Source organism: Artibeus jamaicensis, unplaced genomic scaffold (genome assembly GCF_021234435.1).
Source record: "Artibeus jamaicensis isolate MK-2021 breed Jamaican fruit bat unplaced genomic scaffold, CSHL_Jam_final contig_755, whole genome shotgun sequence".
In the NCBI taxonomy this organism is placed as follows: domain Eukaryota; kingdom Metazoa; phylum Chordata; class Mammalia; order Chiroptera; family Phyllostomidae; genus Artibeus; species Artibeus jamaicensis.
The window spans coordinates 1602267-1737577 of record NW_026521950.1 but is presented as its reverse complement, the minus strand read 5'-3'; the positions used below and the strand labels follow the sequence as shown (position 1 = coordinate 1737577).

The following is a 135311-nucleotide window of genomic DNA, read 5'->3' as shown; positions in this document are numbered from 1 at the left end:
TCAGCTCCCAGGACTCCTTCAAGGGCACAACCCCTGGAGCACCCGCCCTCCGTCACCAGCAGTGATGTGCCCACCGGAGCCCCAGCCCATTGCTGCTCAAGGGCCACCTCAGGCGCCAGCCCCTTGGAGAGCCCCCCCAGACCGCAGGGCCCCGTGTTCCTGCCACCCCAGGCGCTGACCGCGGCCACCGAGCATGTGCCTGGAGAGGGTGGGCTTCAGCGAGGCCGGGTCCTGGCTGGTCTGTTCTCAGTGGGCCCCACGGCAGTGCCCGGGCCCCAGCATGTGGCAGGCGGGTTAGCCTCAGCTGCAAAAAGGAAAGAGCACAGGAGCCGTGGGCCGTCGCTTTAATTCTTCAAAATGAGCATGAAGGTCTGTGCTTCTGGGGGCCTTGAGCAGGGCCTGGCCTCTCCCCGTCGCCCGCGGGGGGGCCTTCCCCTCCTCAGTAGCCTGACTTTGGTGCCGTGCACAGAGGCAGCGAGCGTGGCGACGACGTGCCGACTGGGGCTTCCTTGTGGCACTCCGAGACCCTGCCGCTCTCTCCTTCCTGAGCACGTCTGAGCTCAGAAAGCTGGGGAGCACCAGCACTCAGAGACTCGGGCCCACCCTGCCCACGGCCGGCAGAGCGCCCCCACGGGTCTCCTTTACCAGCAAGGCCACCGGACTGGCCCACGTGCCCTCTGCTGGTCCTGCACAAATGTGCCCCCTCCGGCTGGGAGTGAGCGTCCAAGGCCGGGACTCCCGCTCTGACCTGCACATGCCCAAGAACAGTCTCCAAGGGGGGATATGGTAAGACAAGGCTGAGAGGCTGGAATGACAGGGACTCGGGGCCACTCGCTCAGATGAAGGATGGAGTTCCTGGACCCCTGCCAGGGCCTGAGGCACTCGGGAGGGGAGGGAAGGGCGCCTGGCAGGTCTCACACGGGACAGATTACATTTGAGTTGCACGCTCCCCGGGCCTGCTAGTGGTGCACACACCCAGAGAGCCTATCCCACAAAAAGAGCTGAGCAGCCTCACGTGCCAGCGCAGGGGGTGGGGCAGCCACCTTGCTCACCCCTTCCTCCCACCTCTGGCCTCCTGGGACTCTTCCCCCAGGGTCCCCGTGGTGGCTGACCCGACAGAGAAGGTCCCAGGACAGAAGACTGTGGCCACCAACACCACCTGCTGGGACCGAGCTGGCCATGTCCCAGGAACACGGGGCCACCGGGGCATCACTCACTTCCACATGGTGCAGGTGAGGAGCCCCGAAATGGGCTGGGAGGGCACCTGCAGACGGGACGCTGGGGTCACTGCCCCGCCCCTCTCTGCCCTCACCCTCAGGTCTCCCCCCACAGGGCGGTGCCCCCGGGGGCTGGGAGCGGCTTTGAAGAGCTGCCCTTTCACTTTTTAAAAACAAAAGTAACAATTTTTATCACGTAGTCTCGGGTTTCCTTTTCCTTTTCCCGGTTACTGAGAGGCAGCCCAGGCCTCGCCCCGAACCAGGCGCTGTTCTAGGCACAGGGGACCCACCTGCCCCTCGGCCCTCTGAGGACGGAACTAAAGTGGGCAGAGCTCAATGCTGCCGGACACCGGGAGGTGCGCGGTGGGGACCACGTCTGGGACGCCTTCCGCACCGCAGCGGGCGACCTCCATCCGTGCAGCCCCCGCCGTGGGCTCCCTGTTCTCCTTTCGTTATTACCCGTTATTGTCAGTTCTCCAGTGGGTTGGGACCCACTTCCCCACCTGGCTGGGGCACCGGGAGGGTCCAGCCCCTCCCCACACCAGGTCCTGGAGAACTCATGCGGCGGGGGAGGCAGACCGCTACCCTTGGAGCTCGGCGCTTAACATGCAGGACGGACGGAGAGACGTTAAGGAGACTGGCAATGAGCTGTTATAAAAACAGGGTTTGATTGAAGGAGCTGGCACGCCATGCAAATGAGTACTTTGTCCCATGATTCATTGCTATCAGGAGAACTAAATTTGCGCAGCCCAGAGGAGAGATGACTAATGGGACGCATAATAATTGTCGATTTAAACCTGCAAAGAATTAATCAAGAGGCCGGGAGGAGACAGCGCTGTGCGGCCACCACAGGTGAGTGCGCGGGGTGGGGGGGGGGGGCAGAGATGCGGGGGCGCAGGGGGATTAGGTGGCGAGCGGGAATGGCTGTAATGACAGGAAGGTTCATTAGGCAGGGACATCGCCTCACCCACAGGGCGCCACAGAGCTGCCACCCCAGAAACCCGCACAGAGGCACCCCGGGGGTTCTGCAGAGACGGGTAGATCTGGCTGGCTCTCCCCACCCTGGGGCCCTTTCTCAGGCCACACCCCACCCCACTGACACCTCCTTTGCTTTATTCGGAATAAGCTTCCTGCATTGCCTCAGTTACCCACCTAGAGCCCTGACCCAGTGAAGTCCCATGGCCAGCACAGTGTGGGACAGGGCGTATTTCATTCTCGGATAAGCCACTCTTTATTGAGCACCTACTATGTGCTAGGTGGTGAATGGGTCAGGGTCTCTGCTGTCAAGAGCTGCCAGAGAGGAGGAGACAGGAGGGACAGGCAGGTCCCCATGAGACACAGGCTTGGCCAGGCTTCACGGATGCCTGGGAGCAGCCCCGCCGCCCAGTGGCCAGCACGGGTCCGGGACCTGCAATTGGCCCTGCATGCATCAGTGCCTTCCCTGTAAGAGACTGGCAGCCGCCCAGAAGTCGTCTGAGAGTCCGGACTCCCGGGTCCAGAGCCCCCCTCCCCCACCCCGACTGCCCGCGCCTCTCACTCAGCGGGATCACGACGCCCAGGAGGCCCACAAGCCCACGCTTCGACTGGCTCCAGAAGGTTTCCAGCCGATGCCCAATGTTTACAGATTGGGCAAATCCACATTCAGATTTCCCACATCTTTCGGAAACTCTCTACTCTGACGCTGCATCCCCCGGTGACAGCGGCCGGTTGCTGGGGCTGCCCCTTCAGCTGGCCAGCTGGCCACAGTCCCCATGGCTCCCATGGGTGTGACAGCGTCCTGTTTCATTCCTGCTTTCCCAGCCCAGCTTCGGTGGGAACTTACTTTTTCTGCTCCTGGCTGAATGCCCGACCAGAGGACAAGGCGGCCAGCCCGAGGGAGCTCAGGGTCCCGCACAAAGCGCCTCCAACCAGTGACAACTCCCTGTTTTCACAGCTGCCTGGAATGCAAGGGGGGATAGTGGGCCAGGGGGGCTGACCAAATCCTAAGCAGGTGGGGGCAGTGGACTGAACAGGCCCTGAAGGGCAAGTCCTCCCGCCCTCCGGCAGACGGGCCCCTGATGCCTCCTTGGTGGCATGTCCCACCTGCGTGTTGTGGACACAGAGCTGGTTCCCTGTCTGGGCGGCGGCTGGAGGTCTGGGGGGGGGGAACAGCCCGAAAAGGGGTCTGAGAGGAAAATGGTTACAGAACCATGGGAGAAACTCCACCGTGTGTGCAGTTTGCTGCACCTGGCGAACGTCCCCTCATTTGTCCCCATGGAGGTAGCTGTGCCTACTTCACAGGGCGATGGGGGCGGGCGCCTGGGAGCCTGGCCGAGCCCCACCTTCCGAAGCCAACGTCCTGGCAAAGAGCAGACGTGGGTGGAGAGGACAGACTTCTTGAACTCGGGCCTCAGCTTCCTGTGCATGTGACAATGGAGACTCGTCACCGACCAGCTGGAGCCAGACTCTGCGCCTCTGCCGGCTGACAGACCGGGCCCAATGCCAAACCGAGGTTTCGCAGGAAAGTTCGGCCCATCTGTGGTTGCTGGGTCAGGTGGTGCGTCTCACTGGCATTCACAGAATTGTCTCCGATGATTGCGTCTTAAAAAGTTCTTCCTGCCCCTCAGCATGGAGCCCCGGGCCCACCGGGACGTTCTTGTGGCCTCAGATGCAGCAGGGACCCAGACACAGGGCACCTGCCCCCCCACCCCTGCTCTGTGGACCCTCCCAAGGAGGCGGGAACTGGCCGGTCCCTTCCTGGTGGACACCCAGGGCGGGCGGGGCCTGGGCTCCCACTGAGCCCCCTCCTTGCACAGCCTGGACCTGGGTTGGTGACAGAGCCTCCTCCTTCCCCATCGGCCTCCCAGCTCCTCCGAGAGTCTCCGGTAGGTCGGAGGCTGACAGGGCCCAGGGAAGGTCTTGGGAGGGTCAAGTTCCATCATCACTTCCCTGATGTGTGCCTGGCACGGAACCCTCTGGGGAAGCGATGGAGGAGGCTTCACTCCGAATAAATAGATGGAAGTCCTTCGGGGCAGATGGCAGGCTCCCGCTGTCAGCAGGGGGCTCCTGGCTGGGGCCGTGGGCGCAGCACAGAATGGGGGGAGGGGCGGTGAGGTAAGGCCTCATCACAACAAGCAGTCTGGGACCTCGGCCACACTGACGCATCCGATGCCGCTGGGGAGGGGACCGATGCTTTCTCCATCTTCTATTTTTAACATTTGATCTGGCAAGCGGATTATTAAAGGAATATTTCAAATCTGATGACCCTTCTGTTTGACCTCCTGTGCTGCTCGGGTGTGCAGGGTGTCGGGGGAAATTACCCGGGACCCGTGGGGAGCTTCAGCTCTGTCCCCCTTTGCTCGGAGCCCGGCCCTCCTCACCAGGGCCATGTCCCTCCTCCAGAATCACCCTGGACACACCCTGGACTCTCCCCTTGGGGATCAGGGACTTTCTTTCTGAGACACAGTCTCTCTGCATGGCTGCAAAATTGTTTTGTTCAATCACACACTTGCTTATTGAGTGTCAGTCTCCCTCCAAAGGCACAGACAGAAACATGAACAGCAATTCGGGGCGTGCCCTGGCGGCCCCCCTCGGCTACGCGTCCTGGGCCCGGCCATTGGGGTGGAGGTGACGCCCACTTGCCTCTTTGTCTTTCCTTTTGCAGGGGGCCGGCTCCACCCTGTATGCCCGGAACCACCGGATAAATCGACCCCTGTCTCAGGCTGAGCGATGGGCCCCACTTCCAACCCAGCCTTTCGTGGGGGGCCAGAGGGAGCCTGTGGGTGGAAGCAGGGGACAGCACTCACAGGGCTGGGCCGAGCACCCAGAGGCAGACGGGCAGAGAGGAGACGGCAGGCTCAGCCCTCCCCGACCCACGGATGGATGCGGTTTGAAGGCTCTCTGAGCCTCAAAAATCTCACTGATTTTTGCCGATTAATTACTTTTTCCTCAAAGACTGGGTAGTAAATATTTTATTTTTTAAAAAGATTTTATTTACTTTTAGAGAGGGGAAGGGAGGGAGAAAGAGAGTGAGAAAAACATCAATGTGTGGTTGCCTCCCGCACAACTCCTACTGGGAACCTGGCCCGAAACCCAGGCCTGTGCCCTGACTGGGAATCGAAACAGCGACCTTTCAGTCCACGGGCTGGCACTCAACCCCCTGAGCCACACCAGCCAGGGCCAAATAGTAAATACTTGAAAGCCATACGGTCTGCTGTCAAAACTCCTTACCTCTGCCTTGCAGCCCTGAGCAGCCACAGACAGTGTGACAGAGTGTGAGCACGACTGTGTTCCAATAAAACTTTATGCACAACATGGGCGGGGGCCGGGCATGGTCTGCAGGCCAGAGTGCCCAGGCAGCCTCCTGCTTTAGACTTTTTCTTGAATTAGGTATATTTTTAAAATAAAACAAACCCTTTAGCTTCATCTGAAGCAAAAGGAAAGAAATCTCCCTCAACAAGATGGGCCCCGAAGGGTAAAGACTCCACGGTTGGGTCCACATAGAAGGTTCTTAGATGGCTCTCAGGGGACCCGGCGCCTCTGTGCTTCAGGGACAGTTGTTAGGAAGGGGCTTGGCCACTGAGCGGGCTCACCCAGAGGGACGGACGGACGGACAGAAGCCGGGAAGGCAGATACAACGACTGCGACGGGATCGGCTCACACCCCTCCTCCCTCCCCAGCCGCCGCACTGCAGTGCGCTTACTCTGAAGCAAGCTGTGCGGCCCCTGCCCTCTGAGCCCCGGGGGGTGGGGGGTGGGGACTCCTTCCTCCTGACTGGAGGGGCCCTACCCCAACCCTCCGGGCAGTGGCAGCCTGGCCCTTGCGCCCCCACTAGAACGGGCCCCCTCCCAGCAGCCTTCACGGAGCCCACACCCTCACGGGGCTGCGTGGACCCCTGAGTGGGCGGAGACACAAGTGTGTGGTGTTAGGCGATGCCCAGAACAGTCGGGAGAAACCAGGCAGAAGGGGTGAGAGAAGGGTGGGCCCCTGTAGAGGAGGCGGTCGGGGGGCCGCTCGGAGGCAGTGACACCCAGGCGAGCATGGGACCGTGAGAAAGGACCAGCCGAGCAGAGGGCGGTGGGTGGACCACGCAGGGCGTGGTGGGTGCGGTGGGGAGGAGGTGGGTGGGGGCGGGAGAGGAAGCCGGGAGACCAGGAGCTTGCCCCGAGCCGCTTCCCCTTATTTATTTGCTCTCGATTAAAAGGCCATAAAGAATTGATTTGCCAAAGACTTAATAACCCGGCACAGCGGACACGTGTGTGATTTAATGACAGTTCCAGACTCATCTTTTACGGCACCGGCGGTCACAGGGCTGTGGCGTCCGTGACAGAGCAGAGACAAATGGCCCTCGCAGTGCGGTGCTCAGCGCTGCCTGGCCCGGCCTTGTGCTGGCCTCCGGGGCCGGCCTGGGCCAGAACCTCAGGGTGCAGCTGCGACTCCGCCAGCAGACAGACGTCTGCCTGCGTGGAGCCCACCCTGACCCGTGCCCGGGCTCTGAGTGCCACGGCAGGACTCGCGGGCGGCGGGGCCACTGTTAACACCACCCGCTGGCTTCCCCAAGGCGCATCGGGCTGAGGTGCATGGGCTGCGTTGCTCCCTCCTGAGCGGGCTCCGGTGCCAAGAGCTGGCCCGGCCTGTTGTGCCCATGGACAAGGACAGACCCATCATCCGACCTCGCATGGGTCTCCCATCCTCAGGGCTGTTCAGGTCACTCTGCTTCAGCAAACACCGTCTGGCCGTCTCCTGTGTGGGGGATGGGGGAATGGCAGCCAATGTAATGAAAAGAGGACAGGAACGGGCCTCGGGCCTTCAGAAGCCACTGTCCGGTGAGGCCAGAGACCTCCCGGGCCAGGTTCCCCACGTCGGCTTGCTTTGGGCGTTGCGAGGATGTGTTTCCTGTGTTAAGCTGCAGAGATTTGGGGTGATCTACCCCATGATTAGGCCACATGACAGAGGCCTTGCTGTGTGGTCGGCGGGGGGGCGGGGAACACTGAGGACAGCAGCTGGCAGGGCCTGGACAGAAACATCGGTCCCGGCGCTTTCTACGGGGGTGACCTGGGGCAGTGGCTTTGCAGCTCCAGCCTCAGTCGTGCCTCTTTAAATGGGGATTCGTGGCTCCCACCTCCACAGGAAGGCCAGCGACCACCCTCGGGACTGCACCTGGTGAGGTGTCTCGTCCCACTGGTCCGGGAGCTCACAAGAGGTTTCTGGAGACCGAAAGCCAACCACTTGGCCCAGGGAGGGTTAAGTCTTCCTGGGGGCGCAGTGGGCAGGGGCAGCAGGCCGGGGGGCTGCACACCCTCCACAGTCAGGGCCTGGGAAGCCCCCCGGGGCAGGGGGCGGGACCCTGGGCTTCGGTTGAAGTTTCCCCAGACACATTTATGGGAGAGCCGTTGGGAGCTTGGAGGCTTCTCTCCTCTCAGCCAGCTGCCTGCCCTAACCCCCCCAGCCCCCCAAACCTGCTAAGGCCACTTAGCACCGAAGGTGCCGGGGCTCAAGCCCTGCCTGGTGGGCAGTGGCCCCCAGTGCGCAGTGGGGGCTGGGAGGGCCCAAGGAACCCAAGACAGACACCAGGGCCGAACAGGCCAGTGGCTCCGGGGTCTGCACGGCCAGGTGCCAGTGTGACATCATTCGTGGTGGTTTTCTCTCTGAAAGGCGCAGGGGAAGGGAGTCCAGCCCCCTGAGATTTTCAGATCCCAGCTCTGCCACTCCCTGGCTTTGTGACGTTCAGCGAGTCTCTGACCCGTCCGTGACTCCGTTTCCCCAACTGTAGGAGGAGCGCGAACACAGGACCCTCCTCACGGCGTTTCCTGAGGGTGGCGTGACTTCATCCCTATAACGTACGTACACAGACCTGAGCCTGCCACGGGGAGGGGAGGAGGAAGTGAATACAACAAATAGGAGAGAGCGAAGTGAAGGGAGAAGGCACAAACCAACATGGGGGATTCAGGACAGAGGGAGGGACAGGGAGAGCAAGCGACAGAAGAACACGGACAGGCAGGTCCCCAGGTGGACGGACAGACAAGTAGGTAGGAACAGACACGCAGGAGAAAGAAGCAGGCTCTGGAAAGAAAATGAGAGAAAGCGACCCGGTGAGAGGAGGGAGGGGACCGAACTACGGGACCCAATTCAGACAGAGCACCATGTGGCATTCATTCCCAGGCTAATGGCAAAGCACCAGCTCGCCAGGTGGCCTTCTAAAACCTCCCTGCGTCAGAAATAACGCCCTCCTGGCAGGGGGCAGCCTCCTTGCACAGGAAAATGGGCAAGTCCCAGCAGGTTCCCCTGCCCCCACCGGGCACCCTGGTTCTCATCAAAAACCCTGGAGAAGCTTGGAAAGAAATCACACATTTTATTCAAATCTTTATTTCCCAATGCAGCCAACCTCTCTCGAGGTTCAGCCTAGTGGATTTCAAATGGTAGCCTTGTACGCTTCTGAAAATGGCTTTGACCATCACAGCCGCAGCAGCTCCTACCTCCAGGGACGCTCCTGGGCTCGGCGGCAGTGGCTTCGGCGTGCTCAGGCTGTCAGAGGCAGGGCCACCGTCCGCGTCAGGAGGGAAGAGGCAGGGATGAGTGCGCGCCCTCTGGTTACTGGGAAAGGCCCGGTTCTTCCTGCCGATGCCGTAAAGACTTACAGATCAGCAGATGCATCAGTGCAGGAGTAGGGTCTATTGGCTCTGTATTCTCAGAGAGGAAAGCGGGCCTTGTCGAGGTGGTGGTGTGGGGGGGTTGGGGTGGCGCACAGGCTCAGGGCAAAGCAGGGTACAGGTGGCCGAAGGCCGGGCGGCCAGAGAGCCCAGAGCACCAGCCCGAGAGCTGTTTGTTCTGAGGACTTACATAGTTGGCGGGAAGGGCTACACATTGATTGACAGGTAAAGGTGGTGCCAGCTTTTCGAGGCGGGCGGGCGGTGTGACTACCCAAAGGTGTTAGTGGGCTTCTCCCTGTGGACCCTCTCCTGCATTTCAGGCCTTGGGATGAGAGCACAGGTGCACGGCTTCCTTTCCCAGGTAGTGGGGATGATACACAGAATCGCAAGGGCTTCCCTCCTTCCTGCTTTTACTTCCCTCCTGGCCGCTCATTGCACGATGACCATCTCACACTGCAGTGAGCTTCCCGACCCGAGCACCCGCCGGCTTGGCCAACAGCCTACAGGAGCCAGGACCCCGAGGTCCGGGTCTGCCTGGAGGAGGAGAAACACAAAGGCACCCTGGTGACACGGAAAACACGGCAACAGGCAAAGGTGAGGTGAATCGGAGATCTGTCTTTGTTAAACAGCCCGTGAGTCAGGCGGCCCATCACCCAGGCCACCGTCACTCAGGCTGCAGAGAGCTGCTCCCCAGGTTGCACAGGGTGGAAGGCTTTTCGAGAAAGGAGGGCGGGACAAGGAGGCCTCCGCAGGGAAATGTGAAAGTTCATTGGAGGAAAATATGAGGTCAGCTGGCGAGGGCTTCTCATTGGCTAAGCTGCGGTGTTTCCATTGGCTGGGCTTGTTGCTGGGCAAAGGGAAAACCTTCCTTCCTCCTGCTGGGGTGGTAAAGTACTTGCACTTCCAGTTTGGGAGCACAGGGCACCGTCCTCTGGGTGGGGTCTGTAACCAGAGTAACTGATGTGGGAACTGATGGTGGCTTCCTGTCTGGGGTGACTGACACTTCCTGTTTGGGGTGGCTGACTTAGGGACAGGTGCTACAGCCCCGAGCCCCTGCTACAGGCTTCCCAGCTCCGTTCTCAGTGGCGTTCCCTTCCGGGGAGTTCACACACCTCCGCTAACCAACGCAGCAGCGCTCTGTGACGAGCCGAGAGCCTGGCCTGCCTGCGTGCGTCCCCGGGATGCCTGGGCACCCGGCTTAGCCTGCAGCCTGAGACCTCTGGCCACCAGCCTGTGCTGCCCAAACACATCACACACACACTCGATCTTATCTTGCCAGTGATGTCATCGGCGGGGGACAGAGAGGTGGCTCCGCTCTGCCATTTATAAAAGGGGCCGTAATGAGGATGACAGGAGCTACTGGACTGGGTGATGTGCAGCTCAGGGGCCGCAGCGTGGGCTGACCCAGAGCAAGCCCCCGGCGAGACTGGCGGCTGTCGTAGCTGGTGTGACTCATAACTGCTGTCATTACACACCACTAATGACACGGTGACAAATGGAGCTGGGTGCCAGAGGGACTGAGTGTCCCAGAGCCAGGGGCTGCCCCATTTTTCTCTCTGACTCTAGTTGAAAGCAGAAAAATGACCTCAGGGTCTAGTCCTGTCCCGCCAGGACCAACCCTGCACCCCCACGGCTTGGGGTCACCGACCAAATGGCCCCTCCAGAGCACCTGCTCCGTGGCAGATGTGGGGCGGGGCCTGTCTTCTCGGAGCCGACCGTGTAGCTGCCCGAGCCTGCACTGCTCCAGTGAGAAAGTGAAGGAGCAGAGGGTCACACTGGGGGTGGGTGTGGGGGCAAGGGTGGAGAAGCTGACGTGGGTCTGAAGACCCAGTGAGTAGGAAGCTTCTCATCTCCATTTCTACCGCTGGCCCTTCAGCCACTTCCTGAACGAACAAGCCCTGCTTCCACGGGCAATGTCGGGCCTACCACGGGGACAGGGGAGCCCCACAGGACGCATGTCCCCAGGTAGGTGAAGGTGGAGTGGTGGAGGGGCAGCGTGGGACCCGCCCAGAGCCCGCCGGTGTGTCTCCCACCCCCAGCGAGCCTGCTGCAGACTCGGGCAGGGTGCTCCCTGGGTGTCCAAGAGCTTCCATGGTTCCCGGGGTAGCACAGACCCCGGGCCAGGCTGCAGGAGGCTCTCCGGGCAAAGTCACCTCCAGACACGGAGATGCAGGAAGCAGGTGGCAGCTGGGGTTCAGTGCCTGCCCAGGGTCACACCAACGGGGACTGGCCATTTCGGCCGGACCTTCCGGGAGACCCCAGGGTGTTGGCGCAGGAGGCCCGGATGGTCTCCAGCCCTGGGACAAGGCTGGCTTTCAGGGAGGGTGCGGCGCTCTGAGTGTCGAAGCACCTGGGGAGCCCTGGCAGGATGATGGGCAAGGTGGGGGCTAACGGTGGGACAACCTGCTGGGCCGCTTCCCCTCTGCAGGGCAGCAGGTCTCCAGTGACACTCCCAGGTGGCCTGCCAAGGGGGCAGCTCTGGACACACAACCCTGGGCACAAGCGCCTGGTCAAGCTCATTCTCCAAACTGAAGAACCAAACTGTGCTGGAGGGCCCTGTCTGTCCCTCCTCCTCTCCGCTGCTGCTGGGACAGCATTAACGGGGGCGGGACAGTGGCAGGGGGACCCAGCCTCACCTGGCAGGCAGCCCCACCTCCACGCTCAGGTCTCTGCACTGCCTCGGCTCAGCCGCAGGGCCCCCTGCTCCCGAGGTCTGAGAATCACCACAGTCACACGCCCAGCCACCCAGCCGGTCCTCCAGGCTTCCCTGCCCCGCCCCCACGGGGCCTGGAGGGCACCCGCCTCCTCTGGGAAGGTCCCTCCTTCCAGGGCCGCAGAGAGGGTGATACCTTCTCAGTGCGTCCCATCAAAGCCGCAACCACCCTGCACAGAGGGCACCGGCCCTGCCCAGGGCTGAGGACAGGGGACCGGCTGAGCCAGGAGACCTCATGCACGGCTTCTACTGCTGCCTCTGCTGCCACGGCTTCCCCATCCGCACCCAGAGGCACGGACTCGCAGCCCCCCGAGCCCCCCTGAGCCCCCAAAGCTCTGTCTCAGGGGCCCCTGTCGGCCTTTCCCATGGGCAGGGCTCCAATGATGAACCAACGGAGTGTGGGGTGTGGCCTGGACCCAGGCGGTGCCCAGCCCAGCCAACAGCCCTCCCTCGGGCCAGCCAAGGGTCAGGGATGGTGGCACAAAGCCCTGGACAGAACACAGGTGACCCGTCACCTCCCTGCCCCCAGGGGCCATGCTGATGGGGGGCGGCCCTCGCCTCACTGGCTGGCTGTGCCGCCCCCTGGGGCCTGGGCCTGGTGTGAGCCCTCAACCCTCCCACAGCCCAGCACAGACTTTCGGGTCCACGCCTGGCCCACCCCTGGTGTCTGGCCCGTCCCTCCAGCTGGCCTGTGGGCCCCAGGGGAGCAGGGACCCAGCTGTCCCCTGACCATGGTGTCCCCAGCGCCTGGCTCTGGGTCAGCCTGGGTTGAGCCCTCACTCTTTCTCTAGAGTAAGTGAGGGCGTGAAAGTGAACGCTGACCCTGTGCACCTCGACTTTTCTCACGACCAGACCCTGTGCACCCCGTACCGCCCCCGGGCGGGGCCTCCTGCGCCAGGGAAGCACCCGTGACACCCCGAGGCGCCCAGGGGGCCCCTCGCTCCCCACCATTTCCTTCACTCCGCTCCCTTCTGCAAACGTGTTCGGATGTTTAATGTCTGTTTTGGGAACAATTAGCCCAACATATGGTCCAATCACATTTTGTCTTCTGAGCAAAAAGCTTGGAGAATGATGGCCAACAGAGCTTTCTCCTACTTCTTCCCTCGGTTTCCACACGCACAAGCCCATCACAGATGGAGAGGCTCACGGCTGCCATCTGGCCCAACACCGTCGCCATGCTCGGGGGAAACTGAGGCCCAGCGAGGGGAGGGCCCTGGGGGGAGCGCAGGGTGGGCCCCTGTGCAGAGCCGAGTCCAGCACGAGGCACCAGGCAGTGACCAGAGAGACAGGCAGGGTGGCCCCGAAGGCCTGTCCCACCCGGATGCCAGGTCCCGCTCTTCCTCCCCCTGCAGAAGCCCCTGAGGTGGCTCGGCTGCAGACCTTCCTTGGAGACCGCAGGCGGGGCCCTGTCACCCCCAAAGGCCCTGTCACCCCCAAAGGCCCTGTCACAGACAGCCACAGACAGAGCCTCCCGCTGGTGGGACGCGGCCCCGACAACACTGACCAGCTGGGAGCCACTGCCCGTTAGTTTCCAGTTCAGAGAAAATACTGGTCTTGACCTCCCTCCCCGAGTCACCCACCCCTGCAGGGCCTGACCGGTGGTGGGTGGGAACACCCAGATCCTCGCGGGCCCACTGCCTGGCTGGAGGGCAGCGGGTGTCCGTGCTGAGGGCTAGCAGGAGGGGTGCTGGACACCGCAGGGGGACACCTGGTGGGTCCCTGCTACTGCAAGATGATGCTGGGTCCCCCTGGCCAGCGTCCGGTGCTGCTGGCCCTGGGTGCCCTCAGGCAGCCCCTGACCCAGGGAGCACACAGAGCAGAGCAGCACAGACCATGCATGGGGCCCGTGGAGCACTCGGGGCGGAACGCCTGGGGAAATCTGGAAGGCTTCTGAGAAGAGGTGACCCTGCGCTTGTGGGCCTTGAAGGATGAACAAGAGTTTGCCTCCCAGGGCCAGATGGGGGAGAAGCATCCCAGACAGAAAGAACAACGTGGTCCAGAGTCACAGAGCCAGGAACCCTTTAAGCCACGTCTCTCCAATTTCCACGTCAGGAACCTGCCCACCGGCACCGAGGACCCTCGGGGCCCAGCTGCATGGCCCAGGGCCTGAGTGCCCTGCCCCAGCGGTGAGCCCCAAGCCCCTCCAGGAGAGCGGCAGTGAGAAGGCTGCACAGACGTGAATGGTGGGAGTGCAGGTACACACACACTCGGGCAGAAGCTTGACGACGGTGGTCTTCGTCTGCTACCGAGACAACAAATAGACGGCGTGAGGTGCACCAGCAGGAGGAAGCCTGCTGAAGTGTCAGCCAGGAGAAATGGCGCACGCCAGGAAAGCAAAAGTCCTGTTCAGCCCAGTGCCCCCCCCTTCTCGTCTCGGGGGGAGGCACTCAGGCAGGACCCCAACTGTTCCACCGTGCACGTTAAATACCAAAAGGAACCGTGCCTTCGGGCTGGGAAACGGGGCCGCAGTCACAGATGACGCCTGGACGCACGTGCACTCGTGTGCTGGGTGAGCAGATGGAGACTTGAAGGAAAAAATAAAAACTTTGGCAATCATCTGCCAAACCAGGACCAGGCCTGCGCAGGGGGAGTTTGTCGCCAGACTGGGAGGGTCCTGGTTGTCCCGTCTGTGGGACGGGGCGGGACATGGTCAGTCCGGCTGGGTTAGCCCTGTGGCTCTGCCATGGGTGGCCAGGGGAACACGGGCCCATGACTTGGCCTCTCTCAGCCCCAGATCGTCCCCTGAATGAGGGAGTGTCGAGGACACCTCCCAGGACGGCTGTGAGGACTGAGCCGAGCGATGGCAACAGAGGGCGCCTCCGTGCCGGACTGTGGCAGGGGCCGATGAACGAAAACACCTCCCGGCAGGTTAGGGTGGTGGTTCTCCGGGTGAAAGCCCTGGTCTCGGTGTGGGAAGCTAAAGCAGCGAGGAACTCGGCTGACCCCACGGGGCAGCTGCGGAGAGGGAGGGAGGGGGAAGCTGCCTCTCGCCAAATCTTTCCAGGAGAGTCCTGGGGTCTGCACAGGGGCTGCTGGGGGGAGGGGAGCCAGGCCTGGGGGGGCCCGCACCTGGACTGCGTCCGTCTGTCCGTGGGCAGGCCTGGGAGACCTTGGCAGGGAAGAGGGTGATTCAGAGGGAAGGTTCTGCCTGCAGCGCCCAAAGATTCTCATCCGGAAGCTAGCCAGCCAGTCCTCAGGGTCTGCCCGCAGCAGCAACCCCCTGTGGCAGACTGGCCGCAGAAATGGCCCCAAGGCCTCAGCCTCCCTGCCTCCAGGCCCCATCAGGACGTGAGTGCCCCTCGCCCGACCTGTCTGTTAAGAATCAGTGGGAGTGACGCGTGCCCACCCCAGCCAGGCTCCCACTCCTCTGCCTGCACCAGGAGGACAAGCCCGGGCCAGTTGGGGTGCAGGGAGAGTCCAGGGCAGAGTCAGGGGGCCCCATGGTCCCAGCTGAGGGCCCAGACGGGGAAGGTCACAGGTGACCATCAGCAAAGCCACCCAGCCAACTCAGGGTGAGTGTGGCACCTGAGCGAGCCCTGCCCTGTCCAGGTGAGTGGAAGCGCCTGGCCCACCCACGGGAGCCTGCGCGTGAACGTGTGCCCCCAGCAGCCTGCACAGAGGCTGTGAGTGGTCTGTGGCCGAGAGCATGGGCTCCCCTCCCATCTCCAGCCTCACACTGCAAGCCGCCTCCTCGCTCTGCAGAGTCGGGAGGGGGGCTCTCAGCACAGGTCCAGACACGCAGCTCAGACTTCAGAAACTCCCAACTCGACAGCCAGGAGCTCCCTGTCCCACAGACCACGGTGCCAGCCCTGTGTCCAGGGGCGACTCGGCCGGTTTCCCTGACGATGGGAGAACGCCGGCCACCTTCAGCCCTGGGCGGTGGACAGCCCCCGGCCCTCTGCGGCTGAGAGGGACCCTGGGGGGCTGGAGGGAAGCAGGGAGCCAGGGTCCCCTCCTGCCTCCTCCCTGACAGGGCCTTCAGAGTGGCAGGCCCTGGCTGGCCCTCGCTCCCAGGGCCTTTGGACCCACCCTTTCTGACATTACAGTCTCCTCTGTGGGTAGTTGGATGACAGGCACCGCACTGGGCTTTCTGGAGCACCGAAACCTCCACGTCAGGGACCGAGGACTCCCAGTGGGCCCCTTCCGAGGAGCCCATGAGCTCAGCTGCACCCAGGCAGGCAGACAATCTCTCCCCTTTGCCCCAGCCTCCCCTGATGTCTCTGGCCTCCAAAGTTGGGTGTCCCCACAACACACCAAGGTGCAGAGACCCCCAGGGAGTGAGCGAACCCTGAAGGGCTTCTTGAGGTGCTAGTGGTGGCCAAGGGGAGGTGCCTGACTATCCCCCGCCCCCTCCACCTCCACCCACAGAGAGGGCACTGCCATGCACGCAGGGGGCGCTTGGCATGGACCTGCTCGGCCCAGAACTCGGCCTGCTGGTGGGTCTGCTGGGCTTGGCGTTGGACACAGCCGGGAGCGGGCACGGGCCCCTCGTGGAAGAGACGTCGGAGCAGAGCAGACCTTCTCACTCTGGCTCAGCCGCAGACAGCCTCCCAGTTACGTGAACAGGCAGGAAAGCTCCCTAAGCCTTCACCGGGCGTTTGGGCTCTGATCGTCCTTTGTCCCCTCCGAGGGCACATGCGCACACTCTGGGCTTCTGCGGCCAGTGGAAGACAGCCAGGCGGGGTGCCATCCAGCAGAGCGCCCAGCGCTGGGCCACGGGGCACCCACCAGGCACAGGGCAGCAGGGCCACCGCTCCGGCTGCACCCTGCTGGCCAGCCTCCTTGGGACCTCGCAGCGCCCTGCCGCTCTCCAGAGGGGGCAGGTGGGAGCACTTCCCCCAGGTTCCTCGGACGGTGAAAGGCGCAGGTGGACCAGCAGGGGAGGCGGCAGGAAGCACCGTCCTGTCTGCCAGCACAAGGGCAGTGGTGTACTGCAGAGCCATCCCTGCCCTGCCCCAGGGAGGGGCGGGGGCCTCCTCCCAGGGTCGAGGTCCTCCTCCGAGACAGCCAGACCTGGGAGAAGCACAGGCCACCACCGAGGGGGAGGGCATGGGCTGTGGGGTCTGGACACCTGCCAGCTGCGTGGCCAGGAGTCTGCACGCCCACCCCTGCAGCCCTCATGTGACAATGAGCTGCCCCCCTGGGGCAGGAGACCAGTGAGCTCGGGGTTGGCACACACTCAGCACAGTGGCCGGCACGCTCACACGTGTGCACACCCACACACATACGCACACTTGTACACGTATGCTCTCACATGTGCCTGCAAATGCTCACGTGTGTGTAGTCATGCTCACTCACATGCATCCTCACACACACACAGTGACACATGCACACAGACACTGAAACACACACCTCCCCGAATGTACTAGCCGTCTTTTCAGCCCGGTCAATCCACCCTGTGCGTCCCCAGACGGGGGCCGGACGTGGCCACGCTGAGACCGCCTGTGCCACGCCCCAGCCGGGAGCCAGTCCGTCTGGCCGAGTGGTAGCCCTCTGCCGGAGAGCCCTCGGTACAGCTGCACCCACAGCTCCCTGAGGGGGAAGGGGGCTGGGGGGCAGGCGCAGGAGCACGGCCTCCATCCCCCGCCCGCCCAGCTCACCGCACACCGGTGTGAGGGGACACGAGTGTCGGCCCCGCCACATCCGGTCCCTGGTGTAACACCACCATCCAGCCTTTCCCACATGGACCCAGCTTCCTCTCACACTCATGGGGCGCCCGGCCGGGAGCATCCGAGTGTGGCTCCTGCTTTGCCTGCCCAGAGCACGGAGGGTCTGCACTCTGGGGCCTGCTCCTTCCCAGGCCCCTCCCCGCCTGCCTTCGCTTTTCAAATCCCTTCTTTATAAGTCGTGGCATTTCTGGTTCTGCCAGCTCCCTGCAGGCTGCTGGCTCTGCTCAGAAGGTAGGGGCGGGGAGACGCCGCCTCCCTTCTCTGCGGGGAGCGGAGGGTCCCCTGGAGCCCTGAAACTCTGATGTCATGAGCAGGCTGTCAGAGGGACTGCGGTGGACGGCGCGGCTGCCCAGACCCGGGTCCCTGGGAGGGCAGGGTGCTCGGAGGGCCTCCCCTGAGGTGGGCCCAGTGCACCGAGGTCTGGAGGGGACGTGACCGGTGGTGGCCCCGAGGGAGAGGGAGTCTGTCGGGTCAGCAATGCGCCCTTGGTTCTGCTCTCTGTGCTGTAGGGGGCACAGGCCAAGCATCCTGGCACCTGCTGGGGCTGGAAGGGGCAGACAGGGGTCCCTGGGCTGTGCCAGGGTGGGGGACACAGGACCCGTGCAGACAGCAGTGAGGACCTGTCCCACAGGGACCACCTGCAGCCAGGTCCTCGGGGTGCGGGCCCAGCCACACCCCACAGGGTCCTGCCCCTGCCCAGCTTACCAGCGCCCCCGCATTGGGAACGGCCCCAGCAGCTCACCTGCGCAGTGGCTGCTACGCACCCCCGATGCTCCCCGGCTCTGCCAGGTCAGTGCCGCTGCACCACCTGCTTTACACATGGGAAGCCCCAGCTCGGCCGCCGGTCACGGCTCCTCCACGTCCTCCCAGGTCTCTGCTGTACGGCTCATGCAGTGCCAACACCCGTGACGGCCCCACGGGAGCAGTGGGCAGCTCTCTGACCTCCTGCTGCCCACCTGCCCACGCCCCTCTGGCCGGGGAGCTCCATGGGGCAGGCTCCGGTCCCTCAGTTCTGAGCACTGGGTACAGTCACTGACAACCTGGGAGGATGGGGGTGTCTCTCATCCCTCAGGGCAGGGACAGGGCCCCACTGTGCTGTGCATAGCCACCAGCTCCCGTCACCGGGGCAGCTGGCAAGGCCCCGGATGCCAGCACGGGACTGAGGTGTGTGGAGACATCGGGAACAGCACACATTACCAGGGGACACCCCAGGAGTCTGGACGCAGCACCGGGTGGGCAGGGTATCTTGGGCAAAGTGGCTTTCAAGATCGGCCTAGACACCTGGCTCCCAGGCAGCAGAAGCGGGAGGAGACCTTCCACCTGAGGGGCACAGAACAGGGGAGAGCATGGAGCTGGCAGGGATGGACGCACCTGCGTGACAGAGCCTGGCCTCCAGGAAACTCCAGGGGGAAGCTGTCTGCCCCCTGCCGGAACCCCCACAGGGAAGACCCCCCCCCAGTCACAGGGGGAGCCCCGGACAGCCTGGACTGGCCCCCAGCCCCCACCGAGACAGCGCCAACCCGGCAAGAGCAGACAGCACCCACGTGCAGATGAGAAACGTCTGATGAATAAAGATTCTTCAAAGGGATGGTGTCACATCATGAATTTTTCAGTGGCGAAAACAGCCGAAAACTTATTAAAAAATGCAGGAATTTGATACCTGACTATAAGTCAAGAGCAGTCAAAAAGAGACAGATAGTGGTGGTGGGGGCAAAAGGCTCTGGCAGGCTGGCAACTGGGGTGGACACGGTGACTCGGAAGGGGTGACGCGGTGACGATGACTCACTGCTCAGGGGCTGTAATCAGCGCACCGCTGGCCGTGGTGTGCGGGGACCTAACCTACCCTGCAAGGCTGCTGCCTCGATTGAGCCGGGGACCTCGGCGACTGATGGGAGGTTAGCGCCACAGGGCACCACTGGGACTTTGGCCAGGTGTCCGTCCCTCTGGCAGCGTGTCCCTCTGGCAGCGTGCCGGCCACTGCCCGGTGCTGGGTGTGTCCTGGTGCTCCTGCAGCTTGGCGCCCCCCTGCCCCACAGCTGGAGCCTTGCCCTGACGAGGTCCCCAGTGCCCGTGCGGGGGGCGGAGGAGGAGTGACAGGAGGAGGGAGAGAGGTGGGTGGGGCAGGGGTGCTGCTAGAACGAGGGACCAGGCTCTGTCCTCGTCTCCCCAAGAATACCGCTGTCATCCGGGCTCCAAGTCACCCCTGCCCCTTCCTACAGCCAGACCAGGGGCTGACGTCCAAGTTCTGGGTGCCCCCAGTGTGGTGTCCCCGCAGCGGCCAGGTGACCCTTCACAAGGCAAGTCACACCAGCCCTTGCCCCTGCTTAAAACCCTGCCTGGATTTCTGCCAGAATGAGAGTTAAGCTTGGCTCTCCCTGTGATGACCTCCAGGGCCTGGTGGGACCCGACCCCCCACCCCAGGTCTCCCCCCTGGGCTCCTCTGCATGCCCAGCGCACTGGCCTCCCTGTGCCGCAAAATCTCCAGGCCCCATCTCCCGCCAGGACCTCCACACACGCTGCTCCATCTGCTGGGAACTCCCTGCATGCAAGCTTTCCCTACCAAAGAAGCCTCGGCAGAACTGTCACCGGCTGGGACAGGCCTGTCCCACGTCCTCATCTACACCAGCCCCCCCACCGGTGTTCCATGTCACCTGAACTTGGCCATGCCCTTCACACTCCAGCCGGGCTGACCCGCTACACACGCTAGCTCCCCATGGGCACAAGTCCTCTCCCCGACGTGCACCCAGCTAATGTCCAGTGGGGAGAAGCAGGCAGGGCAGGGCCCCTGCTGACCGCCCCCTGAGACCCTGCGGGACCCCCTTCAGTGAGTGGCCCATCCACCCAGGACAGCCCTAGCCAGCCTTGACGCCACCAGGCATGGGGCTTCTGTGTGGACGCTGCACCCTGCTGGCCTGACGTCTCCAAGACCCTTGTCCCCTCTGGACATCTTAAGATGACACCACGCGCTCCTGGGGAGGGTGGGCTGCACCCTCAGTGGACAGGGCTGCCCCTCCTCTCCAGATGTCCTAGCACCCACTGCTCCGCACAGAAGCCTGCTGGTGCGGTAGCTGCAGCCGGACAGGACACCATGAAAGTGCCACACCCGCTCCGGTCCAGAGGGACAGTGTGTCTTAGGGAAGAAGCCTCAAGCCCTGTAACATCCCTGGGCCACACACAGTGTGGCCCAGCCTGGTCCTGGGACACAGGGTCCTTACCAAGACCCTGGGGGGCTTTTGAAGACACTCAACATCGAGAACAAGGTCTGCACTAGTATCTTCCACTTGGCCGAGGGATGGCCCAGGATCTGGCTCCGCACCAGGAGCCCATGTCACCTCTCCGCGTCACAGCAAGTCCCAGGGGAGCCGGCCTGTTGGACACGGTCGGAGCTCCCTGACACAGGGCTGACCACCAGTGGCCAGTGCCCCTGCCGCCTGCCTCTCCGACAGCCGGGGCCCTCCGCTCATCACGCTTGCCCACGGAGGACCCCAGCGACCTGCACTTGATCCGTCACGTCTGTCCCTGGTGTGCCCTTTGAAAAGCCTTGCTCAGGGCCGACTCTGGCGAACCCGCCAGGGGCTAGTGGCCCGGCGACACCTCCCTGCAGGTGCCTCGGGGAGATCTCACTGCGCCGGCCGACGAGGACCCTCCTTCACCCTCCTTCGCCCGCCCTTCCAACACAAGTCTGGGCTCCAGGCCCCCAGCCGTGGCTCTGCTGCTGCCCCGGCCCACCCCGGAGCCGCGCCCAGCGCCGAGTCTGAATATGCGTGAGGTGGCGGCGGGACGGGGGCACGGTCAGCAGGGAATGAACACTCGTGCAGGAGGACGCAGCAGCCCCGTCACCAAAACAAAGGGCCGAACCCGCCCGCGCCCGCAGAGCCAGCTCACAGACAGCGGGTGAGTGAGGGACTGCGGGACACCCTCCCGCAGAACACAGGTGGCAACCACAAGGCCCGCGGGCGGGATCGGCCTCCACCTGCTGTTACCCTGCCTGGCACCTCGTTTCTAGCCGGCGGGAGCGCCGAGCTCCTTGTCCCTAGTTAAGGAATAGTTCCACATACACAGTCCTAAAGTGGCATTCGGCCCCTTGAAGGCCACCGTGAAGCTGATGGGGCCCCCAGTGACAATGAGTGTGACGTCCCTGCCCTGGAAGACAAGCTTACGGGAAATGACTCCCGGGTCCGCACACACGAGACACAAGTCTGAACCCCATGAGGACACGCACACCCCGGGAATGGCCTGGGCGTCTGTCCCCATGGTCTCCCCCACACTGCGCACCGTCCCCCTTCAGTAGGAAGGGGGCGCGGACCGAAGTGGCCTTTGCTGTATTTCCCCAGCGTTTTGCTTCCTTCTGTTTAAGACTAAAGGAAATTTACCCAAGGCCCAGAGCAACTGACCTTTCCAGCGTCATGGGGGATTTTATCCTTTTCCTTACCCGTCTCCTATTTTCTACATTATCCATAGCAAGCTTTCCTGACGGTCACAAGCCGAACGAAAACAATAAATGCAGTTTGGGAAGCACCGCGCTAGGAGCGAGGTGTTCCGGACGCGGGGCCAGCTCCCAGGGCTGCTCGTCCAGGCAGGTTTCTGGGGGAGCTGGCCAGGGCACAAATGGACTTGAATGTTACTGCGAGCCCCGCCTGGTCCCTGGGGCTGAGGGCTCCAGGGGTCTCGGGCCCTCCACCGGCCTCCCCAACAGCAGGGGCTGCAGCCGCAGATAAAAGCTGTCCCCACTGCGAAGCCACCGCAGGGTGGGTCTCTGTGATGCCCCTGGAGCCATGGACGGGACCCGAAAGCTCCGAGCCCAGGGGTCTGATCCTGTGTGCGCCCCGTGGATGCTGGCTCAGATGTAACAAGGTCCCCCCGAGGCTTTTACGTGATGCCTTAGGCTTGTATCCCTGTCACCGTGGAAAACGGGGTCTCAGAGAACAGAACGGATGAGGCCAGAATGACTGGAGTGGAGTCAGCACCCCTGGGCCCCCCCAAACCCTAGTGGAGGAAAGGGAGGCAACAGCTGAGGAGGGAAACCACTTTAGAAAGAGGCAACGTTGGAATCCCAGTTTGGAATTCCTGCTGCTCCCAGGGTGGGGGTGAAGCCCCGCCTGGGGCACTCAGGAGTGCCCAGGCCTCGTCCAGCTGCAGACCCGGTCACCCCACTTGGTGACCGAGATGCTCACGGTCACCCTCCCCCCCCTCGCCCCGGCACCCTGCCGGGCACGACCTCCAGTGGTTGCCCTGTGCCCACAGCTGGATCTATGCAGTGCATGCAGCACGGTGCACTGGGGAGGAAATCAGCTTCTGTTGGTCCCAGTGCCCTAAATTCTGGTCCAGAGAAAGAAAACAAAGGTGGCCGCACAAGCAAACCGAAGCCATCGAGAGCTGTGACGATGCCCAGGTGCTCCGCACACAGGCCTGGGAGGAAGCTGAGCTTTGGAGGAAGAGGTCGCTCCCTGAGCAGAGAAGGTGGCAGATGGGAAGTGCATCCCAGTGGCTACAGGGGACGGAGACCCATGTCCCTCACCCCAGTACTTTCCGGGGGGGAGGGGGACACTGAGGCCCAGTTAGGGGAAGGAACCAGCACCAGCAGCGCCACCCAACGGTCAGAGCCCCCAGCTCTGCCCCTGGCCAATTGAGATCCTTACTCAGCTCTGTTTCTTACTGAGGCTGTGGGCGCTGACCTGGCCTTGCTGCCTCTCTCCAAGTGCTCATCCACGTGACACAGAGGGTTCCAGTCCCCCTGCCCTCTGAGCCCTCCAGACAGCCCTGTGGGGAGCTGTGTGTGGTCAGCCTCCAAGGTGGCTGTTGGCAAGGCCAGCCCAGAAAATGAGGGGGTGGCTGGACCTCCTCCAAGAGCCCGGGGAGAAGACCCATGCTGGTGTTCCTGGCTCACGCCCAGCGCCCTTGGCCTGTCATGGAAAAGTTTGGGGTGCCTGCCCCCTGCCGTGAGCCTGGAGCTAAGAGCTGAGTGTGGCCTCTGTGAACCCCTCAGCCCAGAGCCGGCCTGGCCCCGGTTCAGAGTCAAGAAGACTGATGGGTGAGTGAATGAACGGAACGTGCTCCCTGGCCCTGGTTTCGGGGGCTGCGGGGGCTGAGGGAGGCAGGCAGGCAGGTCCCTGCTCCAAGGTGCTTGAACCCTCACCTCACACCTCCTGGCAGGGAGAGCAGAGGCCATAGGGCAGGGCCGGGAGCCCACGGCCTCCGACTGCCTGGCGCTCTCTGCCGCTGCCAATGCCCTGACCTCCTGACCAGCACTAAACATCTCCTGTCCAAGCCGGTTTCCTCAACTTTGTGCACCGGGAGCACTTTGTCAGGTTTCCCTGATTGGAAGGATGGACGCAGGGAGGCGGCCTGACCCCAGGACCCCAGGGAGGGAGCAGCCCTTCCCCTGTCCCTCACTACCCACTTCTGAAACGGGCCTTCCCAGAGTCCTCGAGTGGAGAGCGGTCCCAGCCCGTTTTGTTGAAATCCAGAACCCAGGAGGTCCTGGGGGCCCTTCCAGGGGCCAAGGGGTCCCCTGGTTCTCCGTCTGCATGATCAGGAGGGCCACTCGGGGGCCGCTCAGGGGCAGAGAGGTCCAGGGACATTCAGTGCCCCCCGAAGGTGATGGCTGGTCAGCTCTCCGCGAAGGGACAGGAAGTCACGCATCCAGAAGCCGGAGAGGTTGTGCGGAGGGAGGCCCCACTTCACCAGAGGGGACCCTGAGGCCCGGAGCGGGGACCTGCCCTGCGTTCCTCCCTGTGCTGCCCTGGGGGACCTGGTCTTTCTCTCTCGTACCGAGCGCACTAGGACAACCATGCCGGGCCCTGGCCGGGCGGCTCTGTCGGTCAGAGTATCGTCCTGGGACCCCAAGGTCGCAGATTCAGTCCCCGGTCCAGGCACACACAAGACTCAACCAACGAGTGCATGAATAACTGGAACAACAAACCCGTGTTTCTCTCTGTGTGTCTCCCTTCCCCTCCCTCTGTAAAACTGGTAAGTAAATTTTTTTAGAAACACCTTGCCAAAGGGCCCGGCGCACAAACAGGCAGGATACCGGCAGGGAACAGCCACTACCTGGGGGTTCTCCTGAGCTCTCCAGCAGCTGGGAAACGGTCCCTTCTCTAAAACTGCCCCCACGCCTAACGTCACCAAACGTTTTTGAAGGTCACAGATCAGATGGCAGCTGATATTTTCAGAAGCCTCACATCAAAATCCGGTGTTGGCATTTAGTGAGAGAAGGCAGATGGGACGAAGGCAACGTCAGCGCCACCTGTGCCCAGGGAATGACCCAGGGCTCCAGGGCTCGGTGAGGCCTCAGCTTAATGCCTCCCAGGGTGGAGAAGGGCAGGAAGGGACCAGGCCCACTTCCAGTCCAGGGAAAGCCTCCTCCGATGGTTAAAATAAAAACTAATGTGATGAGGCCACTTCAGAACGGGTCCCCCCTCTGCCACACCCTCGGCCCAAATGCACACATACAACATGGCCGCGCACTTTGCAGCAGGGTGGCACGTGGCTGGATAGCAGGAGGGACTTCCTCAGTAAGAGACGTGGAGGTCAGGGACCAGCCAACCAGCAAGGCTGCCTGATGTGAATGCCTGTCAGCCCAGAGGCAGGGGGCGTCCCGGCAGACGGGCTCGGCAGGCCCACGGCGGAAGCCAGCACGGGAACACGGGCAGAGGGGGTGACTGGGAAGGACTCCCGGGCCGAGAGCCGTTCAGGCTTGGGCCAAAGTGGCCACCGAGATCCCGGCTTCAGGGCGCACTGTGACCCAGAGTCAGCCATCAGCAGGCTCCCCGGGCAGCGGGCAGCAGAGCTTCAGGGCGGGGCAGCTCTGATGATCCCAAGTCCCTAAAGACATCAGAACGTCTTGAACAGCATCCCTTCCTGCCTGGTACCGTGGCTATCTGCGTCCATCTCGTCTCTACGATGACCAAAAGCCCTAACCACAACCGAAGGTCTGCCGATGAGATGGGTGTGAATGGGGGACAAGGGGCACGTTGGAACTCCAGGGAGTTCCAGGCCATGGTTGTCCAGGCCGTACCCCACACAGCTCTGCACTCCCACCTCCCTGGACATCGGTGACACATGCCCACCCTGCCACCGCCCCCTTCCTCCCAGACCAGGGTCCCTTCCCCCAGATGGGGCTGAGCGGCACCACGACACCATCTCCTGGAACCGCAGGCTCCCGCCGCCCGCTGTGAGCCTGGGAAGCCGCCTGCCGGAGTGGCGGCTGCTGGGAAGAGCCATTTGCCCCAGAACAGAATGCCCGCCCCCCGCAGGGCCGAGACAGGCTCCTTCCACCGAGAGAAATCGAGTCCGCCCCTCCCTCAAGTGCAGGATAATTAACTTTCTCCGGAGGAACCCATCACCACACACACCGGAGACTTCTTCAAAGAAAAGCCATTTTCCTCACTAGTACTATTGTTAACGAGGGAAGTGGCGATAGTTTTTAACTGGAGATGGAAAGCGCATCGCAGGCGCGCCCACACAGAGTCCTCGACAGTGTGGACTCCCAACCTGGAGGCTGAACCATCGTTCAGCCACTGCGCGTGCCCCGGTGGTGGGCACCCGTTTGCCTAGAAGCCCAAACCCCGACTCCCACGCTGAAGAATGAACACAAGGGTGGACAATTTCTGCGTGTCTTACGCCTGCCACGGCCCGTCTCTGGAAGTCGGTCCGCACTGTACCCGCTTCTCAGAATCCTGACGTATTCTGGGGCCCTCGCCCGGAAATTTAGGAAAAGAGGATGAACTTGGACCCCTTGTCTCGTGACCCGGAGAGTATCCGAGGGCTCGGCCATTCACCGTGATGACTCTCCAGCGCCGAGAACAAGAAACGCCCCAACGTGAAACACTCCCACGGGCAGCGGCAGCCGGTGGGCTGCAGGCTTCTTCCATAATAAGGCTCGTTGTCCCCCCAACGGACTATTAATAGCTTGAAAAGACATCTGCTCCTCATTCGGTCTCCTCAGATCCAGCAGTCTTCCCTTCACCTCCCTCCAGGGCCAGAATGAAGTCAGTCAAGCTGCAAATTTAACGAGCACCGGACGCACTACCATCTGGAGCTGGGAGCTAACTCCGCCGGCTGAGCCCAGCCACCCAACGGCCGGATCTGTGGGGCCACATACCACTATGACACCCTTCCACACTCTAGCCACACAGAGACCACCCAGGGAGACCCCAGGCTCAGCCAGGCCCACCTGCTTTGTACTCAAGACCCCTCTGCTCTACCACCAAAGGTCAGCACTCCCACCAGATTTGACTCCAAGCATAGCATCCCTTGGACTCCACCAGTGATGGGCAACTCACCACCTCACAGGGCACCTCTTCTCATCCCCGAGTATTTACGATGTGAAACACACCTAAAACCCATCTGCCGCAATGGGTCAGACTCCGCTCTCAGGCCACCGAGAGCCCAGAGGGAGGAGCTGCCCAGCCCCTGGAACTGAGGGGTAAGAGACAGAAATAAATGCCTCCACCCAGGCCAGACTGGAACCTCGAGCTCTGGGGAGGCTGCTGAAGGGGAGGCGTCCTCAGCTCATGCCCTGGGCAAGGAGGCCAGTGGGTGGGGCCCCGCAGGCATGTGCTGCAGTCTCCTCTGAACACCTCTCTCTGAGTGCCCAGGTCCTGGTGTGTGGGGCTGGGAGAGAAGGCAGAATTGCCACCTCCGGCGTCCCAGGCCCAACACCCCCTTCCCTCCTCCCCCCCACCCTCCACCCCACACACAGCTTCTGGGCAGCAGCCAAGATGCTTCCGTTGCCGCCTGGTCCCCCAGGACACAGCCGGGATTGTCCAGCCCCCTGCAGGCGCCCAGCCACAGCTGAGGGGACAAGGCCCAGCTGTTCCTGGAGACAAGCGGTCAGCTTTCTTCCCCCATGTAAAGGAAAGCTGTGTCCCCAGGGCAGAGGGAGCAGGAGGGGAGGACACAGGGGAGGCCCAGGCCGGGCTGCGAGGGGGCAAGGTGGAGCCAGCCTCCCAGGCCAGCGTGGTGCAGCCCAAGGCCAGCCTCCGCTGCCGCTGGTGACCCTTGTGCAACCCCAGCCAACCCTTCCCACTCTGGTCTCAGGGTTCTCCACGGGCCAGGGGACAGTTGGAGAATTTCCCCAATGATCCTTACCAGGACCGGCATGGGCCATTCCCCAGAAAGCTGGGTCCCGGCTGAAGGGGAAGCGGGACCCAGGACAACCAATGAGGGTCCAGACGCCCTGCCAGGTGGACCAGCAGGGCCTAGGGAACTGTGTGGGCCCCCAAGAGGAGGAGCTGAAGGTGAGGTTAGGGTCCATTCAGCTCCCGGAGAGCCAAATGCATCATTGCAGAGCGGGGAGCCCTCGGAGCCCCCAGAAAATGAACTAAAACTATCCAAGGAGGGTCATTTTTTTACACCACCTCCTCCCCAGACCTTAGCCTTGACCCTGTACCTCACTCTTTGGAAATAAGAAATCCAGACCTTTTCAGCCCAGTCTCCAACCCCTCTCCAGGGGGTGGGGGCTGGTCCTCCCCACCTGTGGGCGTCTGCGCAGGTTCAGGGCTGGATGAAAACAGGACGACCTCGTAGGGCCTCAGCACACAGAGACCCACCCCCCAGGAGGGCGCAGTCTGGGTCACGGACGAGGGACAGAGGACATGCTGGAGGACGCACCGTGAGCACCCCGGCAGGGGCTTCCCAGAAGAGGCGGGGGCAGGCTGGGCCTGAGCAGAGACGGGACGGCTGCTCCCTGCGAGAGACCGTGACTCAGGGTGAAGACCAGGTGGACACTGCGGGGACGGCCAGGAGTAACGGGCAGACCCTGGGCTCCAACTGGAGAGGAAGACAGTGGATGCAGGTCACAGAGCCGGGGAGTCCAGGGTGCCCCTCCCTGCAGGCCTGGCTCCTCCCCAGACGGTGCTGTCACAGCCATTCCCCACGGCCTACCACTCGGGGACCGCAGAGTGCTGTGCTTCGTGTGACTTGGACCAGATGCTCCCTACACTACGGACGCCACGGCCAGCCAGGCCCTGGGCATCCCTGGGCCTGTTCCTGTGGTCGGAGCGTCCTGATTGGCAAGGTCCAGGTCACATGTCCACCCGTAAAGCTGGAAGAGGGGTGTAGTTTGTGGGGAGGGTCACGTCTATACCCTAAGAGCTGCAGGCTTTTTCCTTTAAAAATTGGCCATTTGCTGTGAGCGTGAACAGATGCCCGTGTCAGCCTTCCCCACAATGGGGCCGGGGGGAGTTGGGGGGCACAGCCTGCAAGAGTAGAGAGAATGAGCCTACAGAAAGAGACAGACAGAACAAGGACCCTGATTGAGTTGTTGAGAGTCCCTGGATCAAGCCGTGCCTGAAACCTGCAATGTTGTGAGTCAACAGATTTCTCGCCTCTTTGTTTTAGAGAGTGTTAATTGTCTGTCACTTGCATCTCAAATAAAGACATGTACAATCTGTTCCTCCCACCTGGAGGGTGAGGCCCAAGGGATCAGAAACCGAAGTCTCTGCCCACCTGGCCCAGGCGACAAGGAGCAGTAAAGCTGACTGACCCAGTACCTGTGACACTTTCGCAAACTCACATCTGCACCCTGCTCGCACCTGTACCCCTGGCGTCTCCCCGCCCTACCTTCCCTGCCATACCTTCCAGGAAGGGTGGGGCTGAGAGCCGGCCCCTACGCAGAGGACAACCGGCGGCTGAGGAAAGTGTCACCCAGACTCCACTCTTCAGGGACTGTCATCTGTCACATGATGGTTAAGAAGGTTTTTTTAAGTGGCTCATTCATGGAACGAGAGAGCCCCCTTTTGGACAGGTGGTGTCCACGCCTCCTCAGAGTGTCCCCTCCCCCAGGTGCCCCTGCAGAGCTGCAGGTGCGGGAGGCACAGGGCAGCCGGAGCCGCAGACACGCTGAAGCGGCACGATGCAAGTCGTTAGCTCTCGCTTTAATTTAACAGGCCCCATTTTATAAATAAGCGCGCATTTTCCCAGGCTATTATTTCTAATTATGCATTTACATCAATTCACATTATGGGGCTGATGAAATGTTAATACCAGAGGCAATTTTCTGCTGACGGGGGGCACGAAAAAGAGCTTTCTCCACATTACAAGTCAATATTTTTGGAAATAATTGGCCAGTTGCTCAGCAGAGTCTCTGCTGAGTAACCGCTGGCTGTGTCGACGCAGCCTCCGGCTTCCGACCCTGAGAGGGGAATCCTGAGAGGACAATGGGGGGTGCACCCTGCCATTCTTTCCACGAAGTGTGTCCCAGCTCTGTTACCCTGGCGTCTTCCACAAAGGTGCCATCCCTCACCTGGACACCGGGTCCCCCCGGACCCACCCGCAGCTGGGTGGGCTCTAGAAGCCATGGCTGCACCCCAGACCTCTCCCACCAGGGCTCAGGCTTCCCACCCCCCCCCAAGGAGCTCCCGCCCCACCCGCCCCGCCCACCAGAGCTGCCCCTCTGTCCCGCAAGGCCTCACAGCAGGCGCCTCTGAAGGCTCAGCAAGCTGGGCTGTCTTTGCATGCCACGCCTTTCACTGCTGAGAGGGGAGATGGAGCCCTGGCAGAGCCCCCCCAAGCCCCTGCTCCACCCCCCCACAGCCTCTGGGCCAGAACAAACGGGACGGCACTCCCCTCTCAGCAGTAGGGAGTTTGAACCACAGCCAGGACAAGAAGGGCAAGGACAGGATGAGGGGGCCCCCAGCCCAGGGTAGCGGCTGCCTGGGCCCTTCCCAACACACAACCTCATTCAATAGCTTTTTATTTTCTCTTTTGGAAAGGAAAAAATGACATTTTGAAACCATTTTGAAACATTACTGTGAAAAATGAACGTAACGCTAAAGCCTCAGTAACATTTTGCGAACAAAACCAGGTCACTTGCGGCTGCCCAGGGCACAGTTTAACCCCAGGCAGCTCTGCCCAGCCCGCAGGTCCCGCACCCACCTGGAACTGTGGCCCAGGGAAGAGCGAGCACACGCGTGCAAAGCCGTGGCAGCCCCTGGCCCCCAGGCACAGAGGCCCTCGGTCCACTTCGGACGGGCGCGTGATGCCCCCGTTGCTTGGAGCAGCCTCGATTGGATCGAATGCCACTGGAAGGGGGGCAGGGAGGCCATAAAGCCTCCGAATTGGTATTTAGCCACTGACATTTTGCAGGCCGTGCGGTGCGTTGGCAGCTGCCGGTCCACTGGCGGGAGAAGTCCAAAGGGGCGAGTGAGGCATGAAGGTCGCAGAAATGCCAGCGACCGCTCCCAGGACCAGCGGCAGCGCAGAGGGGGCAGGACCTGGTGGCTGGGGCCCAGGCTGCTCAGGCCAGGTGACAGCCACTGCCCGAGCCCAGGGTCACCCAATGGGAAGGTCATCTGACCCCCAGGGCCGCCCAGGCACTCTGGGCTCTGAAGCCAAAAAGGATGTTAAACCCAGAGCTTGAGCCTGTCCCCTCCCGGGTCCACACTGTACCTACTGTGGTCCCACAGTGGGGACAGGCCACCATCCAGGATGAAACCAGGAGAGACGGGGGCCCTCTGAAAACAGCCTGGGCCCGAAACCCACCGGGTGCCTTGGCTTCCTGCCACCAGCACCCATAGTGCCGTCCCTGGCCCCAGTCCCCCCAGAAGTTGCTCTGCTCAGAAACTCCTCCCTGGTGGCCCAGAAAGATGTGCAAGGGTGCCAAACCCTCTGAGTCACCCCTCAGCCCTGCCGCACTTCCTGAGTGGCTCCCAGGACCCAAAAATGCAGGGGACCCAGGACCCCTGGTACACACTCTCCCCACACAAGGGCTCACAGCGCTGCTCCTTGGCCAGCAGCTCCCTGGCCAGCAGCTCTCGGGCCCCCAAGGCAGCCTGGAAGCCCCAGCCCCGACCTCCTCGGAGCGGAGATTCACCCCAAGGCCATGGCCTCAACCACCCTCACTGCCCGCAGGCCCTGTTTCTGGGCCTCCATGCCCCACACCCACCAACAGGGCGGCTGGTCAGAAGGCCAGGGGGTGGCAGATGCCTCTGCCCACAAAGCATCCCCACTGGGGCCATCAAGGGACACCCGTCAAGGGGGAGCCCTCTCTGGACGTCTGGGGAGCACATGGGAGTGAGAGCCCGGCCCTCTGGCTGACCCTGGCGGTGCTTTCTCACTGCCACCCGCAGCATTTTGGCGAAGAAAACGCAGGAGAAATGACAGAGTTTTGTCTCCGACAGATCGATCCGCTCCAATCCGTCTGGCTCCAGCCTCTTAATTCTCCATAATGTCAAGGCAATTCTTGGTTAAGAATACGGCCTGGCCCCTACTAAATTAAACAAATAGATCCAGTGGGAAATAAAACCCCGAATGTACTGAGAATATTAAGAATTTTAAAAATAAAGCCTCCACAGGTCTGTAGGATTTACTCAGGCAAATGGTTAAATAAACAACACACACGGAGGTGGAAATAAAATCCATTAGGGGTCACCTCTCTCCAATAGCACCACCTCGCCCAAGCCCTTGGTCTCAGGGACACCGGCTGGACACCGGAAGACACCCTGCTCCACCCTCAGGACAGCAAGGCCAGTAAGACTCACGCGTCACCACCCGGCCCCCCCAGGCGACCTCAGGACCACGCCTCCCCTTCGCTCTCCGTGTGGGCACAGCCCCTACGCGTGCCCTTGGAGGGGAGTCTTCCTGGGGCCGACTTCAGGCCTTTATCCCCCTGACACTGATGGCTAGTGAATGGCTAACTTGGCCAAAAAGAAAAGCCCTCCTAAACCTGATACTTTCCTCCCAGCTGTCAGGAACGCAGCGTGCGCCAGGGTCACGGACAGAAAAGTTTACGGCTGGGTCGAAGCTTAACAGCAAGACACATCGCCCCAAACCGATGTTGCCAAATGTGGCGCGGAGAGGTCAGGAAAGGTCGGCCGAGGGGAGAGCATCGGGGCCAGCCCTTTGGGGGGACCTCAGCCTGGAGACAAAGGCATTCTGACAGGGAGTCCCAGGAACGACGTCACTTAGGGCTGCGATTTCAGGGCGCTCTCTCAAGAGGCCGGGCAGTCTTTCTAAGGGGCACTTTCGGACATGCCTTTGGTCAGGGACTCCAGCCACAAAGTGGTACAGCCAAGCGTTGCGAACCCCAACTCCCAGACCTCATGGTTTGGAAGAGCAGCGGCACGAGGGGGCGGACGGAGGGCCTGGGCGTGGGCAGGCAGCCTGAGGCCTGGGACCCTGTGAGGGAGGCTCCCTCGGGGCCCCTGTGCAGAGACCCCACACGCACCTCAGAGCCGTCGGGTGGAGACAGGGAGGGGAGCCCTGCAGCCCAAAGGCTGGTCCGAACCACCTCTGCCACGTGCTCGAGCCTGGAGACGCCGGACCCTGAAGGTTCCCGCAGGCCCACCCGCCGGAAATGGGCTGCAGTCTGAACAGGCCAGTGTTGTGGGAACCCGAGACTCAGGCGGTGGGCAGGGCCGAGAGGCTGTGTCCCCAGAAAGAAGGGTACCTTCCGGGAACCACACACGTGCTCCATCACAGATGCCTGCCCCCGAGCCCGGGCCCCACCAGGACACGGGGACCCTGCAGGAGGGAGCCAGCCTGGCACCGGCAAGGACAGACCATTGAGCGGGGGGACCACCGCCTGGTTTCAGCTCACCGATCCTCCACTGGCCTCGGGGCTAGGTCAGAGGTCCCGGCCCCACCCCCACCCCCTGGTTTCTAACGCCCCTGCCTCCCCCAAGTGCTCCAGCTCTAGCTGGCTTGGACCAGCCCCACTGGTCAGGCCCAGTGGGGAGCTAAAGACACAGAGAAGAAATCTGGAGCGGCTGCTCTCACAGCCCACGGCGGGGGGGGGGGGGAGAGGAGCAAACAGACCCTGTGCCTACAGGGCCGCTGTGACGTGGGCAGCAGATGAGCAGGCAAGACTCCCCGAGGCCAGCCAGGCTGCGGCAGGCTGTCAGTCCGAGGGAGAAGGGCCTCGCTCTGCATCCACTCCAGGCCCAGGGCCCCGGGTCCCGCCTGCAGTGGGGAGAGCATGGGTGTCTGGGGGAAGGACTAGGACCCAAGAGAAAGACAGGCCCGGGCGGGGCCTTCCCAGCTGTGTGGCCTCAGGCACGCTCCACCAGCTCCCCGAACTTCAGCCACCCCAGCTCCACATCGGGGTGAAGTCGCCGCGTCTATTCCACTGGGCTGTTGTGGGGGTTAAAGGAGCGCCTCACTTCACTCCTCAGGTATTTACTGAAGGCCTGGTCGGTGCCCAGCCCTGTCCTAGGTGGCGGGGGTGCATCGGTGAGCAAAGCAGCCGACGAGCCCAGCCTGCAAACAGAAAGGCCGGCCCACGGGGACATTGTAGGTGTTCAAAGACAGTGCCGAGGGGATGGGAAGCAGGTTTGAGAGCGAGGTTGACCCGTGCTGGGGTGGGCGTGGGCAGACTGCACTGGCGGACAGGTGGCCCCGTGGACCTCACGGAGGAGCAGGGTGGAGTCAGCGTCCGGGCAGGGGCCGCGGGGGCAGGTAACACAGAGGCTCTGCACAGGGGGCACACCTGGTGCCCGGCCTTGTGGGCAGCAGGCCAGGGGAGCAGGGGGGCATGAAGAGGACAGAAATCACACAGGAGGACTGAGCGGGGTGGGGGGAGCAGAGAGTTTGACCCTGTTGGCCACTGCAAGGCCACTGGTGTTCGTCTGGGTGGGGGGAGCTCTGCAAGGTCCCCAGCAGAGGAGGGGGGGATCTGACCTCTGTGCCAGAAGGCTCTCTCGGAGGCCCTGCGAGAACCAGCGAGGGGAAGAGTGCACCCGTTTCTCTCTCCGAAGTAACAGGAACTCACACAGCGGGGGACCAACACCCCACCCCACGAGGTGGTGCCCGTGCAGCTGTAGAGGATTCGCAGGCCCCAGAGGTAAGCGGGGTGGGACTCCCCCCACCCCCACCAGGTGCCCTGCCTGGGCCCCGGAGACCACAGCCAGGCACAGCGGGCCAGCTCCTGCCGTCAGAACCCTGCTTGGGATGGGTGGCCCTGCGAATGTGCTGGAATCTGACCCCCACCGCAGCACAGGGGGAGGCTGCCCCCCACTCTTCAGAAGCAGAGGCAGCAGTGGGTCCCAGCAGGCCTTCCGGTCACCACCCACGGTGGTCCCTAATGGAGACTGGTGAAATGACACAGGGCCGCTGGCCACACCAGCTGGGGTCCCTGGAGAGAAGCTGCCAGAGAGGGGAAGGCCCTGGACATGCCTCCCGGCCAAGCTGCAGACCTGGGCAAATGAGGCACAGTAGTCAGCTGGCCTGTGGGTCCAGGGACAACTCCTGGACTTCCCGAGAGAAAATGCGACCCAGGCTTGGGAGGGGTCAAGGGTGCTGTTCAAGACCCCCACCCCCCACCCCCCACCCCCGTGGGTGAGGACGAAGCTCTGAAAGGACTCGTGTGGCTTCCAGTCTGAGGCAGCCGGGGCCAGGTGGGCTCCGGGAAGGGTCTGCCCTCTGGGTCTCCTCCTCCTGCACTGGCTCTGGGGGGGTCGGGGGGGGCGTCGTTCAGCCCCAGCCTCGTTCAGAGCTGAGAGCTGAGGGGCCCGGAGATCAGGGGCAGGGAGACGGAAACGCACTGGCTGAGGACCCCCCAGGGAGAACCGACGCAAGCAGGAGTCAGGCCGAGCCCGGGGGGGGATCGGCGACCCGGCGCCCATCCGCACAGCAAGCCTGCGGCACGTTTCCCTTCGGGAACCAGACCGCGCTCCCTGCGGGGACTCTATGGCAGGGGCAGGCTGTGGGTGGGGGGTACGAAAGGTGTCCGGATACGGGGGGTGGGCCCCGGGACCTGCCTGTGGAAGCGACCTCTGCCTCCCCGCCGCCTCGGGAATCCCCCTTACACCCGGTAAGCGGGGGGCGGGGCGGGACCGGCGAAGAACGTGGAGTCGAGAGGGCCTGCAACTGAGCTGCGGGAAGCCCACCCCCGCGTGGAAGCCTCGGGGCCCTGAGTCGTGCCGGGCGCTCCGCACCGCACCCCGCCGCCTCCGCCGCCTCCGCCGCCTCCGCCGTCACTCACGGCCTCTGCTCGCCGGCTCGTCCGGCGCTCTGCGCTCACTTCCCGCTCGCGCGCTGCAGACTCCCGGTGTCGCCGCTGTCACCCGGCCTGGTCCCCGGCCCCGCAGGGCGCTCCGCTTTTCTCCCCGAGCCCGGGCGCCCACCCGCTCGCCATGGCCCGGGCCTGGGACAAAGGGCGGTGCGGCTCGTCGCCCAGACCGGGGTAAGGAGTTAAGGGCGGGGGTCTGCGGAGAGAGCCCCGGGACGCGCCGCGGGCGGGGATGAGCGGTCGTCTCCCTAGACGGAGTTTGGGTGGGAGGACCCCCCAGCCGCAGCGGGGGCGGGGCGGGCCGCGCTCCAGCCCGAGAGACTGGTTTCAACAGGCGACCCCCGCGGGGCCGAGGGGGGCGCTCCGGGACGGGGGCGGTGCCGGCTGCGCGAGCAGTGGGGAGGGGAGCGGAGGGCGGGGTGATGCGGCGGCGGAGGCGGCTCCGCGCTCGGCCACTGACCGCCCCCTCCCTTCCCCCCTTCCCCCCTTCCCTCCTCGCCGCTCTCCGGGTCCGCCACGCCGGTCCCGCTGTCCCCTCGCTGCGCTGGGTCGGACGCCAGGTCTGCGCGCCGCGGCTGAGCGCCCACTCGCTTTGCGGTGAGAGCCGCGGAGGGACCGGCGGGGGCGGCGACGCGAGAGCCAGGCGGGAGGCGGAGGAGGTGGCAGCCAGGAGCGCAGCCAGGAGCCCGAGAGGCGGAATTCTGCTCGCGGCTCCGAGGCCCGCGCTCCCTCGGCCAGGGATGGGTCCCGACGCGGCCCAGCCCCTGCCCGGCCTGCCCGGCAGAGACTAACCTGCGGTTCCTCATCGTCCTGTGGACGCGGAGGTACAGGGAGGCCCGGAACCACCGCCTGTAGCCCCAGGCGGGACCTGGCGTTCTGCGCACCCCGCGCAGCGCCCCTAGCCGGAGCCGCGCCGGGCCAGCCGGCGAGGCAGCGGGGCTGATTGGCGGCCGCTGGCGGCCGGGGGAGGGGGCGCTGCACGCCGGGCCATGGCAGGTTCCGAGGCGTCCTAGCTCGAGCCCCAGCCGGATCCGAGCCTGGGTTGCCGCCGCCGCCGCCGCCTCTCCGCGCCCCGGGTCTCACCGCCGCCGCGCCCCCCTCGGGAAATGGAACAGCGGAACCAGCTCGGCGCCCTCGGATACCTGCCGCCGCTGCTGCTGCTCTTCGTGGCCGACGGTGAGCGCGGGAACTTTGCTGCCTGGGGGATCGGGGGTTCTCTCCAGGGCCACTGGAGCCAGCCTGCCCCGGTCGCCACAGCGGAGGAGGAGGAAGAGAAGGGGAAGGCTTCACCTTCTGGAGCCATTCCTGCGTGCAGCCCGGGCCGCAGGGGTAGGGGGCACAGAACAGCAAAGTGTCGCCACCGCAGCGCGCCCGGGTCATTGGGAGCGGGACCCGGGCTCCAGCTGCGGAGAGGCGACGTGCAGAGCTCGGGAGTTGGCACACCCCAGCGCAGCCCGGCTAGTGCAGTGGGAGGCAGCCAGAAGCGTTAGCCCCTCGGGGCGCCGGGGCGGCCCCGGAGGGAAGCAGCCTGCGGCGGTTGTCGGTCACAGCGGCGACCCGGCCGAGCTCTAGAGAACTTTGCTGGCGCCTGGGCCACGCGTGGAGCCTCAGGGTGGGAAGCACAAGGCCCGCGATCCTGAGCCAGGCGTTTCACTTTGGGTTGACCCAGGCCCCCCACCTCCGCCCCGCAGTTAGTCACGCCTCTCTCTTCCCCGCCCCCAGCGACATTTACCGAAGTCCCCAAAGATGTGACAGTACGGGAGGGAGACGACATCGAACTGCCCTGCGCGTTCCGCGCGAGCGGAGCCGCCGCCTACTCGCTGGAGATCCAGTGGTGGCACCTGGAGGAGCCGCCCCGGGAGCTGCTGCAGGGCCTGGCGCTCAGCGCCCCGGGTGCCCGGAGCAAGGTGCGGCCCGAGGCCCTGGGGCAGGAAACCCCATCTCCCCCCTCCCCTTCCCCCTCCCCCTCGCCACTGTTACCTCCAAATCCTGTTCACCCATTCACTCTCCCCAGACCCTTCCAGAAGTGCGCACCAAGCCCATAAAGGGCCACACTTCACCCAGTTTGCCTGCTCTTTCTGGCTGACCGTGGTCCCAGCGTCTGACGGGCGCTGGCTGCTGGAGGGGGACCCCTTTCCCTGCCTTCTGTCGCTCCGAGGGCCGCGGCGCCCAGGCCAAATTGTTACTCTCCTCTGCGCCTGGATTCCAGAGGCCCACAGAGCACGTGCACAGGGCAGCCCCCAGGTCACCTCCAGGGAGGGCCCCACAGCCCCTGTGCCTCTTCACCCACAGTCTCTGATGCACACCGGTGCACACGCATGCACACATGTGCACACAGGGTCCCACCCTGAGTTACCACTCACGTCTACCACTGAGCCCTATCCCCATACACTGGCCCTCCCATCTAGTTTCCTATAAGGTTTAGAGAAATAAAGTTTAGAGAAACATGGCCAGAGTGGGGACGCTCCCCGCCGCTGGCCTTCCAGCCTCCCCTCTTTGGCCGGCAGGGGTGCAGGGCCACCCTTCCTGGGCCAGGCTCCACGCTTGCGGCACGCCCTGCTTCCTTCCGGGAACACTCCTGGAAATCCCAGTGTCTCCCGTGCATTCGGCCCTGGCCGCCCCTGATCCCTTCCCTGCACTCAGCCACCCTGGCCACAGCCCAGCGTGTTCAAGTCCCAGCCCTCCTGCGGAGGGTCCCCCTGCCAGAGGCTCCTCTGCGTCCCCTGAGCCTGAAGGCCGAGAGCCTAATGTCCCTTCTCTCCCTCTTTGCATTTTAGGTAACAAATAAGGATGCAACTAAAATCAGCGTAAGTGTGGAGCCCAGCGTGGGCCGCGGGGGACCCCTGCTGGCCGCCTCGCGCCCTGCAGCCTCCTCCCTGTGAGAAAGGCTCCGCGGACGGGCACTTTCTTGCATTGGCGGCTGCTTGGCGTGTCCAGGCGCCATCTGTTGCCAGCAGCGGGATTGGTTTCTCTTTTGTATAAATCGAGGGCCCCAGGCTTGACTCCCCTTCCTCCCCTCTGTGCTCACCTGTACACCTCTCCTTCGTCCACGTAGGCCCTGCGGGTCTGCCTGAAACACCTCTCTGGCCTTTCTCCCCCAGACTAGGGTGGCTGCTCCTCCGTGGTGGGGAGGGGTTGGGGGGGTCCCTGCCCTGGCTGGTGGGCCTCGCCCCGCCCCCCACACTCCCAGGGCCCTTGCTGGGGCTGCAGGCCCCAGGTCGAAGTGCCTGGTATTGTGGGCTCGCAACGGGGGCAGGCAGTCTCGCCTGGCTTCCCAGAGCTGGGGCTGGTGGGGTGTGTAACTCGGGGGAGATGCGCCCCAGTTGTCCCAGTGGGAACGTGCAGGCCTCAGGGCCTGGAGACTACCAGAGCCAGGTTCAGAGGTGAGGGGGTCCCTGGGTGTGGGGCCAGGGCCGCAAACCGGGTGCTTCCCCGTGTCCCCACCAGGCCAGGGAGGTGGGGGGTAAGTGCCTTGTACTGGGAGTATCGGGCTGACCCAGCCAGGGCAGGTTCCTAAGTAGCCAAGGGCCAGGGGGGGCCAGCAGCAGCAGCCTCGAGGTCCTCCCTCCTTGGGAGGGCTGGGGGTTAGTTGTACAGGGCCCGGGATATGTGAGCAGGTAGGTATACATGCGTCCTCCGAGGGCAGGGTGGCTTCCTGCGGCCACCACTCTGGGCCCCGGGGTTCGGGGGTGCAGAGATGTCAGTGGGGGCAGGGCTGAAGGCCGGGCCTCAGAGCACTGCGGCCTGTTTAGACCTGGGGAGCCTTCGGCTACGGGGACACGGTGCAATGGGCAGGGCAGCCCAGGTCCAGACAGAGTTGGGAGCCCCATGCCACAGGGGAGACCCCGGGAAGAAGGACACCTGGGTTCCAGGCGGTGGGCACAGCTTGGGGGAGGGGCGCTGCGCATGGGGGCGCGCTGGTGGGCGTGGGCAGCCTGCTCCTCCGGGCCTCCGACCCCAGTCTGCCCTCTTGCAGACCGTGCGTGTCCAGGGCAACGATATCTCTCACCGGCTGCGGCTCTCCGCGGTGCGGCAGCAGGACGAGGGCGTGTACGAGTGCCGCGTGTCCGACCACAGCGACGACGACACGCGGGAGCACACGGCCCAGGCGCTGCTGCGCGTGCTCTCGCGCTTCGCACCGCCCAACATGCAGGCCGCGGAGGCGGTGTCCCACATCCAGAGCAGCGGCCCGCGACGCCACGGCCCGGCTGGTGCCTCCATCGCCAGCCACGTGGGCACCACCGGCGCTGCGGGCCGCACCACCTCGGAGCCCAGCTGTGGTGACAGGAGCCCGCCTCCCCGGAGCCCACCTGCCGCCGCTGCATCCACGGCCCACACAGCCCCCGCCGCCACCACCACCTCCGCCGCGGGCGCTGCAGCCGCTGCTTCATCTGCATCGCCGCCCCCGGGCCAGGCGGTCCTTCTGCGGCAGAGGCATGGCTCAGGTGGGCGCTGAGAGGGCGTGCTGGCCTGGCTGCATGGTGGGGTGAGCCCAGGGATGGCCGTGCGGGTCATCTGCGTGTGCGTCCCGTGGTAGTTGGTAACTTGGGTGCCCCTGGACTTGGGTTGGCAGCCTGGCTGGGGTTCTCCTTGTTGTTTTCCTGTCTTGAGTGTTCGCTACCAGAAGCCTTCCCGCGGCGTACTTGTGGATGTGCGAGCCGGAGTGTGGGGAACCTCTAGATGCGGGCTGGGTGTGTCTGGATGCCGCCTGACCCCACTGAGCCGTGTGGGTGGCCAGCAGGTAACCTCTGGGGTAGCCTCTGTGGTCTTTGTGGACACCCGGGGTCACTCAGACACAGGCTATGCTGTGAAGTGAGTCAGCCCAGCGGTGTAGGGCCAGGCTCCTCCATCTGGCTGGGGAGTTTCCTGTCCATTTAGGACAGCTCTGGCGGCCCAGACAAGCAAACCCGGAAGGCCAGCAGTTTTAACACTCGTGAAATACATTGTTTCTGGTTCACAGCAAGTTCCACTCTGGACTGGGCAGAGTGGTGGCTGTGCCCCAGGCAGTCATTCAGGGGCCCAGATGCGAGAGACAGTGCCACCTTCAACCAGTGGCTTCCAGGGTCACTCACTCTGGGGGGGCACCAGCACGCAGCCCACAAACAAAGGAGAGGCTGCATTGCTCGCTCAGGGGCTACATTGTACATAGTTAATGGATTTCCTCCTGATGCATTTAGAAGGGTTCCAGGCCTTTGTCATTCCTGGAAGATGGAGAACAATTAGCTTCTGCCGTCATGTTGGTCGGGCTGCCTTCTCTCGGAGAGGGAGACAAGCTGGTGCAGGGCCCAGCTGAGAAGTGGAAAATGTTGTTACTTCCTCCCTTGTTCAGGGGCCAGCACTCAGATGCCTCCATCAGCATGGCTGCAAGGCAGGCTGGGAAATGTAGTCCTGGCTGCATCACACTGCAAGGGGAGTGTGACTCCTGGGGGAAGTTAGCCGTGTCTGTCTAGCTCGCAGTTCGTGCCCTGGAAAAGTGCTTAGCTGACTTGAGGCTTGTTGGTGCAGAAAAGGCCCTTCTGTGCCACCCTCTTGGGCTCCAGCAAGTAGGCTCATGTCTCAGCTGGGACACGCCTCAGGGCGAAGGGGAGGCTTGGGAAGGCCAGTGTGCAAGCTGTGTGACTGTAGGCAAGTGGCCGAACACCTAGAAACACATTTCTCCATCTGGAAAGCAGACGAGGCAATCCCTGACCTCCAGGGGGTGTTCACTGTGGAAATGCTGTATGCATGTGGTTGTTGACCATGTCAGTGCTGCTCTGGCTGGACAGGGGTGCAGGAAATAAAGCTGGGGGGCTGGCAGCTGGAGGCCAGGCTCTGGAGGCAGCAGAGTCCGTGAAAGGCTCTCGTCCAGGATGCGCAGTGGGAAAGTGGCCTTTGAGAGGGGCCTGGGCTGTGCCCAGGAAAGCGTTCCTGAGGCCAAAGTCCAGCACTCACTCCTGCGGAGGCTGCCTCTCCCCCAACCGCAGCCTGAGCCCTGGAGCCCTGCCTCAGCCAATCTGACTGCTCTGCACATCTGGTCAGAGATCCAGTCTCCAGCCCGGCCCCAGGCAGCTGACCCCCATGGCAGAAAACCCTGTGTGGAAGGTGGCCAGGACCGTGGCTGGTCTCCGGGAGCAAGGGGAGGAGGTAGTCAGCAGGACCCGGAGAGGCCAGTCTGATAAGAGTTGTGGCCTCGGTGGAGAGACACAGCCAATTCTCTGCTGCCCAGCAGGGGCCTCACTCGCCTCCTGCTCCTTCCCTGCTTCCCTGCTCCTGCCAGGGCCTCCCTCTGGGAGCTGCGGGGGGGGGGGGGTGCGGCCTATGAGGGGACCCCCCCAGAACTCAGGATGGAATGGAGGAAAGTGGGTGGCCAATCTGGGGGCACCAAGGGAACACCCCAGCTCTCAAAGGGGGTGGACTGATTCCACCCCACCCTGATTCCGGGGCAAACCCAGAGCTGAGTCCCTAATGAACAAGGTGGGCACGGGCCTGGGGCAGGTGGATGCTCTGGCTGTTTTGGTTTGGCAGTTCCAGGGCTGGCACCAGCCTACCTGCCCGCATGTCACCTGGTGAGCGACTGCTCCTGGGGGGGAAACCTGAAATCCGGGGGCGAGGCTGTGCTGCGGTTTTCCAGGTGTGCTCCTTCAGTAATGCTGGGTCGGGGGTGCGGGGGGGGCACCTATGTGAACCTCTGTCCTTCAGCTGCTGCGTAGCCAGAAAACCCTGCCTGCCCCCTGTGTGCGCCCAAAGCAGCCGGACACACATTTTGCGCTAAAAGTTTATATGCGAAAACTCATTTATTTCACATCTCAGTTGTCAAGAGACGTTCTGATATTTGTGCTTAAAAATAGCCTGGACTGGTCGAGCACAAGAGAGACGGCCCGGGAGATGGGGGTCCTGCTTAGCCACGTCCGTAAGTCTGGCCCCTGATTAATCTGAATGCTGACCTCTTTTTCATGAGCCATTTGTTGCTGGTTGCCATCTCCAGAAAAAAGCAAAACGGAGTCCCTCCCAGACAAACCCTTTAAACCAGGAGAGGTGCCGCGTTGGAGCCGAGCTCGGCCCCTGAGAACACCATTTGTGAGGACCCCTCACGTGTGGGCTGGAGGCCCCCCGCCGCAGGGAGCTGGGGATCAGGTCTCTGGCGTGTGAACCTCTAATTAGCCTTGGGCGCCGGCTGCAAGCAGAGGCCCCCGGGCACAGCTGTTTGTGGCACCGGCTGCCTGGAACCCACACAGAGAATGGTCTCTCCGTGTTTCAATGAACAATGAGAGAAAGACGGCCAAGGCCATGGGTGTGTTGGCATCGGAGAGGCTGCTACCTCCAGGAGCCATCGAGGGGAGCATCCTTGGGTGTTGCCATGGCAACTGTAGACCACGCACAGAGGGGGCTCCAAGCAAGAGGGTCACTCTGCACCCTTGCCCCTGGTGGATGACGGAGCCGGCAGAGATGGCACAGCAGGTCGGGTGTGGCCACCTGCCCTTCCCACTGCCCCGGACCCTCGGGGACCTGAAACCATCACCTGAAATCAACACTTCCCCCAAACTCCGATCCGGTTTGAGGCTCGTCTTCAAAGAGGAAGTGAATCTGGGGGGAGTTGCCCCAGGAAATCAAGCCCCTGCAAGGAACAAGCAAAGGATTTCATAAAGGATGTTGCTGGGCCTCACAGCCGGCGAGAGGTGCGCCCTCCCCGCTGACAGTGGCCAGTGTGGGGCATTACCGGCCACGCACCATCCTCTCATCAGGGTTGCCATGAGCAGGGACCGGCGATGGCCACCACAAGCCCCACTGAGGAGCGTCAGGGCATCCCCGTGACTCCAGGACAGAGCCATCTGTCTCAGTCCCTATCCGGCTGAGGCAATCAGAGGAGGCTTCCTGTAGCTGGTGTGATTTCAGGGATCTTTGTTTTTCTGTGTAGGTCAGTCCTCGAAAAGTTTCTGAAGGCCTCACCTACCCCCTCCTCCTCCCTGCACCTCCTAGAATGAGAAAGTCACACCAAATGGAGTGGCCTTTGTCCGTCACTGAGTGTTCGGTCGGGTCACGGCACAGCCATTCTCTCAGCAGCTGGGAAACCCCCGAATCGAGGACAGAACAGCTGCACTATGATTGTAATGAGGACAAATAACACAGACGTTGCCTCTGACTGAACGCCTACCGAGTGCCCCATGTGTGTCCCGCGGCTTCCCCCCTGCGTGCGGCTCTGCCTCCCTCCCCCTGTCTCAGGTCATCAAACAGCCCGCTCCCTGGGGCCCAGAGCCCTCCCTCAGCGGGGTGGCAGTCTCCTCGAGACGAGTGAAGAGCAGTCTTTCTAAATGTCACCGGGAGCCAAACCCAGCAAGAAGCTTCTCATTAAACCTGCCAGGTGCACATTTTTTTGAAGCTCTGAATGTGAAGGCGTCCCAGAGCACCCGCGGGCACAGCCGAGGTCAAGTGCCTCTGTAATGCGATATCGATTAGCTCTGCCCCACGTGGACAGAGGCAGGGGCTGAGCTGGGGCCCGAACACCTGAGCTTCCTGGGAGACGCAGGCTTGCTCTCAAGACACCTTTGCAGCCCAGAGGGACAGAGTACCATCTTTTCTGTCCCCATCTTTTCTGTGCTGTCACCAGGCGTCTCTTGGAAACTTATCCAAGGCAGTGAGAAGCTTCCCTTTGTCTTACGTAAGGGCTGCAGGCACAGGGGCCAGCCCCAGGAACCACCAGCCTGAGCCCGATCCTGTTCATCCTCGGTGCCGGCACTCACACCACGACGGAGTCCCCGATTTGGCCTCCTCTGGGTCAGGGTTCAGTGGCCGTTGGGCAGTGAGCCGTGGACGTAGCTTCGGGAGGTGCTCAGCCGCACAGCCAGAGCATGAGGCCTGCGCATTTCAAAGCTTTTCCCCACCATCACCGCGCCCGTGGGCTCTGCCCTGGGCAGCTGAGATGTGGCTACTTTGCCAGAAGGGTGGATATGGCCAGGAAAGCCAACTGACCGTAGGGCCCCAGTGCCCAGTGAAGAGCGAGGCCCCGGGAAGTGACCCAGGCAAGGCCAGCCCTCCCAGGGGCTGCCCACTGTGCCAGGGGAGACAGAGCGCAGACCTGAGAGAGACTGCAGACAGTCCGGGGGAGGCTCGACTCCCCGCCCTTTCTGACCGTCTGGTTCTTCTGACATTTCGGATCCTCCTTGCCGTTCAGCTGGCTCGCAGGCAGGCCCGGCTCTGAATGCCACACGTCTTCCCGTGTTGGGGCCTTGCAGCAGCTCCGGCCACCCAGGATCACGCCCAGTCCTTGACTTCATAAGAACCGCGCCGCTTGCCTCCCATGCCATCCGGCTGCATTTGAACCCTGACCCTTCGGCAGTTCCTGCATCTGTGATCGTCTGGTTGTCACCAGTGCCTGCGCCAGAGAGTGAGTGGCAGGGTCAGCCACCCACAGAGAGAGCCGAGCTCCGCACACGGCTGCGTCTGGAACGTGCTCGCTGGGTGGCGGCGGCAGCAGTGATGGCGGCGGTGGCTGTGGGACTGGCTGGCATGGACTGTCCAGGGCTCCGTCATGGGCCCACTGGCTGCTCCCCTGCTCCGGCCAGAGACCTCCCTCTGAGACCTTCGCCCTCCACTCTCGCTGTGAGCACGGAGCTGGGGGAGACAGGAGGAAGTGATGGGCCTTCCGGCCAGAGAGCACCATCAGGGCTGCAAAAGGCTGGGAGAGCAGCTGATTTTGTCTTTCCCTCTCTGTGCCATTTCTTCGTCAGGGCTTTATTTAATTTTAGGTAGGGGGAGAAACATCGATGGGCTGTCTCCTGCACGCACCCCAACCAGGCCCAGAACCCACAGCCCAGGCAGGTGCCCTGACCAGGAATTGAACCTGTGACCTTTCGCTTTCTGGGGCCACGCCCAGCCCACTGAGCCCCTCCAGCCAGCGCAGCCAGTGCCATTCCAAGTGGGAGAACAGGAAGAGGGGAAGACGCCACACCCTGTCCTTGCCTGGAGCTGCTATTTTCCACGAGTCAGGTGCCCAGTGAGCAGTTCACCGTGGCTTCTCGTGTCCACGGCAAATGACACCTGCCGCTGTGTGGGCCTGGCCACACGGCCCTGCTGTGCCTGCTGCCTCCTGCAGGGGGCGTCGGTGGCCGGGGGGAGGAGTGGTGTGGAGCGTGGGCGGGGGAACGGAGTGGATATGGGGAGACCACGTTAGAAGCAGTGATCCAGCCCGGACCCGGCAGGGCGGGCGCACTGTCTGGATGGAGGGGTGGGCTGAAAAACAAGTAGCTGAGGGGGAGCGAGGGGGTGGAGGAGAGACTGGCCGGCTGGCAGGACGGGGTGGGCGTGCAGGGAACGGGAGCGGGAAGGCGTGTGCACACGGGTGCAGGCTGGGTTTTGCAGAACGAGTGGTTGGGGCCGCAGACGTGCTGTCCCGCCCGAGTCGACCAGGAAGGAGGCCTCCGGGAGAGAGGTCCCAGCTGGTGGCGTAGCCCAGAAGTGCTCATCCTGCCCCAGCCCCCACCGTCCCTCCTGCCGAGGGAGGGAGCAAGGGCCCCCGTCTCTGCTGGATGCCGGGTATGCGGGTGGACGCGGCCAGGCTGAGATTGGATTATTATTATCCACGTGAAAGTGAGTGTAGAGACACTTCCCCAAGCATCTAACAAACTGAATCTCCAGGGGGGCAGACGAGTCACGGGGGCCGCATGAGGGACTGATGTAACAGAAACACACCGGCAGCAGTAACTCGAGGCGCAGCCCGGGCTGCGGAGGCGCACTGGCCACGGGCAGCTCCTGGGCAGCTCCTGGGCGCTGATTTTATGTAATGAGCACCTGTTACAGAATTTTCAGAGCAGGGTCCCTGGGCAATTAAAACCGCGTTAACCTTTTCAGTGAAATCGCGTTTCCAAAGACAAGGTCTCTGTGGGAAACATGAAGGCAGGGTCTGGAGGGAAGGCCCAGCCCCTGTGTCCTGGGCCTCGGGCCTCTGGCCATCTTTCCTGCCTTGGCTTGGCCGGGCCCACCCAGCTCTGCTGGGCGGGGCACTGAGCTGCCTCCATTGAGTAGGCATTGATTGAGTGCCTACTGTTTGCCTCACCGGAGGGATCTGGGGCACATTGTGCCTTGAGGGACAAAGGCCGGGGAGGGGATGAGTTGGATTACAACTGGACTGTTACCCCCACGGAGTGGTGGGGTCTGTGAAACGGGCCCCCAGCGCCCACTGGTCCATGGGTTTCAGACCCGTAACAGGCCCCAGATAGCCTCCCATGAGTGGTTCCCAAATGGAGGTTTTTGGAGCCCTGGGCCCCCAGCTGTACCCCCAGCTTCACACAGGGCACTTCTGCTCCGAATGGTTTCAGATGTTGGGGTTCCAGGCAGAGGTAGCTTGAAAAGGGGGTCCTATTGCTTCAAGGGCTCGGAAGCAACTGGTAGAGTCCAGAGATTTACACAGTTACCGATGTATCTGAGTGTGAAAGTTACACAAAGTATCCAATGCATCTGACCACGTTTCTGTATTTTAAAAAGGTCTGCATGACGTCACTTTCTGAGGGAGGAATTCGAAGTGGTTTGTGTACAGAGCGACCTGCACCTCACAGAACAAGGATTGGGGGAGGGGAAGGGGTGGCAGAGTGGAGCTCACTGGAGAACTTAGGGGGGCGCACAGGGTGTGGGCGTGAGAGGTGACGGCACTGTGACGGCGGCCGGCCTTGAGGATCCAGCCTCGTGTGCGACCCTGGTGCCGTCACTGGCGCCTGGACCACACGGGGACGTCTGAGCGACACTTGTGTTTGTTCGTGTGACAGGTGTTTTGAGAGCGTTGCCGGGTGCAGGCAGGAAGTGTGGTGACAGGGGTCCGGGCCTTCCCGTGCTTCACCCCAGGGAAGACACGGGTCACAGGGTGGACACACCCCGGGCTGCTCAGGTGGAGCCCAGAAACGGACTTGGTCTGGAGGTCCTCAGATGGGCCGGGCAGGGGGTTAGGTCTCCGACCTCAGGTGAGGTCGTGGGGGGTGTGACGTCTGCTTTGCATTGGCCTCTGGCTGGGGGCTGGGTTGGGTTCCTGGGCGGCCCTGTGGTCTCTGCCCCATCCCTGGTATGGTGAGGGGGGTTAGAGGCCCAGGGGTCGCCTGGGACGAAGGGGACATCCAGCCAGGGGGACAGCATGAGCCATGAGCGGGAGGCCAGGAGTCAGGGCCGGGGCGGTTCAGGCACAGGCAGGGTCAGGAAGGCTGTCCAGCCAGGAAGGAGCCTGGATTCTATTTGTAGGGGCCTGGGTGCCGTGCCCACCCACCACACACACCACCTTCGCAGGTGTCACCCCCCCCCCCCGGCTTTGTCCTGCAGCCCAGGGCTGGGCCCCGACAGGACGGCAGCTGGCCGAGCACAGGCCGAGGGGCCCACATCTCGTCCACTCTCCTGCCCCTCCGCCCTCACACGCAGGTTTTCTCCCAACGTCTCCATTCCCTTCACACCCCAGCGGCCTCTGTGGTTCCCCGTCTTTGCCTGGTTACCAGCACATGTTAATTTCACAGCAGAAATTAATTCTGTCCAGTTCTGGGGGCTCGATTACTCCTCGCTGACTCCCTCTGAATAAAGATCCTCAAAGAGGCTTTAATTGAAACGCCAGTGAGGGCCTCCATGCCAGGCAGCACCTGCCCACTCAGTGGGACTGCTCGGCCAGCCGGCCTGCCCAGCACAGAGAGCCACGGGGTGGGCATGGGTGACCGTCAGGAATGTCACAGTCCCACGGCCACATAGGGACAAAGGCGGGTCGGAGGCCTGGTTTGCTGGATCCCACGCAAGAGCTGGCAAACTCAGCCACTTAGGGCCAGGCTGGGTGGTGGGGACAAGGCAGCAGGCTGGGCAAAGGGAGGCCCGGCTGCACCAGGGGCTGGGGCAGACCTGGCGGCCACCCTGGGCCCCGGTTGGGGTTGGAGGGGAAGGGGAGCATGGGGACCTCTTCCAAGAAGAGCCGGGGCTGCCGGCCTCAAGGCTCCGTGGGAAAGCCGGCCTGGGCGCGGGGTCCTGGGCCCTCCCAGCAGATGGAGAATCTCTGTTTTTAGGTAAAAGTCCACTGGGCATTACATGTTTGATTGTGAATTAAAGTCTTTAAGACTCTGTGTGCACTAAGCCAGACCCTTCTGCAGACCAGACAGAGTCCTCAAGTGGCTTCCTGGTCCCTGTCCCCAGCCCCTGGGCTCCGAAGGAGTCGGTGCTTTGCGTCCCCTGAGGCAGGGATGGGGAGGGTGGGGGAAATGGTGAAGAGAAGTGAGGGGTCCACCTCCAGGAGAGCCCCCGACACTGTGCTTGGCTCTGGCCAGGGTCTTCTGGACCACACCCAGGCCCCCCAGACTGTGGCCAGAATGACTCTGATGTGCTCCCTCTGCTGGACTCCACAAGCCCCCCCAAAACCCGGAAAGGGCCTTCTGGCACCCTGGCCCCGGGAGGTGCCACAACGGAGCCTTCTCCTTGGCCAGGTTCAGCCGCCTGCCCCACGCATGCTCGGAGGGGCCCCAGGACGGAGCCGAGTGGGGGAGCAGGTGTAAGAGCTGTCTGCACCCAGTTGCTGCAGCCAGACAGGCCTGCGCCTCTGTGCGAGGCGGAGGTCCAAGTGCACTGCGGAAGGCCGCAGAGCCCAAGTGTTGCCGCTTGGGGTGGGCCCACTCCTCGCCTCGCAGGGGCCGCAGAGGGGGCCGCCCAGGGCACAGACGGCAGTCAGCCCTCAGCCAGGACACCCCGCCTGTCTCGCCAGCTTCTCAGCCCCCACCCCGTTTCTGTGGGCGGGGCCAGCCCCCAGGTGTGTTGGGTCAGCGCTGGCTCCTCTCATCCCTGAAATGAATCTTGTTAAAGCTGCAAGGACGACAAGCAGCCTCTGAGCAACCCCAGACCCGGGGGTGCCGTCTCCTGGCTGCCGCTCCTAGGCTACCAGCTGGCCTGCCGTGCTCAGCCCCCGGCAGGGAGGGGCTGCAGCCCTGTCCTGGCCTCTGCTGGCGTGATGGACTGCCCACCCAGCAGGGGCTGAGGGGACCATCTGTGGCAGCGGTGTGTCCGGGATTCTGGCATCTCCTCTCACGGACCCTGGGGGAAGCACCCTGCCTTCCTGGGAGAAGCCTGGGCTTGCTGGGCTGCCTTTCCTCTGCTTCCAACAGATGAACACCCCGACCACAGACAGTTGGAGAGCTGGGGGCAGGCCAGGGGCCCGAGGTGGTGACCAAACTGGAGCACCAGGTGGGAGGGGCCTCCCGCCAGAATGGTGCCAGGGCCACTCCTCAGGGACACGAGCCCCCTCTCCACCACGAACCAGGGATTTGAGCTCCCAAGTTTGACCCCAAGCACAGGACTGGCACAGAACCATGCGGGTGCCCAGCTGTGCGGTTCAGGCATGAGTTGGAGGGGCTGGAGTCGGGTGCAATCATGGAGACTCTCTGGAGGAGGTGTGGGGGGAGGGGCGGGCCTTAACCTCTGAGGGCACTTCGTGGGGTAGTAGTACTGGGGGCAGGGGTGGGAGAGGGAGCACACTGTCTTTTTATTCAATGAAAACGAGGCTGGGACTCGGCCTCCTCTCTAGCACAGATCATTTGAGGCTGGACACCCTGCTGTCTGACCAAGCCGGTCCCTGAAATCAGCTGCCACGCAGAGGCCAGGGTGCGGGATGTTTCGTGGACCGGTCCCCGTGCAGGCCTTGAACCAGGTGCCCAGTAACCCTGCCGTTTTCTGGTCCCCTGCAGGCACCGGCCGCACCTACCCCGCGGACCCGCTCCTGTCCCTGCTGCTGCTGGCCCTGCATAAGCTCCTGGGCCTGCTGGCGGGGCACTGACGGGCGCTGCGTCGAGGTCCTGCGTCCCTCCGTGGGGCCACCCTGCTGGCCCGGCCCCCTGGGCGGAGGGCAGACCATGTCGCTGATGGACACAGAGAGACGGAGAAAAGCATGACAAAGTCCACGTGGAAAACAAATCGATAGAACTCGGGGGAAGTTATGCCGACATCGAGCGCCTGAACTAACACGTCCACTTTCCACACGAGGCGGGGTCTGGGCTTGGCGCCTGGGGCTGGCTGGTCTCTGCTTCCTGACATTTTCTTTTCTCCACATAACCTCCAGGTCTTCATTTTGCACGAACCGTCGAGCCGCCATCTCCAGGATACGTTGGGGAAAATGCTGGCTCACCACCTTTCTGACAAAGCAAACTATTTTCAGTAGATTGCTGTGTTTAGGGACTTATTTTCATTTACTTTTGGGGGGCTTACCTTTTTTATTAAAGTAAATTATTTCTTTCGAGACATTTTGATTAAAAAAGATACATCATATCATTAATTGAAATTCACTGTCAATAGTATTTATTTTTAAATAAACACCGGAAACAAGTCCCGACACTTGTTTCTGCACTGTATTGTATATTGCTGAATAACAGTTGAATAAAAAACGACTTTGAAATAAGCTCTCTACAGGCATGTGTGAATGCCAAGCCTTGGGCCGTCCTGTTGGTGGGGCCAGCTGCCAGCTCTGCTGGAGGGCAGCCCGGGGCACCTGGCCCAGGAGAACTCACCCAGCCTCCCCCAGGGACAGGGGACCTCGGGGAGCCAAGTGACCCCCCCAGCCAGGGTCCCGCAGGAGAGGAGTTCGCTGGGCAGAGGTGTGGTATCAATCCAGTCGGCCTTTCTCCTTTTAAATCCATGAGCCGACCCATGAGCCTGCTGGGAGAACATACATCCAGGTGCATTTGCTGTCACTAAAGTCACTGCTGGTTGGAGGGGAAACCTGGGCCCACGCGGGGCCTCCTTCCACACTCTTTCTCCCTGCATCTGGGGATGGTTTCCAGCCTCTGAAACGTGTGCGTTTGGGGCAGACAGACGCGCATCGGGGACTGGGGTTCTTCACCCCCGGACAGGGTCGCATGCAGGGCCCGATCTCCTGGATTTGTCCCAAACCCAGCGAGTGTTTAAACCAGCTGCGTGTCGGTGAGGTTGCTCACGGACACCGTGTCTCCTGGGCCAACTCTGGGTTCGGATCGCGCCTCCTGCGTCCCCGCGACGGGCCCTGGCCAGTGAGCTGTGCACAGAAGGGGCAGGCCTGACTTCCAGTCCAGGCATTTGGTTGCTCGTGCAAGACCCAGGCCTTCTTTCCCTGGGAGAGGAGGGCTAGACGACCCCCGACGGTCAACACAGAAAGTACGTTCTGGGGCGGCCTGAGTCCCTCGGTTCCGCGGAGCGCAGGGCCCCCCAGCGTGGAGTGTCGAAGAGTGCGTCACTGTGAAGCCACGCCCATCCCGCCCCCGCCCTCCGAGCTAGGGTGTTGCCGCACAACCTGGCCCCGCCCACCCGCTCCGGCCGGAGGAAAAGACGGGCGCCTTCGGGCTGACCCCGGCGCAGGGACCCCCAACGTGGCGCGGGCGGGCGGGCGGGGCCGCTGCTCCGGTGGATGCAATAAGTGATCTCTCATCTCATCTCTATTGATCTATTGATCAGCGCCATGGAGCTGTAGCTCTGACGACCTCGTGGGTCTGTCCGGAAGGATCGGTGCTCTTCTCGGTTCAGTCAGTACCACCTCAGGCTAATGTGCAGGCGAACACCCGCCGTCTGTGCAAGAAAGGAACGCGGCTCCCAGCGACGCCAGGTGGAGTGGAGGCGACGTGCCCGTGACGGGGTGGCGCTGCTCCAGGCTGCTCCAGGGACGGGCCGGGGGTGGGGGCCGTGTCCCATCACAGCAACCCTTCAGCCAGGCCCCCGCCCGGGGGCCACGGGCCCCACGCTGCTCGCGGGGGAGGAGGCAGGTGTGCGCTGGGCCTCAGCCCCGCGGCTGTGCTGGCTCTGCACGCACGGAGGAACGGGCCCTGAGGTCTCCTACCGGGACCAGAATTTCTGGAAAGGAAATCGCGGGTGAGGCTGGGCACCTTCGCTGAAGGGGGAGCTTGGCGCCGCCGAACAGAAGAGAGTGGAAGTCAGGCTGAGGCTGAGGAGAAGGGGGGTCCCCAGGAGGCCACAGCAAACCCCTCAGACCCCAGGGACCAGTGGCCCTGCTCGGTCAGTGCCAGGGATTCAAAGGAGGATCTGGCCAGGCGTGGGCCCGCGGTTCCACAAGCAGGTGGGTGGGCACCCGGGCGCGTGCTCCCTGGGGTCCCCGTGGAGCACTCCAAGTTGAGGACAAAGAGTGGGGAGCCTGCGCGGAGTGTAGGGGGACACACCAATCAGGAGGAACGAGTACCCACCAAAGACAAAGCCATGGGTTCGAACGCACCACCCAGAACACCTTTTCCTGTGGATTTTATTTGAAACCCAGTACAGTGGCATTTGAGCCGGGCCTTCAGAGGCCTCCCTGCCTGTCCCTGGTGCCTGGAGAGTCCCCATCAGACTCAGACGCAGCCGGGTCCCCCTGCACCGGAGCTGCTGTCCTCTGGGCCAGCTTGGCACTTTCTCCCGGTGGCCGTCACCGGAAGGGGTGGTCTCCTTCGTCTTTCCATCAGGCGTGTTGAGCTGCGGGAACAAGAGCCCGTGGGTCTCCGGACATCTGAGCAAAAGGTAGCCTGAGGGGCGTCTCAGCCCACCCACAGTCCAGACGCCCCTCTGGGGAGCGCGGTGCCACCCAGCGGCAGGGACGGGGGGTGGGGGGACATCCGGGAGGCAGACAGCACCTCCCTGCATGAATCAGAGAGCCCTGGGGACAGATGTGGGGGGGCTGGGCACACAAAACACAGATGACAAGGAGCACTGCGCTCAGACACAAACCGCAGGCTCCTCGGAGCCCGGGCCTGCGTACAGGCCTGGGGACACGGGAGGCGCAGACGGGCAGCGTGGAAAACGAAAATCGGTCACGTGGATGAGAACGTGCCATTCCCCCCGAAATGGATGAGGCGGGGACTAAGCAAACGGTCTCTCTGCCATGAAATATTCCAGCAGTTGGCTTTATTTATTAAAGAGATACATGGTGTTCAGCTACCGCGTGCGTTTTCTATAAAATAGAAACTATTGCACCAGAGACAACTCAGAGGCTTGGTCTTCCTGGTGACTGCAGATGAAGTGCTCAGCTCCCCGGCAAGGCCACTGGTGAGGAGCCATAGAGGGTCCACCAGCAGACCAGTTGCGAATTCCCGGGAGACCGCCACTGAGCCACTGCAACCTGAGGCCGGCCGCCAGGTGCCCTCGCTGTGCCGCTCAGACCAGGGGAGGTGAACAATGGACCAGCTGTGTGTTGTGACTGGAGCAGACGCTGTCGGTGCCACACTGGACATTCCCTCCGTACTATTCCCCCCCCCCACTATAACTAGTGTGTCAGTTTCTACAAAAAATACGTAAATTTCCGGGGTTTCGCTTGGGGCTGGGTCAAATCCATAGATCAAGTTAAAGAGAACGAACATCTCAGCAATGCCAAGCCCTCGGGTCGGTGAGCTGGGCACGTGTGGTAGGTTCCGCCGACAGGATCCGCAGGTCGTCTTCCAGATTTTTCTCTAGGCGTCCCAAGTCTCTGAGGCCGGCGTCCCCTGCATCATTCCTCATCGAAACTTGTGACTGCTGCCAGTGTGCAGAAGCAGAACGCAGTTGGGCTTTTCCATCTTTCTCTTGCAATCTCGCCAATCTCTTTTACAAGTCCTGTGTCTTTTCCGCAGGTGCCTTAGTAGGTTTCTGCATGAAGATGCTGTGAGCAAAGAAAAAATGACGGTGCTTATTCCTTTACTAATTGTGCGCTGCCTTTTTAGTCTCCTCGTGTCTTACTTACGGCACTGCCTGCCGCCTCCCACACACGACAGCGTAGCAGTTGCGACCGTCTGACCGTCTCGTTTCTGACCTCGCGGCCAAAGGACCCCCCTTTTCACCAGCAGGTCTGAGGTTAGCGGGGTAGAAACTTTGTATCAAGCGGAGAAAATCTTTCTATCTCCGGTTTACTAAGGATTCTTAGTCATGTTGAATGTTTGAGAATTAACATCATTGATTTTCCTCCAAGGACTTGGCCAACCAGGCATCATTTTTTCCTGATCAATGTTGCTGATTAATTACCTAATTAAAGAAATGAAATAAATAAAGGAAGGGCCTCCCAGCACTGGAATGGATTTCTGTGCCTCCCATGGGTCCCTGTGTCTCTCAGGCCTGGTCCCCTGCCCAGGATTTTGCGCTACCACAGGGGGACGAAGCAGGGGTCCCCCCAACCCTGTCGGCCTGAGTAGGAAATCCATTCTCCCAGCTGAGAGGAGACAGAGGAGTGAGGAAAAGGGAAAACAGCTTCCTCCTGCCAGGTGCACCCAGGGCTCTACACTCGCCAGGCGGAGCTGGAAGTCCAGGTTTTCCCTGTGAAGGCAAGAGGATGAACTCCAGCCCGTGTGTGGTCAGTCGGCTCCCCCTTCCTGTCCTCCCGGCCCCCAGGGGAGGGGGAGGAGCCCCCAGGACTCCTGGGTCAGGGCTGCCTGCCAGGTGCCACGTGGCAGGACTTCTTTGTGACCCTCAGGAGGGGTATTTGCATTTGAAAATGAGGCTGCGGAAAGCAGCCCCCTGCTGAAAGAATGACTCTCCCACGTCGGAACCGCAGGAGCCCTGGTCCCCGGCGCAGGAGTTGGCCTGTGGCTGCAGGTTGGGGACAAACCACAGGGGCTGCTTGGGGGCCACCGCTCCTGCCCCAGCACGAGGCAGCCCCTCCGTGGCTCCCAGGGGTTTCGGACGTTCGTCCTCGCGAGCCTGGGCGTCTGTGCACCGTGGGTGCGGAGGACGGCAGGCAGCACTGTAATGACAGTGAGCACTCGCTGCCCCCCTCCCCGCCCCCGGTCCTGGCCACCCCGCCTCTCCACCACAAGCTCTGCTGTCCCTCGATGAGGAGGGAGAAGAGCAATCAAGTGGCTCCTGACCCCTATGTCACGGATAAATGTCACCAGATACTCTCTAACGTAAAAAATAAATAAAGCTTAATTGGTAGCAATCTCGCTAAGTAACTTCGGCTCTCGCTGCTTCAGTCCCTGCCGCAAACACAGAGAGGGACACCTGCCACACGGCACGAGCTCCGGTCAATACCTCGCTGCCCAGCGCTGAATTATTTACTTGGCCGGGACGACTGTCGCTTTCCCTGGCAATATAACAAGGTCACCGGGCAGAAAATCATTTCACAGTAAAAGGGAAAAGGCGCCTCGAAAAGCAAACAAACCACCAGCAGTGGGAGCCACCCCTCACCTTTCCGGGACCGAAAGGCCACAGGCCACCTGCCAATCGCCCTCACTGCCCCCTCGGTGCCGCGCAGTCAATTTCTGAATGTCACCGACACTCAGGCCTCTTGCCCAGACTCACAATTGCTCTCCCTTTAGCCTCTCTCTTCCCTATCACATTCCAACTGCCCGACTCTGTGACCGTTCCTTCCGGCGGGGAAAGGCATTCTTGGAAACCCAAGCCGGCTGTGGACAGAGAACTGCCCCGACCCCCTGAGGGCCTGGATTTTAGTGCCTAGGGCTGCGGTTCCGGGAAGTGGCAGGTTTTACAGCCCCGAAGGGAAGGGCTCAGGGGCTCAGGAGGGGGAGGAGGTGGTGCGGAGGCCGCAGGTTCAGCGCTTGTGTTGGGGCGCCACCTCCCGCCTGCCTTGGGTGTCCCACTGTGGACGGCTGCCAGCTTTTGAGTCTGCCCTCCCTGGGGATGAGAGCAAGCCAACAATGACAAATGCCAGTGGGACCTGTCACAGTCTGAACCCCCAGTGAATACTGGAGCCAGGTCCTCTTTGGCATCAAGGAAACTTATTACGGGAAAAAGTTTTCAGGCAGACTCAGCCTTCGTCGAAACTGCCAGTGCGCCCAGCAGTCGACGCCCCCAGCCACCTCCTCCCTCCCCTCCCCCACCCCTGCCGCCCCCCCTCCCCGTGTCGGCTGGCTGCTGCCCCCCTCTCTGCTCCTGTGGGGAAGGCATCCGGGCAACCCCCCAGCCAGCGCTGCTTGGAAGACAGAGGTCATAGGCACCGGGCATATATTAGAGATGCGTGTTCCGCCCAGTCCCCTCCCCAGGGCTCCAGGGGGCCCCCACTGAGTCCAAAGACCCTAGAGACAGAGAAGAGCCACCCAGAGCCCACAGAGGGGGCTGCGGCCCAGCCCGGGCCCTGGCTGCTCTGCAGACCAGCGCCGGACAAACTGGGGCCGGTCCCGTAGCTGCACTGATGGGTGGGGAGGGAGCCCCCCAAATGAAGTCACCCGTGGGTCCGCGAAGGTGGAAAACGTTCCAGAGCCAGCCTGGGCATGGTGCTGCTCTCAACTGGCAATGCGTGCAGCCCAGCTTGTCAGCCGCCCAGAGCCCCTCCGAGGGCTCCCAGCTGCAGGGAGCAGCCCTAGGGCCCAGACACGGGGCTGCAGGCAGGAGGCAGGGAGCCGTCCCGTGGCTCCCTTCATCTCATGAGCAGGACACTGGGGCCCAGAGAGGCCTGGGGCTTGTAGGAGATGAGTAGCTGTTTACCAGGTGAGGACAGGTGTGCGGGGTCAGGGGACAAGTCCTCAGGAGTCATGAAAATGCCAAGTCTGAGCAGAGGCGCTCGCCTTCCCAGGAACCACTAACTGTGGCCTCTTCCCATCTCTGCTGCAAGGCCTTGTCCTTCCGCCCATTTTTGTCCGTCTTTCCCTCTGAAGCAGTTGACTCGGTTATAACAGTATTTTAAAAGCCCTGTCTTCCTGCTGAAACGTCTGGGTCACCAATGGCTAGGTAGTGACCTCTGTTCTGTTGCCGATGGGCCACAGTTCCCGTCTCTTTCTGTGCTTCACAGACGGCGATTTTCCCAGCGTTAAGCCAGCTGTTGCACATGAAAGGGGAGCCCGGGAAAACTGAAAGGGGCCTCCACCTCCCGGAGGGGACAGCTTTCCCTGTCAGGCCGTTCAGCTGAGGCCTGACCTCCTCATTGAATCAGGTTTTCCCATAGTTCCAAGACCCCTCTCTGGCTTCAGATATCTGTCCCCTGGCCCCAGTGGGGCTGTGGGAATCACACACCACAAAGCCAGGTCTCTCTGCGTCGCCGCCCTGCCCCAGTGCCGCTGCATTCTCCCTCCCTCTTCCCCACGTCGTGGGCCCAAGCGGACCCACTGGCACGCAAGTACACAGCTCACGGCCCGGCACTGGTGGCTGCTTCCCCAAAGCCGCGCTTGGGTCAGAAGAGGGGATGGGACGTGTGGGCTGCGTACACGCACACCCCACACAGCCTGCAGTGACTTCCCTGCCACCTCTCCCAGGTCCTCGGAAACTACCCCCAACGCCCCGGGAAGGAAACCTCTCAGGACCCCGAGTGTCCTGCTTGTCCAGACACCCCATCATGAAACCAAGACCAAGCTTTCCGCAGTAGGCTCAGCTCAGAGTGAGACGCTGGGGAACTGGGGGGTCTGTTGCAGTTGTGTCTCACGCACGAGGGGTCGGGGAAGCCTCCACGAGTGGCTGGCGGGGGCCGAGTGCCGGAGAAACCTGGGGGCCGAGTGCCGGAGAACCCTGCATTTCAGAGACTGGAATTTGGCCACACACAGCAGGTGGCGTAGCATCTGCTGTTTGGAACTCCAGATGGCCGGTGTACAGCCGACTCCGAGCTCGGCGCTGCCTCTGGGGCAGGACCGCAAGGCTGCCTTCCTGGCAGCTTCAGTCCATTGATTCCTGTAGCCAGAGCGCCCAATCACTGGGCAGGACAGGGTGTGGTGGGCAGGAATGTCACTTGTCAGCACTGGCACCTTACGGCCCAGTCTCTTCTCTGTCAGAGTGATCAGCGGCATCACTGAGCCCGAGGAATGGCTCCTGGGGCCACCGTGTCTATACACCCCCCACCAGCACCACCCTCACCTCTCCTCGCCGACACGTCTGGACCAGCATACAAGTCAAGGGCAAAGCTGGGACAGGAAAATTCATAGTCTTGAGCCTCAGGGGCTGCTCCAGGATTGTGAGAATGTACATGGAGGTGGCGCTGGAGGCATCGTCTCACAGAGCCCTCCGAACCACCCCAGGGGCCGGGGCTGTTGTCACCTTGTGGTGCGACAAGGCCTCCAAGTGGTGGAAGGCAGAGCAGGCCTGCTCCTCCCCAGACGCAGCGGGTTTAGTCACTTAAAAGAAACCCGGAAGAAAAGTTTCTACATGTGCACATACAAAGCTATGTAGAGACATGTGGGTATACGTGTGTACCTATGCATATGTGTACAGCACATGTGTACACGTGAAATGTGTAAAACCATACACGACTTTTGTAACTCAGAGAATTACAACTTTCCCCAAAGACAAAGCCCTCCCTGTCCCCATGGCAGGTTTGCTGAAATTCTTTCAGGGTCATGACCTTCCATTAAACTTAAAGGAATGGCAGGAAGTCTCCTTGACAGGCCCCAATTTCCACTGAAATGCACTTCTTTAATGGTTGGGGCTCCATCCTCTGAGCCCATCTACGAGACTTCCCCTGAGTGCGCAGCTGGACAGCCTCGTGTCTTCGAGCAGCAATGAGGAGAAAACCCCCAAGCAGCGCAAACCGTTCGTCGTTGGATCTAAGAGCACACAGGGTTCACTGTAGAATTCTCCCACGTTCCTGGACACGTGAGGACTTCTATGCTAAACTCGTGGTTGGGGGGCGGTCACCGCCCATACCGAGGACTTCCCGTGCAACTTGCACAGAACCATTAGCGGGAAGGCACCTGTGTCCGTGTTGGAATGTTTATCATTTACAGCAATGAAAAAAGAAACAAGTTACGCGCTCCACGTGCCCTGACCCAAGTCCTGCGGTTGCCAGCCACCCCCACCCCGCCCCCCGGAACACGGGGCGGCAGAAGCTCACCGCGCAGACACGCACGCGGGCTGCCCAGCCACTCCAGCAGCGGCGCCCGCCCCCAGGCGCAAGCCAGTCGGCGCGCTCGGTGACGTCAGGGGCGGCACCGCCCACGAGCTCCGAGGGTCTGTGACCCTTCCTGCAATCCCCGGAGTGTCACTCTGTGGGCTTCGCGTGCAGCTGGAGCCCGGGGATGAGGAGAAGCCTCCCTATCACTGGCTTTGGGGACAGAGACTGCCGCGGTCCAGGGCCGCGGAAAAAGCCGGAGAGCGGTGAGGCGTGGGCGGTGCCCGTGGAGACGTCATCAGAGCGCGCCGGAAGTGGTCCCAGAATGGAGCGTAAGCGTGGCTGGGGGGCCTGAGTGCTGGTGGGGGAGTGGGCTCGCAGCGCAGTGCGAAGGGAGCTGCTTTGGGAATTGGCCCGCCTTACATCAGGGAAACTGAGGTCCAGAGGCCCTGCTGGTTTGGCCCCGTTTGTGAGCCAGGGGCGGATGCCAGAGCTGGAGGCCGGCGACCTCCGTGGTTGAGAGAGGTCAGCGGCCGCCCAGCCTGCTGCTCCGTGGACGGCCCAAGTCCGGTGGGACGCTCTGGGAGCTCCTTGGGCAGTGATACCGGTCACCCAAGGCTTTGGAGTTGAGCGGAGGCAGAGGTGCCTGGAGGAGAGAGAGCCCCGGGAGCAGTCGTAGGCAGGCAACTTAGACACCCTGGCTTTGCATGGGGTTCTGAGTTCCCCCCTTGCCGGTCCCCCTTGCCAGTGCGATCAAGTTAGGCATCTCAGTGTACCCGAGCTTCTAGTTTCTCACGTGCATACGAGAGATAGTAACTACGTTAAAGGATTGTTCAGAAGGTATAATGAGATAAAACATGTGTAGCTTTTGAGGAGGGACGTGGCAAGTAATGAGTGCTCAATAGCCGGTACATGTGCGTTGTTACGGAAAAGACTCCCCATTCTGGGCACTTGTGACAGGTGACGCAGTCATTCCTGGGGCTCTGGGCGGGGCAAGGGTTCTCTACAAACCCGTTGTAATCCCCGTCTTACATTTGAGGGAGAACCAGACCCCCTATATGAGACTTGTAACCACGTTGCTTTGCTTCATCAGATGTGTTCAGGGAGCTCGGGTGAAATTTATAGCTCGTAGTGTGAACCAGATTTTCTCATCTTCCGGCCCTTAAACCAGGCCCTTGTCTTATTCTTACTTTGGTCACATCCATACTCTGTCCCAGGTGCCACAGTTCTCTTCTTCAGACAAATTAAGTGAGAAACAGGAATGTGGGAAATTTTAGAGGTTGAAACTGTGTTGGTCAGAATATATACATATATATTTTTTTGAGCTTGTAGAAAGACCTGTTTATCAGTTTAGGATGACATCAATTATATCATACTCTCCAATTTCATAGATGTTAAACTGAAAAATAAATTTTTTAAACATCTTACAGTTCACCAGATGTAATAATCCCAACCTTCTGCATCACATAACTTTTAACGGGGTTGCTTCACTGCAAATCACGCAGCCCCTCGGGCTCCTAACCTGTGGTGGTCTAAACTAGTGCAACTTCAAGTGTGGTCTGCCGCCCTGCGGTTCCATCTGAGAACTTCCTAGACCTGCAGGATGTGGGCTCGGGGCCCCAGAATCTGCATTGTACTGAGTCTCAGGTTCCCACGCATGTCGATGTTTGGGAAGCACTGTTTTGCAGCCCAGCTTCTGGGAACCCTGTGACGGATGTGCCTGGAGAGCAGGATTAGGCTTCTAAGAAGGCTTCGAAACTACCCTTTGTACCCCGCCTCCACCTTCTCCTGTCTCTGAATGAGCATTGTCGTTTCCACAGTTTAAGAAGTCTCGGGCTTACACCCACAGGAGTCACCTTGGGTCTGTTTTCACCCCCCAGGTGCAATCTACCACTCCCTCTCTCAGAAAGAGGCCAAAGAGCTTGATGTTCAGGTAAGGTGCTTGGCAGGGAGTCTGGAGCACTGGGGGTGATGACGGAGACGGCTTGGTGGCTTCACTCTAGCTCTGCCTTAAGTGTCCTTTCTGGCGTCTTCTTCCCCATCCTCCCAGTGGGTGTGTTAGGCTCACCAGGGTCTGTTGTTCTGGTGACCTATCTCCAAATGCGGGTCTCCTCTCCCGACGTGCCAAAGTCAGGCTTGGCGAGCTGGGACTTCCTGACCTGTGTCATCGCCTGCTGTGTAGGGGGTGCCAGGCTATGTCCGCCTGGAGCCTGCCCTGGTGGACAGTGTCATTTGACCTGGTCCCTGTGCCCCGTTCACCCCCCAAAAGGGCAGGCAAGTCACATTTTGTGAGATGTATAGGGTGTGTCTGCATGTGGCTGTGACAGAAGTCACACCGGTGACTGACCTGTGAGGAGGGAGATGCCTTGACATCAAGATTTCAGAAGATTGATAGGCCTTTGTTTGGCTTCTCCATGGAGGGGCCACTTAGGGGGCTGAGACGGCACAGTCATTGTTCTCTTACAGCGACACTAGTGATGATGGTGGATTTTGGGTCACCCTACTGTGCGCTGCTTGAACACTATGTGTGTCTCATAGTCACCACAAACATGTCACCCTCAGGGTGCTCACAGCCTGCTTAGGTCCAGGATGTGGCTTGGCCAAGAGGCAAGACCTCAGCAGACGGTGCTCCTGGGCTGGGGTGGGCTGGGGCAGAGGTCCTGGGGGAGGGCAGACGGGGGCGACTGCAGCTGGACAGGCAGAGTTGTTTGGGCCCTTGCAGAGTCACAGCTCTGACAGTCACTCTGCCCAGACGCCCTCCCTGGAAGCCTGTGCTCAGGCACGGTCACATGACGCTCTGCTGTGTGTCCGAGAGCGTGGGGAGCAGGGGCTGAGATGTGCGGACAGTTCCTCCCCCAAGCGAGGGGGGCAGCAGACTTGGAGAGTAGCCAGAGCCCACGTGAAGAGGACCGCGCCGAGGAGCTCCAAACCCCGGGGCCGGCCACCCTGGAGCCCCACCCGAGCCATCTTCCCGAGTGTTCAAACCATCTCCTCCAAGGCCAGGGCTCAGGGCCACTCTGAGCTTGCCTCCATCTGTCGTTGCAGATGAATGTCATCATTACTCATTCCCCAGCCTCCCTTCCCTGCCACAGGTCAGGGAAGTCTTTTCTTCCAAGTGCAGAGGTGGGTTTCCTCCCTTTCATCAGAATGGACCCAGAGAAGCAGGGTCGGCAGCCGGCACTGGGCCTGGCCGCCTTGTGTGCAGCCTGGGCTGGCTTGTGTGACTCTCGCATCTGGACAGCCGGGTGGAGGACACGCAGGCTGCTCCTGGCTGTGTGAGTCCCTGTCCACAGAGAGCCCGGGCCGTGCCTCACGGAGCAGTGAGCCCCCTCCCGCCTTGTCCCCATGCAGCACCCGGGCGCCCAGCGGGCCGAGGCCTTCGTGAGGGCCTTCCTGAAGCGAAGCACGCCCCGCATGAGCCAGCGCGCCCGCGAGGACCAGCTGCAGCGCAAGGCCGTGGTGTTGGAGTACTTCCCTCGCCGGAAGCGAAAGGAGGCGAAGAAGAAATCCAGGGGCCTCTCTGCCAGGCAGAGGAGGGAGCTGCGGCTCTTCGACATTAAGCCGGAGCAGCAGAGGTAGCCCGCCCCCTGCCTGCCCCCCTGCCTGCCACCCTGGCACCTGGTGCTCCTGGTCTGTGTGGGAGCTTGGGAAGCCCCTGCTCTGCTAACGGAGCCTCTCCCGCTGCCGCCACTAGGGGGCAGCCTTCCTTTACCAATCCTGACTGCGTTTGACTTTTTTTTTTTTTAAATCCTCACCTAGGACACACTGGTTTTGGTTTTGATTTTAGAGAAAAGGGAAGAAAGGAGGAAGGGAGATAAACATCAGCTGGGTGCTTCTCACACGCCCTGACCTGAATTGAATCCGGGACCTGAACCCGTGGGACCTGAACCCGTGACCTCTCAGTGACCTTTCAGTTAACCTCTGCTCTAAGGACCTAGCCACGCCAACCAGGGGTGGGTTTGGCTTCTAATGCGGAGGCTGGTGCGACTGGCTGGCTGCTGTCCTGTTGCCGGTGGCAACAGGCTGTTTGTCTTTCAGCTCTTTCAGGAAAGGAGGAACTGGGATTTCTTAGCATGTGTCTCTTTATAGCTTTTAATAGCACCAGGCAGAATGACCCACTGGGGTTTTATTGCCGCAGACGGTGCTGCCTACATGTTTCGGAAGCTTGTGAGAGAGACAGGCGGCTCTTTGTGGGAGGTCCTGTCCCTCCCGCTGACACGCCGCCCTCCTCGGCCACGGCGAGTGTCCCTTAGCGCCGTCTGCAGACTTGTGCCCAGAGTTTTCACCAGAGAACCGCCCGCATCCACTGGACAACTTCTGCACTTTGTCCGTGGTGCCTCGGGACATTGGCTGGGCTTCGGGTACAGGAGGGGCTGCTGCCGGCCCAGGTGTGCCGGGCAGTGCCCCTGTCGGCAGGGCCCCCTTCGGGTTGGAGCTCCAGGTTCTTGTTTCTCTGCCCCGCAGTTCCACGTACGTGGCTTCCCCACAAGGCTCCAGGCCCCATAATGGGGGCCGCAAAGGAAAGCCGTAGGGTCCTCCCATCCGTGCCCCTCCCTCGGCCCCACCACCTGCTCAGTCACTGTCCAGGCAGACCTGTCCCCCCGACGGGGCCTGTGCTACCACCAGCGTCTCCTGTCTGGCAGGGCCCACTCAGGTCGGCTGTCTGCAGTGCGGCGCCGCAGAGGAGCCGCAGCTCTGACAGGAGGGACACCTGTTCCTCTCTGAAGAGAAGCCCAGCTGAGCCCGGTGCTGGGCTGGTGTGGACTTGCCGCCCCAGCATCTGTAGATATGCCTCGTAGTGTCAGATGGCTGCCTGAGCTCCGGCTGTCACAGCTGCGTCCAGCCGGCAGGGAGGATGGGGGCAGAGGAAGGCATGCCTTCCTCCCCTGGTTAGCGGAAACACAGCCTCCAGAAGGCTCCACAGTGAGGAAACAGGTCGGAGAAGCGGAAGCGCCTGTGACTGGAGAGAGGCTGTCCAGCCTCCAGGGACCCCGGGTCACCCAGGCCATGCAGCCAGGCTCTGCACTTTGGACGTGGTCGTCCCCAGCTCCTGCCTGACTTGCTACCTTTTTTCACTGTGACACAGATACAGCAACTTTCTCCCTCTGCACGAACTCTGGAAACAGTACATCCGGGACCTGTGCAACGGCCTCAAGCCAGACACGTGAGTTGCGTTTCTGCAGCCCTGCCCTTCGGGGCGGAAGCCTCGCCTTGTGGTCACTGTTGGCGTGGCCTGAGCAGCCAGCTCCCCGTGCCGTCGGCCGCCCCCTCAGCAGGGCTCCGAGTAATGTCAGCAGCGGGTGTCTGTTTGCCTCGTAGGCAGCCGCAGATGATCCAGGCTAAGCTCTTAAAGGCGGACCTTCATGGTGCCATCATTTCAGGTAACCGGCGTGTGGCCGTCTGTGCCTGGCCAGTCTCTCGGACAGTAGAGCAGTGTCCTGCAGTTAAAATGTCCCCCAACTTACAGGGGTCCCCAGATCAGCGCTAGGGCAGACACAACGTAGTCACACAACATTGTCCACCTGGTCAATCTGGCCACTCACGTGCACTCACAACCATCAGTGTGCCTTCTCCGCGCGGCCCTGACAGCCACCACGGAGGGCGCGGTGGCTGCTGGCGCGCCCACAGCCTGGCACCTTGAGCAGAGGGCCCTGCCGTCCCAGCCCGTGGATTTCACTGGGGCTCTGGACGGACGTCCACACTGGCAGTTCAGGCAGAAAGCCTGGGAGTGTCCCCAGCTGCTGTCCGCCTGCCCCTGAGTCTGAGCTGCCATCGTCTTCCTGGACCACCAGGAAGCTGCTGGCCCGCCCGCTGACACCTGCTGTGTTGTGAAGGCCCCTCCCAGGTCCTCGGCCCCGGGTCTAACCACAGCGGCTTGCTCTCGGCTTCCCACTCCCGAGCATGGGCTGCGTCCCCTGCCCAGCAAGTTTGTGTTCGCAGACTGATGCCTTCCCATCCAGGTCCCCAGTCAGGTCCCTTACCCTAAGGGTCTGCAATCACCAGAGGCCCCCGTTATCCCAACCTTACTTTCTCTGTGCTGTTTTCACGATTGGGAAACACAGCTGTTTGGTGGGGCGGCCGTGGCCTCTCCCCACCGTGAGGCGCCCTCTGCCTGAGAGCAGCACCAGGACCACCCGCTCCCGGCCGTGCCCACACCTGCCTGGGCCGTGGGTCGGGTGAGGCACCACTGCCAGTGGTGGCAGCCCACCTCGGTCCCCACGCAGCCTGTGGCAGGAGCCGTCCTCACCTGAGCCGAGCCACTGGGGCGGTCATTAAACACAGTGTTCATTCAGATCCTGGATGGGGCGCGGCCCCATCCACACAGCCTACCCTTGGGCCTTGGCGCAGGACACACGTGTGACCTCTTGGTTCCCAAATCCTGCCAGAAACTCAGGCGCCTGTCAGGCCACCATGGGGGCCGCAGAGTCCTGGGCTGGGAGTCCCGTGCAGCTCGGCCCCTGCCCCCCAGGGCACCCCCAGCACCACAGGGGCTGAGCAGAGCTACCCTTTCCTCTGCAGTCACCAAATCCAAATGCCCCTCCTACGTGGGCGTCACGGGCATCCTTCTCCAGGAAACAAAGCACGTTTTCAAAATCGTCACTAAAGAGGACCGCCTGAAAGGTGCGTATCGCGCCTGCCAGTGCGGTGCCAGCGCCTCCCGGACGATGGCGGCCACCGAGCATGGACCTCCTGGGAGGACGCCGTGCGCGGGCCCTGGGCGCTGACCCTACCAGCTCCAGGAGGGCCCACGGCCACTGGGAGGTCTGGTCCTTTGATTTTTGAGCTGGTTCTTCCTGCCTCTTCCACCCATTTCCCTGTAGATTCTTTTAACCTCAGGAAGTGGGGATAGGTTTCCCACTGAGCTAAAGCCGGGGGCCCCTCTGAACGGTCCTGGGAAGGCCTGACTGCACCTCCCTGGGAGGTCCTGGTTGGGGGAGTCTGGACGGTAGGGGTAGAGGGGCAGCTGAGACTTGGGGGGCCGGCAGAGTGCCCCCCGGAGGCCGGGCCGGTGCGGTGGCCCTGGTCTCCCGGGAGCCATTTCTGGACCGCACCGAGGGAAGGGCGTCTGCAGGAGGGCGGACTCGCTGCCCGGCCGCGTCCTCACCCTTCCCTCCTGCGTGTGCCCAGTCATCCCCAAACGAGACTGCGTGTTCTCCGTGGAGACCGACGGCTTCCTCTCCTACATTTACGGGAGCAAGTTCCAGTTCCGGTCCAGCGAGCGGTCTGCGAAGAAGTTCAAAGCGAAGGGCACCATCGACCTGTGAGCGCCGGCTGCCCGCAGCGGCCAGTGAGGGTGGGAAACTCAGACCCCGGGCACCCGGCTCTCCGTGGATGAACTACGGCCGGCCAGGCCCTTTGGGGCCACCCCCGCCGGTGGGAGCGGGCCCCAAACGGCAGCTACTCATCCAGGAAGAAACACCCTGTGCTGAGTGAAGTCGGGGAGCAGGGGCTGAGCTTTTACCCAGGAGCAGAGAGACCGTGGAAGACGCCAGTCGGTGCTGCTCTGGTGATGGGGCCTGGGGCCGTGTTTCTCCCCCCGTCTTGGTGTTCCGTGGTGGCCGGGCCGTGTGTGTGAGACAATAAAATGCACCTGTAGACCTGGGCTCTGGGTCTCGGCTATGGCTCTGCTGTTCACCGGTGGGGGCCGGCCGAGCCTGTGCGGGTCCAGCCTTCTGCGCCCCAGCTCGGTGGTCCGGCACATCTAACCCTGCCCCGGCCCCCACTCTCAGACACGGCCCGGCCCTCCCACAGCCCACACGGGTGCCTGGGCCCTCTGCCAGCTCCCCCAGCCCAACTGCTGGCCCCTGAGCCCTGTCACCACGGGCTCCATGACTTGCTCAGACCGGCGCTTAGGCCCGGCCGCCCCCTCCAGTCCCAGGCGCTCTGGGGTTGCCGGGTTCCCCTTCATTTCTGCAAACGGCTGAGCCCCTCCTCCCTCTGGGGCCAGGGACAGCCTGGTGGGGGTGGCAGCGGGGGTGGGCAGGAGGGGGGGTGCCGCCTGAAGTGGGCAGGGGAGGCTCCCTGGAGGAGGGGGCTCTGCATCCCAGCAGCTGTGGGACTTCACACAGTGGTCACACCAAGGCTCAGGGCCGGGCCACAGAGCCCATGATGACTGGGGGCGTGGGGCCATGGCTGCCATTCCCAAGCCCACCGTGGTGGGCGGGGAGAGCCCCCAGGATCTGTCGGGAGAGCTCTGCTCCGTGGGCCAGGGTGTGGGACTCTTGGGGACACTCACCTTGTCCTTAAGTCTGTGGGACTCATGTCACCTCTGACCAGCGGGGCCGTGAGACTAGGCAGGGTTTCCTGGAGAGGAGCCTGCAGGGGTCCCATGACCACAGCCGGGCAGGTTGGTGGGGGGAGGGACCCGGATGGCTCCCAGCTCCTCTGAAACCCAGGCGGGCTGCTCTAGTCGCTGACGTTTGGGGACCACGGACTCCAGATGGCGTCTGCAATCTCTTCCAGCTCGGCATCTGCACGGCTTCAGACGGCGGCCTCCCAGGGCCGCGGTGGCGGGTGTGCGGCGGTTGTCACCCGGCTTGTCCCTCTGGTTCTGAAGAGTAAACAAGAATGTCCCTCAAATACCATAAATTAACTATAAAGAGCTCCCTTTCTGGACAACGGCTTTAGTTCTAATTTAGTTTGCATTTCTTAGCTATAATGCCTAATTAAGACATCTGTTAAATGTCTATAATATTAATTTAATCAAGGGGGCCCTAATAGAACTGTATGGGAATTGTCCATTTAATTAACCTCATGGGCCTTTAATGGACGTCTTAAACAGACGTCATTAACGAGAGGGGCAGACAGATTAAAATCAGTCAGTGATGTTCCCGGTCGCTTTCCCTGAGCTGTGAAGGGCGAGCATCGCCAAGGAGACAGATGCAGGGCCGGGCCGGAGTGTGGGGGCCAGCGTCCCCGGTGGGGTCCGGCCACTCTGCGTGCCGGCCAGCTTTGCCCGTAGACGGTGCTGCCCTCCTGCCCCGCGCACCTGGCTCCTGAGACAGCTCCGGGGGGAGGCGAGGGGCGGTGAGGAGGAAGGTGGAGGAGGGAGGAGGTCCTCACCGGGGACGCTCACTGCATCCCACGCTTCCACAGAAGTGCCAGCCCGGCGAGGCCGGGCCAGGACTGGCCAGGAAGAGCTGCGATGGGACTCGACGGGAAGCCGGCTGTGGGCCCCCCATCCCACCGACCAGCGCTCCCTCGAAGGCGCCAGTCCTTCCGGGGCCAGTCCTGGGCGCCCTTTGTCTCTCTCGGCCTTGCAGGCACCGGGCAGGGGTAACCCTCCCTCCCTGCCCGGTGCCTGGTGCCCTCCCGCCTCCCCGGCCACCCCTTCTCTGGGTGCTTCCCTGAGCTCTCCTGTCCTCCAAACTTGGAACTGTTCAGCCCCAAACACCGCCCCATTTATGCCCCCCCATTCATCCCTGGGGTGGGCTCCTCCTGGGCCTCGAGGGTATCCAAGACTCTTGGAAGGACAGCAGCTGCCTCTTGTCCGCAGCTCCCAACCCCCACCCGCCCACCCACCCGCCCCTGCGTCCGGCTGCTCTACCCCAGTCCAGAACCGCCGTCTGACCCTCCCGGCTGCTCTGAGTGTGTCTGGGCGGAATGGAAACTGTGGCTGCCAGCACTGCCCCCAGACATCTGATGGTGTCACACACGGAGGTGTCACTTGTCCCACAAACCCCCTCCCTGGGAATGGTCTCCATGTGTCCACTTGCCACAGCCAGAGACTTGCCCGAGGGGGAGTCTCTCTCAAGTTCACGGCCCAGCGGGTTTTTCCCTGAGTCCTGGCGGCTCCCCTTTCCGCCCATTGGAGGCATCACCTGCATGCAACACGGTGCATAGCCCCCAGCTGCACAGTGGTGTCGGTGTTTGCACACACGGCACCGTCGCCAGACTCAGAAGACACCGAGTCACAGGGCCCCTTCCTCCCCACCATTCAGACCAACTGTCCGGCCCAGGAAAGCCTGGCTCCGGTCTCTTCTGCTGCTCCTTCATCTCCTCCTTTTTGGGCTTGGTCACCACACGTGTCTCTTCCGTGTCGGCTTCTTTCCTGAGTTGTTGGTCCCTGGCGCTCACCCCGATGAGACCCGTGGTCTTCCTGCGGCGACACTGCCTTGTCCCCGAGGGGTATCTTGTCCTGTGGCTACATCTCTGTTTCTCACCTGCTATGCCCTTGATGGACGTTTGGGTGAGCTAGCAAGGATCGTGTGCACTTATTTTGGTGGCCATGTGACGTCATAGCGTTTGCAAGGTACCTCGAAGAGGAATGTCCAGGCACAGGGCGGCCGGGGCCGAGCCCCGGGGGACGGCCAACGGCTGTGGTGACGCCGATCCCGCCCACCCCAGCGTTTTCGAAGGTGGCTGCCTCTGTCTTCATTGTTCTCCTTTTCCCCTTGGCCGGGTCAGAGCGCCATGGGGAAACCTGGGACAGGAAGCAGGTGCCATGGGGGCCGGACACAGGCAAAGGACACAGACTTGGAATGACAAACAGTGGAGAGGAGTAAATATTGACACACGGAGGCGGGGCCTGGGGCGGGGCCTGGCGGCAGAGACTGGACAGGTCCCTGGCAAACGCAGCACTTCAGCACCCCAAACCCCAAATGCTCCAGAGATCCTCTTCTGAAATCAAGGTACCCAGACACCTCCTGGTTTCCTTCTTGAAAACTGTCTCCGTAACTGCTGGGCTAGAATCCTTCCCAAGGGTCCCCCATTTCAGTGGCCGGGAGACCCCGAGTCTCCAGCACACTCCTGATAAAGAAGCAGCACAGAGAACCATCGGAAGCGAGCCAACCTGGAGTCAAGTTCAAGATCTGCTCCTTACACACAGAGCAACTTTATTTCCTTCCTTCGTTTCTCCCAACGTTCCTTTTGTTTCCCTGATTCTCACCGTCTGGGAGGCAGCGGTCCCTCCAAAAGGGCTTCTTACTCAAGGAGCAGAAAAAGCCACAGCGAGACCTCACTTTTTCCACAGCTTGTGGCTTGGCTGACTCAACTGGTGCCTGTCCCTGAGTCACGAGTCTTTCCTCTTCCTGGAGGAGCGTGGCCCTCTGCCCAGGTCTCCCCCGGCCACGCCGGTCCCTGCAGGGACGCGGAGCAGCTGCGTGCTCCAGCCTGGCGGCCCCCGGGGCCTTTCTGGCGCTCCATCCGGAACGGCAGAGCTGGGGGAGGACAGGAGAAGAGACTGGGGCCTGAGTGGGCCCCGGGTCAGCAGTGAGACAAGGCTAGCAGGGGTCTCTCAGGGCCAACGACCTCTCTCCGGTTTTTTAGAATCCTGAAAGGGCCTCCCTTTCCAGGACGCCTGCTCCGCACCAGGCACAGTGGCGGATGCCAGGGTGCTGTGCGGGCCACAGGCCTTTCCCGCTCCCCGACCAGGGCCACTCACCCAAGGCGGGACCTACCTTCCCCGAGGAGCCCCCTCCTGCAGGGGGGTGGGGGTTCCGGCACTGAGGCCATCGTGGAACATGGTCCTGAAGGCTCAGCTCAGAGCCCCCTCCGACCTCCCAGGTGACAAAGAGTATGTCCACCTGGGGAGGCATTTCCCAGAGCCTCAATGTCCCAACTGACCTCCATGGTTAGGGCTCTGGGCTTGAGGGGCCTGGTCCCTTCTCCATAAGGTACAGAGGCCTGGCTCCCATCAGGACTCGTAAATTCGTGTGTTTCTTCACCAAAAGGGGCGTAAGTGGGGAAACCGAGGAGAGAGACGCCACAGAGAGTGGCGGGGACCGCAGCCAGTGGGAGGACACGCGCCCCACGCACTGGGCACAGCGGCGCCTGCAGGTTTAAAGAAGCCAGAGGTCTCGATTTCCATGTGAGCTCCCCCTCCGTGAAATGCTGGCAACACATTTTATGGAGGAAGGTTTTAAGTGCCGTTGTGAGGCTGCGGCGTCTGCTGGCTGCTCCGTGTACGCTGTCTGCTGTGGACAGTGAGGGTGGCAGCAGTGAAGGTGGTGGAGGCCCGGAGGTGTCACTGCTGGAGCGTGTGCCTCCGAGGCCACAGCGTAGGGCAGGGGGGCGCCCACTGGCCGTCACCTCCACCGCCCCGCTTTCCTCGGCACCTCTCCCTCTGGTCTCCTCCCCCCGACCCCGCCCTCGCAGCCCACATCCTGCTCCACTCCACTGGGCCCGACCTCGCAGCCTCTGCCCACACCACCCAGCAGAGCAGGGGCCCAGCTCCAGCCTCCAAGGCCCAGCACCGGCCCGGGGGCTCCTCTTCCTGCGCCGTCTCCTGCCTCACTGCTGCCCGGCGGCGCTGAAGTGACTGAGTCAGCCCTCCCGAAAGTGCCCAGGGTCTGCCCTGCTTGGCCGAACAAACCACACTGTTCAGCAGGCAGGGCCTTAGTGCCAGGCATGGGTCTCAGCTCTGGAGATGAAGGAGGATGGACGGGATGACTACCGTCCGGCTGGTGGGCTCCCAGCCTGGGTGGGTGGTGCAAGCCGAGAGCATATAACAAGTGAGTAATAAGGTGACTTCTGGGTGGGAGAACCAGGTCACAATGTAATGAAACAGGGTGAGGTGATGGGTGGAGGGAACTCTCTGAGGAGGTGACAGTTTGAGCTGAACCCCAGCTGCCACAGAAATGCAGCGACTGGAAGTTCTGGGGACCCTCGAGGCAGTCCCAGAGATGGGAATGAGGTCGAGGTGGGAGGACCAGGAAGAAGCCAGGGCAGGGTGAAGTGTGGGGGAGGCCGGTGGAAGGCTGGGCAGATCTTGCGGAGTGGTGAGGCTTGGAGCTTCCTTCTGGCACCCCAGGCTCAGAGGAGGGCCGAGGTGCATCACCGGCTGCTGTGTTGGCGCCATTAAACTGGACCCTCCGCTGTACGTTGGACAGTTGCCACTATAAAAAGTTGAAATAGATAAAACGCTGCTTATTTTTATTAGGATTATTAGCTTCTGGATTGCTGAGTGGGGCAAGGGGCCCGCCACGGGCAGCGAGGTCGGGCCATCCCACCGCCGCCCGCGCCTTACCCGGCCCGCGGGCCCAGCAGCCGGGCCTGGGTCCGGAAGCATCTCCGGGCACGGTCCGAGAGCGGCCAGGGAGCGGAGGGCCGCGGCGCCGAGGGAAACCTCGGCCGAGGTCGTTCGGCCTGGGGGGGGGGGGCTGCCTGGAAACCGGCCCGCCGCGCGCGTGTGCACGGCCCACCCACTCAGACTCGGACCGCTCCGCCCGCGCGCATTTCTCGGCAACTCGGGCTGGCGGAGCTGGCGTCCAGGCCCCGCCCCCGCCCGTGCGCCAGAGCTGGGATTGGCGGAGTCGCGAAAGGGGCGTGTCCGGGAGAGTTTGGAACGCGGCGGGGGCGGTGCGGAGCTGGGCAGTGGCCGGTGAGCTGGGCAGCAGCACGGGGGTCGGGCGCGCGGGGCGCCTGGCCGAGGAGGTAAGCGCTGGGACGCGCGGGGCAGGCGGGCTTTCCGCTGGCCATTCCCACTCCCCGCGACACCGGGCTCTAGCGGGACAGGCGCGCAGCCAGGGCGGGTCGGACTCTGGTTCGCAGCGGAGGGGCGGAGCAGGGCGCTCTCTGCGGGTTGGCAGGGCTGCAGGCTGGGTGGGGGCTGCAGGGGCTCCGGAGACCGCGGGTGAGGACAGGTGAGCGGGCACCGGGCGGAGGCAGGGTCCCGGGGATGCACGACGTGTCAGCGGACGAGGGTCCGGAGGCGCTCGTGGGCTGCATGGATCTCGGCGCGCCGGTCGAGGGGGGAGTGTTTGGGGATGCCTGGCCTCCCCCGCCGTCGGGGCCTCACTCCTTGGTCCCATCGATGAGGTGTGGAGACGTGAGCTGGGACAGCTGCCCCAGGGAGGGAGGAGGGGAGGAGGGCTGGCAGCGCCCTCCTGTGGCCTCAGGCTCGCCGGCCTCTCGGGCGGGAGCCACCTGGCGGGCCCGCTGAGCAGCTGAGCCGCAGACGCTGGGCGTGAGTCGTCGGAGGAAGCTGGGCTCCGGTGGCGCAGCACAAGTAACCCACGCAGGCCCAGAATGGCTGTTCCTACCCAGCCCGGAATCCCTGGAAAACCCTTCCCTTTCGCTGTCCCTAAACCCTGCAAGAGCTGGCTGCGCAGCGGAGAGGGGTCGGCGGCTCGTCGCAGGTGGGAAATGGAGGTCCCCGTCTGGAAAAACCCGATCTGCGCAGGCCGGAGCCACGGCACAGGAAAGAGGCGGGGCCGGGGGTGGGGGTGGGGGTGGGGGTGGGGGGCACTGCCGGGCTCATGCGTGCTGCATAATTTCCACTTAGAGCTGAAGTGTGCCTGGTTCGTAATTTCCACTCGGGTCTACGCAGGCCAGAAGATGACTGGCTTCGGCCTGTGTCCCCGCACACACGTCAGCCCTCAGGGCCGCCTGCCTAGGCAGGGAGGCAGCCCAGCTGAGCCAAGGGGCCGGCCCTGACTGCCTTAAAGGGAGGACAGGCCAGCGGAGATCGGGCGTTTGCGGAGGGCGCCTGCCTTCAGGATTTCTGACCCTGCCTTTGGTCAAGGGCAGCCTTCAGCAGCTCACAGCCGCCTGGTCACTCAACTGGGGCCTTGGGCGTGACTGAGGATGGAAGGCACCCTCCCCGATGGGGCTTTGGTGAGGACTGAGTGAGGTAATGCTTGTGATGGGCCCTCCTGGTGCGCTGCAAGCTCTCAGCTGCCGGTGTCTGTGGTCTGTTGTCCTCATTCCTGCTCTTTTCACGGGGGAGGGCCTTCCAGGAAGCCCAGGGCTGGACACGGCTGAGAGGCAGCCTCTCTGCAAGCAGAGAGCCCTTGGATGGTGTCCTCCTGGCCCATGGGCACTTGGAGAAAAACTCAAATCCTCACCCTGGTTGTGGGCCTGCCACAGCCAGCCCATCTGGCCCAACCTCTTTCTGTCCTTCCCCTGTGGCCTCTGAGCTGCTCCCTGGGCCCAGAACATTCTTCCCCGTGGCCTTTGCTTGGCTGGCTCCTGCACAGCGTCCAGGCTGGTGCCAGGTCACTTTGCAGCCAGGTCTTGCCTAACCACCAACCTGCCCGCCTGGCACGTCACCCTTCTTCTTGGCGCTTTGCACTCGCCATCGGAAATGACCTGCTGTCTTCACTCTCAGATCAACTGCTCCCGCCAGGAAGTCTGTTACTGACGGACCTCTCCCTAGGTCCCTGCCGTGACTCAGGGTGGCTCACAGTAGGGCAGCACCTAGCACAGGACTCCAGTAGCTATTTGAACCGTGGAATCAGGCTGGCCTGGAGGCCATGCGGGCCTGGCTGGGGCTGGAGGGGCAGGTGATGAATCAGCCCACCCCCGTGGGGAGCTAGTCCTGAGTCTTTCTCTCCGTGACCCAGGCCGGGTACCACTGGTAGGCAGCATCCCCAGCTTTAACTGTTGGATGGATGGGCCTGGGCAGCCTTCAGCCCCTACTTCCCAGGTTCCCTGGAGGGGGCTCCAGACACATCTCTGGAATCCCTGTGTGTGCAGGGGAGAGGAGCGGACACCCCGGCAGCACAGTGTCAGGCGCATCCCCAGGGCTGACGCATCCCCCACAGCGTGTGATGCTGCAGACGAGCGGTCAGCACACTTTCCCTGCCGAGGGCCAACCAGTAAACACCAGAGGCTTTGCCAGCCAGTCTCCTCCACACACGGCCATGTCCCCGCAAACAGGATCGAGAGAAGCCTGCAGGGGGTCAGGCTGGCTGTGGGTCACGTGTGCCCCCTCAGCTGCCACACACAGAGCCCAGTGATGCTTGGGCCGTGGCCCCTGGATGAGCAGGTCTGTCCATCTTCCTGCCCCCAGATGCTGACCCTCAGGAGCACTCGGGGACCAGCCCCAAGAGTTGTGGGGACATCTCAGCTCTGCCCTCCCCTGAGCAAAGGGAGGGAGGTTCCTTTCTCTGGGGAGAACAGCAAAGAAGGCTCCCTGTCTGCTGCGGGGACGGGGGACGGGGCGGGGAGCTGTGTGTACCAAGAAAAACCTCCAAGTCAGGTGAACTAGGGTGTGAAGTCATGGTCATGGGGGGGGTGGCGGATGTCGGGAGAGCCACTGAGAGGATGTTGTCTGCCCAGCCGCTCACCCAGCCTGGACCCCCCGCGGGCCCACAGAGCATAGGGGTGCAGAGCCTCTGGACCCCCAGGCAGTGCGTGGGGTCACCAACAGGTAACCCCACCCTTGCTGGGCCACATTTTGCCGCCAGTAGCTGGACAGGGGCCACCAAGACCTGGAGAGAGAGTATAAATCACTGAGGGGGGGACAGAGTAGTGTGGGGCGGTCTGGTGCCCCCCACAGGGATGGGACACTGTTGAAGGCTGTCGTCCCCGGCCCACAAGGCTCTCCTCCTCGGGGGTGCGCCTCACCTCCTCCGTGCGCAGACCGACCCAGGCCTCTCTCTGCTCAGAGACCAGTCTGTCTGAGGATCTTCCATTTAGAAGGCAGAAAGAGCAGGAAGCCCGTGTCCCCCCTCCTGGAGTCAGCTGTGAGGGCGCTGTCCCATGTGCCGCTGCCTTTCCTAAATAAAACACTGTCTGCCCCCGTCTTCCCGGTCCCTTGCAGTCCCCTCCCCAGGCCACTTTCTCCTGACTTTGGTCTGCGTCGTTTTTTTTTATCATCTGAACCATTTAGAAGCCCAGTACTGCGGCTCTCCCGTCGCTGTGAGACAGGACTCGGAGCTCCTTCCCTCCCACAAATCCGAACGTCCACAGCGTGCACTGGGGGCTGGGCCCCCCCCCCGCCCCAGCCCTGGGTGACCCACCACCTTCTACCCTCTGCATTTGGGAATCTGACCACTTCAGAGGCCTCATGTTGGTGGGACCATGCAGTATTTCTCTTTTTTCGGATGGCTTGTTTCACGGAGCACAGTAGCTTCAAGGCCCATCCACACCGTGGCCTGAGCCTGGGTTCCCTTCCCTCTGGGGCCGCTGTGCAGGTGGACCGCATGGGCATATCCATCGGCTGGTGGACCCTTGGGGCCCCTGCACCCGTGGTCTCTTGTGAATAACGCTGCGGGCAGGTGGGCAGACACCCCTAGGAGACCCTGCTTTCCATCCTGTGCAAGCAAGATGGCTGGGTCGTGTGGTGGTTGGATTTTTCTTTTCCTTCGTTTTTTTTTTGTTTTTTGGTTTTTGAGGAACCTCCGCATATTTTTCCACAGTGGCTGCACCAAGTTAATTTCCACCAACAGGGCATGAGGGTCCCCACTTCCCCACGCCCCTGCCTCCGCGTGTCACTTCCTGCCGTGGGTACCAGCCGCCCCCACGGGTGTGAGCGTCCAGCCTCGCCGTCCTTGTGTGTGGTCCAACCCTGCCTAACTGCTGGCATCTGCACCCATGCGGCACGCCATGCACCGTTCTGTGGTTGCTTCTCGTCTCGGCATTCGGTGCCCTGTCAATTCTCACCCTCCGCTCAGCCCAGGGTCCTGGGTGGCCGCTGGAAGGCTGCCAGACTGCCCGAGGCAGGGACAGTGCTCCATCTGGGTAGCGGGCAGCCGGCACCAGCAACCTAAAAATAGCGGTTGTTACATCAGGTGGTGTGGGCGGGGCTTCTGTGCAGGCCTTGTGGTCTGCGAGAGGCCAGGGGCTCGTGACAGGGCTGAGCGCCCCCCCCTTGGGCAATGCTCCCCCCCCCCCCCCCCCCGCACCACCGGCTCCTGGCTGTCTGGACGGCAGAGCGCTGACCCAGAAACCCCGAGTGTGGGTTGGCTTAGCCCGGGTGTGCCGTGTGCCGTGGGCCGGTGGCCACTGCGGCCTCACCCACTTCCTCTGACAGGTAAGAGCTGAGTGGTGCGTGGTGCGCCCTCTGGAGGTTTGGGAAGGTCACCACTTCCAAAGCACCTACTGTGCGCCCAGCTCTGTTCCAGGGGCTGGGGCTACAGCAGTGAAACTGCTGCTCTCCGGGAGTTTAGATCTGGGGGAGCGAGACCACACAGGCAGACAGACGGTGGGCAGACAAGGGCACCTGTGCAGGCAAAGCAAGACAGGGTGCCGTCCCGGAGAAGGGACAGCCTTCTGTAAAGGGCCGGACAGGAAGTGCCTCTGGGTCAGAGGCTGCGCAGTCTCTGCCCCGGCCCCCACTCGGCCCTGCACTGCGGCCATCGCACAGAAATGCACACGGCTGTGTCCCAGTGAAACGTCATTGACAGAGGTGGGCTGTGGGCCAGGTCCGCCCTCCGGCCACCGTTTGCTGACCAGCCCTCTGCGGGGGGGCCAGCTGCCTGAGGGGGGCTGTCTGACCCTTTCTGAGCAGGACGGGAGTTCTGAGCCGGGTTGGGGGACAGAGGGCACCCCGACTGGGGTGCAGTGGCACCTAGCTGTGGGCCCCACAGGGAGGCAGACCCAGGCTGCATGTGAGACGGAGACCAGGGTGCTTGCTCAGGTGGAGCACGGGGGGGCCCAGGAAGAGGAGAGTCAAGGGTGAATTCTAGACATGGGGCTTGAACAACGGGGTGGATGGTGGTTCCATCCATGGAAAAGAACCACTAGACCTGCTGGGTCGGAGGAGGGTCTCCGCGGGCAGGTGAAGTCAGCACCTACGGCTCAGCGGGGAGGCCAGGACTGTCGGCTTGCCTTCAGAGCCGGGTCAGGAGGAGTGTGTGTGGATGGAGCGGGCAGGCCCGGATGAGGTCCAGGGCCACCAACACCTAGTGCTTGGTTGGGGAGGACAGAGCAGGCCACACCCTCATGGGCAAAGGGATGGAGCAGCCCTGTCTCCCAGGGTGCAAGCTCCGGGCCCCCAACTTACAAGCAAAGGCAAGTTTCCCTTCTGTCCAGGGGATTCTCCCTGCTGGGCCTGCAGTGGCTCCTCTGAGAGGTGTGCTGTGGGTGCCATGGAGGAAGTAGTCGACACGCGGCACCTCAGGTGACAGCGGTGACCGCCGGGTTCACGAGCTGAGCGAGGGCTGCAGGGATGGTTTGGTGTGGACGCCCCACTGCCCAGCACGTCAAACTGGGGCAAGCCTCGTGCTGGGGAGTTAGTGCTCTGGGTGCCCCTGGTGAGAGTTGGGGCTCCGCATCCTCCTCCCTTGGGTGGACAGTGAGGGAGTGAGTCCCACCCCATCGTCTGAGGCACCCCAGAGGATGTTCCCACCCCGCACAGTGGCACTGTGCGGTCACATGTCTTCACCGCTGCCTTCCCCTCCCTGGGGCACCCCCACCACCCAGTAACTCCTTGTCTGGGGGCCAGCTGCTGGGTGAACATGGGGGCGTGGTGACAGGGGCGGGCATAGTGGTCCGGCCACCGCACCACGCCCACGCCTGCGTGCGCCCCTCTGCAGCCGCCGGAGAAGATGGTGGAGCACCTGGCCAACACCGAGATCAATAGCCAGCGCATCGCCGAGGTGGAGAGCTGCTTCGGGGCGTCGGGGCAGCCGCTGGCGCTGCCGGGCCGCGTGCTGCTGGGCGAGGGCGTGCTGACCAAGGAGTGCCGCAAGAAGGCCAAGCCGCGCATCTTCTTCCTGTTCAGCGACATCCTGGTCTACGGCAGCATCGTGCTCAGCAAGCGCAAGTACCGCAGCCAGCACATCATCCCGCTGGAGGAGGTGACGCTGGAGCCGCTGCCCGAGACCCTGCAGGCCAAGAACCGCTGGATGATCCGGACGGCCAAGAAGTCCTTCGTGGTGTCGGCCGCCTCGGCCACGGAGCGCCAGGAGTGGGTCAGCCACATCGAGGAGTGCGTGCGGCGGCAGCTGCTCGCCACCGGCCGCGCGCCCAGCACGGAGCACGCGGCGCCCTGGATCCCGGACAAGGCCACCGACATCTGCATGCGCTGCACGCAGACGCGCTTCTCGGCGCTCACGCGGCGCCACCACTGCCGCCAGTGCGGCTTCGTGGTCTGCGCCGAGTGCTCCCGCGCACGCTTCCTGCTGCCGCGCCTGTCGCCCAAGCCCCTGCGCGTCTGCAGCCTCTGCTACCGCGAGCTGGCCGCCCAGAAGCGCAGAGAGGAGGAGGAGGAGGGCCAGAGCGCGGGGTCCCCGGCCAGGGCCGGCTGTGGAGCGTCCAGTGGAGATGACGAGGACTTGGACGAGGACAGGGAGGGCAGCGGGGACGGCGACTGGCCCAGCCGTGTGAGGTTCTACGACTCCGGCGTCTCCTGGTCCTCCTTCCACAGCTGACCCCGGCCTCAGGCCAAGGGGCAGCTCCCTGCTCGCTCCCCCATCACGCAGACTCTGCTGCCTCTGGGGCTCCGTAGAAGGCACAGTCCCCACGCTCCCCAGCACTCCGCCGCCCAGGACCTGACCCCGCCGGTGGTGGGTGCGGCAGGACTGACTCTCACCCTCTGGGGACCCCCCCAGTGGCTCTTTTCTGGACATGGGCATCTTTCCACTTGCACTTCGGGAACTGTCTGTTCAGCAGGCCCGATCTCAGAGGCTTCTTGGGGACAAAGGCCTCGTCCCAGCCCTGTGAGCGGCAGCCCCTTGAGTCAGCACGACCCAGGCACCTTGAGGGACCAGAAGGAGGACAGGGGCTGAGTGAGGTCCTCTTCTCTCTGAGGCCTTGAACCACAGCACGTGACCCCAGATGAGGACACCCCCAGGGGACGGTGTGGCTCATGGGAGGCCTCTGGGAGACCTGGGCTCGTCCACCCGCCTCGGATGCTCACCCGCCTGGTCTGCTGTGCAGATGGGCTCACCCGGAGCCAGCCAGAGCCTGCCACACGGTGGGCACTGCGGGCTGGGGACCCCAGCCTGCCCAGGCCTCTCACCCCACCTCACCTGTTTCCATGTGTCCAGGGGGCGGGTCCCTCTCTCAGGCCTCCCCTTGCCCCGTGGCCAGGGGAGCAGCGGGGACACTTTCATTCCGGGTAACAGAGACCTCACGCAGACAGACTCCATAATAAAGAGAAGGCCTGCTGACTGGTGTGGCCGGAAAGTCCAGGTGCCCGTCAGACACTCCTCGCTCCGGGGCTGACACTGCGCAGGGACCACGGCCAGCAGCTGTCCCCCATGCCCACGCACCGTGGGCACCGTGCGGCCTGACCCCGGGCCCTGCTGACTGGCTGTGAGTTCTCTGAGCAGGTGGACAGCGAGTACAGGAAGTGAGGGGCCGTGTGTCTGGCTGCGCCCGGCCGCCCTGGGGGTTGGCGCTGTGGCGTGGGGGAGCCCCCAGTGTGTTAGGGCCAGACCTGGAATGCCGTCGTCACGGGCCCTTTGTGACAATCCCTGGCATTTGCTTCTGCAGTCCTTGCCCTTCTGCCCAGCTGGCCTTGGCCAGCGCCCACTGTGGCAGACAGAGCAGGATCGCTGCCGGCTGGCAGGAGCGACTTTGGGCCGGGTCTGGTTCCTGGGTCAGCAAGGCTCCAGCCTGCTGTTGACAGGGAGCTGCCCCGAGGAGGAGGGGTGGCAGGGGTGAAGAGCCAGCCCCCGGGCCTGCCTGAGGCCTCCCTCCGAGCAGGGGCAGAGGCGGCCAGCAATGACCGGCTTGTTTACCAGCCTGGGCCTCTCTGGTCCACACAGACTGGTCCAAGCCGCTTCTGCCTGGGCACAGGGCTCAGGGGGGACAGGTCACAGGCCGAGGGGCAGCGTCCTCAGGAGAGCCGGGCGCCTTCACAGACACCAGGGCCGGCGGTCCCTCCCTGCACCTCAGGGATGGTGCTGGGGCAAAGGCCGCCCGGTTCCGGCCACTGGCCTCCTGGGCCCCGCCCACTCCCCAGACCCCCCTTGCCTGGCCCAGGGCAGCAGAGGGGCCTGTGCCACAGCTGGTCCCAGGCTTCTCTGCAAGTGCCCGCCAGGGACCACAGAGTATAGGGCCCAGTGGGCCGGCACGCTGCCCCATCCCCCACTGGGGACCCTGAGACCTGTGTCCCTTGTCCCCAGCAGGGCTGCTGCTTCCCTGAGCTCCCAGGTGTCAGGGAAGGACCAAGGGCCCGTGGGGCTGCCCTTGCTGTGCCAGGACCTGGGGACACAGCCGTGAGCAAGACACACTTGGTCCCAGCCCTGCAGGAGCAGACAGCCTCGTGGGGACAGGTGGGCACAGAGCGCTGGCATTTGTCCCGGTGTGTGCTGTGGTGAAGGCATTGAGGGTGACGGGTGGGGGGCGGGCCCTTCCAGGCAGCAGCAGCCCCGAGGGGCCCGTGTGTCCAGGGGCGGCCCTGGTGGGGGCCTGTCACACAGCACCCGTCGGGCCTGCTGGGGCTGAGGCAGGGGCCCCCACGGACCCCGAGGCAGCGGGTGGTGGACTGCAAGCCTTGGCCGTCCTTGGCTGCTCCCACGGGACTGCCCCAGCTGTTCTGGGAAATGTTCCGGGACAGCAGAGCTGCTCCAGGAAGCGGGACGTGTGCCCTGGGACCGGGCATGTGCCCTGGAAGGAACCGAGACCGCGGCGAGTGGGCGGGAGCTGGGGGCCAGGGAGGGGAGGAGCTGCCCGGGAGAGCCCTCCGACCCCTTCCGGCCCGGGGGCAAGGGTCAGCCTAGGTCCTGCTCCACCCCCGCCCCCCACCCTGCAGCCCCGGCCACCTCACGGAAGCTTCTCTTCCAAGCTGGCCTCTGTCCCCTGCTGGCTCCGCCCAGCACCTCGAGGAGCCCAGGCGGTTCTGGGCCGTTCCAGTGCTGACCACAGAAAGGCCAGCTGGGAGGGAGAGCCAGACACTTCTGGGCAAAAACAAGGGGAAATTTCAGTCCCTGGAGCGTCCGCATTGGGGTCCTGCCAGGAGCGCGGGGCCGTTCTCGTCAGCAAGGAAGCAAATGCAAGGTGACATCTGGGAGGGACCTGCACACGGCAGAGGGTCTGCAAAGATGAGTGTAGACAGTGGAACCCAGGACTCACAGGGCTGTGGGGAAACGATGCACACACACACCCCACATGTGCAAAGACACATGCACACATCTGTACACAGACACACCACACGTGTACACACCTGTGCAAAGACATGTGGACACATGCATGCACACACCTGTACACAGACACACAGACACATCCCCCTCCACGAAGACAGGCTTTTGGGAGGTTGATTTAAAGAAAAAAAGTCACAGGGACCATCAAACTACATTCTTTCCAGCCAACAAATTGGCACCCCAGCTGGCACCCCACCCCCGTAAGGGGCCACGGAGGGGCCCTGCCTGCCTTTGTTCCTGCGGGTTCAGTGCAGGTGGGCGCCCGAGTCTCTGCCTGGTGAACACTTCCCCTCGGCCTGACTGGCCACCGCCCAGGCTCCAGCCGCCCTTTGTTTCTGGAGGACCGGGTGCCATGGAAAGCTTTGAGCTCCTGCTGGTGGCCTAGTCCTCCTGGTACATGCAAGGTGTGGCCTCGTTAGGACAAAGGACACTCTTGCCACCCAGGGAACTCCAAGGGTTGAGGGGCTCTGTGCCAGGAACCAGGGGCAAAGGCCAACATGTGTTTTTGTGTTGTTTCGCACCAGGGGACAGCAGGGCGTGACCACGCGTGTTTGAGCCCCACGTGCCTGTCACCAGCTCCCCCCTCCCCTCCCCGCCACTGTCACTGAATGCCTCTGCTCGAACTCCGCTCCCTGGGACCAGCCGCTACAGCCCAGGCCTCGGGGAAAGAGGTTCTAGCAAGTGCTGGCGTGATTCCAGCAACTGTTCCTCTCCTGCCTGGGTCAGGGGTGGGGGCCAGGAGTCCAGCCGGGAGAGAAAGAAGGCGTCTGGCAAACTGGGTCCCGGGAACTGCTGTGGGAGAGAGGCTCACACGAAGCCGAGGAAGAACAGGCTGACGAAGGCTTCCCTCCTCCCGAACCGAAACTCATCACATTGAGAAAGGGTCAAGGCCCTCTCATCCTACTTCTGAGAGCGGGGGTGCGCAGAGAGGCCCCAAACCCTGTCACTGAGAGACCAATGGACAGCCCTCTCGGAAGGAATCGACCCAATAAACCTACAGCCTTAAAAAAATGTGCAACTTCTGCCCTGGCTGGCGCGGCTCAGTGAACTGAGTGCCAGCCTGCAAACCAAAGGGTCCCCGGTTCAATAGGTTCAATACCCAGTTAGGGCACATGCCTGGGTTGTGGGCCAGGTCCCCAGTAGGGGGCGTGTGAGAGACAGCCCCACACTGATGTCCTTCTCTTCTTTCTCCCTCCGTCACCTCTTTAAAAATAAATAAAATCTTCAAAAAATATATAGTGCAACTTCTTAACCCAGCAGTTTCACTTTCACTCTGAGGGACTGAGCCTTAAAGACAATCTGTCAGAAGCCAATCGAACTACGCATGCGCATTCCGATAGTAACGCCCTCCAAAGGCGGGGCAACAAGGTTGCAGCCCTCCCAACTGCAGGAACGCTAAGTTCCGTCACTAGGGGGAATCTGGGAAAGGCTGCAAAGAGGCCTGACCAGCAAGAATGCAAAGACGATACACATGGCGTTAAAGATGTGCATGAAAGATGCCAAGTTTAACTGTGGTGATCTCAGTGGTGGAATTTGTAGCCGTTTTTCTGTTATTACACTCTGCTGGATTTATCTGAGTTTTCAGCGGTGACACTGACGAATAAAAGGAAATGACTCCCTCTCCAAAGCTTGTTGAAAGCAGTCTGCAGGAGACACGGCTAAGAGGCCCAAGTCCGGGGAGGAACCGGGGCAGGGTCAGCGGGAGAGGAGCCTTTTACCTCTGTACCTGATTTTCTAACGGGCAGGTGTGGACTCATCAAAAACACATCAATGAAGGTTTTTTGACTTCCAGGCAAGATGGTGGCGTAGGCAGACATGGCTCACCTCCTGGCACAACTGCAACATAGTTACAACTAAAATATAGAACCACCATCGTTCAGAACCGAGAGAAACTGAGCTGAATGGAAGTCTGACTACAGAATTAAGGAAACCACGTCCATCCGGACTGACAGGAGGGGTGCAGACTGGTCCCTCACCCACATGTGGTGGATAAAAATTCGGGAGGGACATCTCAGGATCAAGGAGTCCCAGCCCCACACCAGGCCCCCCAGCCCAGGGCTCCAGTGCCAGGAAGATAAGTCCCCACAACCTTGGGCTGCAAAAACCAGCAGGGATTGAGTTGGTGGAAGAAGCTGCTGGAGCCCCAAGCAGTTCCTCTTGAAGAACCCACACACGGACTCACCTGCTCAGACTCACTCCCTCTGGGCTCCAGCACTGGGGCAGCTGCTTGAAGGGCACCAGTGGCACAAAGGGAGGAACTGGAGTGTCTGGCATCGAGGAGAACAGAGGCTTTCCTCCCTTTTCTAAATCCTCCCTCCACAGAGCTGGCAAGCGGGCACCATTTCTGAGACTCCATCACCCTGGCGAAAACTGTTTGACCTGCCTCGGAGATCCCCAGAGACTCCGCCCCACTCAGCTGAAGGACCCTCCCAAGCTGCTTTTCCATAGGAATGGCTGGTCTTCGCTCCTGCTTCACAACTTCCTAAATCCTATCAAACAGGCACAGCTGGCCTCAGAGAGCCCCCCAAGCCAGGAACTAGCAGCCTAGATTCACAGCTTGGCTTTGCCTGGGAATCCCCAAGCCCAGCACAAGTAGCAGCCTCCTCAGACTGCTTTACAGCTCAGGCAGGGTGGCCCCAGCAAAGCACAGGTGGGGGCTGACCTTGGCCTGCACCACCTGGGAAACTCCAGGGCCAGTGCACCCAGTGGACAGCTACAGACCACGTCAGAGCACCACCACCCTGCCCCTGCACAGCTGATCCTCCATGGAGGGCGGAGGTTGGTGGTCAGTGGTCACAGCCAGTCCTTGCAGCTGACGGGCCTGGGTAAGTCCCTCCCATCGACCTGCCGATAGCAACGAAGGCTCAACTACAAGAGGAGGGTGTGCTCAGCCCACACGAAGGGGAGGCTGTGCCCCTGGACCCTACAGGGCACCTACTACATTAGGCCACACTACCAAGACACGGAGTCAAAGCAGCTCTACCTAATACATAGAAACAAACACAGGGAGGCTGCCAAAACGAGGAGACAAAGAAACATGGCTCAAATGAAAGGACAGATCAAAACTCCAGAAAAACAGCTAAATGAAATGCAGATAAAAGACCTAACAGATGCAGAGTTCAAAACGCTGGTTATGAAGGTGCTCAAGGAACTCAGTGAGGACCTAAGCAGCATAAAAAAGACGCAGTCAGAAACCAAGGATACACTAGTTAAGATAAAGGACAATTTACAAGGAAACAACAGCAGAGTGGATGGAGCCGAGAAATCCATGATTTGAAACATAAGGAAGGAAAAAACACAGCAATCTGAAAAACAAGAAGGAAGAGGGACCCATGAGAATGAGGACAGTGTCAGCAGCCTCTGGGACAACGGCAGGGGGTCCAACGTCCGCCTCGCAGGGGTGCCAGAAAGAGAAGAGGAAGAGCAACAAAACTGGAAATTTGAAAAAATAATGAAAGAAAACTGCTGTAATTTGGTGAAAGAAATAGACATGCAAGTCCAGGAAGCACAGAAAGTCCCCAACAAGACTGATGCAAAGAGTCCCACGTCAAGGCACATCATAATGGAACCGCCAGAAGTTACAAATAGAGATGGGAGGGGGGGTGGGGACCAAGAAGCACAAGTAGGTGGTTACGGGATGGCCGTGGGGATGTGAAGTACCGCGTAGGAAATGGAGAGGCCGAAACATGCATGATGGACGTGAACAATGTGGGGGGACTGCCCCAGGGAGTGGGGGTGCTGGGCGGAGGGGGGCTGAGGGGGGAAATTCAGGACAACTGTAATAGCCTAATCAATAAATATAATTTTTTAAAGAAAAAAGATACTTTTACATGGAAATACTGAAACACAAACACTAACAGCTGAGGGAAGAGCCAGGGAAGCACCTTCAGCCCCCGAGGGAGCAGGGGCCCAGGTCTCGGTGGCTCCTGGGGCCACAGCCCACTGCGAGCCACCAGACCCAGCTAGTCAAGGGGGACGCACTCAGCAAGGCCAGCTACGTCCAGCCCAGATCGGTCAGGTGTGGGGTCACTGCCTCCCTGGGCTGCCTTCCTGGAGGGGGGGGGCGGGCAGGGTGGTCATGGAAGGGCTTCAGTGGTCACGGCTGTGGGACCTCTGAGCTGGGACCCCACGAGCCCTGGGACCTGCACAGTGTGACTCAGCACGTGAGTAACTCCCGGTCACCTCCTGTGAGTCAGGGGAGTTCTCTAGGGACCCCCTGCCCAGCCCCAAAACGGCACAGAAATGATGGAGGCAGCCCTCAGTCCAGGGACCGCAGCCGTGCGGGGCGAGGCGGCTGCGGGGCAGCTTCTCTCTGAGATGCGGGCTCCACCCCGTCCTGAAGCTCCACAGGGGTCCAGTGTCCTCCATGCAACACGTGGAGATGCCAGGATCCGACCCCTCTCTCCCACCCGCGGGGAAGCCGCCGCTGGGAAAGGCAGGGGTCGGCGGGGATCAGGAGCCACCGACTGCCTGCCCACCTGCGGGAGGGGACGACTCCTGTGTTAGGGACGCTGAACAGGAGTCATGGGGAGAGGGACTGTGTAGAAAGTGTGTCGCACTTGAGGACAGTACTGTCGTGGTTCTAAGCACAGGGGCCCAGTGAGTGGGAACGTTCGGGTGTACACTTCTCAGAGGTGGTGTGTGACCCGACATCTTCAGAAAGAAAGAGCAACGGCACCTCGTGCTGCACCAGTGAACTGAGAAAGCAGAACCGGATGGGGCAGCAGGCCCGGGCGGCTGGGAGAGGGGCTGGTGCCCTTGGCGTTTCCCTCCCAGGAGCCCCTAGGAAGGGACTGGGGGAGGGGCTCACTCAGGGGGTCCCCATGCTTCCAGTGGGGGCCGGCTGCCAGGTCCCGAGACCCGGGGCCTGGGGGGCACGCAGTGCTGCTACACGTGCCTGGGTCAGAGGTCACCTTCACAGATGAGTGGCTGCCCACTGCCACCTCCCTCCAGACCCCAGGGCAGGAGGGTGGGCTCACAAAACAGCCCCCATTCGGTGACGCCACAGGACTTCCTCATCCCTAATGTCCAACCAGGATCCTGCACAGCCGAGTGCCCCCTGCAGGAGGCTCGCAGCAGCTGAAGGTAACACAGGGTGGGGTGGGGCCGGGCACCCCAGCCCCCAAGAACCCCCTGCAACACCCCATGTCCTGAGGGGCTAATCGCCGTACCGCACCTCGGCCCCCAGCTCCTTGGTGACGTAGCCCACCAGCATGGCCAGCAGCCGCTCCTTCAGCGCCTCGCTGCCCATGACCAGTGCGATCAGCTGTACCGCGTCCGTCCCGTCCAGGTCCCTGACGATGGCCATGAACTCACTGAGCAGCTTCTGCTGCTCAGTGGGCGGCAGCTCCATTAGGATCTGGGGGACAGGCTGGAACTGCCCACTCGTCATCCAGGCCCCTAAGAGCCCCCCGACGGCGCCCCCTAAAAGACAAGGAAGGTTAAGTGAGTCCGGCCCAGTTCACGAACGATGGCCTTGGGCTCGCCGAGAGGGCGTCCCTGTCACGACGAGCAGGCACATTCACGAGAGCGGTCCCAGCCGGCTGTCCCCCACAGTGCTGCTCCCAGCCCGTGGCTGGGCCCCCGGGGAAATCTCCCCATTCCTCGTCCAGAGGAAGGAACATCACCCCCCCCCAGGGTGGAGTCCCTCCCTCCCTCCAGGGACCAGGGGAAAATCGGCCAAACTTCACCCAGTGCCACAAACTGGTTCCCAGTGGAAGTAAAACAAGGGCAGGTGATGCTGTACCGGGAGTGTCCCACCCGAGGACCGCAGGCCCCATGCAGCCCAGGACAGCTTTGAATGTGGCCCAACACAAAATCATACATTTCCTTAAGCACGATGGGTTTTTGTGTGTGTGTGATTACGTGTTGCCATGGATCTAATGTGAGGCCCAAGGCAACTCTGCTTTCAGCGTGGCCCAGAGGCGTGGTGTCAAATGCCTCGTGGAGTCAAATGCCTCGTGGCAGCGTGAGCGGGACCCCAGGACGGGAGAGGGTCAGTGATGCGAAAGCTGGTCACACCACAAAGCCAAGTCCAGAGACGAGTGACTCGTAAGGGGACAGCGCCGGCTTCCAGCTCGGACCGCTGTGCCTGTCACCTAGTCATGAGCGTGGGGGGGACCAGCCGGCTGCCCCTGTGAGGCACTTGCTCTTACCAACAGCTAGTCCTGGGGGGCCACCCAGCAAGCCACCGACGAAGGCCACGGCACCGGTGACCACGGCGCCCCTCCCTGAGTGTTTGACGGCTGCTTTCATTTTCCTCTCTTCTGAAATGGAGCAGAGCAGCCTCATGACGTCTCTCATCGCAATGGGCATCTCGGTGGCCTGGGAGGAAGCCTTGCAGGGGGAGTTTCGAGAGAGTGTCAGAGCGTTTAGAATCAGCGTCACCCCGACAGCCTATCCGCACGCAGAGACAGACCTTCCTTCTGTAGGTGGCGCTGTTCCCTGCCTGCCTCCCAAACACCCCTCACCTCTGTCTCTAACCAGGACACTGAGTCTTCCACCTGATCCCAGCCTCCTGCCGGGGGCTTCTGGCTGATTCAGAGCAACGCTTGCTGCTCTCACTGCAAAAGGCCCTCACTTTGGAGGCTCCCAGTCGCTGGGACTTCAGAATCAGGGAAACGTTTGAAGGCCTGGGGGGGGCCCTCCCCCCCTCGACCTGCCTCCTCTGCCCCAGGCCCTACCAGGCTCCAAGCATCCGGCCCTCCAGACAGGTCACCTCCCACCTCTCAAAGGGCCTTTTCAAAGGATAAGCAAGCTTACTGCCACCCCCCCCCCAAAAAAAAACTCATCTCCCCTCCTAAGTGGTTGACAGCCCTTCCTGACCCTCTCTACGGCAGCACCTGTGGCTCCTCCCCCTGGGGGGGGAGGTGTGCTGACTCACACGTGGCCCCACTAGGACCCGCCTTACTCCCATGTCACCCTCCCCCCACGCACAGGCCTGTTACAGCCGGAGGGACGCACAGCCTACTGCGGAGGGTCTGCTGGGGGAGCCCACACCGCCCCTCCCCCGCACACGCACAGAGGTCAGTGAAGGACGCGGGGACACAGGCACCCAGCACCCCAGGCTGGTGCGGGAGGTGACAGCAAAGGCACCTGGAGAGCGCAGGGCGCTGGGGGCAGGGCCGGTCCAGCGACCGCGGCGTCCCACCCCACCTCGCTTCCGCTTCCTGCGGGCGCGCCCCGCGCTCCACGCGTGCCTCCGGGAAATGAATGAACCCCTCCATACCACCACCACCACCACCACCCCCCCCGTCCGTCTGCAAGTGCAGGTCAGTCTCCGCGGCCGGGGACGCGCGCCCCTTCCGCCCCGGCCTCGCCGGCTCCCACCTGTCGCAGACCTCCCACGCCGCGCTGTACCCGGTGGTGTGCGGGTCACTGGGGCCACCCGCCTGGCCGCCGGAGGGTGACCCCGTCCGGGCCGCGCCCAGAGCCCCAGCTCCGCCCTCCCATCTTCCGGCACGGCGCAGGGACTTTCCGGTTGCCACACAGCGGGACCCAGCGGGACCGAGTCCTTGGGGCACCGGCACCGCGCTCCGCACCCGGGGCACCGGGCTCGCGGGGGGATCCCGGCAGGGCGCGCGCTCCTCCGACCGGCCTCGCTGAAGCGTTCGGATCAGTACGGTCACTCAAGGCAACCCCTGCCCTCCCCCCCAGTTCAGAAGGAGTCCCTGTGTCCCTTTGGCCCCCTGGACCCTCAGGCCCAGGGCCCATTCCCGTAGCCCAGCAGAGAGAGTGCCGGGCCCTGGGATGTGAAGGGCTGAGAGAGCGTTTGGAGACAGGACAGGCCAGCGTCCAATAGCAGCTGTTCCCCAGCGTTCACCTGGGCCTCTGGCTTCGGGCGTTGCTGTGTGAAGGTCAAGGGCAGGCTTCCTCGTAGCTTCCAGGACGAAGCTCATGTTGGAGGCCTGGAGGCTGCCAGGGGCTGGAGGACTGTGGGCCACGGGACCCAGCAGACACCCAGATCCCTGCTGTGTGTCTCTGACCATCCAAATCCAATGTGAGGGCTGCAGGAACCAAACCCCACTCCTTCCCCCTGTTTGGGGACTGAGGGCAGGAGGAGCCGCCTGCACCTGTTCGGCTCAGGGCCTGTTAGGCCTCCTCGCTGAGCCCTGGAAAGGGCTCTTTCCATCTCTGGGTGTGGACCCGCAGGTGAGGGGGCATCCGCTGTAGTTTAGAGGGGCACATGGAGCCCCCAACACACACACAGGGGCTGGCCTGGAGCCATCTCGAGTCTGCAGAAGTCTTCGGGGCTTTCCAGGGACACCCAGGAGTTTCAGCAGCGACCTTCAATTTGCCCAAACATTTGGGGGATGTTTTTATTGAGTCCTCCCTCCTGCCTCCCTCCCGCACCTCCATCCTTCTCCACTCCCTTCAGTACTGTGGCTCGTGCCCCTTTACTTTGCCATTTAGGAAAGTTTTGTCCCCGTGGGGCTTCTAGGGTGTCCTCCCTCTGGCTGCTGCCCCTGAGGGACTAATCGCCGAACCACACCTTGGCCCCCAGCTCCCTGGTGAGGTAGTCGACCAGCATGGCCAGCAGCCGCTCCTTCAGCGGCTCGCTGCCCGTGACCAGTGCGATCAGCTGTACCACGTCCGTCCAGTCCAGGTCCCTGACAATGGCCATGAACTCATTGTACAGCTTCTGCTGCTCAGTGGGCGGCAGCTCCATCAGGATCTGGGGGACAGGCTGGAACTGCCCACTCGACATCCAGGTCCCCAAGAGCCCCCCGACGGCGCCCCCTAAAAGACAAGGAAGGTTAAGGGAGTCCGGCCCAGTTCACAAACAATGGCCTTGGGCTCGCTGGGACATCATTCCCTTCATGAGGACTGGGCACAGTCACGAGTGGTCCCAGCTGGCTGCCCCACACGGTGCAGATCACAGCCCACAGCTGGGCCCCTGGGAAACCTCCCTGTTCCTAGTTCAGCAGAAGCAAGGGCACCATCCCTCCAGGGACTGGGGACATCAGCCAAACTTCACCCACTGGCAGATCCTGGTCCCACCTGGGAGCAGGCAGTGAAAGGAGGGCAGGTGACGCTGTGGGCGGTGGTTGGCAGCTCCTCCTGCCCTGGACTGTTTGACTGGGAGCGGGGACACCCTCTCTGACCAGCTCGCGTGAACTGACAGATGGCAGGGGCCCCAGTGGCTGCCCCTCCTGAGAGGACCTGTAATAGTGATGATGGGTGAGGGGCCCCCCAGGGGCAACCTGAGGTCTCAGTGTGCAGGACACATCCCTGGGCAGGGCGTCCTTCGAGTCTGCAGGACACGGGGGCCATTTCCAGACACCTGCCAGTCACAGACCCAGACACAGAGGCAGGAGTTTCCCAGGACGTGGTTTGTAACAAAGATCATGTCACAGAGGCCACCTCAATGCCACCCCTCCTTATGCAGGACGCAGCCTGCTCTGAGGAGTGTGTGCACCTGAGACCTTTGTCCCATAGCTGCCAGCCCGGCTGCCCCTGGGAGGCACTGGCACTTACCAACAGCTAGTCCCGGTGGGCCAGCAAAGAGGGTACCAATCCCAGCGCAAACAATGGTGATGAGGCCACCCCTGAGTGAGTGAGTGAAGGACACTCTCATTTTCTTGTTCTCAGAAATGGAGCATAGCAGCTTCATGACCTTGTCCACCGAGACAGGCATCTTGGTGCCCAGGGAGGAAGCCTTTTGGGGAGAGTTTGGAGAGTGTTAGAGCATTTCCACCCAAAGGCAACTCTCCCCAGAGTTTTGGGAACCAGTCCTCATTTGGGGGAGAGTACTGTAGCTCCCTGTGTGCATGAGGGGCAGCACCCAGTCACATGACAAGTTCTCTGTCACCGAGACAGCAGGGCTGCAATTAGCTCAGAGGCAAACAGAAGCAGTGGAGCAGATGGAAACTCTTCTGTGCTTTCGAATGACTGTGACCTGGGACAGAGAGGGACGTGCTCTTGTCCAGGGCAAACGAGGCAAAGCCTGGCCGAGTGCAGAGCGTCTCAAACAGCGCCTCTTGGGAGATGTCCTCCTGGCCTCTCCCAGACAGGGCAGCGGGGCTCAGGACAAGCCAGAGGGGGGAACAGGGGACTCGGCCACCTCCACACAGGCCTCACACCTGCCCAGCCTGCCTTGGGCCCACGGGCAGCTGTGAGATCCCAGACTGTGGGGTGGATGGCCCCCTGCAGCCTGGATTCTGGAGGGGTGAGGGGAGCCGTGCCAAGCACCCAGAGAGGAGGGACCCCCCAGACCCTCAGACATGGCGGCTCTGGGTCAGCATCCTGCCACTGACCCCCAGCCATGGCCTCCAAACCCACCAGTGGAAAGGCAACCCACTTGTACTCACGGGACTGGGTGAGGCAGAGGATGGAACAGCCAGAGAACACAAGGAACTGGACAGCCCCAGGCACCAGCGTAACTGAGGCTGGGCAGCAGGAGCAGGACTGGACTGGGACAGTGATCAGAATGACCCTCTGGGGCAGGAAACTACTTGCTGCTCCTTGGCTGCCGGGAAATCAGGAGCCGGCTGCCTGGAAGTGGTAGGAGGGGCCAGGGCTAACCTGGCAGGGCCAGATCTGCCCTGGGTCCTGCGGTTGGAGCGCCCCCACCTGGCCACGCTGGGAAGTAATGACACAGAGGATCCTCTTCCACCTTCAGCTGGAGCCAGGGTTGGGGCCCCTCCCCTTGCAGCTACCCCGCCCCCTTCATGCAGGGCTGACCCCTGCAGACAGGCACTGAGGGAGTGGAGGGAGGCTTTGGGGGATGACTGTGCTGCCCAGCGTCTTTTGGTCAGATGGGGTCTTTTGAAGAAGGAGTGTCCACACCGGTGTCTCAGGTACCAGGACCCCAAGCCCCGGGAAGGAGCTGTGAGTTCTCAGACCTGCTCTGCACACCTTCCCCATCTGCACTCAGGTTCCCCAACGCCCTGTGCGGCTGGGAGAGCTGGGGGATCCGGGCTCAGAGCCTGCCTGTCCCCCTCTCTCCCTCCTGCCATCCTTGGGACCAGCCATTGCCCACAGGGCACAGGCAGCACTGAAGGTCCTGCAGACTGGGCTGTTGTGGGCGGGCCAGGGACCCTCTGCCTTTCACAGCCAGCCCAGGGGGTCCTGAGCTCAGTGGGACAGCCAGACTCCGAGAGGGCGTGGCACAGGGCACTGGGCAAGTCTGAGTGGACACTGCGGGTCAGAAACTGCAAGGGGGCGCCTGGTGTGGGTGTGTCTGTTTGCCGAATGGGGTGTGAGTCTGATGGCTGGGGACTGCAGGGGCCGGCCCCGCCCCTTCCCCAGGGGTAGGGCACATTTCTGCACTCCCACAGGTCCCGACCGTCCACACACCAATGTCACAATAATGGAGCCACCTCTCTGGGGCCCCTGGCCATCCACTTCTTGGGAGGAGCCGGGGCAGGGCCCGCAACCCTCCGACTGGTCCGCAGGCAGCTTTTGGAACAGTCTGGTTGCCCAAGGCCACCCCTGCCCTCCCCCCAGTTCAGAAGGAGTCCCTGTGTCCCTTTGGTCCCGTGGACCCCCAGGCCCAGGGCCCACTCCCCTAGCCCCGCAGAGACAGTGCAGGGCCTTGGGAAGTGAAGGACTGAGCTAGTGTTTGGAGACAGGACAGGCCAGCATCCAGCTGTTCCCCAGCGTTCACCTGGGCCTCTGATTTCGGGGGTGTGGTGTGAAGGTCAAGGGCAGGCTTCCTTGTAGCTTCCAAGACAAAGCTCATGTTGGGGGCCTGGAGGCTGCCAGGGGCTGGAGGACTGTGGGCCACGGGACCCAGCAGACACCCAGATCCCTGCTGTGTGTCTCTGACCATCCAAATCCAATGTGAGGGCTGCAGGAACCAAACCCCACTCCTTCCCCCTGTTTGGGGACTGAGGGCAGGAGGAGCCGCCTGCACCTGTTCGGCTCAGGGCCTGTTAGGCCTCCTCGCTGAGCCCTGGAAAGGGCTCTTTCCATCTCTGGGTGTGGACCCGCAGGTGAGGGGGCATCCGCTGTAGTTTAGAGGGGCACATGGACCCCCCAACACACACAGGGGCTGGCCTGGAGCCATCTCGAGTCTGCAGAAGTCTTCGGGGGCTTTCCAGGGACACCCAGGAGTTTCCACAGCAACCTTCAATTTGCCCAAACATTTGGGGGATGTTATTGAGCTCTTATTTTTTTCCAATATAGAAAGAAATAAAGGTGTGAGTTGATTTCTGGGTCCCCCAGCATGTTCCGTCTGTCCGTCCGCCTGTTTTCCTTCCAGCACGAGGCTGTCTCATTATTAAGGCCTTGCAGGATCGTTAGAGACCAGGCAGCGTGATTTCCCCACCTTTGTGGTTGGAAACAGAACACATGGCAGTGGCAGGACATCAAGCGTCTGCGAACCCATTTCGGACGACAGGACAGGCCGGGTCTGCCTCAGGCGGGCCTGGTGTCTGGACTTCAGACCCAAGTGGATAAAGGGCCGGGCAGACGGGCGTTTGGGAGGAAATCTAATGCCTTTCTGTGGACTCTGCAAGTGACCTGTGTGGTGTAGGACCTCGGAGAGTGTCTGCGTGTGAGAAAGAAGCAGGATTCACCAGCAGCCTGGCCCGTGGAGGTGGGCGGAGCTTACCTGGGCAGGTGACCGGCGGGGAGGGGGGGGACCCTGGCCCTGCCCACCACTCCTGAAGCTTCATATGGAATCCCACACCCGCCTGGCCCGCCTGCCCCTGCCCAGCAGGTGCAGAGACTGGTGCCCTGGGAAGTGCTGGGTGTCGCTGTTCGAGGAGGCCACACGGAGCTGTGGGCTGTGGTGTCACCCCCGCCAACACCCAGAGCCGCCCGTGCTGACCCAGGTCAGTGGCAGCCCACAGACGCCCCTCCCCCCGGTTCCACATTCCACGCATCCCAGTGTCTCCAGGCTGAACCCCGTGTCCAGAGAGTGGCCGGGACCCAGGAGCGGTGTCCAAGCTCCCACAGAGGGTTGAACTGAAGCCGAACCCTCATCCCCAGCAGCGCCCTCCCTCCCGGGCACCGGAGCCACCGCAGGACCATGGCCGGCTTCTGGGTGCCATACGCTGAGAGGCCTTATTGCAGGGAGACAAAGGGGCAGCCATGCACCTGGGGAAGGAGCCCAGACTCAATACAACTACAGCCTCAAAATACAGCAACTTCACCAGTTCCGGCCAAGACGGGTGCGCAGGTAGGTACAGTTCGCATCCTCGCACAACCAAAAGAAGCGACCACAACAAATTTAAAAACAAGAAATAACCAGAACTGCCAGTAAATCAAACTGTGTGGAAGTCCAACAAACAAGGAGTTAAAGAAGAAACCCTCATCCAGACCCTTAGGAAGGGCGGAGAGGATGCGTGGCAAGGCGGTGGCTCACCAACTGCACTAAGGGGTGGCTTCGGGAGCGGGTGGTCCCACGTTCGTGTATAGATAAACCAGGAGGAACAAGTGGGGAGCTAGACAGACCACACAACCCAGGGTTCCAACGGGGAAATGAAGCCGCAAACCTCTGACTAAGGTTCCGTGAGAGCTGCGGCGGCAGGAGAAACTCCCAGCCTCACAGGAAGGCTCATTGGAGAGACCCACAGGGTTTTATAACATACACAAACCCACCCACCTGGGAATCAGTGCCAGAAGGGCCCAGTTTGCTAGCAGATAGCAGGGAAGTGGTTGAAAGCCAGCTGAGACCCGAGCAAATGGCACCGTTCCCTCTCAGACCCCTCCCCCACATACAGTGCATTAACTCAGGAACAGGGATTGCCCCGTCCTGGCAAATATCTAAGGCTCCACCCCTTACTATGTAACGGGCATTCCGGGACAAAAACAGTATGGCCCAAATAAAAGAACAGATCAAAGCTCCAGAAAAAATACAACTAAGCAATGAAGACATAGCCAACCTATCAGATGCATAGTTCAAAACACTGGTAATCAGATGCTCACAGAAATGATTGAGTATGGTTGCGACATAGAGGAAGAAGTGAAGGCTATGCAAAGTGAAATGAAAATATACAAAGAACCAAGAGTGAAGAGGAGGAGACTGGGATTCAACTCAATGATTTGAAGCAGAAGGAACAAATAAACATTCGACCATGACGGAATGAAGAAACAAGAATTTTTTTAAAATGAGAGTCTTAGGAACCTGCAGGACAACTTTAAACATTCCAACATCCAAATCGTAGGGGTGCCAGAGGAGGAGAAGAAGAGGAAGAGCAACAAATTGAAAACTTACTTGAAAGCATAATGGAGAACTTCCCCAATCTGGTAAAGGAAATAGACTTCCAGGAAGTCCAGGAAGCTCAGAGAGTCCCAAAGAAGTTGGACCCAAGGAAGCACATACCAAGGTACATCATAATTACATTATCCAAGATTAAAGACAAAGGTAATCTTAAAAGCAGCAAGAGAAAAAGAGATAGTTACCTACAAAGGAGTTCCCATAAGACTGTCAGTGATTTCTCAAAAGAAACCTTGCAGGAAAGAAGGGGCTGGAAAGAATTATTCCAAGTCACAAAAGGCAAGAACCTGCATCCAAGACGACTCTATCCAGAAAAGTTATCAGTTAGAATGGAAGGGCAGATAAAGTGCTTCTCAGATGAGGTCAAGTTAAAGGAGCTCATCATCACTAAGCCCTTATTATATGAACTGTTAAAGGGACTTGTCTAAGAAATAGAAGAAGATCAAAAACTATGAACAGTAAAATGACAACAAACTCACAACCATCAATAACTGAACCTGAACCTAAAACAAATACAAAAATAAACCAAGCCAATAACTACAACAGGAACAGAACCACAGAAATGGAGGTCACAGAGAGGCTTATCAGCGGGGGGGGGGGGGGGGGGGGGACAGGACAGGGAGCAGGAAACATAATTGGTAGGTTCGGAATAGACAGGGGGAGGGTAAGGGTAGTACAGAAAATGGAGAAGCCAAAGAACTTCTACGTACGACCCATGGACATGAACTACGGGGAGAGCTGGTGGGAGGTGGGGAGCAGGGCAGAGGGGACTAAAGGGGAGGGAAAAATGAGACAACTCTAATAGCCTAATCAATAAAACATATTTTAAAAACTACTGCCACTTTGTACACAGCAATTTCACTTTGAGGGACTGACCCCAAAGACCATGTGTCAAAGGCCTGGCCAGGGGGTGGCGAGGTCACTGAGTGTGGCTCCATCTTCAAAGCGAATGGTCCATGGTTAGGTTCCCAATCACGGCAGAAGCCTGGGAAGCAGGTTTGGTCCCCAGGCGAGGCACTTATACAAGGGAACGAGTCTGTGTTTCTCTCCCTCTTTCTCCGTCCCTTCCCCCTCTCTATAAATAAGTAAATAATATGTTTTTTTTAGAGAGGGCACCAACCGCTTGCTGGCACATTTGAGGACACTGCGGGCATGGTTCTAAGCGCAGGGGCCCAGTGAGTGGGAGACGTTGGGGTGTGCACTTCTCAGAGGTGGCGTGTGACCCCATGCCTTCAGAAAGAGCAACGGCACCTCGTGCTGCACCAGTGAACTGAGAAAGCAGAACCGGATGGGGCAGCAGGCCCGGGCGGCTGGGGGAGGAGCTGGTGCCCTCAGCGTTTCCCTCCCAGGAGCCCCTCGGAAGGGACTGGGGCAGGGGCTCACTCAGGGGTCCCCATGCTTCCAGTGGGGCCGGCTGCCAGGTCCTGAGACCCTGGGCCTGGGGGGCACCCAGTGCTGCTACACGTGCCCAGGTCAGAGGTCACCTTCACGGATGAGCGGCTGCCCACCGCCACCTCCCTGCAGACCCCAGGGCTGGAGAGTGGGCTCAGACAACCTCCCCCACGCGGCCACGCCACAGGACACCCACATCGGTAACATCCAACCATACAGGCTCCGGGCTTCGGGGAGGCGATGTCACTGACTGCACCATGAGAATTAGCAGCATGTGACACCTGACCTGTCATTAGTCAGGTGCACTGACTTCTCTTCCCTCAGAGCACAGGCAGCAAACACAAGGCCCGCGGGCCAAACCGCCTGGTCTTACCCGCCTCCACCTCGTTTCTGCCCGGCGGCAGCGCCGAGCTCCGTGCTCCTAGTTAGGCAGTAATTACATGTACACAGTCCTAAAGTCACATTCGTCCCTTTGAAGGCCACCTCGAGGCTGATGTGACCCCCCCGGTGACAATCAGTGTGACACCCTACAGATGGTCAAATAAAAAAATGACAACAGCCAACACTACAGTAGACATCTGGTGTGAATGAATCAAAACTATACGTATTTTGCTCATCACATCAACAAAAAGTACAATTCGTTTTGCGGGGTGCCCTGAATTTCAGTGATGCGCTGGTGTGTGCCGTGAGGTGAGGCAGGTTGAGCACCGAGGGTTTCAGGCGACACTTGCCGCTGTAGGGACCCCAGCCCCCACCACTCCTGGGGACCCCAGCCCCGAGGGATTACTTCTGCACTGCACTTGGGATCTTAAGCTCCTTTTCAAAGAAATCCTTCAGCATGTGTAGCAGCTGCTGCTGAAGCGACTCACTGCTCAGGACCCACTCTGTGAGCTGCTTGTTGTTCATGGAGTCCAGGTTGCAGATGATGGCCTTGACTTTATTGAATAGCTTCATCTGCTGGGCACCAGACAGCTCCTTGAGGACCTGAGATGCAGGTCTCCTCTTCTCCTTGGACATCCAGGCCCCCATCAGGCCCCCGAGGACACCCCCTGAAAGACAAGGAAATCTTAGTGGGTGGGGCCCTGTTCAGAAATGATGTCCTTGGGAGTGGCAGCCCAGCTGCACGCAGTGACACTGTTTGAGAGAGCAGAGCACAGGTGACATGGCACCAACGTCATGCTGGGGACCCCTGCAACACGCTCTGCCCAGTGACTGAGGTAAATGTCACCACAAAGTGCTGGGAATGTCCGTGCCCCTGACACAGAGCCCTGGGCAGGGTGCTGCCGGGTGCTGCCCACGGCCCGTAGCCTTGGCTGTCAGGAGAGAAGGCAGCAGCCACGCCCAGGTGGAGCGGCGTCCACAGAGCACCCGGCCACCACCCCACCACCCTCTCATGGCCAGTACTGCCAGCGAGGACAGAGGGATCCTACCAGACCTCGGGACCAAGGACACATGGTATCAACTGCCACATGGTGTAATGAGTGGGACCCTGGGATGGGAGAGGGTCAGTGATACGAAAGCTGGTCACACCATAAAGTCAAGTCCAGAGACCAGTGATTCGTAAGGGGACAGCGCTGGCTTCCAGCTCTGACCCCTGCGCCTGTCACCTACTCATGAGCGTCACGGGGCTGAAACGGGGGATACGGGATTTCTGTCCACCGTCTTTGTAACGTCCCTGTCCCTCTGACATCTTCAAAGTAAACTTTCTCTGAAGGACGCAGCCGGGCCAGAGGGCACCCCCTCAGGAGGCACGGGGACCAGCCCCCCACCGCCCACACCCACACGGCCCAGTGGGGAGGGGCCAGCCCCCACCCAGGAGGAGGCACGCTGCCCTGGGCCGGGCTGCCCTCCGCCTGGAAGGAAGGAGCCCCCTGAGGAGGACAGCCATCACTGGCACGTGTCACCCGTCTCCCCACAACATGGGCAGGGCACAAACCACTCTCAGGAGCTGTCACCTCCTCTCTCCACCTCTGTGGGACCATCGGTCTGTGACCGAGGACAGCACTTAATGCAAAGAGTCACAGGAACAGTGACCAGCAACCTACCCACCCTGTGGAGAAGAGAAATTCCTTTGTTTGCTGGGAAACTGAGGCTCCCGCCTGTGACCTCGGTGACAGGCAGCCACTGCCCTGCGGACCTGTGTTCTCCACCAGCTCCCACTCAGTCTGGCAGAGGCGGGCCCCACAGGGCGTCAGGGAATGGCCACTGGGCAGGTGGAGCCAGCCGGGCCTCCCCTGAGCACTTCAGAGCGGGGGACAGACACAGACAGGACCAGTGAGGCGGGGGGCGTGGCCTGTGGCCTCCCTCACCTGCCACCTCCTGGTGGCAGCAGTCGGGACTGGCTGACTCAGGGTGGAAAGAAAATGCAGAGGGGGGAGGTCTGGGGGGGCCACAAGCTGCTTTTCCCCCCCTGGTGCCCCAGCTCAATGACATGTTTTAGGGTGTCCATCCTGCCACCCCAGGGACAGCAGCCCAGGAAGCCTGGCTGGTGAGCCTGGCAAGGGGAGCCCCTGGGCTGAGAGGGGTCACCATGAGGCCCTGCCCCTGACCCGGCCTGCCAGATTCTGGTCCCACGTGGGAGCAGGCAGTGAAAGGAGGGCAGGTGACGCTGTGGGCGGTGGTTGGCAGCTCCTCCTGCCCTGGACTGTCTGACTGGGAGCGGGGACGCCCTCTCTGACCAGCTCGCGTGAACTGACAGATGGCAGGGGCCCCCGTGGCTGCCCCTCCTGAGGGGACCTGTAATAGTGATGATGGGTGAGGGGCCCCCCAGGGGCAACCTGAGGTCTCAGTGTGCAGGACACATCCCTGGGCAGGGCGTCCTTCGAGTCTGCAGGACACGGGGGCCATTTCCAGACACCTGCAGGTCACAGACCCAGACACAGAGGCAGGAGTTTCCCAGGACGTGGTTTGTAACAAAGTTCATGTCACAGAGGCCACCTCAATGCCACCCCTCCTCATGCAGGACGCAGCCTGTTCTGAGGACATTGTACCTGAGACCTTTGTCCCATAGCTGCCAGCCCGGCTGCCCCTGGGAGGCACTGACACTTACCAACAGCTATTCCCGGTGGGCCAGCCAAGAGCCCACCAATCCCAGCGCAAATACCAGCGTGCATGACACCCCTCCATTGGCCCTTGGTGACCACTTCTAATCCCTTCTTGTTGGAAATGGAGCAGAGCAGCTTCATGACATCGTCCACTGAGACAGGCATCTTGGCACCCTGGGAGGAAGCCTTTCTGGGGAGAGTTTGGAGAGTGTTAGAGCATTTCCACCCAAAGGCAACTCTCCCCAGAGTTTGGGGAGAGTCGCCTTTTTGGGGAGAGGTCCTCATTGGGGAGAGTACTGTAGCTCCCCTGTGTGCGTGAGGGGCAGCACCCAGTCACGTGACAGGTTCTCTGTCCCCGAGAAAGCAGGAGAGCAGATGGAAACTCTTCTGTGCTTTCGAATGACTGTGACCTGGGACAGAGAGGGACGGGCCCTTGTCCAGGGCAAACGAGGCAAAGCCTGGACGAGAATGGAGCGTCTCAGCCAGCGTCCTCTTGGGAGATGTCCTCCTGGCCTCTCCCAGACAGGGCAGCGGGGCTCAGGACAAGCCAGAGGGGGGAACAGGGGACTCGGCCACCTCCACACAGGCCTCACACCTGCTCAGCCTGCCTTGGGCCCACGGGCAGCTGTGAGATCCCAGACTGTGGGGTGGATGGCCCCCTGCAGCCTGGATTCTGGAGGGGTGAGGGGAGCCGTGCCAAGCACCCAGAGAGGAGGGACCCTCCAGACCCTCAGACATGGTGGCTCTGGGTCAGCATCCTGCCACTGACCCCCCAGCCGTGGCCTCCAAACCCACCAGTGGAAAGGCAACCCACTTGTACTCACGGGACTGGGTGAGGCAGAGGATGGAACAGCCAGAGAACACAAGGAACTGGACAGCCCCAGGCACCAGCGTAACTGAGGCTGGGCAGCAGGAGCAGGACTGGACTGGGACAGTGGTCAGAATGACCCTCTGGGGCAGGAAACTACTTGCTGCTCCTTGGCTGCCGGGAAATCAGGAGCCAGCTGCCTGGAAATGGTAGGAGGGGCCAGGGCTAACCAGGCAGGGCCAGATCTGCCCAGGGTCCTGCGGTTGGAGCGCCCCCACCTGGCCACGCTGGGAAGTAATGACACAGAGGATCCTCTTCCCCCTTCAGCTGGAGCCAGGGTTGGGGCCCCTCCCCTTGCAGCTGCCCCGCCCCCTTCATGCAGGGCTGACCCCTGCAGACAGGCACTGAGGGAGTGGAGGGAGGCTTTGGGGGATGACTGTGCTGCCCAGAGTCTTTTGGTCAGATGGGGTCTTTTGAAGAAGGAGTGTCCACACCAGTGTCTCAGGTACCAGGACCCCGAGCCCTGGGAAGGAGCTGTGAGTTCTCAGACCTGCTCTGCACACCTTCCCCATCTGCACTCAGGTTCCCCAACGCCCTGTGCTGCCGGGAGAGCTGGGGGACCCGGGCTCAGAGCCTGCCTGTCCCCCTCTCTCCCTCCTGCCATCCTTGGGACCAGCCATTGCCCACAGGGCACAGGCAGCACTGAAGGTCCTGCAGACTGGGCCGTTGTGGGCGGGCCAGGGACCCTCTGCTTTTCACAGCCAGCCCAGGGGGTCCTGAGCTCAGTGGGACAGCCAGACTCTGAGAGTGCGTGGCACAGGGCACTGGGCAAGTCTGAGTGGACACTGTGGGTCAGAAACTGCAAGGGAGCGCCTGGTGTGGGTGTGTCTGTTTGCCGAATGGGGTGTGAGTCTGATGGCTGGGGACTGCAGGGGCCGGCCCCGCCCCTTCCCCAGGGGTAGGGCACATTTCTGCACTCCCACAGGTCCCGACCGTCCACACACCAGTGTCACAATAATGGAGCCACCTCTCTGGGGCCCCTGGCCATCCACTTCTTGGGAGGAGCCGGGGCAGGGCCTGCAACCCTCTGACTGGTCCCCAGGGAGCTTTTGAAACAGTCTGGTTCCCCAAGGCCACCCCTGCTCTCCCCCCTAGTTCAGAAGGAGTCCCTGTGTCCCTTTGGCCCCGTGGACCCTCAGGCCCAGGGCCCATTCCCGTAGCCCGGCAGAGAGAGTGCCGGGCCCTGGGATGTGAAGGGCTGAGCTAGCGTTTGGAGACAGGACAGGCCAGTGTCCAATAGCAGCTGTTCCCCAGCGTTCACCTGGGCCTCTGGCTTCGGGATTTGCTGTGTGAAGGTCAAGGGCAGGCTTCCTTGTAGCTTCCAGGACGAAGCTCATGTTGGGGGTCTGGAGGCTGCCAGGGGCTGGAGGACTGTGGGCCACGGGACCCAGCAGACACCCAGATCCCTGCTGTGTGTCTCTGACCATCCAAATCCAATGTGAGGGCTGCAGGAACCAAACCCCACTCCTTCCCCCTGTTTGGGGACTGAGGGCAGGAGGAGCCGCCTGCACCTGTTCGGCTCAGGGCCTGTTAGGCCTCCTCGCTGAGCCCTGGAAAGGGCTCTTTCCATCTCTGGGTGTGGACCCGCAGGTGAGGGGGCATCTGCTGTAGTTTAGAGGGGCACATGGAGCCCCCAACACACACAGGGGCTGGCCTGGAGCCATCTCGAGTCTGCAGAAGCCTTCGGGGCTTTCCAGGAACACCCAGGAGTCCCAGCAGCAACCCTGTGGGGCAGGGTCGGTTGTCACCTTTATCTCAGAGAGGAGCTCGAGGCCCCAGGTGGAGAGTGTCAGTGTCCAGACACCGCCCACCCCCCCGGCCCAGCTGGCTCTAAGCCCTTGCCCATGACCGGCCCCCACTTGCCTAAATCTTTTCTATGGTAGTTTTCATGTGTCTTTCTGTAGTCCTGTGTGCGTAGATGCACAGATACGCCCCCTGGTGGTATGGTTGCCTGTGGTGGCCCGCACGCTGCCCTGCTGGACTGGTGTGTGGCCCAGGGGCAACAGTACTCAGTGACATTTGCACATCGAGCCGCCTGTGGGACAATGTACTTCTAGGGATGTGTCACCCTTGTGAAGGGTCACCCTGCATATGCATAGAGAGAATTCATTGTATTTAATTAATTTATTTTTAGAGAGGGTTAAGGGAGGAAGAGAGGGAAGGAAACATCAGTGTGTAGTTGACTGTCACGGGCCCCCTACTGGGGACCTGGCCTGTAACCCAGGGATGTATCCTGACTGGGAATTGAACTGGTGACCCTGTGGTTCACAGCCTGAGCTCAATGCACTGAGCCACACCAACGAGGGGTTGGTTTTTTTTTTTTTGTTTTGAACCACACTTCAATTTATTGGCACCGTCCATCAGTCCAAAGACAGGTGTCCCCCCCCCCCCCCGCTGGAACGAGGCCGCTTTCCATCCGCCACAGCAGGCGCCCACACCTCTCCACCCCGAAAACGGGGCAGTGTTCAAGCTCTCACCAGGGTCTAGGACGAAAAACAAAAATGCAAACGTTGCTAGTCCTCTGTCTTCTTAAAAATTCAGCAGGATTGGGAAAGAGAACGCATGCAGAGAATTTTAAACCCCGCCCTGAGGTAGGGCCAGCACACTGTACGCTGTGTGTGTGTTTGATGTTCGCAGCCCGGTCAGTCGTGGGGAAAGTTCACACCTGTGAAATCGTCCCCACCATCAAGGCCACAGAGACATCTGTCTCCTCTGGCCCTGTCCTCCTGCCCCTTTATTATGCCATCAGGTGTGTGTGGTGAGCACACGGAACGTGAGACTCATTCATCCCCGACCCCAGGAGAGTTCAGTGCAGGAAATGGTGGCATCAGCGGCGGGCAGGATGCTGTGTGTGTCTCCAAAGCTGGTATTTGAAACTTTGCATTCTTGGTCAGCACTTGTTCTTCTGTCTCCCTGGCCCCCCTGTGACGAGGGCCTTAGGCCTTCTTTGGCGGCCCTGCTGCGGTGGGACAGCCCCCCACCCCCGTTTACCTGCAGTTTGGGGGACAGTCAAGGCTGCACGCTGACCCACCTCCAGGGGTGTCCCTGGCTAGGACTGGGCGAGGCTCTGATCCTCGGCGGACAGCTCCCCCTGGTGGCACATTACAGAGAGGCCCGCTCCCTCCCTCCCAGAGACAGAAGGCAGAGGCGGGGGCGGGGGCAGGGAGCCCGACCGACAGAAGAGGCAGGAGGGGCAGAGGCCAGGTCCAGGCCTCTAGAGAAGGTCAAGGCCAGGCCCTCTAGAGAAGGTCGGCTGTCAGCAGTCACACAAACCTTCCACCGGTGAGCTCTGAAGCCACAAAGCGCACGCACACAGTGAAGCCCCACAGCGTGGCGCCTCACACCACATACCCTGGTGGCGGCCGGGTCCCCAGCACACGGCCCTGCCGCCTTGTGCTCGCCGTGCTGAGGGAGGCCTGCCTGGGGGGCCTGCGGAAGGCCATTGGGTCTCTCGGTGCCTCAGTCCCCGCCGCTGGAGAATGACGATCGTCGCCCCAGGTGTGTCGGGGGGCTGCTCTGAGACGTGCAGAAATCTAAAGGACTCCCGCGCACTGGGCAGGGCGTGACTGTGACCCGCGGCCCGGAAGCCCGGAGGGGATCCTCGCCCGCCCACAGGGCCAGGACCCCAGTGCCCCCTCACAGTGAGCCCATTTCCGCTGGACCAACACTGCCCCCACCCCCACCCCACACACCCAAGTGCTGGGTTCCGTGAACCCTGAGGCCAGCAACTCCGCCCAGCGACCCCCACCGGCTTCCCAGAGGCTCATGGCACCACTGCTGGGGAAGGACACGGCCAGGCCCCGGGCTGCGTGATCCCAGGCACGGGCCAGCATGCCTGCAACCGCACAGCACTCGGGCAAACTCCGTGACATCCCCAAAACTGGGAGGTCGTGGCCAGCGTGCTTTTTATTTTACGTTACCTCTAAGGAGGCACCGTAGCATGGCACTTAGGGATACTGGCGTCCTGAACAAGGCTCGCAGCCAGGCAGCCACAGAGCCAGGGCTGGCCGGGGTCAGCAGAGGCTCCCAGCCCATGTCCTGGGCCCAGAACACCCTTCCGAAGGGCCTCTGAGTCCCTGTCACTGTTGTCCCCAGCACCCGCCCCAACCAGGACACACGCCATCTCTTTCATCTGTCATGTGTTCAGCACACCTTGGGGCAAGTACCAGGTATGCAGGGCACCACAAACTGAGTGGGTAAAACAGAGCGAGACTGTCTCTGGGTTCTGGACACCAGAAGTCCAAGGTGTTGGCAGGGCCACCTGATCTTAGATTCCAGGATTCTGAATGAAGTGTGGGGCTGAGAGCTGGGCGGGCCCCGGAGCCAGGTGACAGGGGGCCCCGAGGAGCTCCGAAAGGCTAGGCTGCTATAAAAATTAAAAAAAAAAACAACCCACCCTGTCTTCTATCGCAGGTCTTCCTGAAGAGCTCGGCGTACCCACAGTCGGAGAAGAGTCGTTTTCAGAGGCTCTGTCGAACATGTAATCCTCATGCAAGTATTTCTATAATTATCCTGTTTCCGTTATAACACTGTTTCAGGAACAATGGCACTTTTATTCTATTGCCATGTCGGTATAATGGATGTTTTATTACAGAAGATTATGGGAGAGTCGCTTTTATGATTCCGAAGTTTTCATTGCAAATTGCTCCTAGGCCGGAAATTCTTTCTCCTGAGTAGTTTTTAGTTTGATGCTGTTTTGGGGTTTTGGGGGGGCGGCACTGTTGAACTTGGGTCTGTGAGACTTTGCCCAACGAGAGTGTTTCCTTCGCTCCATGCACCCTGTGGCTGGGCCCGCCCCCTGGTGTTTGTTCACATGTTTTTGGCACGTGGCAAACACAGCTTTTTAAAAGTCAGTCTGGATTGTTCTCTCCGAATCTGCATGCAGCAGTCTGCTCAGTGGCCGTAACAACAACCACGGATCTCGGGGTCAGACGACCGACGATTGGTCGGGGTTTCGGAGGCTGGGCGTGGAGATCAGCCTGCTGACGGTGCCGGGTCCCACCCCGAGGCCTCTCTCCTGGTCTGCGGACGCTGCTGTGTCGTCCTTCCCGTGTGCGAGGGGAGCAGTGAAGGCAGGCCTTCAGCCCGTGAATTTGGGGGGCGCATGATGCAGTCCCTGGCACTGCATAACTTTTATGACCTTTGCTGGAGAAAGTTCCAGAGCACCTGCAGTCCCTGAAGTTGGTGACCTTCATTTAAGAAGTCAGTAGTAGCAGAGTGACAACAGAGAACTTGAACCTTCATGCACAGTCTGATGAAGTCCCATCCCATTTCGGATGGCAGACCCCCCCCCCCCCGGGTGGAGGGGGGACGTGGGGGCTGGGGTTGTTCTTGGTTGATGCACTGGCCTCAGAGCCCCGGCCGAGGTGGGCCCAGCCGGGCCTTTCATTGCGGCCTTCCGTTCTCTCCACCTACAGAAGCACAGACCTGTCTACAAGACAGAGAAAAGGCCCATCTTGAGTGAGCCTCCTTCCAGGTCTGTCGGTGCAGGACCCAACGCCGTGTCCCCCGATGGTCCACGCCTCGGGAGGCCCGGGGCGGCTTTCGGAGGCCGCCCGCTCCAGAAGATGGCTTCTGGGGGAGGTGGGCCGGGACAGTGTCGCTACAGCCACGCAGGGAACGGGACAGGCGGGCTGAGGGGCGCCGTTCAAAGGACGTTTTGGAGTGATTTGCAACACCTCGGACAGAAATATAAAACAACTTCTTTCACCCTCGGCAGAGTCTGGTGCTCAGTTCACACCTTTTTCATTTTTTTAATTCTTCCCATCACTTCAAATACAAATTTCGCCCTTATTACTTTCCTTTCCAAACTTCACTCAAAATAGCGTCTTCTCACGCACACGCGAATCACGGGGCGTGCACCGGCGTCGGGGCCAGAGGGGGCCTGAGCCGCCACCGCACCCGGCCGAAAGCCTGGTCCGCCGCAACGGCGCCTTTTACCGCAGGAGCCATGTGGACAGTTCCCGACTCGCTCTGCGGTCACTTGGTGGAGGACCCACGAGGCCCGAAACGTGGTGCTTTATTCCAGGCTCACGGGTGGCCCAGATTCCTCCTGCCAACGCCTGTCGAGGACGTCTCCCTGGAGCACAAGCCGGGAGAGGAACTGCTCCTGGGCCCACTTCGCTCTGGCCCTGCGGTCCCCGCAACCTCCCCGCGCCCCGCCCCCAGCACCACGCGCGGAATTTCGGTCTTGACGGCCGCGCTCCGGACGCGCGTGCGGAAGCTACCACTAGGGGGTGCTAGAGGTCAGGGAATCCCGGACCGTGTCCCAGCGGAGCTCTGCGGTTTGAACGATTGAAGCGTCCCACCTGGTGAGCGCTGCCCCCTGGGAATCACCCACGGCCTTCGTTAGGTCTTCCCCGATGCTGTTGTTCTGTGGCTGTCCCCTGTGATGGCATGGGATCCCAGGACCCGCCACAGGCTCCGGGACCCAGGTCTGCAGGAATGACACCATGTATCTGAAATGCTTGGTGCCCTTTTGGGGCAGACAGGGGCAGACACCTCGCTCGTCTGTGTTTTTCAGGGAAGTTGGGTCTGGAGACACCAGCGTAACCTGGCTCTTCTCCCTAAGCTGAGGCTGGGGGAAATATGGGAGCTGATGCAGCTCGTTTGCAAGTTGGTCTCAGGAACCAGGGACGGTGGTGGAGAGGGACAAGCCAGCACCAGCCTGGGTGTGCGGTCCAGGTGGGCGGGTCACTGACAAGGTGACGCCAGGCAGCTCAAGTCCGTGGGGACTTCCGGGACATCTTGCCTGTCCCCCACCGCTGAGAGTCCCCGGCACAGGGTGTCCCTGGCCCCCCAGGCTGCGAGGACAGGGCACATAGCCCCATCCAGGGGGCGAGCGGGGTGGTCAGACTGCTCGGGGGGCCTCCTGTGGCAGAACAAGGCCAAAGAAGGGGGCACGGCATGTGGAAGACACATGCCTGCGGAGCTGGGCACCTCGCTTCATCCGAAAAGGCCACTTCTTATGAGAGACAGGTGTGCAGCTCGGAGGGCCCGGCCTCTGCCCTCCACGGTGCGTGGAGATGCCTTGTGCCCCACAAAGCTGCCCCCGCTGCTCTCAGGCCGATGGACACAGCAGCGGCCGGCCCGATTGTCAGCCTCTGGTCCCCCGGCCTCTCACGGCCCGTGTGATGGCCTGGCGGGCTCGTCAGCGCGGCACGAAAGGGCGGGCTCAGCCGGTTTCCAGCCTCCCTGCACCCCCACGCCGGCCCTGCACCCCTTTCCACTGCCAGGCTCCCTGCCCTGCGGACCTCTGTGGATCTCGGGACGCCTCACAGCCGTGTCCCGGGTTTGGCAAGGCCCCGTGGGTATGTGACCAAGGCCATCGGAGTCCCCAGGCACCGAAAGTCACCACAGGTCCATGGAGCAGGGGTGTCTCCTCCCTGAGGGACAGCCGGCCAGACGTCCTGAGCTCTGTGTCCACAGGTGAGGACGTCCCCACAGAACACAGGGCTGGCAGGCGAGTCTGTGGGGACAGAGTGCGGGCTGAGGGCGAAGTCCACTGGCTGTCAGGACTGGCCTGGGCCTGGGCCTTCTTCGGGCCGGCTTGGCCCAGGGCCTCCGGCCATGGGGCCGTCTTCCTGGCGCTGTGGCCGCAGCTCAAGCCTCCAGCACCCAGGACGGCTCCAGCTCCGGTCCCGGGGCCTGGCCTCCCCTCCCCCCGGGTGGAATGACCAGTGGACCCACCCAAAGGGGGAGGTCAAAGGGGAGAAAGGGGGCCTCCCCCAGGAATGCTGTGTGCTCTTCCAGGAGCACGGTGTGGACTCTGGGCAGGAGCCCCGTTCCATTGGGGGGACAGGGGAGCAGAGGCGGCTGTGGGGAGCAGTCAAGGCAGAGGGGACCCGAGCAGCTCTGGCCTCTCCTCCAAGGCTCAGGAAATGAAAGAATTAGGCAACTGTGATGAAGACAAGTTTTATTTTATTTTTGTTTAATTTTTAATATATTTTACTGATTATGCTATTATAGTTGTCCCATTCCCCCCTTTATTCCCCTCCGCCCTGCACACCCCCTCCCACCTACATTCCCTCCCTTTAGTTCATGTCCACGGGTCGTACATATAAGTTCTTTGGCTTCTACATTTCCCATACTATTCTTACCCTCCCCTGTCTATTTTGTACCTACCGTCTGTACTACTTATTCTCTGTACCTTTTCCTCTCTCTCCCCTCACCCCCTCTCCACGGATAACCCTCCATGTGATCTGCATTTCTGTGATTCTGTTCCTGTTCTAGTTGTTTGCTTAGTTTGTCTGTGTTTTCGTTTTAGGTGTGGTTGTTAATAGCTGTGAGTTTATTGTCATTTTACTGTTCATATTTTTATCTTATATTCTTAGATAAGTCCCTTTCACATTTCATATAATAAGGGCTTGGTGATGATGAACTCCTTCAACTTGACCTTATCTGGGAAGCACTTTATCTGCCCTTCCATTCTAAATGACAGCTTTACTGGATAGAGTAATCTTGGATGTAGGTCCTTGCCTTTCATGACTTGGAATACTTCTTTCCAGCCCCTTCTTGCCTGCAAGGTCTCTTTTGAGAAATCAGCTGACAGTCTGATGGGAATTGTTTTATAGGTGACTGTACGCTTATCTCTTGCTGCTTTTAGAATTCTCTCCTTCATTTTAATCTTGGCTAATGTCATTATGATGTGATTTAGTGTGTTCCTCCTTGAGTCCAACTTCTTTGGGACTCTCTGAGCTTCCTGGATTTCCTGGAAGTCTATTTCCTTTACCAGATTAGGGAAGTTCTCCATTATTTTTTCAAATAAGTTTTCAATTTGTTGCTCTTCCTCTTCTCCTTCTGGTACCCCTATAGTTCAGATGTGGGAACGTTTAAAGATGTCCTGGAGGTTCCTAAGCCTCTCTTCACTTTTTAAAAATTCTTGTTCCTTCATTCTTTTCTGGTTGGATGTTTCTTTCTTTCTTCTGGTCCACACCATTGATTTGAATCCCAGTTTCCTTGCCATCACTGTTGGTTCCCTGTACATTTTCCTTTATTTCACTTAGCGTAGCCTTCATTTTTACATCTTATTTGTGACCAAATTCAACCAATTCTGTGAGCATCCTGATTACCAGTGTTTTGAATCGTGCATCTGATAGGTTGTCTATCTCTTCATCGTTCAGTCATATTTTTTCTGGAGCTTTGATCTATTCTTTTGTGTGGGCCATTCTTTTTTTTTTTTTTTGTCTTGACACACCTGTTATGTAGTTAGGGGCGGAGCCTTAGGTGTTCGTGGGGCGTGGCGACCCTGTCGCTGCGTTGTGACGCTATACGTGGGGGAGGGGTCCGAGAGGGAGCAAGGGCGCTTGCGCCGCTCGTATTTCAGTCCCTTCTGCCACTTCCCCCAAGCAAACTGGGCCCTTCTGGTGCTGATTCCCAGGTGAGTGGGTCTGTGTACGTTCTAGGACCCTGTGGGTCTCTCCCCTGGACTCTCCTGTGAGGCTGGGAGTCCCTCCCACTGCCTCAACCCCCACAGGTGTTTTCAGTCGGTGGTTTGAGGCTTTATGTCCCTGCACTGGGGCCCTGGGGCTCGCAGTCCGCCCTGCTCCCCAGTTGTTCCTCCCGGTTCATCCTCGTGGGAATGTGGGACCACCAGCCACCGCCCCCCCGCGAGTCCTCTCTGCCCGGCTGAGCGTCTCCGCCCTCCTACAGGTCCATATGAGTGTTTCTTCTTTAACTTTTTGGTTGTCAGACTTCCATACAATTCAGTTTTCTGTCAGTTCTGGTTAATTTTTTTGTTTGAAATTGTTGTTGTCCTTCTGGTTGTGGGAGGAGGTACCGTGTGTCTACCTACACCTCCGTCTTGGCCGGAAGTCTGAAAATAAGTCTGAAAACTGCCCCTCCCTGACCAACGCTTAGACCTCAGTTAACTAGATTTTTTTTAACTGGAATAATTTCAGAAAAGCATCTGGGCAGGTGAGGACTAGGTGTAGGCGGGTATCTGGGTCCTGTTCGGCGTCCCATGGGCCGGACCCTCAGCGAGGCCGACCTCTGCAGCGAGCCTTCCTCTATGTGCCTTTGTTCCACGGATGTCGGTGGGGCTCCCGGCACAGGCACCGGCTGGCTCTCACCGCCGGTCTCAGCAGGAGCCACAGAACAAGCTTCCTGCTTGAGAGACGAGGCTGCAGAGATACAGACAGTAATTCAGGTGACGGTGCAGGAATGAAGCAGAATAAAATATGGCGGTATGACAGATATTAGAGAGATGGTGTTGATAGATAAATGCATAATGGATTGATGGTGGATGGATGGATGGGTAGATGGATGGTAGGTGGATGGTGGATGGATGGATGGGTAGAGACCTAGAGATACAGACATTAGGACTTGTCTTTGGAAAGTGAAGAGGCCCTGCCACCATGGCCCCACGAGGTGCAGCCCTGGAGGTGGACTTCTACACTCCGCAGGCAGGGAAGGCCCGGGAATTGAGAGCCTCATCCAGCCACTGCCTCCCCCCTGCCCCCTCCCCCCCCCCCGCCAGCCTCTGCTCGCTGTGCTTTTTGACACCAAAGTTTGTGTCCACTTGCAAGCCTCACACTCCTGCTGCTCAGGGGGCTTGGGCCATGTCCCTGGTTCCCTGTCCGCTGGGACAGGAAGCCAGCCGCCTTGTTGCCCAGGAAGTCTCCAGGCTCAGGAGCCAGGTCTCTGAGCAACCCAGCAGTGGCCATGGCAGGAAAGGTGGAAGAGGCTCTGGGACACAGCAGACCGCCCCGCCTTGTCCCAGGCCATCAGTAAGGGACACCAGGAGCATTGGTGGTCCTCCAGCCAGGCAGCAGCCGGGGCCCCTGTGCCAGGGCCCCACACAGCCCTTCGCATGCCCCTGTTTGCACCCCTGTGGTGCAGGACACCACTCCGCACCCTGCCTGCCTTCCTGGGCCTGTCACTCAGCATTCAGCCGAGACACGTGGAGCTCCAGCCCTGTGCCTGGACCCAGGGTCTCGGAAGAAAGGGTGAGGGACACTTGGAAGGGCTCCAGCCTCCCCAGCACCCGACCGCGCTGGCTGGTGACACATGTGGTCCCAACCTGTCACCAGAGGTCTGGTCATCTCCCCTAAGACAAGGTGAGGTCAGATACTGAGCGAGGTTTGAAAAGAGTGTGTCATCCCAGAGCTGGCACGGGGCCAGTGCACGTGCAGACGGTCAAGTCTTTACAAAGGGTTTGTCAGCCTGACGGGAATACATGGGTGCGGGCTGGTCAGCTCTGCTGTGCCCGTGGTCTGGGGCCCGGGATGAATGGACGCTCTGCATGAAAGGGTGAGCTGGGCCGACAGCAAGCGAGTCCCCTCAGATCCTCAGCCTCAAGGCCTCGCTGGGCAGGGCCTCGAAGATCAGAGCCTCTCTTGGGACCTCAGCGTCCAGAGATCCCTCCAGACTCTGCCCCCTTTCCCGTGAAGCCAGGCCCAGTGTTGACCATGCCTTCCGGACCATCTCCGAGGCCCCCGTGTGCGGGCCGGGGTGGGGGGAGGCGGAGGGAGCTGCACTGCCCAGTTGGGACGGGGGCCTCAGATTTCTGTTCCAAATTTTTACGTTCTGAATATTTCACATACAGCCTTCTGATGGACTCATTTACTGGGAAGCTAAAGATACCCTTGAGTAACTAAAAATAAACCTGAACTGCTAAAAATTCAGCATTTCTCTCCCTCGCCTGCGCCAGCTGGGCCTGTCTACTTCCCCTGCAACACCATCAGGACCACAGACAAGACGCGCGAACACGAGAGTTTCCACCGGCCCGGCGGGCCGGCTCTCAACTTCGATTTGCCCAAACATCACGGGTGTGATTGACATTCTTTTCCTTCCTTTTCTTTGTTTCTTTTCTTTTCATTTTTCTTTTCCTTCCTTCTTTCCTTCCTTCCTTCCTTGTCTTTTCCTTCCTCCCTGTTTTCCTTCCTTCCTTCCTCACTTCCTTCCTCTTTCCTCTCTCCCTCCATCCTGCCTCCCCCCCACCCCTCCTTCCTTCTCCACTCCCTTCAGGGCTGTGGCTCGTGCCCTTCTACCTCGTCATTTAGGAAAGTTTTGCCCCCGTGGGGCTTCCAGGGTGTCCTCCCTCTGGCTGCTGCCCCTGAGAGACCCCGCTGGCTTCTGTGAGCACCACACAGAGCCCCTGAGGGACAGCCAGGTGGGACCCCGCAGAGCCCAGACGTCACATTCAACCCCATTTCCCGAGGGAACTTTTACACAAGCGCGAGCCATGGAAATTAGGTAAATTGGTAAGACCCTCTCCTCCCCCCAACTACAGAATGAACAGAAGTCAGAGCAGTGGAAAGAATGAACCGCTGAAACAAACAAATTTGCCCTCCACCTGTTTATGGCACCTGTGTATGAGGGAAGCCTTGCAAAGGCGGGGGTCTGTCGTTGGGCACGAGAACGGCATCAGTTCCAGAGGGATGACGGGGACACACTTTTCTGACTTATGGTCAGAAACAGAACACATGGCAGTGGCAGGACATCAAGCGTCTGTGGACCCATTTCGGACGACAGGACAGGCCGGGTCTGCCTCGGGCGGGCCTGGTGTCTGGACTTCAGACCCAAGTGGATAAAGGGCCGGGCCGACGGGTGTTTGGGAGGAAATCTAATGCCTTTCTGTGGACTCTGCAAGTGACGTGTGTGGTGTAGGACCTCGGAGAGTGTCTGCGTGTGAGAAAGAAGCAGGATTCACCAGCAGCCTGGCCCGTGGAGGTGGGCGGAGCTTACCTGGGCAGGTGAGGCTTGGCTACAGAATCAGGTGCCCACCTGGTCCTGCCCCACCCCAGTCACCTGCTCGCTGCTGCCACCCTGTGCTCGGTCGGCCCCTTTCCTGCTTTTAGATACTTGTCCCCCACCCCCGGGGAAGGGGCAGAGACTGGCGCCCTGGGAAGTGCTGGGTGTCGCTGTTCGAGGAGGCCACACGGAGCTGTGGGCTGTGGCGTCACCCCCACCGACACCCAGAGCCGCCCCGTGCTGACCCAGGTCAGTGGCAGCCCACAGACGCCCCTCCCCCCGGTTCCACATTCCACGCATCCCAGTGTCTCCAGGCTGAACCCCGTGTCCAGAGAGTGGCCGGGACCCAGGAGCGGTGTCCAAGCTCCCACAGAGGGTTGAACTGAAGCCGAACCCTCATCCCCAGCAGCGCCCTCCCTCCCGGGCACCGGAGTCACTGCAGGACCATGGCCGGCTTCTGGGTGCCGCACACTGAGAGGCCACACCCTGTCCTGGGGAGAGGAAGGGGCAGCCCTGCTGCTGGAACCTGGACCCAATGAAAGCACAGCCTTAAAAAATGCTGCCGCTTCGTACCCAGCAAGTTCACTCTGAGATGGACCCCAAGGACCACGCGTCACGGCCTTTGCAGGGCTCGGGGTTGTGCACTGAACCCAGAGGTCACCGGGTTCGGTTCCTGGACAGGGTACACGCCCGGGATGTGAGTTGAGCCTCCATCTGGGACACATTCGGGAGGCAGCAGGTGGAGGTTTCTCTCTCACCTCGGGGTTTCTCTTCCTCTTTCTCGGTGCCTCCCCCCCATCTCCAAAAATAAATACCTTTCTTCAAGGAAGCCACTGACCACGTGCCATTCCCGTTGCCCCCGCCTTTCAGAGGGGACGACTCCCGATGTTAGAGACGCTGAACAGGACTGTGGGGGAGAGACTGTGCAGAAAGTGTGTCACCTGTGGAGACAGCGCTGTTCTAAGTGCAGGGCCCAGCCAGTGTGTGGGAACATTCGGGTGCACACTTCTCAGGCGGCTGTTAATCAGGGGCGCTGAGGTCTTTTCTCAAAGACGGTCAAATAAAAAAATGTAAAAAAGACAGAACAAGGTAGACGTCCAGTGTGAATGAATGAAAACTATCTGCCAAAGGTACGATTTATTTTCTAGTGTGATTCAGAATTTCAGTGACTTGCTTGCATGTGCCATGAGGTAAAAAGGATGGACGGGGCGGGTTTAAGAAGACCTGGGGCGCTGTGGGCACCCCAGCCCCCACTACTCCTGGGGATGCCTGGCCCCGAGGGGCTGGGGACCAAACTGCACATCGGTCTTCAGCTCTGTCTTGATGAAATCCACCAGCATGTCCGCCAGCTGTTGCTGGATCCCCTCACTGCGCATGACCAGAGCCATGAGCTCCACGTTGTCTATCCAGTCCAGGTTCCAGATGACGGACTTGACTTCATTGAACAGCTTCTGCTGCTGGACGTGGGACAGCTGCAGGACTATCTTGCAGACAGGCTTAAAGGGCTCCTCCGTCATCCCGACCCCTAGGAGCCCCCCGAGGGCGCCGCCTGGAAGACAAGGAAGGCCGGTGAGTCAGGCCCTGTTCAGAAACCATGTCCACGGGAACGGCAGCCCAGCTGCACGCAGTGGCACTGTTTGAGAGAGCAGGGCACAGGTGACATGGCACCAACGTCATGCTGGGAACACCTGGCAAACATGTCCTGACCTGGTCACTGAGGTGAACTTCACCATCAGGTGCTGGGGATGTCTGTGCCCCTGACGCGGAGCCCTGGGCGGGGAACTCCCCTCTGTGGGGTGCTGCCCACGGCCCGTAGCCTTGGCTGTCAGGAGAGAAGGCAGCAGCCACGCCTGGGTGGAGCGGCATCCACAGAGCACCTGGCCACCACCCCGCCACCCTCTCATGACCAGGAACGCCATAGAGATCTGAGGGATCCTACCAGACCTGGGGACCAAAGACACCTGGTATGAAATGCCACATGGTATCGTGAGCAGGGCACCGAGACGGGAGAGGGTCAGTGATACGAAAGCTGGTCACACCATAAAGCCAAGTCCAGAGACCAGTGACTCCTAAGGGGACAGCGCTGGCTTCCAGCTCTGACCACTGTGCCTGTCACCTAGTCATGAGCGTCACGGGGCTGAAACGGGGGATACGGGATTTCTGTCCACCATCTTTGTAACGTCCCTGTCCCTCTGACAAAGGGACGTTTCTTCAAAGTAAAGTTTCTCTGGAGGACACAGCCGGGCCAGAGGGCACCCCCTCAGGAGGCACGGGGACCAGCCCCCCACCGCCCACACCCACACGGCCCAGTGGGGAGGGGCCAGCCCCCACCCAGGAGGAGGCACGCTGCCCTGGGCCGGGCTGCCCTCCGCCTGGAAGGAAGGAGCCCCCTGAGGAGGACAGCCATCACTGGCACGTGTCACCCGTCTCCCCGCAACATGGGCAGGGCGCAAACCACTCTCAGGAGCTGTCACCTCCTCTCTCCACCTCTGTGGGACCATCGGTCTGTGACCGAGGACAGCACTTAATGCAAAGAGTCACAGGAACAGTGACCAGCAACCTACCCACCCTGTGGAGAAGAGAAATTCCTTTGTTTGCTGGGAAACTGAGGCTCCCGCCTGTGACCTCGGTGACAGGCAGCCACTGCCCTGCGGACCTGTGTTCTCCACCAGCTCCCACTCAGTCTGGCAGAGGCGGGCCCCACCGGGCGTCAGGGAATGGCCACTGGGCAGGTGGAGCCAGCTGGGCCTCCCCTGAGCACTTCAGAGCGGGGGACAGACACAGACAGGACCAGTGAGGCGGGGGGGCGTGGCCTGTGGCCTCCCTCACCTGCCACCTTCTGGTGGCAGCAGTCGGGACTGGCTGACTCAGGGTGGAAAGAAAATGCAGAGGGGGGAGGTCTGGGGGGGCCACAAGCTGCTTTTCCCCCCTGGGGCCCCAGCTCAATGACATGTTTTAGGGTGTCCATCCTGCCACCCCAGGGACAGCAGCCCAGGAAGCCTGGCTGGTGAGCCTGGCAAGGGGAGCCCCTGTGCCGAGAGGGGTCACCTCCCAGCATCTTTAAAGGATCCCCCGGATTGAGCTCCATGAGGCCCCGGATTGAGCTCTGTGAGGCCCTGCCCCTGACCTGGCCTGCCAGATCCTGGTCCCACGTGGGAGCAGGCGGTGAAAGGAGGGCAGGTGACGCTGTGGGCGGTGGTTGGCAGCTCCTCCTGCCCTGGACTGTTTGACTGGGAGCGGGGACGCCCTCTCTGACCAGCTCGCGTGAACTGACAGATGGCAGGGGCTCCAGTGGCTGCCCCTCCTGAGGGGACCTGTAATAGTGATGATGGGTGAGGGGCCCCCCAGGGGCAACCTGAGGTCTCAGTGTGCAGGACACATCCCTGGGCAGGGCGTCCTTCGAGTCTGCAGGACACGGGGGCCATTTCCAGACACCTGCAGGTCACAGACCCAGACACAGAGGCAGGAGTTTCCCAGGACGTGGTTTGTAACAAAGATCATGTCACAGAGGCCACCTCAATGCCACCCCTCCTCATGCAGGACGCAGCCTGTTCTGAGGACTTTGTACCTGAGACCTTTGTCCCATAGCTGCCAGCCCAGCTGCCCCTGGGAGGCACTGGCACTTACCAACAGCTATTCCCGGTGGGCCACCAAGGAAGGCACCAATGAGCGCCCCAGTTACAGCCATCCTGGCAGTCTTATTGGAGGGCTGGACAGGCACTGTCATTTTCTTCTGGTCGGAAATGGAGCAGAGCAGCCTCATGACGTCTTTCTTTGCAACGGGCATCTTGGTGCCCTGGGAGGAAGCCTTTCCGGGGAGAGTTTGGAGAGTGTTAGAGCATTTCCACCCAAAGGCAACTCTCCCCAGAGTTTTGGGGACAGGTCCTCATTTTGGGGAGAGCACCATAGCTCCCCTGTGTGCATGAGGGACAGCACCCAGTCACATGACAAGTTCTCTGTCACCGAGAAAGCAGGGCCGCAGTTAGTTCAGAGGCAAACAGAAGCAGCGGAGCAGATGGAAACTCTTCTGTGCTTTCGAATGACTGTGACCTGGGACAGAGAGGGACGTGCCCTTGTCCAGGGCAAACGAGGCAAAGCCTGGCCGAGAATGGAGCGTCTCAGCCAGCGTCCTCTTGGGAGATGTCCTCCTGGCCTCTCCCAGACAGGGCAGCGGGGCTCAGGACAAGCCAGAGGGGGGAACAGGGGACTCGGCCACCTCCACACAGGCCTCACACCTGCTCAGCCTGCCTTGGGCCCACGGGCAGGTGTGAGATCCCAGACTGTGGGGTGGATGGCCCCCTGCAGCCTGGATTCTGGAGGGGTGAGGGGAGCCGTGCCAAGCACCCAGAGAGGAGGGACCCTCCAGACCCTCAGACATGGCGGCTCTGGGTCAGCATTCTGCCACTGACCGCTACCCCTGGCCTCCAACAGCCATCCACCCACTTATCCTTGCAGGATGGGAGGAGGAAGAACGATGAAATGGCCAGAGAACACAGGAATCCAAACAATTCCAAGGTCCAGCGTACCTGTAGTGGACGGCAGGAGCGGGAATCGCCTTTTGCAACAAAGAAATTAGAGGAAGTCTCTGGGGTGGAGATGTTTTCTTGCTATCTCTGGCCCCAGGAAATTCCAGGCAGAATTCCGGAAATGACAGACCAGGGAAGTCAGCACAGGAAGGCTCTGCCCAGGGTCTTGGGGTTGGAGCGCCCCCACCTGGCCACGCTGGGAAGTAATGACACAGAGGATCCTCTTCCCCCTTCAGCTGGAGCCAGGGTTGGGGCCCCTCCCCTTGCAGCTGCCCCGCCCCCTTCATGCAGGGCTGACCCCTGCAGACAGGCACTGAGGGAGTGGAGGGAGGCTTTGGGGGATGACTGTGCTGCCCAGAGTCTTTTGGTCAGATGGGGTCTTTTGAAGAAGGAGTGTCCACACCGGTGTCTCAGGTACCAGGACCCTGAGCCCTGGGAAGGAGCTGTGAGTTCTCAGACCTGCTCTGCACACCTTCCCCATCTGCACTCAGGTTCCCCAACGCCCTGTGCTGCCGGGAGAGCTGGGGGACCCGGGCTCAGAGCCTGCCTGTCCCCCTCTCTCCCTCCTGCCATCCTTGGGACCAGCCATTGCCCACAGGGCACAGGCATCACTGAAGGTCCTGCGGACTCGGCCAGCTATGAAGCAGGAAGGGGCTTGGGGACCTCACCTCAGGAAGTTGGCACACTCAAGAATGTCCTGTTGGCAGGGACGAAAAACCCGCATTGGTTCACCCCCTGCCCCCCACTGGGAAGCTTCCACTGTCCCTCCCACCCAGCAGGTTGGCTTCCCACGTAGCCCAGGGCCGTGGCCCGGATGCTGTGTCCCTGTGGGTCAGGGGTCTGCAGTGCCCACCTCCACAGCCTGTCCTCTAAGAGCAGGGAAGACCACACCGGCCTCCTGTCAGCACCTGGGGGGGGGGGGCATGACACTGCCAGCAGGAGTTGGGGACCCCAGGCCAGGCGGAAGGCAGTGTGCCCTGAGCCCCACAGCCCATGGCGGGGGGCCCGACACACAGGCGTGGCCACCGGCTGTCTCAGCGCCGAGCGTTCCTGCTGGGGTCCCGCACCTGCTGAGGTGGCCTCATCACAGTCGATGGGTGCCAGGTCTTGTGCTTCTGCTTCCCCATGTCTGGCACCCCCGGTGGCCTGCATCCCAGTCACGTCCCTGGGCTGCACCAAGCAGCAGAGGAGGATGAGGGAGCAGCAGGGATCCTGGTCATGAGGCCCTGTTCAAGGGCAGGTTCAGGGCTAAGTGGGGTGGCGGGTGGCATGCTCTGGGCACCGGGCCCTGCAAGCCTGGTGTTTGCTGTCCCTGGGAGCTGTGTCCACCCTGCCGCTTGCCGCCCACCCCCTGGGCGGCTCAGAACTGCTATTCCTTCTGCCTTCCATCTTGTTCCAGAGAACAACCCCAAACAAACATCCTGGCTCAGCAAACATGCTTTTTTGACAGCTTGAACATTAAAAAGGAAAACCAACAAATGTGGCATCGAAGCGAAGCCCTCTTCCCACAGCACGGGGCTCCCCAGCTCGCTGGTGGGGGCGTCAGCCTTGGTCCCTGGAAATCAGCCTGCAGAGCGTCCGGTCCTTCCCACGGACGGGGGCCTGCAGGGGCCAGACCACAGGCTGGGCTGGCTGAGGCTGCTGGAGGACGGGTCCTGGGACATGAGCAGACCTCAGGACACAGACCCCTAGGTTGGTGGTCCTCAGGGACGTGGGGGAGTGGTTTTCCTCCTGGGGGCGCATTTGGGTTGTCTGGAGACTTGTTTGGTTTTCACAGCTGGGGGAGGAGCGTCTGGAGGGTATCGGCTGGGGGCACCGGGAGCTGGCATCCTACTGCACAGGGCAGCCCCACAGCCGGGGTGCATGGGGCCCTCGGGCTCGGTGGTGCCCCGGTAGAGAAGCCCAGGGACAGTGGAGGCTATGTCTGTGGGGCCAAGGGTCAGCCCCAGCCATGCACAAGGGCGCTTGCGCAGAAGAGGGACAGCACAGGGTGGAGGGGAGGGTGGGTGAGAGGGTGGGGCGGCCCCTGGCTGCCAGGCAGAACTCCAGAGCCTGAGGTTTGCATGGTACAACCTGGCATCCATGGACCCCCCACCAAGGAGTCTCGTCTTTCATGGAAGCCTTTTCAGCTGGGTTCACAGCGGAAACACTCAGGCAGGCATGCGGGACACAGCCCCTTGCCCCCAGGGAAGGCCGGAGAATGGCAGGGGATGTGGGGGGAGGCCCTCAGGGGGCGTGGGTAGGGGCTTGGCCGGGTGATTCTTGAGAGTCTTAAGTCACTGCTCACTCAGCAGGCATCTGCTGAACCTGCCTCTGTGCAGGCAGCTGGCCGGAAGCAGGGGTGCTTCCGCTCTAGTCCCAGAGGCCAGTGTTGGACAAAACCCGCCCATGCTGGTCATCGTGGGCATGTGAGGGCATCGGGGGCGCAGTGGGCTCCCGGGGCCCTGGCGTGCGGCTCTGTGCTGTCCCAGGCTGCATCCCTCAGAGTCCTTCCCTCGTGGGGCCCCTTCTGCGCCCCCATGTCTGCAGGTGAAGTCCCTCCCTTCTGAACTCGCCTGGCACATGATCAGGACCACCCTGGGAACAGGGGCCCACTGGAATCTACATCCCCAATCTCTGAGGTCACCATTGTGCCCAGCTCACAGATAAGGAATTCGAGGCCCTATTTGCATAAGGTCTGCCGCAGGGCGTGGGGGAAACCCGGCAGGGCGAGATCAGCCAGTTCCAGGCCGCCAGCCGGACGCCCTGCCCCTGCCGGCTGCCTCCAGGCCATGGGTGCAGAGGTCTTTCACTGCTACTCCAGTGCTGGAATCTCAGAGGAATGGCCCTGATTCGGAGTCAGTAAACTAGAAAGCCACCCTCAGGGTCCCCGTCCCAGCCTGGCTGTGTTGTGGGACACCACTGGCCCTCGTCCTCAGAGGGCACAGGGGAGGAGTTCACCAGGGACGGCCATGACTAAGGGCACGTGCCCACCTCGCCACCTGGCCCCTCCACAAGGCCCTCCTTCACCAGGTGCCTGCCCCAGGTCTCCCCTTTCCCAGCCCCTTCCACCCCAGGGCTGAGGCTGGCTACACTACTGCTCCCGGCCATCAGAGGGCGCCTGGCCCAGAGGCTGCTCACAGCATCTTCAGCAAGAAACCTGGGCCCCAGGGACAGTCACCCTCGCCCCTGCCCGGGCCTCAGGGGCAGGGGATGTGAGTTCTGCTGCTCAGGCTTTCTGCAGCCAGAGAAAATGTGATTGGACCTCTCAGACAGCCAGTTTCAACCCACAAAGCCCTGCAGAACCCCCGCTCTGCCCCTGGCTGCGTATGCTGTAGCCCAGGAAAGGGATGGGCTTGTTGGCTGGGGTGGGGGGTGGGGAGGGGCTGAGCTTTGCCGTGGGAGCCCCTCTGCCTGCACTCAAACCCCCTTCCTGGCTGTGTGGCCTGGGGGGCTTACTTAATCTCTCTGTGCCTCAGTTTACCCCTCTGTGAAATGGGGGCAATTGGAGTGGCTCTCTTGAGGGTTCAGCAGGGCTGCCCAGGGAAGTGCTGGGCATGATGTCAGCACGTGGTACATTAGCTCCTCACCCTCATATATACGTAGGTGTGTGTGTGTATTTGCAATTGGGCGGAGCTCCGCGTATTGATGCACATTCCTTGGCTGATTCCTCTCCGTGCCCTTACCTGGGATCGAACTGCACCCACAACCCTGGTGCATCAGGACGACGCTGTAACCAACTGAGTGACCCAGCCAGGGTGGGCTGAGTCTTTTTTCTTTTCTCTCTTTTTTTTTTTCAGATTAAAAAAAAAATCTTCACCAAAGGACATGTTTTTAATTGATTTTAGAGAGAAAGGAAGGGAGGGAAAGAGAGAGAAGAAAACATCTATGCGAGAGAGAAACATTGATCAGTGGCCTCCCACACACCCCCTGACCGGGGTCATACCCGTAACTTAGGTTAAGTGCCCTGACCAGGGGCTGAACCTGCAACCTTTTGGTGTGCAGGACGGTGCTCCAACCAACTGACTCACGGGGCCAAAGCAGGTGGAGTCTTACGGAAAGGGGACAAGAACTGACCAGCCAGCAGGAAGGGGCACAGGGTGGGCAGAGTCTGTCCAAGCTAAGGGCAAGGGCGTCGGAGCTGGAGGTGGGGCTGCGTTTCAGAGCCCTGGGCCCCCTCAGGCCTTGGTGGGGATGGGAGGAGGCTGGGAGGGGCTGCCCAGCACCCTCCGCCAGCCCCCGCACCGGCCCCGAACAGGAGGCCTCTCTTTCTCCTTGTTCTTTTTTAGAAAGAACACTCATCTTTCACAGTATGTGGCAGCCAGTAAAAGCACGTTAATCTTTAACGTGTTAGCAAAACAGCCTCCAATTTGAATATTGGCTCATTCTCCCATCTGCGGTGGTGTGCACAGATTTCGGCAGGGAGGCAGAAGGCCTCGTCCACACGCCAGCCGGCTGCAGGCGCCCTGCGCTGCCGCAGAGCTGTCCCCCACCACGGTGTGGGCCCCGTCCCAGGTCTCACCCCAGCCCTTGCCTCTGCGGAGGGTGGGCTCGGATCAGCAGCGGAGCCCAGCACCCCTAGCTTTGCACAAGCGTGCCCCAGATTTGTGGATTCTTGCAGACCAGTTAAAATACCCCTCCCCCTAAAACCCAACAGGAGAACTTATGTTTCCAAGGAAAGCTGACCTAGAAGAAAAAATCCTATCATCCACAGTCCCCTTCAGCCACCCAAGAATGCAAAGTTTGAGACTAAAAAGAAAAGAATGCCAGAATTAGAGGTCTTTCCATCGAGCGAATTTAGCTTTATGAAGACTCACCATTTGTCTTTGTTTTCCTCCCGTTGGGGGCTAAAAATAACCTCAAATGATCTGCAGGTCCGCCCCAAGGAGCTCATGAGTCCAGCGCCTTAGAAGTGCCCAGCTGGACCACGTCCCGTGCCACCCTGGGGCACCTGGTCCCAGCCTGCAGCTCCTGCCCCCACCCCGGAGAACCACTCTTGGAAACTTGGTCCTGGGGAGACATACGCCGCTCCCGAGCTTGTCAAGTGGCAAAGAATAAGGATGGAATAAATAGCAATATTTTAGAGTTTTAAAATGCTATTTTAACACAAATACCAGAGCAACTATAGCATAAATCAACAGAGACACCCAGAAGTATGTTTGCACAAGAAATGTAATAAGCTGGTACGAAAAACAGTGTCAAATGCTGCAGATGGCAGGAAAAGCCAGGATTCAAATGCGTGCTGTTTTACTGACACATCCGAAGTCAACATTTTGCTACCTGCTGCTCATGGTGGTGTGATGAGAAACACACACAACACACGCTCACCCTCACGCGTGATGTTCCGACCCAGGGACGCGGGGACACTCAGAGAAACGGCCTGGCATATTCTCTGCTTCATCTGGTGGCTTTGAAGCGATTGTAGTCCAGAGAAAAAGTTCCCATTGGAAAACGCAGCTTGTCCCCCACGTGCCCGATGCACGGGAAGCTTAGGAAGGGAGGGCGAGGACATAGCGCCGGGACCCTGCCAGGACTCCTGGGTTCGTGACAGGCAGAGCAGGAACGGGATCACCCTAAATGCACGCCAAGGGCGCCTCCCTCTCCGGGCAGCACGCAGGCTAGTTTCAGGATGCTTTCTCAGGCCCCACGGAGCACTCTAAGGGAGAGTAGGGGGCATTAGCCCCACACTGCAGATGGGCAAACTGAGGCTCAGATGGTGAGTAGAGGGCTGAGGATCCGAGGGCTGAAAGAAGGTGGATTAGGGTGTAGACCAAGCGCGTAACGCAGGAGGGAAGTGGCCAGGGAATCCCCACCCACGGAAACTGAGACTCCGACTCACCTGGCCTTGGCCGGGGGGGTCCTCTCTGAGTGTCCACTGTGACGGCTGAGAAATGAGAAGGACAAGCCCCTCCAGCAGGGTTAGTGTGAGGTCCCCAGGACACGTGGGGGGTGGTGCTCCTCGGGGGCCGAGCCTGAGCAGCCCAGGCACCCGGGAGGCGGAGCTGGCCCACGTGGAACTTTAAAAAGGCTCTGAGACCCCGTGTGGAGAACCGGAGGTCACAGCGAAAGACCTAGTGTCCCCTGGTCTGGACGACGGCAGCTCTGCAGCCGCGGCCAAGCGCCCGGCCTGCCTCCCTGGGGGCGGCCGACCTGGACCGGACCGGGAGTGCGTGGGGCGAGGGATGGCCCGCCGCTTCCCAGCGCTCTGGGCCCGCTTGGCCCACACACGCGGTGTCCCTGCCCGTCGGCCCCGCAGGGGACTGAGTGGCGGGGCCCCCTACTGAGGACAGGACCGGGTTCCAGACCCTGTGACCCTGCCTGTCCAAAGGGCCCGGGCAGATGTAGCGAAGCGAAGGCTCTCGACTGGGGGCGATGGTCCCGGATTGGCCTTGTGGACCCTAAAACCAGCGGTACCTGTCCCCCTGAGAGACAGAGGACGGGCCACACCCAGGGGGGACCCCATGAAGACGGGCAGAGGCTGGGCCGGACCCTTCCCCGGAGTCCTCAGCGGAGCCCTGCCCTGCGGGGACCCTGGTCCCCCACATCCAGCCTCCGGACCCCGGGGAACTCGTGCCCATGTTCTGAGACCCCCATCTGTTAGGCAGCCTCAAAAAATGCGTGAGGGCACGGCCAGCAGCTTGCTGGGTGGCCAGTGGCTTTCTGAGCACTGACCCTGTCAGCCCAGACCCTTCAGTGTCCCTGCGGCCTCCCTGGGCCTTTGCTTGTGCAGCCCCGGCTTCTCCGCAGGTCCCAGCGCCCCCTGCAACTGCCCCTGGCTCCACCCCTGCCCTGTGCAGGCCGGGGCTGCTCCCTCTGCCAGAGGTTGTCTTCTGCCCACACGCCCCCTCCCCAGGGTCAGGGTCAGTGGCCCTGACCCCCGACTGGCCTCTGTGCTGACCCCTCAGAGCCCAGCAGAGAGCCCCAAGGAGGCATGAAGTGGGCACAGGAGTGATCGCGCAAATAGTGGGTGAGAAGAAAGGGAGTGTGTAAAAGTGGAGAGGGTGGGGGAGCATGCCCAAGGGGCGGGAGTGTGAATTGAGCCTCTTTGATGTCACTGGTGGCGCATTTACACCTGGTAACCAGGGGCTTGGCCTGGCAGTGACCTCAGAGGCCTTGGCCACCCTGCCGCCCCCTGGTTACGGTGAACTCTCCCGGTGACCTAGACATCGGCACTGGGCAGCCACAGAACCAGCGAGCAACTTGCGAGGAAATGTGTGTGCAGCTGGGGGGTCATTCACCCACATGCAGGTTTCAACCCGTCACTGCCCAAGGGGGTTGCCCGGGAGGGGGGCTCACTTCCTCAGAGACCCTCTGGTGTGCTGTGTCTTCCAGGCAGACGCAGGTTCGCCCGGCGGGAGCGGGGTGCTCCAGGAGCGGGAGGCAGGCCCGGGACGGGGGAGTCTGGGGGTGTCTGCCGGGAAGTCCCGGTGGCCCCAGCCTCCCTCGGCAGCCCTCTCAGACACAGGCAGGCGGGGGCCCCTCCAGGTCCCGGGACCCAGAGCTGAGTTCAAACACCCTGGGAGGCGATGGAGCCATCTGCCACATTGGAGATACAATCGGACGCTTCTCAGCATATTGCTCAGCCCATAACTTCCTAAGGCTCCATCCAACTCAGGCCGCAGAGGGGGGGGCGCGGGCAGCTTCTTCAGCAGAAGCAGGAAGAGAGATGCTGCCGTGTCCTCCTGTGGCTCCCAGACCCAGGGCTGCTGCCCAGTGTCAGGGCCACTGACGGTCCCCAGGAGGGGTTTTCTGGCCCGCAGATCAGGCCTCTGCCCGGGGGTGCTGAGTTGGTAGAGAGGAGGGGTCACGTGAGCAGGCAGAAAGCTGCGAGAGGGGCCCCTGCTGCCCAAAGGAGAGGGCCGGTGTGAGCGGTGGCACTCGCAGTTCGTCAGGAGGAAACCTCGCTGGCCCGTTGTCAGGGGCCCTGAGGCCTGCAGAGGGGACTGACCTGCAGGAGCTCCCACAGCTGTGAGGGGCAGAAGCACCGGGGACACTGCTCTGACCTGGCTCTGGAGGGCCTCAACTTGGGCACCCCTGCTTCTCCGTCCTGCCTGGGCACCCAGCACGGGCCTCACAGTGTCCACAGGACTCTAGGTGCTGCTCTTGCCCCACCTCCCCAGAAATGCATTGGGGAGCAGAGATGCTGAGGACCCAGGGGCCCCATGTCAGGAGCACAGGTGGCAGGGGACAGCCCCCACCTGCCCAGGGCCAGCCTCACAGGCCCACAGCCACAGCCCAGCCCAGCCAGGCCAGCACGCTTCACTGCAGCCGGGGCCTTTGGTGATGGGTATGGAAGGATGGCAACCAGTCCTGATTTCCCAAGAAGATTCTGTAGACTTTTGACCGTGGTCTGCTCCTGTGCTGTGCCTGTCGGGAGGCGGGCTGTGGCACTGTTAGGGCCGCCGGCCACGCACAGGCCCCTCTCAGCCCCAGCTGCAGTCAGGGCACAGACCCTGGCAGCAGAGTGATCTCTGGGCCCAGCCTCCCAGGCCGGGCCTCTCGGTCCTTCCCCAAATCCCTGAAGCAAGCCCCTTGGCAAGGGCCCGGGGGCCCTCGCGCCCTCAATTCGGTCCAGGGGCTTCGTCTCTGTGCCGCTGCTGTTTTCTCAGCAGCTCCGAACTCAGCGTCAGGGGCAGTTGTACGCCTAGGGGCCAGCAGGAGGCACCCGCCGGGCTGTGGGCTGTGGTGAAGGAGGCGCAGTCCCCCCAAACAGCTGTGCCTGGGGATTGGGGGAGTAAAGGTCCCGAAAGAAGGGTGGGCAGCTGGCAAAGCCAGCAGGAGCAGCCTGGAGAGGAGGCTCCCCCTCTGAGGGGTGGGCCCGGCTGCGCTGCAGGACCAGAGAGGAGACCACTGGGAGGGATGGCACGGAGTGCGGGGGCGGGGTCGGACGCGTGCATGTGGCTGCACTGTGGACAGTGTGACCTGTCAGACACCAGGACCAGGTCTCCATTCCCTGGCACGGCACCGCAGGAAAACGGGTCCTCTGCAGAGTGCGGTCCAGAGGCCGCGGGCACCACAGATGGGCGCACCGTGGCTGTGGCCGGACTCTGCGGCGCCCGGACCAGGACACCGGGGCCGGTGTGTGCAGCCCTCGCCACTCTTGGTGCATCTGGAGCGGAAGTGCGGGGTCCCACGGTGCCCGGCCAGAACCCAGCCTCGCGCAGCAAGACACAGCCAGGAAAGAGAGGCCAGGGCAGGGCATAAAACCCCCCATCCCGCTCTCAGTGCGCGCGGATCATTGAATTACTCCGCCGCACGCCGAGGCCTGGCTGCAGCGGGGCGCCGGGCTGCCGCGGCTCGTCCGCATCCAGTCTGACTGTGTATACTTCTTTCCCCTCTGAGCCTCCCAGAAGTTTCCACGAAAACAGATGTCGGTAATCAAAGGCTTCCTGGCCCCTGCACAGCTCCGCTGCCAAAGGCTTCCGTGGGGCCGGGTCCCTCAGCGGGGGGGTTGACGCTCCAGAAGCCTCCTCCAACCAGTCCCTTCCGGTCTGCGGCGCCTGCGTCCGCCCAGTTTCACGGTCCACATGGGTCTACAGTGACATGTGTAATGGGTCTACAGTGACGGCCTTGGCACCTGGACCATGGCCTCTGGTAGTGACCTCTGCGCGCCCAGGTGAGATCTGCGTGCGTGTCGGGAGCGCGCGGGTCGGGAGCGCGCGGCCCCCATTTCGCAGATGGGAAGGGGAAGGCCCACGGCCAAAGGTACCGCCCTGGCGCTTCAGCTCCAGATTCTAGACATTCTTCTAGACATTCCAGGGGCAAGGTGGGAGCCCCGCTGCCCCGTGGCAGGCGGACGCCTTGCCCGCAGGTCGGCTGGCGCCAGTGGGAGGCGGTGGCAGCTGCAGCAGCCCCTGGAGGGCCCAGCCTCAGGCAGCCCCGCTGTGATCCCTGCAGCTTCACCACTGGGGCCAGCAAGAGCTGCGCAGAGCTTGCAAAAATGGCGTTGAAATTGCTTGTAAATGTGCGGAGTTGGGCTCCAGCCTCTCTCCTGGCTCCTGCTGCCCCTTCACACTGTGGGGACCAGGGTGGGCTCCCCTGGGTCCTGCTTGGGGGCCATCTACCTGAGAAGGAAGCCAACACAGAAAAGCAGGGACGGAGAAAAACTCCTGTCGCCCTGGTTGAAGCCGCCCCTGGATCCAGCCAGGCCTGAAGTCTCGGACTGTTTTAAGCAAAAGCCAGTGATTGATCAGTGTTGTTTGGGGTTTCACTTGAGCCTGTGGGCGCAGTTTCTGTCCCTTTGGTCTGTATGAATCTGGAGAATGTGGGTCCCTCCCAGAACCAGCGCCAGCATCCTCCGGCCCTCCTGGGGGTAGAGAAGGCAGCTCCCTCACTGGAGGGGCTGACCTTGAGTTCCAGCAGGAGAGGGGGTGGCAGCTGGCCCAGAGACACCCTCCCCCCACCCCTGGAGACGCCAGGGACACTAAGATCAAGGAGCAGAGGTCCAGTGGAGATCTGACAGAAACCTTTCATGTCTGTCCCTTTGCTCAAAGCCACCCAATGCCTTCTCACGCCCCCGAGGCTGTACCAGGCCAGGGCCTCTGCTCTCTGTCCAGCCCAGCAGGCTGTGGCCTCTCTGGCCTGTGCTCTTATCTAGGGCCGGCTTGCTTCACCCCCAGGCCTCCCACTTAGCTTGAGGGGAATGCCGCTTGCCCCCCACTTGCTCCTCGAGGCGGGCTTCTCCCAGCTGCCCCTCTTCCTGATGCTCAGCACCAGAGTGGCCTCTTTTGGGGTCTCCTGTCGCTCCTTCATCACTGTGGGTCCCCTCTTCCCTTTGCTCTCTGTTGCTTGCCTCTCCCCACAGGGACAAATGATTTTAGTGTCACCGTGACCATGGGGCCTGGAGAAGGCCCTGCAGGTGGGCACTCGATCAACACTTGTTGATCAAATGAGTGAATATGAATGAATGAATGAATGAATGACCTCCTGCCCCTCCTGTTACCAGCTGCACCTCATCCTCACCTGCACACATCCAGACCACTTTCGCCTCTGCCTGCCCTCCAGAGAAGGCCCTGCACCCAGGATTGGGTGCCTTTCCTCCCCAGAGCCCCCTGGGAATAAAATGCCTCCTGTAGCTGAAGACCTCAGCCCCTCGGGTCCCTGAAGGGAGGCGGGATGCCAGCAGGCTGGGCCGAGGCAGCCGTGTCCGGGACTGTGGGGCTGTCCGTTCCCACGTGTGGGAAAAATGAGCTTCCCTTTACCCAACAAGAATGACAATTTCCAGAAAATGACGCCCCAAACTTGTTGTCTACAGCAAGCGGGAATTCCACAATCACCCACCCTGACTGATGGCTACTGCGGGCACACCTGTGAACATTTGTTAAGCCAAGACTTGGTGGGAAGGACATTTTGGCTGCTTCCGAAGTTTGCTGCGCCGTCCCCCTCGCTCTCGGGCACACGGTCTTTGTGCTGGAGATTTCTGCCGTGGCTCCTGTGAGCACCGCAGACGGCTCGTGGCTCCGGCACAGCAGCGTGCACCCCGGCAGAACCTCGGGGCCCTCGCAGACTCAGGTGGGAGCCTGCAGGTGCTGGGCCGTGGAGGCGGAAGCTGGGAGAGTGAATAACGGTCTGCACCTGAGCCGAGCTTGCCGCAGGAGGAGCTGCGCACTTAAGGTGGCGGCATCCATGGGAATAAGAGCCGATTCCCGGTGCTGGCAGAAGAAGGAGCGGAAGGGGGGGGGGAGGGCTTGGGCTGGGCCCTCACAGGCGGTGCAGGCCTGGGGGTTGGGAGAGCCAGGCACAGGCTGCCCAGGTGCTGGCAGGAGGGGGCGAAGGGATCACGCACCTGTCACGTGCCTTCTCTGGTTCCCACAGAAGTCGCTCATTCCAGACATCATTCCAGGTGTCAGCCTCCCGCCCTGCCCTTCCCTCTGGTGTGAAGCACCTGTGCAGTGCAGGGCAGCCTGGGAGCCCCGTCAGCGGGAAGGAGGCTGCTGATGTCTCTTGGCGTCTTGCACAGGGCCAGCCGGGCGCACAGTGGGTGCTGAGGAAGCACCTGCAGGCAGCATCCAGGCCGGTCAGAGGACCCCTCTTCTGGGGAGTGCGCCCGTCTGGCTACCTCTGGGCCTGCGCAGCCTCCTTGGCCTCACGGCACGAGGCTCAGAGGACAGGCAGGTGTAGGCAGAGGGGCACAGATGAAGTGTTGTGGCACCGGTCTGTGAACCGGCAGTGGCACAGGCACCCGAGGAGGTGAACCTGGGGACGTCGCTGACCCTTTCTCTGTAGGAAGGGACGTTCAGGAACATCATCGAGGGACAGTAGGTGGGGTGTGGCTGAAAGGAGCTCCGGCACCTGGCACCTTGGGGGCCGACGCGGCAAGGAGGAAGTGTGAGGTGAGTGTCCCGCGGACGAAGCTCGGGGAAACCCTCGTCCTTAGAACAACGGGCAACCCGCCACGGCGCGGCGCTCGTTTTCTATGTTACAAAACTGTGCCGCATACCGTGACCGCGCACGCACACACACATGCACGCGCGCACACACACAGGTATGTCAAACATGCAGTGAAGGCTGTGGCAGGGGATGCTCCACAGCGGCCGCCTCTGGAATGAGAGGGGTCTGGAGCTGGAGAGAAGGGGGGCGTCAGCCTTGTCTGTGATGTTTGCATTCTTCCTGCTGGGAGCGTGTGGCATGCATGCATTAATTAAAAATTAATGATTAAAAAGGAAGGAACCGTGAAAGAAGCTGGTTCCCGCCCTCACCTTCCTGACCGCAGTCTGAGATGGTGCCGTCCCCCCACCCCGACCACAGCGAAGCCCAGCGGGACCTGTTTGTTCTCCGCGCCCATTCGCTCATTCATTGACTCCTCATTCATTCATTCAGTGCCATTCTCCTGGCGTTCATTCACGCAGCAAGTATGTGCTGAGCACCCACTCTGGGGTCCAGGCTGCAGGAGTGAACACGCAGACGAGACCCCCACCCAGGAGTTCCCATTTGTGTGTGTACACGCGTGTCTCCTCCGCAGCCCCCCTGGGCACCTGCAGAGAGGAGGGGGCATGATGGGCAGTTGCTGTCCTTTGCCCATGAGCTGAAGGAGAAGGAGGGGCAGGAAGCGGACTGCCCGGGGACGTGCAACAGCCATGTTTGTAGCGGCCGGAATGCGCAGCTGCAGACTGCCCTCCCTCCTTGCAGAGCCCCTTGTGTGGGGCTTGGGGACTTCACTCGGTCTTCAGGTCTCCTTGGAATGCTGCCTCTTCTTGCAAGCCCTACCTGGCGCCCCCACTGCCACCCCCAGGAGACTACCCCTCGGCTGAGCTTCCTGCCAAAGCCCCACGTTGTACTGACAGACTGGCAGTGGCTGCCACTAGCGGGCGGAGGGTCTGTTTAGTGATATCAGCAGAGTGAGCGAAAGGTCCCGCTCCCCGCGCCCCGCTCCCCACTGTCCTGCTGCCCCGCTGCCCTGCCCCCAAGCCTGCTCCGCTCCCACCAGCCCCCACAGCTGAGGTCCCCACCTCACAGTGCATCTGGGTGCGTATCACCTTACTCCTCCAGCCACTGCCCTGGCGGCTGAGTTGTTCCTCCAGGGCCCGTCCTTGCCCGCCGGATGGGTGGATGGACAGATGGATGGTGGGTGGATGGACTGGTGGACTGATGGATGGGTGAACGGATGGATGGATGATAGATAGATAGCTGGGTGGATGGACAAGTGAGCCAAATAAAACAAGGGGCAGACCGATGCCTGGGTGTCAGCTTCCTTGGGGGCCCTGCCTCGGGGGCCCTGGGGAGGAAGGAAGATGAGAGTGAAGGGTTGGGAGGAGGCGTCTCCATCTCAGTTCCGACGCGGGGGCCACGGTCCGGACGGTCAGTTGGTTGGAGCACTGTTCTGCACACCAAAAGGTTGGGGGTTCGGCTGCAGGTCAGGGCAGGTACTGAGGCTGAGGGCGCGACCCTCAGTCGGGGTGTGTACGGGAGGCCAGCAGTTGACGTTTCTCTCTCACATCCATGCTTGTCTCTCTCTCCTTTTCCTCTTTCTCTCTCCCCCTTCCTCTTTCTCTAACATCAATAAACATATTTTTCTAAAAGCCACTGAATTGCTCACTTTCAGTGGGTAAACTGTCTGGTGTGCATTGCACTGCAGTACAGCTGTTCATAAAACAGAAGAAAAGCCAGAAGACGGCGACAGTCGGGGGGAGTCTAGAGCCAACAATGTCCTGCGAGCAGTGTCCGGGCCACACTTGCCCCAAAGCCACCCTGTGGGTCAGCGGGCGGGGGTGGGGCTGCTGTGTTTGCAAGAGACCAAAGAGCAGAGCCGACAGCCGAGAGGAGAGTGGGGACTTTGCCTGGCTCCTGTAAAAAAAAAAATGGGGACAGCGGAGTGGGGGGACTTGACATGGGTTAGATACCAAAGGCATTGTGGGACCATCGTCAACATTCTCACACGCAGAGGTGCCGTGGTTTTGGAGGGGAACCTGTGCCCTTCGGGGACACGCACGGAAGCATTTAGATGTGAATGGCGTCTGTGGTCATCCAGCAAAATGTGTGTGTGTGTGTGTGCACGCAGGTGTGTGTGTAAGGAGAAAAAGCAAAATATGAACAACTGGTAATTCTAGGTGTTCACGACGATTCATTTGACGTTTTGATGTTTGACATGCGGAGAAGTCGGAGGAGGTGTCACTCTGCCTCACTGTTATCTCGCGAGACCTCGCGCTTCCCATGTGCTGAGTGAGGGGTGTCATCGGGGTCCAGTTCTGTAGACCGGAAACTAACTGGGGCTCTGGGTGCCACCCACCGCCTGCACCGTTCCCACTGCACGGACTTGGCCACTTCCCTCGGGGCCCCGCTGTGCGGACACCATCCTCCCCCTCCAGCACCCAGCTCCCCAGAGCCTGCTCTCGGGACGGCCAGGCCCCCGGCCAGAGCCTCCCACCGCCCTGCCACCACCTCGTCCCTCGGCGGAGCCTGGTCTGGCCTGTCCCCGCCGTCCCGTCCCCGTGCCTCTCCCTCCAAGGGGAGCCTCTCCTTCCCCGTTGGCCCCTCCTGCTCCTCTCCCCTCTCAGCTCAGAGTTGCGCCTCCCCAGCCTGGGTCGGCTTCCCAAGGACTCCGCTGCGCCCTCGGTGCCCTTGGCCAGGGGACAGCATCCTTGCTGGGGAGCTTGCTGGCTGCTGTAGCCTCTCTGTGGCTGTGCCATGGTCTTAGGTGCGGCCGGCACCATCTCCGGCAGCCCCAGGGCGTTGGGGGCGGGGTGGTTGTACCTCACACCCGCTCAAGGTGCATCTGATGCCCCCAAACAGGAAACCGGGGTTCTCGACGTGGTCTTGGATGTTGCCACCGGGTCGGTGTCTACCTGCCCCACCAGCCCAGGGACCCCGCAGGGGGCAGGACCGCCACGGGGCGCTGCACCTCCAGGCCCTGCGCACAGTGCGCAGATGCACGGGCAGGTCAGTGGAGGGTGTTTTGCCCCTTTAGCTGTCGGGATGGACATGAGACCCCCGCCACGCCTCACACCTGGTTGCTGGTGGTCTTGGGCCTTTGGCTAGTCATGTTTTAGGACAGGAAACTGTGGCTTCAACGTAGCCAGTCCCGCCTGGGTGAATGGCAGTGACAGACACAGCACTGCGGTACCCAGGAGGCCCCCGAAGAACTTGGTGGCACAGTCCCCACGGCAGAGCCATCCCTGGGCCTTGGCTGTTGGGCTCCTTGGTGACTGCAGCCACAGAGCAGCCTGGCTGGGGCGGCCCTCTGCAGTGACCGGTGCCTCCTGCCCTTCTGCCCACTGGTGCTTCCACGCACTCTGGTCCCCAGGTGTTGGTCCCTGGACACTCCATCTGCTTCCAGAAACGCCACCCCCCGGCCAAGCCCCAGAAGAAGGCAGAGGAGCGCTCTGGACAAACACATGTCCTGCCGCTCTCCAGACTTCCCCCGGGCAGAATGACAGGTGTCCATGATGTAACCGGTCACTGCGCTCTCAGCCACGGAGGGGACAGGAAGCCAGGCCTTCCGTGGAGACCTGGATGGGGCACTTCGCCTGCCTGCGGCGTGGGAGCTGCATTTCCATGTCCCGCTCGGCCCAGCCTCCACGGCCCAGGTCGGGGGTCAACAGCAGCTGGCCCTCACTCTGTTCACAGACATGCGCCACCCCTGGGGCCCCTCCACGTGGCCCCAGCTTTGGCAGAGCAGCTGTCTTGCCTGGCTGGGGCCATTGGCCTGTCTACCTGCAGGATGCACCTGCTTCCCACGTCCGCAGTCCCCTCTGCCGCAGGGCAACCTGTGCTGGTGGAGACTGGACCAGTCACTCTCCCACCTGAACCCATCACAGGTGGCGAACAGCATGAGGGTAAAATTGCAACCCTCCGCTGGAGCCCACAGGGCACCCCCCGCCCCCCCGCAGGCAGGCACCCGACCTCCCCTACTGGCTCCCAGGCCTGGGCCTCCCCGAGCACCTGGGGCCTCCCGCTGAGTCCTCCACGCACCAAGCTGTGCCTGCACCTCCCGGCCTTGGCACGGGTGCCACTGGGATCCTTTCCCCACGGGTCCAGTGCTGGATTTTTGTCGTGCTTGGGGTCTTAAAGGCTCAGAGGTCTCCCGGGAGAAAGGCCTTCCTGCTTGGCCTTATCTGCAGTGATAAGCCCTCCTCTGCTCCAGCCCAATCAAGAGGCTCAGCGACGTTCCCAAGACCGCTCATTCTGCCCCGCACCCTCACACCTTCTGCAGGCGGGGCCGCTTCACTCCTGTCCTGGGCCCTCGCCCACCCCAGGGACAAGTCTGCGCCTGCCTTGGTGCCCTCGACCTGCCGTGAGGGGGCAGGGCTGTACTCAGGGGTTCGGTGGAGATTGGAGGGATGGGCGACTGTGTGAGAAATGAAGCTGGCTGATGAGGACGTCCCTCCCGTTTCTTGCGGGGGCGCCTGCTCTCTGCGCCGTGGGCCCGGCTGCGGGAGCTCTGGCTGGGAGCTTTCGTGCTCTTGTGTGTTAGTATCAGAAAGACGGAGCATAGCTTCCCACACGTTCTGTGTTTGCTAACTATCTACATGTATAGAAAACAGACTTCAGCGGCACTAGCCAAGCACTTGTGAAGTGGGAGGAAAACACAGCAATTAGCGAGGGAGAGGGGGC

General features: G+C 61.5%; 7 protein-coding genes and 2 long non-coding RNA genes across 21 annotated transcripts; 4 read left to right on the top strand and 5 right to left on the bottom strand.

The window, feature by feature from the left end:
* Positions 1–36227: 36227 nt before the first annotated feature.
* Positions 36228–50119, top strand: VSTM2B (V-set and transmembrane domain containing 2B). Of its 2 annotated transcripts, XM_037144787.2 has the most exons (5): positions 36228–36353; positions 36900–37084; positions 37955–37984; positions 39154–39622; positions 49838–50119. In XM_037144787.2, the coding sequence occupies exons 1-5, from the start codon at positions 36284–36286 to the stop codon at positions 49924–49926; spliced, it is 843 nt and encodes a 280-aa protein (XP_037000682.2). In that variant the 5' UTR covers positions 36228–36283; the 3' UTR covers positions 49927–50119. The 2 variants fall into 2 exon arrangements, with proteins under 2 accessions (XP_037000682.2, XP_037000685.2); XM_037144790.2 differs by lacking the exon at positions 37955–37984.
* Positions 50120–52984: 2865 nt separating this feature from the next.
* LOC128628430 (uncharacterized) lies at positions 52985–55570 on the bottom strand. The gene is made up of 2 exons (XR_008392812.1): positions 55368–55570; positions 52985–53736 (listed from the first exon to the last, which is right to left on the bottom strand). It is a non-coding gene; the product is annotated as an uncharacterized LOC128628430 (long non-coding RNA).
* A 3375-nt stretch (positions 55571–58945) lies between these two features.
* On the top strand, positions 58946–67437 carry POP4 (POP4 homolog, ribonuclease P/MRP subunit). 4 transcript variants are annotated; one of them, XM_037145046.2, is made up of 8 exons: positions 58946–59168; positions 60717–60769; positions 62188–62411; positions 63923–64000; positions 64156–64217; positions 65356–65457; positions 65965–66097; positions 67300–67437. In XM_037145046.2, exons 1-8 carry the CDS (start codon positions 59024–59026, stop codon positions 67427–67429), a joined length of 927 nt encoding a protein of 308 aa, XP_037000941.2. In that variant the 5' UTR covers positions 58946–59023; the 3' UTR covers positions 67430–67437. The 4 variants fall into 4 exon arrangements, with proteins under 4 accessions (XP_037000941.2, XP_037000951.2, XP_037000984.2 ...); XM_037145056.2 differs by having other exon boundaries at positions 67277–67425; XM_053672232.1 differs by lacking the exon at positions 58946–59168 and adding an exon at positions 59240–59676.
* Positions 67438–72143: 4706 nt separating this feature from the next.
* PLEKHF1 (pleckstrin homology and FYVE domain containing 1) lies at positions 72144–79635 on the top strand. 4 transcript variants are annotated; one of them, XM_037145102.2, is made up of 2 exons: positions 72144–72210; positions 78039–79635. In XM_037145102.2, the coding sequence occupies exon 2, from the start codon at positions 78051–78053 to the stop codon at positions 78873–78875; it is 825 nt and encodes a 274-aa protein (XP_037000997.2). In that variant the 5' UTR covers positions 72144–72210; positions 78039–78050; the 3' UTR covers positions 78876–79635. The 4 variants fall into 4 exon arrangements, with proteins under 4 accessions (XP_037000997.2, XP_037001001.2, XP_037001008.2 ...); XM_037145106.2 differs by lacking the exon at positions 72144–72210 and adding an exon at positions 72233–72914; XM_037145113.2 differs by lacking the exon at positions 72144–72210 and adding an exon at positions 72942–73408.
* Positions 79636–84802: 5167 nt separating this feature from the next.
* On the bottom strand, positions 84803–89392 carry LOC119049197 (protein C19orf12 homolog). 3 transcript variants are annotated; one of them, XM_037145155.2, is made up of 3 exons: positions 88923–89392; positions 87749–87929; positions 84803–87017 (listed from the first exon to the last, which is right to left on the bottom strand). In XM_037145155.2, exons 2-3 carry the CDS (start codon positions 87906–87908, stop codon positions 86752–86754), a joined length of 426 nt encoding a protein of 141 aa, XP_037001050.2. In that variant the 5' UTR covers positions 87909–87929; positions 88923–89392; the 3' UTR covers positions 84803–86751. The 3 variants fall into 3 exon arrangements, with proteins under 3 accessions (XP_037001050.2, XP_037001068.2, XP_037001058.2); XM_037145173.2 differs by lacking the exon at positions 88923–89392 and adding an exon at positions 88615–88796; XM_037145163.2 differs by lacking the exon at positions 88923–89392 and adding an exon at positions 88064–88504.
* On the top strand, positions 88500–114493 carry LOC119049227 (uncharacterized). Of its 3 annotated transcripts, none has more exons than XR_008392808.1 (4): positions 88500–88618; positions 105478–108492; positions 113297–113759; positions 114167–114493. It is a non-coding gene; the product is annotated as an uncharacterized LOC119049227 (long non-coding RNA). The 3 variants fall into 3 exon arrangements; XR_008392807.1 differs by having other exon boundaries at positions 113297–114006; XR_005082484.2 differs by having other exon boundaries at positions 113297–114493.
* LOC119049186 (protein C19orf12 homolog) lies at positions 89437–92089 on the bottom strand. Its single transcript, XM_037145150.2, has 3 exons — positions 91904–92089; positions 91071–91251; positions 89437–90332 (listed from the first exon to the last, which is right to left on the bottom strand). Exons 2-3 carry the CDS (start codon positions 91228–91230, stop codon positions 90067–90069), a joined length of 426 nt encoding a protein of 141 aa, XP_037001045.2. The 5' UTR covers positions 91231–91251; positions 91904–92089; the 3' UTR covers positions 89437–90066.
* On the bottom strand, positions 97737–101197 carry LOC128628427 (protein C19orf12 homolog). 2 transcript variants are annotated; one of them, XM_053672202.1, is made up of 3 exons: positions 101021–101197; positions 100202–100386; positions 97737–98201 (listed from the first exon to the last, which is right to left on the bottom strand). In XM_053672202.1, exons 2-3 carry the CDS (start codon positions 100359–100361, stop codon positions 97936–97938), a joined length of 426 nt encoding a protein of 141 aa, XP_053528177.1. In that variant the 5' UTR covers positions 100362–100386; positions 101021–101197; the 3' UTR covers positions 97737–97935. The 2 variants fall into 2 exon arrangements, with proteins under 2 accessions (XP_053528177.1, XP_053528178.1); XM_053672203.1 differs by having other exon boundaries at positions 100202–100382.
* A 367-nt stretch (positions 114494–114860) lies between the features above and the next one.
* Positions 114861–118427, bottom strand: LOC119049173 (protein C19orf12 homolog). Its single transcript, XM_037145131.2, has 3 exons — positions 118284–118427; positions 117385–117565; positions 114861–115306 (listed from the first exon to the last, which is right to left on the bottom strand). The coding sequence occupies exons 2-3, from the start codon at positions 117542–117544 to the stop codon at positions 115011–115013; spliced, it is 456 nt and encodes a 151-aa protein (XP_037001026.2). The 5' UTR covers positions 117545–117565; positions 118284–118427; the 3' UTR covers positions 114861–115010.
* Between the last annotated feature and the right edge of the window lie 16884 nt (positions 118428–135311).

Coding starts and splice junctions, on each gene's coding strand:
- VSTM2B (XM_037144787.2), top strand. CDS start 36,284: ATGGAACAGCGGAACCAGCTCGGCGCCCTCGGATACCTGCCGCCGCTG. Junction 36,354..36,899: donor GCTGCTCTTCGTGGCCGACG/GTGAGCGCGGGA, acceptor CCCCGCCCCCAG/CGACATTTACCGAAGTCCCC. Junction 39,623..49,837: donor GCGGCAGAGGCATGGCTCAG/GTGGGCGCTGAG, acceptor GGTCCCCTGCAG/GCACCGGCCGCACCTACCCC.
- POP4 (XM_037145046.2), top strand. CDS start 59,024: ATGAGGAGAAGCCTCCCTATCACTGGCTTTGGGGACAGAGACTGCCGC. Junction 64,218..65,355: donor TCATGGTGCCATCATTTCAG/GTAACCGGCGTG, acceptor TTTCCTCTGCAG/TCACCAAATCCAAATGCCCC. Junction 66,098..67,299: donor GCGAAGGGCACCATCGACCT/GTGAGCGCCGGC, acceptor AATCTCTTCCAG/CTCGGCATCTGCACGGCTTC.
- PLEKHF1 (XM_037145102.2), top strand. CDS start 78,051: ATGGTGGAGCACCTGGCCAACACCGAGATCAATAGCCAGCGCATCGCC.
- LOC119049197 (XM_037145155.2), bottom strand. CDS start 87,908: ATGCCCATTGCGATGAGAGACGTCATGAGGCTGCTCTGCTCCATTTCA. Junction 87,018..87,748: donor CCCCCCAGGACTAGCTGTTG/GTAAGAGCAAGT, acceptor CTTGTCTTTTAG/GGGGCGCCGTCGGGGGGCTC.
- LOC119049186 (XM_037145150.2), bottom strand. CDS start 91,230: ATGCCTGTCTCGGTGGACAAGGTCATGAAGCTGCTATGCTCCATTTCT. Junction 90,333..91,070: donor CCCACCGGGACTAGCTGTTG/GTAAGTGCCAGT, acceptor CTTGTCTTTTAG/GGGGCGCCGTCGGGGGGCTC.
- LOC128628427 (XM_053672202.1), bottom strand. CDS start 100,361: ATGCCTGTCTCAGTGGACGATGTCATGAAGCTGCTCTGCTCCATTTCC. Junction 98,202..100,201: donor CCCACCGGGAATAGCTGTTG/GTAAGTGTCAGT, acceptor CTTGTCTTTCAG/GGGGTGTCCTCGGGGGCCTG.
- LOC119049173 (XM_037145131.2), bottom strand. CDS start 117,544: ATGCCCGTTGCAAAGAAAGACGTCATGAGGCTGCTCTGCTCCATTTCC. Junction 115,307..117,384: donor CCCACCGGGAATAGCTGTTG/GTAAGTGCCAGT, acceptor CTTGTCTTCCAG/GCGGCGCCCTCGGGGGGCTC.